A 130,897-nucleotide genomic window follows, 5' to 3' on the forward strand; every position below is an offset into this window, starting at 1 on the left:
AGCTACGCTATGAAGCTTACCTGAAATTATGTAAGCAACCATCCTCCGCTGCATTGGGAGTAGGGCAACAACATCCTCTTGATCCCAGTCTAATTGCTCAGTATTTGGAAGTGTGGCCGACATGGATGGAACCATTAGGGACACAATTTCATTGTGCAAGGAAAGACTGACAGGAATTCATTTATTCATGTTTTTGAATGTTCATGACTGTAACAGATGTGTCAAGGTTGTGCCACACCTCTCACCCAATGAGCAGCCCACACGACCCTTCATGGGTGACGGGGTAAAAACAATGGATGGATGAATACAAACAAAGAAGAGATCATGCTGAACTCATCTATGACATAGTGTTTATGTAGGACAGTAAACACTTTGCTTTTACAAATTACTGCGGTTTCTGGTAAACTGATGTGTAATGGATATTTTGAACTTAACTGACAGAAAACTAAATGGTTTTCTAACAAAATGTGGTTTGAGTTTGATGTCTTAACCGTTGGTTGTTTTTTTTCTTTATACATTCTTTGTGTCGGGGGTGTAACTGACCTTGTGTGCTTTTATCATTGAAAGTCTTCAGAATTATACAGCGAGAAGCTGTTTCTCAGCCTGTTGGTCTTGCTCTTCATGCTCATCAGCCTCCTGCCTGATAGATCAGGGGTGGGCAACTCCAGGCCTTGAAGGCCGGTCTCCTGCAACTTTTAGATGCGTCTCTACTTCAACATACCCGAGTCAAATAATGAGGTCATTAGCAGGACTCTGGAGAACTTGACTGCACTTAGGAGGCGATTCAGCTGTTGGATTCAAGTGTGTTGGACCAGGGAGACATCCAAGAGTTGCAGGACACCGGCCCTCGAGGACCAGGATTGCCCACCAGTGGGATAGATCAATCTATGTCCAATATGTGTAGACGTGTAAACTTACAAACCTGATTATGTTGCAGAAACATAATGACAGAATATTAAATTTGAGTTTCAAAAATGCATTTTGGGGTTTAAGTCATGACTTAAAGTATTTTCTATAAAGTCATTTAATATGTATTCATAGTTTAACACTTCCTACTTTGACATAATTGGATTCCTGCATGAAACTACGGGAGCATCTAAACGCTCATGTTGTGTTTAAAGGCGGCTCGGAAAAACACATTATGACATGCTAACAATGGATTAAACAGTTGTAATGACTGAAAAGAAGTGGGGTGTACATGAGGCACAGATACGGGAAGCGCGGGAAAAAGAAGAAGAAGAAAAAAAAGAGCTTTCAGTACAGATGTGGCCATGACTCTGTGGGTGCACAATTTCTCCCAATGCCCGCCCTTGCCGACAGGCCTGGTTTGGTGTATGGGCCTTTATGTGGCAAGCAGCCAATCAGAAATCACAGTGACATAAGCACTTAAGGGAATCCCAAACAAAGAACAGCTGACAGCAACTGAGTCCAGTGGACATCGGAGAGGGAGAGCTGCAGTTGATATGTGGAAACAACGTGAATAAATGACAATAAAAGAATGTTTAAAAATATATACATTTGCCGTCAATTTCAAACATTCCCTTGATTTATATGTTCTAAAAATATTTAGAGATATTTTCATGAGAAATTAATACTTTCTCCTTGTGAAATTACAATATCAAACACAACTGGGAATATAATCTGGCTACTGACTAAGTGTTTTATACCTTGTTTGGCTGGCTGTGAAGACTCTCGTGAGCAATGTATGTATAAATACATTCCATCCAAATCGTCGAAGTGAGAAATACGTTTTTTCAAAATTCTTTGCTAGCTTAATTTCTATGCCCATATGTTTCGAGTTAAAGACTTGATAGCAGATATGTCAGTATTTTTCTATTTGTTGATCCGGGAACTGCCCACCTGGGACCCCGCGTTGGGCGCCTCTAACTGTGGAAAACGGCTGGGCAGTTTAGCAGGCCAGCCTGTCGAGCTCCATCAGTCAGCCGTTAGTTCTAACGGCCCCCGTTAGAACTAAGCGTTAGTTCTAACGGCGTTAGTTCTGCTTATTCTTACTGCTAGTAAGCAGTTGAACAGCTGCTTACTAGCTGTTCAACAGCAGGTAAACAGCAGGTTAGGATTATGGTTCAACAGGTAAACTGTTTACCAGCTGTAAACTGTTGAACAGCTCTTTGCCTGTTCAGTTGAACAGCTGTTTTTACCTGCTGTTTATCGGCTGGTAAACAGCTTCTCCGCCTAACGGAGAGGTCACCGTTAGGCTCCGGAGTTAAAGCAGCGGCTCTGGAGATGAATCTGGTGGAGCCTCTTTTAGAAACTTGCAAAATTTACTATAGTGAAATCATAATAAAGTCAGCTGACTTTGTGGCCGGGCAATACCCGTCAATGCCTGCCTATGCAGTCAGGCCTGGTGATAACTGCTGAGTTATTATACAGCTAATATAATTAATAGGCTCCCTATTAAAGTGTGGGACTCAGGAGGGGGCACTGTTGATGGTGTTGTAATTGACATTTTGTTTCTCTCCTTTTCTTCCCCATAGGATGGTTTTAACTAAAATAACAGGCTTAAGACCAGAAACACCGTTTTACAGACCACCCCCATAAACATCAAGATTTTAATAACATAAAGATTTAAAAAATTAAAGAATAAGAAAAAGCAATAAGCCGGGGATTGAGCGATGGAAGAGCAAAGCCTCTTCAAACAAACAAACAAAAAAAAAAAAACCCAGAAAGTTATTACAGATGGAACATGTGTTGCCAAATTAACAATATTTGAAAAGTATTTAAAAAACATCTCAGAGGGCCAGTCATATATAATGAGGGGTTATGCCCTCAGGGGGACAGAGCCCCCTTACATGCTGAATGTAATTCCGAGCACGCAGTTTTATAAAGGGCCTAAGGTGACCATTAACAACGAGCTGCTGGACAAAGCAGAGGCTTTGTTACATCCTCCAGCGCCCCTTACCCCTTTGGAGCTGACGGCAGTGGGGAAACGGCTGATCAGTGTCCAAGGAGAAACTGTTGAGGTATGAATTTCTTATTATTTTCCCATATGATAGGACTTAATTTGCTAACTGTAGATCTAAACTAACTACAGGATAACATGAAAGGCCCCATTATGTGAACTCTAAAAGTACATTTCTTTGTACTTTTCAGCTTGCTGCAGTTAGGATGGTCAGGTCTGGAAGAGTAGATGTACCCATCCACAACCTGCGGCTCAAACAGGTATGATAACTTGTTTTAAGATTTGGTCAAAGCTGCAGTCGTCAACTTTTATAAAACCAGATGAACACATATCTGCGTTGATATGATAGTACGGATATAGAAACAGTTTAAACAAAAATGTAAAAAGCATACTGTCACAGAAATGATCTACTGCAACTTTTAACTTATCTGAAAAATTTCAAGTTGATGACACGTTACTAGCTTGTATGTTGTTGTGCAGCCTGTGATCAGAAAAGGTAGAGTGGAGGGTTTTGTCTAATTATTGACTTTGAGAGCTCCTTGATAAATCTCTAATTTGGTAATAATTCCTGTAATTACAGGGCAGCTGCACAATGTCCCCGTCTCTGTGGAGGGAGCCAGCCCTCTACGAACTCTACGTTGGGCACCATGTAACTGTTTCCCATGTAAGATGCCAAGAACATGGATATGGCACTCAGCTGCAAAGCACATCATTTATAAAAATAGAGGTATGTTGTGAATAACTGAAGAAGTGAATTTAATTTTAAGTTGTTTTAGAAATTTTAACTGAAATGTGAATATCTTTTAAAATTGAAACCTAATTTAAATTATTTTCAAAACTTTTGAGATGTACACAAAGTTTGAAGTGCTATTGCTCAGAGCTAAACTTACATTTTTTGTCAACTTTAAAATCAGTGAATGGCTTATCGCCACTAGATATTAACATCCTGTTAACCATTCAATATTTTCTGGCTCAAACCTATTATGCATCGCCAAAAAAAAAAGACTTAAAAAAAGGAGAAACAACAATTAACATAAATGCACCACAGATCTGGAACCAATGTCCACAAAATTAATGATGGCAAGTGACAAAATGTCATGGTTATTGTTGTTTGATTTACAGTTTGTGACTATATGATATTTTAGTATATAAAGCACTTTGAACTTCCTGATTGCTGAAATGCACAAAACAAATTAACTTGAACTTAAAAAATGTAAACCAGAAGTAAATAGTACATAATATAAAAGCTAAAGTAAGTTACTACCTTTATTTTATATTTAGTCTTTATGTTTTTCTTTTTTGTTCTCGTTTTTAGATGACATGAAAACTCACAAACCTGATTATATTTATAATATGTTTGTACTGTATTAACAGGCTAAAAAGGAGGAGAAAATTGCAGTTATCATCGGCGTCATGGACACAGATGATTCAGACGTCAAAGAAGTCCTACTGGAGAATGAGCAGACATAGGATTTGTGCAGCTCTGTGGCAGCCATTTGATGCTGAGCTGGAACAAGGAAGCACTGTGGCTAAAATTGAAGTCAACGTAAAAGAAATCATGAAAATAAAACAATTTCAGTTAAAACCAAAAAAAGTTGTATGTTAATGTTGCTGTTTTGTATTTGTTTTGTGAAATAAATCAATGACATAAGATTACATTTGTGTTTAAAAAAAATACATTTTGGGGTTTAAGTCATGACTTCATCTGTTTTGCATACAGTTATTTCATAGGTGTTAATAGTTTAATACTTTTCACTTTTGAAAGAGTTATATTTTTTCGCAATACATTCGAATTGCTTCTAGCGTTAAGTGCACCATTTGGAAATGAGCAACATATATTTGTTATCAAATGCAATTTAACTGCTCATATTTTAACTTCCCTACTAAGTAGGCCGTGTGCTTGACTAAAAATTACCCTTGTGTAAATTGAAATAGCATAATTGTCATGTACTTATTTATATTTATATTCCCATATTTATGTCAGATCATAAAACAATGAAAAATAATAAGAGTTCACACTCTTACATGTCTTACGGAAATGTGTATTGCTTTTATATACAAGGAAAAGTAAAGTTCCATTTTTGATCTTTTAGAGGTTATTGTGGTAAAATATGTGTCCTATTATAAGTGTACATGCCCAAAAATGGCTAGAGAATAAAAGTAATTGGTATTGAATGGAAACACTGTACTAACAGTTAATAAAAAAAAATAAAAATCCAGATTTCCTGAGAATTTTTTTTATACATTTTATATTATGCTATTTGTAGTTATCTACTGCATTTAAGACCATATAAAGCACTACATTTCTGTGCTCACCTTGTCCATTCACGCTGTAGGTGGCTCATTGCATTGTGGGATATCTTGCTGGTAGAAGGACGCATCCTCGACAAAAAGGGCGGAGCAAGAACACATTCTTGTAGTATGAGCGTTGTTGCCTTGATGTGTACTTAGAATTGTAACACTACTTGGGCCACTGTCAATAACATTTTACAAGTACTCGAGAACACGAGTACAGACAAGAACGCATAATGAGAAACGGTGTTCTATCAGATAGCCATACGATGTCAGGATAGCATACATGCAGTTAGTACGCATGCCCGCGCATGCGCATTAAGAAGCCCGATCGTCAGTGGAGTTGTCAGTTCAGTATACGCAACAAGTTATGACGAAAATAAGTCATGAAATTGTTTATAATATCATATAATATTTTAACTAGATAAATATACATGCGTTACCGTGGTTTCAAAGTATTTAAAGCAGGTCTGACTGCAGCTGCAGTCAACTACAACACACGCCCGTGTAAAACTCATTAACCTACTTAACCGCTAAGTCACGATGCCATACAGCTGTTAATAACAAAGTGTATGATGTTCTACGTCATGATTCTATGTTGCTTATTAAATAAAATAATATGGTAATGACTGAGCTAAGCGTATGACTATCTGACAACGTATGCTGATCTGACAGAACAACGGTCACGGCCTTATGGACATGCGCAGTTGAGTGGATGTAAGTGGCGTTCTATGAGCGTCACTTGCACTTGCTGAGCGGAGCAAGCTCCTGCCGTCTCTCCCACAGTAAGTTAAAATTATATTTTCTATTTAATATTTTGTTCATGACAATTAGAACCAGTGTTATTTAACAACAATTAATGCTAATATATTTTGAACTTTGAACAAAAGCCACAATAAGGCATGACTAACGACGGGAATTAAGAATGAGTCAATATGATTTTGAATGTTAGAATTAATTCTAAGCCGATAAAAAAAGAAATGCATTTTAAAATAGTATGTTTCAAAACATAAATTGCACACGAGACTTAAAACTAGTGTAAAATCTTTCTTGTATTGATTTAACAAGCATGTAAAATCCACAATCTTAATCGAAGTGGAAATATCCGAGTGCTCCTGAATGTCTCTGACGTTTGCTTTGCGTTGTCTACAGTTAGTTCTTCCTTCGTTTGTGCCTCACAGGTAAACGGTGTTTTAACTGGGTCTGCCATATATAATCATAAAAGTATAAACAATGAAAGACGGTTTCGTAATCAAAGACGTACATAATTGCTTCTTAACTGTGGCCGTAACTTAATAAAGCTGAAAACAGCTAGACATCGTTTTTCTGATAGCAAACGATCGTTAGCATACGCTAACATTGACGGCTGCTACATAACTTATCTGAAAACATTTCTATTCAGAATGAAGAGGGTATTTCCAATTAATCTAATCCATAACTATGCATGCTAGTATTTGTCTTCTTCGGTCACCTTCTATTCAGCGAACTATGTAAAAAAAAACAAAAAAAAAAACAAACATAATACTCGGAGTGAATTGTTGGCCACTGCGGTCCATCTAGGAGGAAGGGTCCAGGGCTATGGGAGGCTTTCGATCAAGAGATCCCGCAACCGGGGACGTTGAATCAGGCCGGAGTCAGGTCGGTGAATGTTCTCCCCTCAGGGACCCGGGGGCGACCCACGGGATATAATCTTCCCGATCCCCGTTAAGAAAACTCCCACAGGTCGTCCGCCCCCAGATGTGGAGGAGAAACAGACTGAGGGCTGCTGACGCCTTTACCTTGGTTTGAATGGCTGCACTGGCGAGATTCTTCTGTGAGGAATGGAGTTTTAGGTGTCACAGACGAACCAAAGCGTACCGGCATGGCATTGTTCTTTTATTCTTCATTTTTAAATCAACAGGGAGCAGGTCCAAACAAGCACAGACAAGAATCCCGCAACCCACAAAGACGCCACTCAGACTTAAATCCCCTGGAGAACAGGTGAGAGAAATAACTAATTAGCTGACTCCAGTCAGTGACACACAAGGACTAAATTAACTGGGAACACTGGAAACTGCATTGTACAAAATAAACCCTGACATCAGACAGAAACACACACCTAAATAACAGAACCCCCCCCTACCCCCCCACAAAACAACTGACATTATGACAGCACTGTCAAAACTGTCATATATATTTTTTAAAATAAAAGTTACATACTGCATTCAGCATGGCATGTTGTCATAGCAGTGTATCTCTTAACCCTTGTGGGTATCACTTGTATCATTTGCCTCAGTCCTCACACACACAAGTGTTAAGTGACAAGTCCTCTCCTAAACTTTATCAAAGATGGAGATACACTCAAAGAAATAGCCCAAATATCTCCCAGAGCTGATAAACCCACCAAATACAGTCATCATCACTTCATGACCGGACGTGCATTTCAAAGTATGACACACACCAGTGTTACTCAGAGCGATAAAAATAATGACTAGAGAAAATGATTTAAGCTGCAGCTTTTGCTGTTTAAAGGAAAATGAAGCATAGAGTCTTGTGTCACAGTTAAAACAATACGATCCACGCTAGCTGTAGTTAGCAGGCACGGCTCGACTGAGCTGATGGGAAAGAGTTATAAATGTCACATCTGAATGTAATCTTAAAAAAAAAAAAAAAAAAAAAGCTAGTTTCTTTCTCTGGGAAAGTTTGTTTGTCTTCAGCAGATTAGACAACACTCTATGAATTAAGAGATGATGTACTGTGGTGGTAGCTTCAACAAAACAGCCACGACAGATGAGCCAAATTAGTTTCTGTTGTGCTGTTTACATCCTGCTCATCAGTCGGCGGTTACCTTAACAAAGGGCCGAGCATTCACCAGTGAATTTAATTCATTTGAGAGAATGTGGTTCTCGTTGTGGCCATGTTTGGTGGTTTCAAACATGAGACCACCCAATCTTTATTTCTTTCATGTAGGCTTCAGATTAGTTTTAAGTGTTTTTCCTGTGTATTTGTTTAATTTTAAATCTGGACGCCAACATTGCTTTTCTTTTTTTTTTTTATTTAGATATTACTTTATGGAATGTGAGGTTTTGAAGTTGATGTCTTTAGTATGTGAAACTGACAGATTTCTGTCAAAACATGTTCGCAGGCATTCATTATCACATTTGCACATAAAAATTTACAACGTGATGAAATATGCATATATATTTTTTTTTTAATCTTGACAGCACGACCTCTGATTTAGCTCTTTTTATGCGAAGAATAAATTTTTTCCTGGTGTTCCCTTAAGACAGAACACAGAACTCCCGCAGAATCTTCATTTCATACACACTTCTATTATTGGTAACAGATCCACCTTCAGGATAAACCTCAGAAACTTTCCTGCTAAAAGCGAAGGAGTGATTCAGCAGTAAGACGCTGATGGCCCATTGCACTTCTTCGGGCCAACATTTGAAAGACAACACTGGTGAGAAAACAGTCCTGGCTCAGATGGTGTATCTGCTGCACAGACCACCCACCCCAACAGGGTTTTTTTCTTCTTCTTTTTTAGAAAAGGAAGTAAAAAAAAAAAAGACAGGTAGATCTAGATTAGATTTAACGGATTGCCTGATGTTATTCTTAGAGCTGATAAAGTTGCAGTGTGTGGCTGCTATTTACTGCTGTTTTCAGCTCAACCCTTGTATGTCGAAATGGGGTCCAGCTGACCCCACATTTCCATAGACCTCTACGTTTGCCTCAGTCTTTGCATGCACATTAAATGACCCAACACATAAAATCTATGTAGTTACAAGCTGATACTGATGAAGCTAATCTATTGCTGGGTTGCAGATAACGTAGCACTGACGTCACCAAATTCACATGGAGAGGGCCAGAAGTAAATTCAGCCCATTTATTTCTGTTGGTCCAGCATTAAAATGTCTAAAGTCTGACTTTACGGTAGCTTCAACCATTCAAATAGAGAGAAAGATAAACATTATGTTTGTGTTCTGAAGGTAGTTGGTCACAAGGGAGTTAATTTTATAAACCTTACTGAAAAAAAAGAGGCGAAAAGTGGATCAATAATTTCCTCTAAAGCAGGAGGTGCGGAAACTAACAGTGCCAGTTTGCAGCGCCACTTTCGAACAGGAAACAATCGCATCGTTTAAATTGCATTTTCAGATATTTTATTGGGCAGTTACTTAGAAAGACAAGCATTCATATGTAAGGTAAGATATATTATTTTTATGCCCTAGCATGGTTGTCCTCAGAGCCTGATATATAACAGACAAAAAAGAATAATACTAGTTACACTGGCAGATTATTTTCCACTTATAACAATATATTTTTCCTGTTTGAAGTGAAAAAATCTTATCTGTAATCAAGAATTATTGACTTAAAACAAACATGTTTATCTTGCTGAAACGTTACTTTTAAGCTGGTTTTATTTTATTTCAAGTGTACTGAGATATTATAACCAGAAACTAGACAAGAATGCTTGGTAAGACTTTGTGTTATTGCAGTCAACTTCCAAGTGTTGTCCTCTCTCCAGATTTTTTACTTATATAGACATTAAGTGGGAGAAGCAACGAGGTACTCAGTGTACCACCTCAGAGACCAAAACTCATTTTGTTTCTAATCTCTCAATGTTCTCTTCCAACAATAACAAGACTCAATCCTTCCTGCCTGTTCTCTTCACCTCTATGTTACAGGACTTTCCTCCTTCGCTCTGAATACTTTCTGTTACTTCTGGATGTTCACCATACCAAAAACAACTCTTTTTACTGCATGCACACAACTGTATTGCTTAGAAATCTGTCATACCACTATAGTATTATGACAGATTTATAAGCAATACCAAGACATTAAATTGCATCTTTTGCTGAGATTTTTTCTATATTTCTATTTTAAATTACCCGTTTTTAAAGTTATGAAGTGGTTAAGTACTTTAGGGATTTCTTCTCCTTTTGCCTTGTTGGTCACAAAAAGAGTTTTAGATCAAAAATGTTGAATATTAAACTAAAGCAACCAAACAGATATATTTTATAAGGTTGATTTCTTTTTTTTTTTTGGTTTTTTTTTTTTTTTTTGAGGCTATGAAAACCAACCTAGTCCTTTGTGATATGTTAATTGCCGCCATGCTAATTGGCTGTGTCAACTTTGGTGACAACTGCCATTAAAAGTGTTTTTTGGAAGATTCGAAGCTTAACGTTTTTCCTCCCAAGCTGTTAAGCTGTTTTACAAAAATGAACATTTTTGTGAGCGCAAACAATGAAAGACATGAAACTGAAGCAAAATATAGTTGCACGTTTTCATTTAGGATCCATATTCATGTCACACCTTTAAATTTATGTGTAAAAAAAAATTCCGTTCTTAACATGATGAGTGTTTAAAAATCAGCATTTGGCGCTTGGATGTGTCTATTAGTGCCATTACTGAAGCTGTGACGACATTTCTCAGCTATAAGGACTCACCTCTTTTTGGGTAGAGAAGCGATCCGTCACATGAATAATTTGAAAGTTAAGGTTGGGGTCAGGCGAGCAGCTGCTATTGGAGACAAATATTAGTGACACTGGTCCTTCCTCCTCCTCCATCCTCTTGGCTCTGTCCCAGAGAGATCGTGGGAATAAACGCCCCCTCCAGCTCCCTGCCTGGAAGCAAAAGTAAATAGATAAATAAAATAGGATAAAGTAAATAACCAAAAAAAAACACCACATCTAGAGAAATTCATCCAGTCAGCATAGAGTCTATCCTTAGACCCAGATAAAATGTTTGGCAACTGTGTGTACTGTTATGGCTTACTGTATTTATTTATTTTTTTTTTTTTTTCAGTTTCACCAAACGTTTGAGGCCAGAAAATCTGTTCTGCTGTTAAGACCCATCTACTTCTTACTCCACTTGTGAATTGAGATTTTCCCAAAGTACTTAGCATGTGGTTTTATGGTTTTGGCTATTTTTATTCCATTCTCACACTGACTACATGACTCTTAAGATAAACTATCTCCATATTGTTTGCCCCTTTAGTATTCCATTGAGGCTTCACTGTCCTACCAAATCTGCAAAGTCATCATTTATGTAACAATTATTCAACAAACAGTTCAGGAATTGGTTATGATCTGGGGAAGGGGCTGCATTTTTTTTTTCGCATCTCATCAAAACAAGGTGAGATTTGAATAGTTTTGATAGGATCACTGATCAATACTGAATAACGTAACGTAATATTTCCAGTTTAAACAAGCAAACAAGTATTGTTGCTCATTTTGCAGATTACGGTCCATAATTATATCATCTTAAAAAATTAAATACAACTTTGGTTATGGCCAACTTAATACTTTACAGTATATAGTCTTATTCAATAACTTTTTCAAATGAGGCCAGGTTGTCAAATCATAAGCATCTTTTGAAAGATACCTGTTAAAGCTTAGTACCTGACTAAACTTTTCATTAATCGCACATTTTGGATTAAATATATATTTTTTAACATTCTGATATAATATTCTATATTTTAAATTACATGTTTTCATTACCTGCAAATGGAAAATCAATAATATTAACAGAAATGAAGGCTTACAAACATCCATCTGCATGTAACTAATCTATATAACGTCACTTTGTCAAAACTCCTGAAATAAATGGACTTTTCAGTAATATTCAAATTTATTCAATAGGTCTGTAGTGGTTTGGCAAAGTTAAAATAAAGTAACAGCTAATGTTAAGTTGTTGTTTTGTCATTATTGTGTATGACTTTGTGAGAGTTGCAAAGCTATGTATGTATATGTCGGTTTGTTGCTTTTTAAATGGAAAGTTGTCCTATAGGAGCCAGAACGTCCCATTACCACCCACACCGGTTGACTGACAAGTAGTTAACTAATTAGAGGTGCAGGATGAATACAAAAAGAAGAAAGAAAGAAAAAAAAAAGATGGAATAATAAAAAAAATAAGTCAACCTCGGGCGGCCAGTTAAAAAAAATAAAAATAAATAAGGTACTTGGTGTGCAAAAGGAAAGCCTAATTTATTTTCCTTTTCCACCGTTCATTCACTGCTTTGAATCACACACATAGGTGTCTGAGAAGACCTGCTAACAAAACACTAATTGGAGACAAATGGTGCCTGTTGTGTGTATGTGCAGAAAGAGAGAGAGAGAGAGAGAGAGAGAGAGAGAGAGAGCGTGTTTGGGGAGTTTTCTGTGTGAACCAGCAGTGGGGAAAGTGTGGGCGTCGTAGCTGGAGGGGAGCAGGGCAACTTTCCAGGACTTTGGAGGGAAAGCAGAAAAGGAGGGCGAAAGTGAAGGAGAAGAGGAAGCAGAAGCAAGGGGGAGGGTGAATGAGGGATGAGAAATTAAGGATGTAGGAGGTAAAAAAAAATGGAAAAAGTGAAAAATGACTCTGTAGATCTAAGTATAAATATTGAGGCAGCGTATGAACGTACGCGGGGGCCACTGGGGTTAAAACAGGATTACCATCATGGTGGAGGAAATAAAAGCAAGCAGCTTTTTATCATGCAACGGTCATGTCCTCGTTTTCCCTTTGTCCACTGTCCTCTCGCAGATGGAGGCATTAAAACACAACGCCGGTACGAAGTTGCTGTGTTCCCTTCCACTCAACAGACGCATCCTATGCCACACGCCTCCTCTCTCACACTGCGGCCACATGGGCTGGAAGAATCCCGATCTGGAGTCGTCCACCTAGACAGACACAAATACAACAAACACTTATATCGCACAGCCAGAGTCGAACACAAATACCTCAACCATTAAAGAGAGCACCTAAATACACACTGCGGCAGCCAAGCTCAACAAGCGCCACCAGCCTCACACACAAACCGAACATTCGTGTTTATTTGAGGCCCCGGACTGTGGATGAGGGGATTTCCAGCCTGATGCTGCACAGCTGCAAGACGACACCCAGCGCACCGCCAACCTGACGCAGAGTGATGAGCTCATCAGATCGGGAGCGACCGAGAAAACACGTGGAAAAGCAGCTTCAGTGTTGATTTCAACAAATACCACAGGATGTTGTGTGAAAAGGCGTGGGGCATTTCTGAGTTTATTTTCAAAATCTGGGCTGACTAAGAGATTTGAGCGCCGCGGTTTGAATGAGGTTGAGTACAGATGAATCAACTTTTTGAATTTTTGTTTTGTAAAAGGATAACCTGCTCAGTATTTGTAGGTTGAGATGTTTAAGTGGCATTTAAAATGTTGCCCATCAACCCCAGAGAAAAAGACGCTCTGGAGATGCTAAATGGAGTGACTGTAAAGAAATGAGTCCTGCCTGCATACTAAGGTACAACAACCTTAGTATGCAGAATTTAAATATTTAACAACATCGACCATTATATATGAAAAAGAATTGTGCGGAAAGAACATCTGGAAAATATCAAGTCGTCAGGAAGAAAGTAAAAGTGTTAAGAAGAACATGAGTTGTTCTTATTGTTACTTTATTGCCTTGTGCTTTACTCAGACATGCTGGTTAAACTGCAAACAAAGTACACAACTAAATTGAAATGCTTCGTTTTGATAGTATTCAAACAGACTTAAAACACAGATTTAAACCTTTACGGTAAACCATATGAGCATTTCATCAGCTACGCTTGATTTAACCAACAAATTATAAAACACAGTGGTGCTCTTACTAGCTGTCCAGTTACCATGGTGATCTAGCATTGTGCTAAATAGCTGCTAAAAGACAAAATAAAATAAAAAAACAGCTGAATCACCTCCTAAGTGCAGTCAGGTTCTCCAGAGTCCTGCTAACAACTTCATTTTGACTCAGGTGTGTTGAAGTTGAGACGCATCTAAAAGTTGCAGGAGACCGGCCCTCGAGGCCTGGAGTTGCCCACCCCTGGCTTAGGCTCTGCTGCTGTTTGAGTGTCACAAGATGCGATACATTACATCTCACGTGCTGAAGGAAGTTATTACTTAAAAAACTTTAAAAAAAACAACATTATTTTGTTGTAACATCTGTCTCATATACATGAACTGGAAAAGTAAAGTACTTGTTAAACAAGTAAAGGATAACATTTCTCGTGGTGGTTTTGAATCTTTCCTTACCCACTTTGCAGATCCTCCCAGGTGGATAATCACAATCTACTTGGATGCTAAATTAAAGGGAGAGTGAGAATAACAAGTTTTCTCCCGTTTGCCTCCACTACTGGGCTACTGAGTTTTTTTTCTTGAAGGACTTGCAAAATGTTCTCACCAGTTTTGCCAGCTTAGCGGCCCTATAAATTGCTGGCTGCGCCACATGTGTGTTGAACTTCCTCCACCTGCAGCCGTTGATTTGGAATTGATGAAAATTGGATTACATGGATTTAAAGGTTTAATGCTTTAGTTGGATTTCCATTGAGGACGCATTGATGGGTGAATGGAGTTGAAGGAGAAGGTGAAGCTACTCCGAGCATGTACGTCTTTGGGAGAACAGGAAAAGAGAAAAGCTTTGTCCCTTTGATATGCAGATAAAGAAGATAAATCTCAAAGCACCAGTAAATTCCAGTGTAATTAAAAATAAAGCCCTTGGTCTGCGTTTTGTCCAGCCAGTCCCCTTTTCTTCACTTTTCATCTTGCACAATCCAGTATTTTTTGCACTTACTTACTCAGCATGTTTTTATGAAGTCTTTCATCCGCTGCTGGTGTTTTGTTTTCAGAAACTGCACTCCAGAGCTGCCAGAAAACACTTAAGTGCTCACATATGCCTAGCATTGGATCAACATGTCCGCTGCTTGCTGTGAGTTGCCTAACCGTTTCAGACTGTGTGCAATTCCAATCTGATTTTCATTTGTTAGAGCTCATTTTACTGGCAGAATCCAACAAACACAAGCCCCCTGATTAATGCTTTTCAGGTTACATGTAGGTCACAGCAAAGAAAGCAATCTAGAAGGTTAAAAAAAACTGCTCTTAAGTAGAACTTACCTGTCTGTGGATTTTTTTGTCAGACTCCAAAAAGAAGAGACATGGAAAAGGCTGTGGGAAGCCATAAAGCAGTATGTAATCGAGCTGTGATTGCAGAACTTCAGGATGTCAGAACAAACGTTTATCTGCCTGTGCAACAAACTACAGCCAGCTCTGGAGCAACAGCAAATGACTTTCCGCCAATTTGTGCCTTTATAGAAGAAAGCGGCCTCTGCACTGTGGAAGCTAGCTACTGACTCAGAGTACAGGAGAGTTGGACAGCTTTTTGGAGTCAGTATCATGATGATGTGTATTTGTGAGCAGGAGTTTTGTGCTGCAGAGACATTGTTGGTGCCAGAACAAGTCAGTTTGCCTGATGAAGAGAGGTTTAAAGAAATGGACAGGTACATTGAGAACATGTCAGGCCCCCTCTGTGTGGATGCTATCATAGCCACATACCAATCAAAGCTCTCAAAAAGGTTGATGTTGCTTTTGTAGATCAATCAATCAAGTTGATTTCCGTAGCACATTTCAGCAACGAAGCAGTTCAAAGTGCTTTACATCATAAAAACACAAAAATACAAAATCATAGAAGACACCACACAGTCAACAATTGTGAAAACCAGTAAATGTTTTATATTTTGCCAAGTGTCATCATTACACATCAAAGTGTTATGGTTTAAAAGAAACTAAACTGGTGGGTTGTTAGTCTAGATTTAAAGGAGCTCAGGGTTTCAGCTGTTTTGTAGTTTTCTGAAAATTGGTTCCAGATTTTTGGTGCATAGAAGCTAAATGCTGTTTGGTTCTAGTTCTGGAGACGCAGGGAAGATCAGAACCAGAAGATCTGAGTGTTTAGGGAGGCTGACATGTGAGGATACTGTTGCAGTAATCAGTGCTACTGAAGGTAAACACGTGGGTGAGTTTCTCTATAGAGCTTACTGGGACATTGGTAAGGGGTTGTGTTGTAATGTGTTAGCTGGATTGGGGATCTGGCACACTGCCTAGGTTCTCAGACTGTCCAGGCTGTAGAAGCTTAACCAGGCAAACTTATACCCAGTTCCTATCAGGAACACTGGCACAGGGACTCCCAGCTATTACTGGATGACTCAGTCTTTCCATCACTAGACTGACTCTTAAAACCATTTCCTGACTGGAAGACTGACAGCAGAACAACAGATGTGCAATCAAAACTTTTGCAGCACAAGGGTCGTTGTTGAAAATGCTTTTGGTAGGCTGAAGGGAGGATGGACTCTGATGTCCAACTAGTCAAGACTATGGCGATAACCTTCCTGCCCCAGGAAAACCAGCAAAAAGTCACCAGACCAGAAACTGGCGACTAGGTGATAAAGACTCATAAGACAGAAGCTCACAGGCTTACAGGAAAAATGGAACAAAAGCTGAAAACTTCTAAAATATATATATTTCTAACTAGGTAAGTCAGACAATAGCTCACTTTTGTCTGCACACCTTCTCAGTAATACCTCTTGACAGTCAACACTGGGGGTTATTGCAAAGTAATGTAAATTAATATGTTTGGGGACAGTTTTTCTGTTTTGTCCCTAATCTTGCTTCAACAGTGGCAACATTCAAATGGCCATATCTTCATTTACTTTTGATTTCTATGTGTTTGACATTATTAGAAAGCTTACAATCCACACATTCAGAATCTGCAAATAACTCAAAACGCTCCCAGAAAGACTTGTTCCTGGTTTTGTTGTGGCCACTCACATTCAATAAAGACCCACCTGCTGCCTAAAACTCTCCGCACTTCAAATCGCATTACGATAGGTTTATGTCTGGACTTTGACTGGACCACTCTAATACGTCAAAATGATTTTATTTGATCCATTGTCCTAGCTGTATGCCCTCCAGGTAGAAGTTGACCCTCCACTCCAATACAAAGTGTTTTGTAACCTCTAACAGGTTTTTCTAACCCTCCCGTAGCTTTCAGAAATGGTGTCATTTGGACCCCACAAGCGTTTTACCCTGTGCACGGTCCAGCGGGGTCACACTGACCCTTTGTGTGCTTTTACAATTGTTTTTGTTTTGTGTGGTTTGTGTGGACTGACGATCTGACCCTTTTCATGGTCAAGCTTTGACTGTGACATCTGCTGTGCTCATCCTGAGCATCGCACAAAAACCAGGAGGGGGTTAAATAACAGGTTCTTATGGGATGAACACGCATGCACACCACTTTCCAGATTTGTATAAAAACTATGGAAAACTATAAATAATTGTCCTTCCATTTATTTGCTCTACCTAGCGTTAATTTATTACCTAAAATCCCAACAAAAACACCTTAGAGTTTGTGGTTATAATGTAACAAACTATGAAAAAGTTTAAGTGGTTTTTATTCTTTCGGAAGACGTGGAACCTTGCATGTGTACGCTGTTTTGTTTCTGTCCAGTTTTCATAGGTTTTGTAACGGTAACAAAGTTCCTCTTAATGGCAACAATTTGTGTTGTTCATATGTGCAGTAAAAAATGTAGCTCTTGTTTCCATCTGAGAGCAGGATCATTTCTTTTAAGTGCTGGATCATTTCTTTAAGCACTTCTTCTGTAAAATGGAGAAAATGTCCCTCTTCAAGTGGAAGTTGGGTACACAAGAAAGGTTGATTGTGCAAACTGTGACAAAGTGGCTGTTAGAATGAATGATGCATTATGCTTCAAGAGTCTCCAGCGATGGAACATCCCTGTTAGCCTCCAGCTTCTCCAAAAAAATGAGGAATTCGGTGGCCAAGACTGCGGTTGCTCTGGGGAGCTTCCAGAATGTCAGTTCATTTATGTGCATGCAGCAGGACTCAAAAACACACAGAAAAAATAAACCTATAAAACAGAGCCTCTGAACCACTAATGCTTCGGAATTGGATCAAACTCTTGCCACAAGTTTTCCACACCGCATGATTACCAGCCATTAAGACTTGCCAATGTAATGATGAATGTGATTATTTGGGAAAGTCATGGAGCCCGTTGGTGTCTCTGGCTTGCACTTTTACAGCAGAGAGGGAAGAATAAAACTGGAGAAGTCATCACCAGTGAGCCTCAACAACCTTAGCAGTAACTGAGCAAGGAAGGCTTAGCTTCACAGAGAACCGTCGAGTTTACGAGTCCAAATTTGTTCCTTTTTTTTCTTCTTCTTCTTTTTTTGAAAAACGGCATGGTGGGGAAAGCAAAAAATGCACAACAGTGGAAATGCTCAGTTTCCTGTAGTTTGAATTCAATTGAGTCTTGTTTATATTCCCTTCAGTCATCTTCTAACAGATGTGGGTTGGGTAGACGGCAGAAGTGAGGTGAAAATTAAACGTTTAGAAAAAGTGCAATAGTTGCAAATGATGGATGTGGCGCGTCAACACATTCTCCCCATCTGCAGATTGTCGAAATACAAGAGCGTCTCAATAAATTGGATAATTGAAAAGCAGCTTTGTTGGTAGCGATTCACTGCAAAAGGCACATTCATTGCGCACAGAGTGGCATATTTCAAGCATTTTTTTTAGTTAATGAAAACGCCTGTTTTACAGAACATTTTAACATTACATAAGACCAACATTTGACTTTTAGAGAAAAAGATACATTCTTTTAAAAAGGTTACACCTTTACCTCTTTGAAGTTTCCTTTGAAATTTCATCCAAGTAGTTACATTTCATGCTTTGGTTATTTACTTTTTAATCATTAAGAAATATTAATGCTATTCTGAATTGGTTAATTGTCTATTCTGTAAGTTACTAAATGTATTATAAACACTTTTTAATCATTTGACCAGTCTGACAGGTTCTGTTAATACTTAATGACACTCTAATCTTTTAATCTCAATTCCCCTGAAAAAAAGAGCAAGAGTTTCTTAAAGAGACACAGACCCAATTTCAAGGCGTTAAACTACAAAGTCATGTTTGAAATATGCAGCATTTTTATATCAACTGTAGAATAACTTGATTGTGCAATAAAATGTTTTTATATGGCTGTAAAAACCAGAATACTGCCCCTTTAATGATCCATTCATCTGATTATGTTGTTCACAAAAAATGCATGATGTTCTATTCGAACACACACCTGGGACATTTTACAAAGAAAACATCTTTTCAGTTTCAACGCGCGGCCTTTTACACACATGGAGCATTGTTAATCTAAACTCAACAGTGAGAAGAACAAAAAAAAAAAAAAACCCAAACACATCAGAAGATGTTCCCGTAGTCACTAATTTCATTCTCCTTCACAGGAAATACAAACACAGACATCATGGCTAATACAAGAAAAGCTTTTGTCACGATGAATGAAATCTTAGTCAAACAACACCGGTGGTCTTTTCATTTTATTCTGCGTGCGGGGAATACATGTTTCAACCCAGTGCCGAGATAAAAGAAACCTAACCTGTGGCGGTGCCCCCAAGGCTGCATTTTATGTACACATCTTCATGAAAAAGGAAAACAGACTCCGTGCGAGATGACAGATAACATTCATCTCCTGTCAGAAACTCAAGCACTTTTCATTTCCACCGCGTTACCGAGTGTTGTTCTTTTACACGCACCCAAATCTCAAATCCACTGCATGAAATGTCAACATGTGGCATTTAGAGCACTTGGGAGGCTATCCTCTGAGCAGTTTTGAACTTTAGTTTCTATTTCCACTTTTTCAGCAACCATTTCCACTAAACCTTTCACTCTGACACAGTTGCCCTTCCATGTTATGTCTGCTTTCTTTGTGCCACAAGTAAAAAAAATGGACTTCCCGTGACATTTGGTGAAGATTACATGTTAGGCTTCTCAGCCTGATAATCGTCTTAAAACAGACGCCACTACAGCTAAAGCCAGTTAAGAGAACCAATTTGACCCTTTTTTACATTCAACTTCATTATTTCTGGCATTTATTTTGTATGATTTCTTTTGTCTGAGCCATAACAACAAGACATGTTGAACGTTGCTTGTATCCTCCAGCACTTATTCGAATTCTCTCTATTTGTACAACACCAAAAACTGTCCATCCATCTTCCGTAGCTGCTTAATCCGTACAGGGGCACAGTTACGTAAACATCCAGCAAAATTAATACTAAGAACTGCAGACCAGGGATAACAGGCTAAATCTGTTGCTCAGTGCTGCTGCCTGTCTCCAGCAGTCAGTGGGTGACAGGCAGGATACGCCTGCCAGGGGAGAACACCAGCCATGTGGAGTCAGGGGAAGCAGGTGAGGCAGTCAAAGCTGAAATATAAGCTTCTGTTTTGGATTTTATACACCTGTACAGTAATGTAAACCCCATGCAAAAAAATGGCCTAAAGCCAAGATTCAAACCGAAGGCCTTCTTGCTTTAATCTTAATTTTAAATCAATTTTTATTCCTGTTGGAAGAGTGACAATGTCACCAGGATTAGTCTTTCTCCAGATGTTAGCTCTGTTGACGTTTTGTATGTGTGGGTCGTCTTACGTTTTAACAGAAACACAGAATCCCACAGCACATCTACATGTTAAGGTTGTCAAAGTCATGCTAGCATAACTGAGCTACGTCCCTCACTATTTTTTTAATCAAACATTTTAACTGACGTATGAAATGCGATACCCTCGGATCTTGTTATGCAGTTGTTCTAGTGTTGACAATAAGTAGCAAAGCAATGCTGACATTTTTCTTTACGTGTATATATAAGAGGTTTAGCATATCATGTTGACAACCTGAGAGCTAAAACCAATGGTAGTCACGGTCAGCAAGCAATTATTTTTGGCCTTCTGATTAATCGATTGTTTGTGTTGTTAATCCCGTGTCAATCGGTCATGTCGGTAATTTGTAAAGTAAAATATTAACTAGCAAATTACCCACTATATTTTTCCTGAACTCTGAGGTTCTGTGATAATACTGATCCAATGCGGATGGGCATCTCTGTGATTTGGGCAGAATCAGGTGGGATCCGAAACGTAATAAGGTTTTGGGTTGGTTTTTTTTTCCTGGATACATTTTATGTGTTTTTTTGTTGTTTTTGGTTTTGTTTGTTTTCTTGCTAAGAAAGGAGGCTGAAAACCTTTTGGGTCCTGGGGAAGCAAAACCCTGCTGACCCGTAAAGTACAGCATCAAAAAGAGTAGGCTGAAGAGAACGAGCAAAATAAGATGAAAATGGCTGCTCACAACACCCAACTCTCCAGCAGCTTTAATGACCTTTGTAATTTAAAAGTAATATTTTTGTGCAAAGTTAATAAGAGCCAAAGTGGAGGGTCTACAGAGTCACATGTAGTAATTTTAGCTGCAGGTTTCAGACTCCGGTTTAAGCTCATACACAGCATATCACGCTGCACTTCAGTTCTCAAAATGACAGAAACAAGTCTTTGCTTCTCTCTGTCTCTTCCGTTCGATTCACTTGATCCTCCCCAAGTTCAAGCAGTTTGTTATGAAGCCACCACTAACATAAATTACGCTAAGTGGTTTTGCAAGGTTTTAAATTTGTTTCGACCAAGAATGAGAAAATTACCATTTACAGATATGTTATTTTTTTTCTCAACATAATGTTCAGTTTGGTGCCTGTGTGGCTGAGTGTCCTCGTTTCCACCATAACACACAGCTTCGTGAAAACAGAGAGCTGTTTCTTTAACAGTCATCATAGATGCTTAATCATCTCAGAGTGCTTTCTGTGGAACGCAGGAATCTAGAAAGAGCATTTACCCCGAAAGTCTAGGTTATAGTTTAAGATTTAAGCACTCTAACATGTCTAATGTCACCAGAGATATTTGCCTGTTATTCCTGGTCTGCAGTTCCTAGTATTAATTTTGTTTGCTGAAAATGGAAAGCCAGATGAGAAAGAAAAGGATAAGGAGACAGCATCAAGATTGAAGTCTGGCGACAGTTTATTAGCTTCTACTGAACACGTGGACGCGCAAGAATTTCCTCTCCTCTGATTCTCTTCCAGTTGGTTCGCACAAAGAGAAAAATTCGCCCCGTAGCAAATGTCATGCCAAACTTTCGAGGAGGTCACAAATTCTTTACATATCGGTGGCAGCGGGGTGGGGCTGAATACTTGGTGCAATCATGCAAATATCCTAATGAAAAAAATCACAGTAGTGAGTCACTGAGACTCCTGCTATGAAACTCAACACAAATGTTCTTCCTAGAACATTCTCAGCATTTAATGAGACTGCGGTTTAAGCTGTTCTCTGGCACAGCGTCCCACTGAAGTATTTGAGGCTAAGGTTTAAGGTCAATATTAATGTGTTCACAAATGCCTGTTAGCTTAGAGGAGCTAACTTAATTAGCTTCTCCAAGGTAACATAGCTACAACACAAACCATGCACTGCTTATATCTCCTGCTGCCAGAACTGAAAAGCTAATTCATTTCAATAATTCGATCCAAAAGGGAAAATCGTATGTCATATAAATTGTATGACACACGTAGTGGCTAATTAAGGTCCAATGTTAATATTAATGTGTTAAGAAGTCCCAAATAGTTTAGAGACAAGCTAACTTGGCTAGCTTAGTGATGCCTGGAGATTCAATCCCAGTTCCTGTTATCCGGTTAGTAAATGAATTTAGTACAGATTAATTTAAGACAATTTGGAATAAGACTGTAACATATCAAAATGTGGAAAAAGTGAAGCGCTCTGAATACACGACATATAGATTTATATATATTTATTTGCTCTGCAAGAGCCTGTTTGTTTACATAGTGAGACGTTGCTAACAGAGTTCACCCGATGCATCATGGGATTGAGGAATTAGGTGGATAGTGATACTAATAATTTTCATAATAAACAAAAAATAACGCACGTCTTTACTAATCATCTCATTAGTCTTAAAGAAGATATCTGATGCTGAAGTTTGAACGGTGCGTGTAGTTTACCTTCCAGAGGAAGTTTGAGTGATGAAACCGATGGTTGTGCGTGCTGAGGAGAGAGAGAGCGACCTGTGACCTTTGGTGTGTGGGAAGGGGAGCGCGTTACAGTCTCACCACAGTGAAATAACATTCAGATGCAGATGAAGCGTGACGGGACTGACAGTGGTGGGATTGGTCGTTATTAGCGACAGCTAATAAAACCGTAGCTTTTATTTCTTTCCTCCCTCGTGCAGAATTCATATTTACAAACCCATGACAAACGAGTCCATAAGGATTTGAGAAAAACTACAGAGAATGCGTGTATAGGTGGAGGGACAGGACGGATTTTATGCAACTGTGGATTTGGAGCTTAATAGACAGGATGGTGATGTGAAATATGGGTTTAACTCTCTAAATAGCCGGTGTCTCTGGCTGGACGTCCTGGTAGAAGAAGGATGGAGTTAGAGTTGAGTGTTGGCCCTTTTCTCACACTGGCTGCCTGATTAAAGCTGTCAGGGTTGTGTGAAAGCTTAAGCCAGCAGTTTGCTTTGATAGGGTTTACTATTGTTGGACCTTGTCTCGGAAAATGAAAGTGACCACCCAGTTCTCTGCTCGCAACAGACGCAGTGAAACCATGAAGAGGTTTTTGCACATTTGCATTTTGTTCTGCGTTCCTCCCAAAATTAGTCCTATTCAAAGCAAGTAACTTTTATAACCAGTATGTTTTTCGTATATTTGTTCAAACTGTCACTGTGTTGTGACATAATAATATGAGACAGAAAATCCGGAAGAAATGGAGCTCCTCCACCTTTTTTATTGTGATGTAAAAGAAAGAAAAAAGTAAAAAGCATTCAAATTACGTGAACAGACGCAGAAAGAAAATGAAAAATGTGAGGAAAAAAAACACAGTCCAGTCCTTTAGGTATTCATAGCATAAAGTACTGACAGAAAAATAAAAAGGAAACAACCAATCAGAGCCAGGAGGAGGGTCTTAGCACTGTCAATCATCCTTGTGCACACGCTGCTCCTTCTTGCTCTCTGCTAAGCTGCAGCTCCTTCCCCACACCTGAGCCTGCCACGAATGCACAGGCTAGTTAGCATAGCCACCAATGACGGCAAATCAACTGTTTTTCCTGGAACAAGAGGTTCTTTCTTCCCCGTTTCGACATTGAGCAGTGCGTACACAAGCATGACTGACAGCACTAAGACCCTCCTCCTGGCTCTGGTTGGTTGTTTCTGATTGAGCGGTGTTTTTCTGCACATGGCAGTAGGACCACGGGAAGGAGGCAGAGATCAATTACATTTTTTTCACAGACACTTCAAAACATACAAGTTTTAACAAATATGTGAAAATCATGTTGTTTATACTGCTGACTTCAGCGTTTCAGTGAGGGCCAATCCAGATCGGTTCCCCTTAACCATTCTTTGGAAATCTGCTTGCATCCTGTCACATTTACAACAACACACTCCTTCACATGTAGCCACTTAGAACTAGATTTTTCTTTCACTCTCTCTTCCAAAGCCTGGGGAAAAAAATACAAAGATTTAATTATCACCCTTGCTGTAACCTAACCTGTCAAATGTAATGTACCATTTGACCTTGTTACCTAACTGCCCTAGAGTTGACAATTAGTATCATAGCACTGTATTCCTTTTTTTAATATATATATATATATATATATATATATATATATATATATATATATATATATATATATATATATATATATCATGCATACATTTAAGATTTAGTGCCTTATGTTGACAACTTGACTGCTAAAAACAGTCATTATTATCGGCGAGAAGCTTTTTGCCCTCCGGCCCTCTGGGGATCATGAGCACGTGACGAAACGTTGAAACAAACCTATAAAGTTTTGCATGGAACTGTAAAAATAACCAAACAGACACAGATAATTTTTTGGCAACAATACGAATATAGCAATGCTGTTCTTTGGCAACATTAAAAAAAAGAAGCTTAACCAGCTTTCAAAATACCCATCAAGAACACACCTTCACTACATCTTACTTCGATTCCAAGTTCCTGTATTTAGTCTGGCAGCATCTCCTTCGTTCTCCCATGAAATCCCCAGAAAGCATTTATTAAGACCTGCAACAGAACGGCTGATGCTGCAGAGGAGGAAAGCTGGACAGGTTTACAGATCGGAGAGAGAGAGAGAGAGAGGAAGGGAAGGAAGGATGGGAGACTTGAAATGTAATTTTCAAAAAGGGAGTTTGATTTCATCTCGCAAGTATTTGGAAAGAAGAGAGAGTCGGGCTCCAGGGATAAAGGCTTTCCTTTGTGTAAACTTTCCGCTGTTTGAAAAAAAAAAAAAGAAAAAAAGAAGGCACTGCTTTAATTCCTCTTCGAGCATGTACGGGAGGAGCCGCGGTGGAAAAGTCTGGGGCAAAAGACTTAACCGGATTTAACCGGAAAAGTCCGGTTAAATCAAAACCGGCATGGTTTTGATTTAAAGAAAGAAAAAAGAAAAAAGTTATGAGGTACTTGCAGGAAAAAGTTGCCAGAGTTTTTGTGCATTCATAATTCCAGCCGTCAGTCAGCGCTCTGCCTGCCTGCACCTCTGAGGAGGGAATGGGAGGGTCACCAACACGCCAGATGAGAAAAGCAGATCTGAGATTAGGTGCAGAAACACGACGCAAGACATTTGATTAATCTCACTGGTGGATTTAGGAGCAGAAGTTTAGGTTGGACTGAGAAATGTGTATCAGTTTCTTGGTCTTGGGTTTGGAGGGAAGAGGGTGGATGTCTTCAAAAACTAAAAGGGGAAGGGAGTTCGGCTGTCTTCTTTTGAGGGGTTAGGGTGACCTGGAGGGCCGGGCCTGTGCTAGCATACAAGACAGGCAGGCTGGTGGTGTCAGCGAATTCAGACAGAAACCCAGCGGCACAAAAAGAGCGAGAGCTGGTTCTGTTTCTGAGCTGAGCTGTGAGACCGACCTGAAGAGAGGACGGCAACCTATAGGACACGATGATGGCTGCAGCAGTCCGACGTTAACACATGCAATTAATCTGAAAATTTTGACGAGTGACTGTCGCCTCATCGCACAAGGTCCATATGAAATGAACGGACGGAGAAGGACATTTCTAAATGAATGTTTAAAAATAAAATGACTTCCTTTAAGTCTTCCTGAATGAAAACAACCTGGCAACCCGAGGCTCTTCAGACAAGTTTGGTTTGAAATAATAAAACATTTTTATGTACCAAATGTTTCAAAACATTGGTACATCCAAATGAAATAAAATCTCAAACGGTGGCACTTGCCCAGGGCAGCATCAGAAAGGGGTGGACCACCCAAGAGCTAGAAAATAAAACATACCTTTTCCATTAGTTGTCCCCTGAACAAGGTTGCTTCTATCAGGAGCAACTCGTTGCACCCGTTGGGGTTTGATAAGTTGTTGCCAGCTGATACATGATCACCGGTTCAGTCATTATCCAATCGGAGGCTGGTACCTATTTGCTTAGTTAAATCCAGGTGGTGGCCAGGCCGTGTATTTTATGGTGTTTTCAAGTGATAAACCAAGAAAATCGGGCATGTAATTGTAAGAAGGAACATGATTCACAGTTTTCACATTTTCCCAATAAAAATCGGACCAGCGTGCTGTGGCTTTGTAATCCGTCTCCCTTACTTTAAAGATCAATTAATAAAACCTAATGGGGCCGTCTGCCCTCAGGAGTCACTTCCTAAATAAACAGTCCGCTTCGATCCACTTGATCTCACTATAAATGCAGCGGTTTATTAGAGAGCTTTGGAGAACAAACAGCATCATGAAGGTGGGAGACTCGGTCAACAGGGCAACTACTGGTTGACATTCGTTGAGAAGTGCTACAAGAAAAATAAGAAATGTTTTTAGTAGTTTCCCGAAAGTCACGCAGGATAAACAGCAAATATGTGGATGAAGGTGATTTAATTCAACGAAACTCAAACTAACCGTGTTGAACCTACATGTAAAATGTTATATGAGGTGGAAAACTCAGTGCAGATCAAGCTCAACACAGTGAGACACGGTGGTGGCAGCATCTTGCTGTGGGAATCGTTTCCTTCAGCTGAAGCAGAGATTCAAAGACGGAACAATCCTGGAGGAAACCAAACAAGACGAGAGTTTCGTCTTCAAACAGAAAAATAGTGGAAGTGTTTAGATCGAAGCCTATCAATGTGCTAATGGGCCTAGTCAAAGTCCAGACCTAAATCCAATAAGGACTTTGAGATTCAGAATATGTTTTTTTTTCTCCTTCCAGTCTGAGGTTGAGCTGCATGCCAGATGTACTGAAAACGTTTTTAGGTAGATTTAAAAGTTCAACTTTGAATGTAGTAAATGGGGGGAAAAAACACATTTCTAACCACAAAATATTTAACTTTGTTTTTGCTTTTGTCTCTGAAATAAATCCACAACTTAGCTGTTAAAAGCAGCCTGGTCTCACAGCAGGATATCTGTGGAGGTTTCTCATCTAATTTGCCACCCACCTTTGTGACTGGTGTTATCTCTGAGTCCTTATTAAGATATTTTATGTCAGTAATTAACATGCGTCTGAGCGTAAATACATGAAACGTTTGCTGTAAGCAGAGCGTTACAGCCGCATTAAGCTCCAGTTGGTCTGCCTCAGATCGAGATCAAATCTCTAACTCTGTTTAATTTCCCCAAAGTTTCAAGCAATTTACTTCAATTTACTTCATGAGTGCGTTAAATGTGCCAGCACGGAAAGTGAAGGGAGTTCGTTTATTGAAAGATTTCAGATATTCTCATCAAATCCATCATTTCAGTTTTCGAATACAGGAAATTATAACTTATAACGGGGGGAAAAAATAGCTGTTTTAAGTTGTTTCAAGAATCATCTACTTAAAACAAGTTTTCTCATCTCGCTCGTGAGTTGCTTTTCGGTTGATTTTTCCTTATTTCAGATGTACTAAGATGTTTGCACCAGAAACCAGACAAACATGCCTGGCAAGATTTTGTGTTTCTTCAGTTGTTTCAAACTAGAAACATTATTTTTGCAGTGTAATTTATTTTTCCCCCCTTTTGTCACAGTTCAAGATACTTTAATAAGATTCTAGCCAAAATACAACCTTTTACATCAGTGTTGTCAAATCGACACACGCCTTTAAAATCACTGACATACGATCCATCTGTTATTTTTAAGGGGTTCTGTGGGTTTGTTGTTAGCAGTCAGTGTCTTACATGAGCATTAGAGAGAAATCAGAAGGATTTGATGAAACAAAAAGAAATTCAACCTGGATAATGGAAGTAGAGGCCCAGACTGTTTCGGATCAGATTAAAACAAGTCCAACTAAAAAAATATAACTCACAGCGGTTCATGCAGAAGCCACTTTACAAAACCTGCATCACACGACTAATGCCAAAGTAAAACAAACGTCCACAAAAACGTATAAGAAAAACTTTGTGATTTTTTTTTTTTTTTAAAAACGTCAACAGAGTCTAAACTGGAAGATCAGCGACGCCCTGCTGCCTCCTCAAGCAGATTCACCTCGTTGCCGTGAGTTCGGTGGTGGCAGCGGAAACATCTCTGGCTGGTTCCTATCGAGACAACTAATAACGGATGTTGCTATTTTCTCAGCAGGAAACTCTTTCATATCTCCTCTCAGCAGGTCCCACATGACCTGAGCTGAGCTCCAATATTTGGTCTCTAACCTGCAAGCTCACATTTTCCCACGGAGCTCAGCACCGTGTGTGTGGCGTTTGCTGAAATGTGACTAACATTTAGTAAATAAAAACCATTAAATGGATAAAAGAAATCATTGGGAAGCACACGTGTTAGTCAGCTTTCCTGGATTGGTTTTTAATTACTTTGGTGGCTTGTAGGACTTGATTCTTTAAAAGCCTATAAACTTCTGTGGAAGGTCATGAAAGGTCAATATTTGACTTTGAGGACATTAGCATGGATTGTCGAGGAACTCGCATGTAACGATGGAAAAACAAAAAAGAACAAGATCAAGAAGGAGGAAAATGTAAATCAGTGTGAGGTTGAAGGGAAAAAATGTTTTGCTAACAAAAATGTGAAAATTGTAGCTTGCGTGATTATTCAGTCCTTCAGGTAGATAGATTTTACAGCCACCTGTTGTTCATTCTTCTGTGCAAAAATAAATAAATAAATAAATAAATAAATAAATAAAGCTCAAGCTCGGTAAGGAACAGAGAGAAACCATCTGTGAACATCAAGTTTTCCAGTCTTGACACAAATTCCCGGCTGGGTTGGGGTCTGGACATGTTCATGTGTTGACTGTGACACCTGAACATGCTGCTGTCTAATCCAGATCTGGGCTTCTTACATAAACCTTTGACCAGGTTTATGTGAGTTTGTAGTAAGTGTAAATCCCATGACTTCCTTAAGCGCACAGCCACAAAGCTTTGTGGAGAACCCCTGGGTGTGTTTAAACGGAGCGTATTAAAGTATTATCTAGGCTCTTGATTTAAGCCACAGTCAAGTAACCACGTTGCTTCCAGTTATGAAAATGTGGTACATATCAAAAACAACTTCAAAGATATTTACCTTAGCAAATTAGCCGTATTTAATTGGGCCTCTCTCTCTTTAAGAACCTCCTCCCCTTTCTGACACTCCCCCCTTCAGAGCATCATCCCAGCAGTGCGTCTCCTCTCCGTCCATTCATGTCGTTCACAGCCGTTCTTGTGGTCAGCTGAGCTCAGCAGACGCGCAGTTCCACCAGGTGTTTGCTAATCGCTGCTGCCGCTAGTCTCGTGGAGCTGAAGATGGGGGGGCGGTGCTTGACTATCTTTATCATAACATCATATTTTATGATGTTATGATATTTAACATCATAAAATATGTTATTTTATGATGTTATTTGATCATAAAATAACATGATAATTATCTTGGAAGGTGAGCCTCTTTTTCAGATCTTCCAGGATTTCTCTCTGTTTGCCTCCATCCATCTTTCCATCAGCTCTCTCAGTTTCTCTGTACATCTTACCAGAGTTTCTCCTTCCGCTTATATACGCGGCGTCTCCGACATGGTTTGTGGTGAGCTGATATGGAACTTCCAGTTTTTATTTTTAACGTTCTTAAATGAAGGCCCTGTGTGTAGACTTTAACTGATGGTTATCCTGTCAACAGATTGTTGCAGCTGAGCCGCGGATCACTGAACCTCCACTAATGCTGCCAGGCATGACTCCACGCTCTCGGAGGTCTTCAGGTTTTACTTGACTGGTTGTTTCCACCGTGGTCAGTTGGTCTTAGTGTTGGTCGTTGTTTGGATCAACACTGAATTTGATCCAAACTGAGCATATAGAAGAATATGGAGCTGAATTGTTGGTTCTGGTGGATCTTCAGCTTTACTTTGAGACCACAGGAGAAAACGGCGCACAAATTTGTAAATATATTTTTCCCACTGATATCGGTTTGGTGTGTTGACATCCTTTTTGTTCAATTTCAAATCTTCATTATTTATAATGTTAAAACTTTTTTCAGTTTAAAACTTTTTTCTTTAATTTTCAATATATTTCTTTTTTCAGTTTTTAGCTTTTTTTCAATTTCAAACATTTTTCTTTCAACTATGTTGATGGTTTCAAAATAATTTTTCAACTTCAAATCTTTATTTTTAGTTTCAATACTTTTTTCAGGCTCAAACGTTTTCTCACTTCCAAAATAATTTTTCAGCTTCAAACTTATTTTCTCAGTTCCAAGCATTTTTTCTGTTTCAAACTTTTTTTCAGTTTCAAATCTTTTTTTTTTTCTTCAGTTTCATTTTTTTATTATTTTATTATTTTATGGCCCCAATTTAGCTCCATAGAAAAACACTAATTTCCTAAAACATTTTTTAAAATGTATTTCTGTGTCATTTAATGAACCTCCAGCGCACAGTGAGCGACGGAGCGGATGAAGAACCAGTTCAACAAGAGTCAGTCTTCATTCAGCGCTGGAGAGTCTGCGTGTTTCTCTCACATAGCTGACCTTGTGTGTTTGGTCTCCGAGGTAAACTCATTATGCCCTCGGCGGACTGCACCTGCTAGCTGAGTCTCTTCTGCACAGAGTCTAACAAGATTAAACATTTCATCACAATCGTTCCCAGGCAGACAGATACAAAGTCTTTGTGTCTCTTTGTGGAAGGAAGAAAAAAAAAAAAGTCTCATATTTGCGAGGGGCGGCTCCGTCGTCGTTTCGGGGGACTTTGCAGATCGTTTCATGTTAAGAGGAAACAAACTTGTATCCGTCAGTCGACAGGCTTTAAGTAGTCGAGCAGAACTGAAGTGCAGATGTTAAAAAACAAAAAAAAGGGTGAAGCTGAAGAAAATCACATCCTAATAAAATAAAGGCCACTGTATTAGTGTAATAAAATATCGCACGAGACACGAGACGGACTCCACCCTGTATGAAAAATCATATATTTTTCTTTTGGTAACTGCTAAAAGTGGACTTCAAAACAGTCTGCATACAGTCTGAGCTGTGATTCATGGTGAGCTTTTATTCCCCTGAACTTTGCCCAAAATGTCACTCAGCGAGTTTCCCTTCCCCACCCACTTCCACTGACCATCAGCAGGGAAGGAGAAGCCCCAAACCATGCTGGGTAGGAAAAGATGGATGGGTTCTGCAAAGACAAGCGGCCAAACCACGGTGAAAACGCAAAAAAAATCCTCCCCGAGTTCAAAACAAATATGGATTAGGGTGAATGCCCAGTGAAAAAAAGAAAAGACACATCAGGAAAGTCCAGAGTACTTAAAGCAGCCTGACTGTCTCCTGTTTAAACAAGCTAATCATAATGTACCACATATGCAGTCAATGGGAATACGTTGTTAAAAGGTAGATTTGACCTTGAGTTTTTAACCTGTTTCAAATTTAAGCTTTAAACAAAACGTGCTCCAGTAGAATCACATCAAATACTCTAAATCAAAGCAGGAACCCTAAAACTCTTAGGATACCTAAACAAAAAAACACTCATACAGCATTTCCAATGTTTTTTTAAGCTAGTTGAGTAACTCTAGAAGGTAAAATACCCAAAAAAGAATAAAGAAAACAGAGAAGGATTTCCATTTGGAATAGCAATATTAATTAGTGCAGACAGAAAACTGGTTGGGTGTGTTTGCACTTTTGATTCTTTCCTTGATTGTTTTCTGCTCAGCTTATTCAGCTTCTTAGTTTATTCTTGCTTTTCCTTCAGTCTTCGTTTTCGCTGTGGTTATTTTTTATTTCCTCCTCAGTTACTGTCATGTTCAGTTCAGATGTATTTCATCAAGGACGGCACATCGAGCAATGCTACAAGTTGAAAACGTGACGTGAATCATGAGGCCATTATCGACACAGCCCTGGATAACGATGTCAAAACAGCAATAATTACTGACACTATCCATCATGGCAGGATTAATCGCAATTAAGACTTTGGACAGGAAATCCTTTTTCTTTTGTTGTTTTTTGTTTTACTAGTACAAAAAGTACTAGTAAAAAAATAACCCCAAAAGCTATTCTTCCAAATAATAACCCCAAAAATGCTATTGTTATATTATGTTTCCATCATGCAAAGTTACCAACAATTACTAAGGCTTAACACAAACAAACACCTCGTCATAAAAAGAACAAACAGGTCCAGATTTCTCCTCATACATTTTTCATCTCCTCCGGTTTTTCCCCTCTTTCTTGTTTTCCGTCTCCCTGGTCTTTGTTGAAACCTGCTTCACACATGCCCTGAAAACAAAACAAGAAAAACACACAACAACAACAACAACAATAAAACAGGGCTCTTTGTTATGGAAAGCAATTCAACAACTCCACTGGCATCAGTTTGACGATGGGAAAGTGGAAAAAGCCCGTCGGGGACGCTTAAAAGATGTTTGTTCGCTCGGTGGAACAACGACAGAGGTGGAGCGCGGAAAGATAACATCTATAAATAATTCTGGATAAAATCGTGCCAGAAATTCCCTTGGACGCAGCCTCCGGGGCTGCAGTCTGGCCTAAGAGACAAAAGGATAAGACTGATTTAGAGAAAGTCTCGTAAAATGAAATTGAAACATGCTGACTGGAGCGAGGAGCAAATTAAAACCAGCGAAGGCAGAGACGTCTTCAGGGGGAAAGAGAGGAGCCACGTAACGAAAGCCGACAACGACGTGGAGCCCGAAATAGAGCGGCGCTCCAAACAGAGCCCGGCTTGTGTGAGTGGGCACGAAGAGTCCGGTCACGGCCTGTTCCTGCGGGGGTCAAAGGTCATGTGTCAAAGAGGCGAAAGGTCAGGGTGAGAAAAACGGGCCTGCAGCAGTCAAGTGTTCGAAGACATAGCATTAAGAGTAGAGGCGGTGCAAAACACCTTTATACTGAAAAGTAAAAAATGTGGAAATAAGCTACATGTGTTTGTCAAAAAGAAATATTAAAGAATTACAGGATGTTTTTATGGAGGAATGAGGTGATTTATTTATTTATTTATTTTTTACATATTCTGATTGGTTTGATTTCATCTTTTTACATTTAACAGCCAATTTTTTTTCTTAATTACATAATATCTATTTCAAAAAATGAGTACAGTACCAGTCATGGTTTTACTGCTTATTACAAGACACTGATTTATTATTATTATTATTATTTTTATTGTATACAACCTAAACTCCATTCCCATTCTAACTCGGAGATATTCTGTCAGCACAGAGTTATCTCTGTTAGACGTGTTTCTTTGTACTGTCAATGTAAAACCTTCTAATTAATAATTTGTGTCTTTCTTTTTATAAATATGTCATCAGGCAGAGTCCCATTCCTCGTCGCCACTCTTCTGAACGGGAGAGAAAAATGCAAGATTTTTATTCAAGTGAAGCACAAGTGTGTTTATCCACATTTGTCTACTGATAGATGCACAAAAAGAGCTAAACTTAAAACTTGTCTTCAGCTACACTTATAATTAAGGTGATATTCTAAAAGAACAGGACAAATTCAAATACAAACATCTTTTTAAAAGATGTCCGTCGTTTTGACTGCACTGGTCTGAAATCAGATTTTTATCCTCCCCCAAATCTTTTTGTTGATGATTCAGGCATTTACGTCGTTTACATCCAAATAATTCCCTCCTGTATGATTTGGCTGTTTTTACACTGGAGGACTGAAAATGCTGGCTGACGTAAAATAATCCCCGCTCTGTGCAGTCATCTCCTATCACAACATGACCTCGCCCGACCCCGAGGCTCTGCTGCTGAGCCGCAAAGACAACAGAGCCAATAAACTGCTGCTGCTCCAAAAAACCCCAAACATTTCGCTGCTCCTCCGCTCACCTTCTCGTTCCATCTTTTCTTTTTAGGCTTTTACAAGTTTTTGTATTCATAAACTAAAATTCAAAGGAGTGAAAAATGATACATGATATTTATTGTAAAGCTGCAATATGCAACTTTTACTTTTAAATTTTTTTTTTTTTTTTTTACATATTTGTTGTTTTTACATTGATGTTTGGAGATGAACAGTTTACTCTGCTATTAGAACGTTTAGCAGCGAGTACGTGAGATTGATTAGCAGAATTAAGACCCCCCTCCTGGCTCTGATTGGTTGTTTCTGACCAGCAGATGTCAACTGTAGCTCAAGGAGGAGGTGGAGGAAATTAATCTTTTCACAGATTAAAAAAAAAACATTTTTGTGAAAAAAATTAAAAAGCAGCTTTAAGCCTATTGAAATTAATGACAAAATTGTCAAATTTGCTTTTTTTTTTTAACTATTCCCTTTTACGCTTTAAGTGCCATTCAAATTTAATCTTCACTGCTATTTGCAATAGAAATTAAACAATTTCTGGTTAGCATACCTAAAAAATAGCAGTCATTATCTGGGAGATAGAAAAAAAAAGAGAGTGAAATCTTGGGTGGGCTTGCTCTAACTTCTGCCTCACAGAGGATGGAAATCATTAAGGTCTCTGGGTAAGACGACTCCACAGGGCTGCACGAAGAGATGAACAGCAATTACAGATCATTTAATTAATGTGCATTTTGGAACAACCATTTCCAAATTAGATTTTTTCTCTTCCTCATGAAAGTGAGAAATAAGAGCTGCTAAACGAGACAGCGTGGGAAAACGTTTTGCACAGACCTACAAAGTTAACATCAATTGCGTTCTTTTAGGTCTTTCATTTGGCATAAAAGCAAAACAAGTCAGTAAGACAAGAAGGACAATTCTGTTTCATTTCTTTCTTTTTTGTGTGCTAGTCTTTTATGTGTTTTAGCGTAATCTGAGATTACAACGTAAAGTTCAGAGGGTAAGCTGTTCAAAGAAAATGAAGAGTGAAGGAACTCTGTGAAGAGGCAGTGAAAATATCGGAGTTTTTTTTTTTTTTTTTTTTAATGGGGCATCATTTAACCCTTTCATGCATAGCGGTCACTACAATGGACAATTTTTTAAAAGCCATTTTCTTGTGCTTCTTGTGGATTTTTATGTTATAAATGCACACAGACCATTGAAGTGGACACTAATGTGCCATAAAATACACTATCAACTACTGACCATCAGCTGCAAATGAAATAAATTATTTTTGTTAAATTCAATATGGCCTACAGACAGAAAAGCATGCCGACTGACCCGGTCCCTCCTTCTACTGTAGACGACTCTTGCAGGTAAAAAAATATTATGACCCCTAAAGAACAATACTACTGAATTTTACAATAACAACTTTGTATTTGGAGAAAATTACAATTGATCATCTAAAAAAAGAAGAAAAAAAATCTCTTTACAAAATTTTTTTCGTAACTTCTTTTTTTAATGCCTTAAGAAAATAAAAGAAATTTTGGGGAAAAAAATCCTGACACTAAGGATCATAATTCATGCCTAAAAGGGTTAACATTTAAATATTTGTCAAAAACTTGACAGAGGATAGCTGACATTTGTGACTATTACAGTGTTCATTAGCATCCAGATGAATTATCATGAATTTTACTGTAAATATTTAATGATGATCCCGTTCAGATTCCCCGTTTAACAACCAAGAAGACGAGACAAAAAAATGTGTCCATTTCACTCTTAGTCCCAAACATCAGTACGGGTCCCAGGGTCAGAGGAGCTGATGACATTTAACATTTAACAAACCTTCTCTTGGTTTCTTTGAATGGCCGGAAAGCAGAAAATATCCAACGATTGGAGGAATTGCTTAGTGACATCTGAGGAGAAAGGAAAGACTGGTTTGAGAGGACCAAGAAACATAAACACTCTGGAACCAAAACATGAAGAATACCAACTCTGAAAAAAAAGCACAACGTACACAGATCTACAGACCTCAAGCCCTCTGCTTCTTGATTTCAGGTGAATGTGTGGATGAGCCATAACTTTCTTCAGCTGAACAGAAACAAAACTGAACTTTTTATCTTCGGACCCAAAGAGGAACGATCGGGAGTCAGTGCACAGCTTCAGTTATTACAGATAGAAACCAGCAATCAGACCCAAAATGGCCGATGATTGACTCTGACCTGAACCTTCAGAGTCACTTAAAGACAGTTACAAAGTTGGCCTTCCGTCACCTGAAGAACATTTCCAGACTTAAAGAACTAATGTACCAGCCAGATCTAGAGAAGCTCATCCAGAGGTTTATCATTAGTTGCAGTGATTACTGCAAGTGTCCTCATAGCTCTGCTTCATAATGTATAACTGTATTATATGAAGCACTGATGTATTATGAAGATATCTGATGTAAAGCACTTCGACCTGCCTTATTGCTGAAATGTGCTGTACAAATTAACTTGACGTAACATGTCGAACCTTGAAGCAGACCCGCTAAATTAGACCAAATAAAAAGAAGAAAACCAGCTAGATTTTCCAAAATGTTACTTGAAGGAGCAACTTTCCTGCGCCGTCCGCTCTTAATGGAATCCAGTCTCACCGATCCCAGTGGCGAGGATCGTAGGTTTCAGCTGCTGGAGGATGTACCAATCACATTATTGCATGATTGAATCACTTCAAAATATTGCTGCAATTAATTTCATTCCCTCTCAATTTTTTTTCCCCTCTTTCGACAGAGGCCCGATTTTGGTTAGTTTTTTTTTTTTCTTTTTACAAGCTATTAAGCACAAAATAAACTTAATTTGGACATTTCTCTCCTCTAAGCAAAACCTCAAGCCCTCTGCTTCTTTATTTTATCTTTCTGAACTTCATTGCACTTGTAGGTCGCACAGGCCTGGGGACACATGCGACAAAACAAGCTGGTTTCACAGTGTTTTTAACATTTTGTTGTTAGAAGCTCAAAGCGTGTAGTTGCAAGTCCATTAAAGCAACATCACATCAGCAACCTGTCAAATGTTTCTTTGGGGGGAAGAAAACTGTGAATGTATCAAAATAAGTTCTATATTTCACAATTTTCCAATGTCACTGTGTAGATTCTCTTCAGTTTTGTGCAGCACTCGCTTCTTGCTGAATAAAAATGTTTTATTCGTACTTTTTAAAGAGGTTTTGAGCTTCAAGGATTGATAGTCATTTTTAATGTGCTTGAAAAACATCCATGCTTGTCATGTTTAGTATTAAAATACGCAGGTAGGCCAACGATGACATATTCCGAGACAAATGCTTCACACATGGAGTTTATAGATGTATGTTACGTGCTACATACACACGCTAACTCTGAACCTGGGGGGGTTTTAGTGGCTTGCAGGGTCCAGTTAAGCCGCCGTCAAGTCCAAGAATCTGTCTGACGTTGGATTTCAACCCATTCATTTATTCATCTGCGTTCCTCTTTCCAATAATCCATCCATCCACCCATGGCAAGTTTTGACTGCTTCCATTGCAACCAGATTGTTCAAATAAATCAAGCCTCGCTCTCTTCACGTTTTTTTTTCCCACTTCTTTCTCTTTTCTCTCGGCAGCCGGCAGCCGTCCAGGTGGAACAACGTCTCCAAATAAAAAGCACATTGAGAGGCTGATGAGGATGACAGACTGTAAAGTGGGAATTTGTTCTCCTTTTGAGCCAGTGGCCTTAGCAAATAAGTTTCACCTTTTGTACAAAAGCATCCATTGGGGTTGGGTTGGTAGAATTAGAAATCCTTTTTTTTGTTGTTTGTTTTTTTGATAACATGTAAATATTCTTGTAATTCAAATTACAAGAAGCACCAATTTGACTGCTTTGTATCACAAATAGTGAATTAGTTCATCACTTTTCAATGCACATAACAGGTCAGATCGTTAAGCTGCAGTATGTTAGTTTTATAAAAAGTTCTTTTTTTTACTTATTTGTTGAAACTGTCACCATGTCGTGACAGTTTGGTGAGACAGATGAACTGTGAAAAAACTCCCCTGCCTAAAATTATAGTTTACAATGAAAAGGTACTAATATTTGATGTGTATGTTAGATTTGTGCTCCAACGACAAACCAAACAACAATCTCATGTAAACTCTTAAATCCACTACTAGGTCATTAAACACGTGAGTAAAAGTGCATCAATAACCAAACAACACAGATGATAACAATAATAAGTAATTTTAATACTGTTCTGTTCTCAGCATTGGTAAAATATATACAGAAATGCTACATGCGAAACTAACAAACAAACAAAGGAGACAACGATAAGAAAAGACAAGTTTCCCTAAACAAACTGGGAAGGTAGTGTTAAAAAGCATGTGTAAAAAAAATATTACAAACATAACCTGCTATTTTCACTGGCCAAAGAAATATGGAGAATCTTCCAGTTACACATTTTGTAAAACTGTTAAAAAGAAAACAGGAAGACGAAGCTGGTGATGGATGGTCTTGACTTATATATAAAGAAAAGATACAGACAAATGAACAAATAGGCAAAATTTTTAAAAAAGTAACAAGGGTTTTTGACAAATTTAACTCCAATGGAGTTGATGTTTCTTGACATACAGTTTATACAGTGTGGTGTGGGATGAAATAAAAAACCTTTTAGATGTATACAAAATCGCAACGCGACTCTTGAACGTTTTCACAATGACATCGCTTTAAAAACACATAATTGCTGTCATTCATTTCGTTTTCCACCATGAAAATTAAATTAATAAGAATGACAGAAACACCCAACGTTTGTCACAGTCTCGCTGCACGTCACAGTAGCTGCTCTTGCTGTGTCGGGGTGTTTGGGGCTACAGAGAACAAATACATTATACATCTTCAATAGAAAAATATTAATAGTATTAATTACAATTCTCTTTCTGCATTAAATTTGGATGTTCATGTGCATTTTTAAGTTTGTGTTTTATTGCTACCGGTGTGCTTTGATAAGGTCTTGTGAGAATTAGACCTGTATTTATCTTTACCCAAAATGTAACTTAGGAAACTTTTAAGTGATGTAAGCAAAAATGACAAGCAGTAAAAATAACCATGATGATACATCTTTTTTTAAAGAGCAAATGTCAGATTTCTGAGCAAAAAAACAAAAAACAAAACAAAACTGTACGATAATTGAAATTATGAACACAATGGTGATGAAGGTTTTCCACTTGTGATGGTTTTGCTTTAACAGCCCATTTTTTTAGGACCTACTTTACTGGGGTTTGCTGAAAACGCAACGTCAGGGGGAATAGGGAGTCAGTAGAGTAACTCCCCTACAATAATTTGACCCACCATTTATAAAAACTCACATTGACTCTATGTGAAGTTTTAAAGTTACCATATTTCTCCTGATTTCTTCCCCTTCACTGGATAAATCACCTTATAAATCTTTTTGATAAACTTTAATTTGAGCCGAGCATCGCTTATGTCCTGGATGTACATTGCATTATGCACTGAAGTCCAAGTTTTCTGTTTCAAACTTAACATGATCATATTTCTGTTCTTTGTTTTTCAAGAACCGATTTTCTCGATTCTCTACATAGAATTTAGTGAAGCTATCTTGAGCTGAACAAAGATAAAGAGGAAAAGTTGACATGATGGGACTTGATGACATTATGCCCTTTGAGCAGAAACAACCATTGCTTCATCTCTCAACAATACTAATACTAAATGACTATTTACAAAAGAGGCAGTAAAAATTCACAAAAAATGCAGAAAGCCAACTGGTAAAACAGCCTCTCTGTAACGGCACAGAATAATACAAATAAAGTCCATTTTATTTAATCTTTCACAGTAAATTTAAGTCCAGAGAAGCTGAAGGCTCTGCCATGTAGGGAACTGTGGTGTTTCTGGAGAAACTGCAGAATCCCAAATCTGTGTTTGCGAGATTTGTTTTGTCCTCACATTAGATGATGTCAACACTTGAATCCAGACTTTGAACAGCGGTTATAGTCTGTAACGATTTGCAAAGTTTCCGAACATAACTTTGTTGTTGCTTCTCCAAATCTTCGCTTTGTAGCAGTCATCACAAAAGAAACAAGTGTAGTTTTCAGTGCAACTTTTTTTTCAATCCCTTGCAGGTACTTGAAAGTCCATTAACATTAAAATTTATGATTCAAAAATCTTCATGTCTTTAAACCTCTGGCACTTCTCCAGTTCAAGGCACTTTTTTCAGTTTCAGTATTCCCATATCCAGCAACAAGATTAAAGTGTTTCTCTTTCTTATAAGCAAAGAAAAAAAGTACAGAGTTATAGTAGGTCACTGCTAGCAGGCATTGTCCACTACGAAGACCCTTCTAATTGATTGCACTTGATTTATTGATTGGATTAGATGTTCCACTGCCACCCTCTGTTCACTGAATTTCAATCACGTCTTCTTCATTGTCCCATAGTGGTTAAGCACATTTTGAATATGCTGTGATCTGAAATCCCATTGTTTTGAGTCTCTTAAATATATATAATCTGGTATGTTATTTCATCATGTGCATAACAGAGGACAATAAGTGCCCTATCTCCAATAGTGGACATCTGAGACTAAGGGAGACGTAGCAGGTTCAGAACGTCCCAACGGAAACTCTGCTCAGCGTTAGAAATAAGACGGCTTCAGTGTTGCTTGATTGTTATTTGATGGACAGTGTCCTTGCATCAAGGGTGCTTCATAGTCCATACTGCCATTTTGTTGCAGTAATGGGGGCAGTTGTGGGGTCTGGCAACGATCTGCCTCGGGCTGTTTGAGGGGTAGTGTACCATTGACTCCGTTCTCTAGATGAACCTTTTTACCCTCCAGGTCTATTGCCTCAGGATCCGTTGAGCCCAGCTCCAGCTCCATTTCTGAATTCGCCTGCCTCTTCTTCTGTACACAGATGATTGTACCAGCCACCAAAACCAACACCAGGACTAATGCTAGGACTGCCAGCGCTGCAATGAGATTCTTTGTCATAGGGGTGTCTGGATCTACCAAATGTTCTACAAAGATAGTAGGACTAGTGCGAGCCTCTGTACAGGGACCCAGTTCTACAGAGCTGTTACCTTTATAAATGATCTTTTCTCCAAGGGGACTGACACAGACCAAGTAGGTACAGTTTGGGTTCAAACCACGCAAAGTGTATACAGGGTAGTATGTTGGCAAACTCAGCATGTGAGGGCGACGGTCGGGGCCTGAGAGGTTACGATAGGTCAGCCTGATGCCACGAATGTTAGGCCGTGTCTCGATGAAGCGGTGCAGGTCAAGGAGTATTGATGTGGACGTCACCTCCCGTGAGCTGATCGCATCTAGTTTATCCGGCATTGCTGAAGTCACCACAGAGACCTCTGTTTCAGATTTATGCGGGACCTCGGGAATTTCACAGTAGTCTCCAGATGATCCCGAAGAACACAAACAGTTGAGTAGGCCATTTGGGTCAAAATAGCAAGTCCCTCCATTCAAGCAGATGTTTTGTGGGCAGAAATGTAACTCGTTTTCCACAACAGTAGAGCTAGGAGACACTGGAGGATCTGATCCAAAGGATGGGTTGTCTGTTATGGAGGGAACAGTTTCATCACTAGGTGGCAGAGGGGGAGGGATAGCGTTAGTATGGGCGGTTTCTGGAGAGGTGGTAGGGATTTGGGGAACAGGGGTGTTTTCTACAGGGGAGCCAACAGATTCTGTTGTGGTTAGTGGACATCCAAAGTCGTTGTGCTCTAATGCCGAAAGTGTCTTCCCAGCATTAACGAGAGGGAAATGGCATCTGGTTTCCTCTGGCCGCTTCAAATTGACTTCCTTCTCTTTTAGCCAGACAGGGAACCAGGCCAGTGGACAGAGACAGTTGAAGGGGTTCTCGGCTACGGTCAGTTGTGTCAACTTTGAGAAGCTTTCAAAGAAACCTTCAGGAAATCCCTGGAGATTAACTCCGCTTAGATCCAGTTCTTGAAGTGCAACCAGTTGCTGAAAGTCACTCACCCTCAGCTCAAAAAGTGGGTTAGCAGCCAGGCTTAGTTTCGTAAGCCCCTTGAGAGATTCCTGCTTCAGGGCTTGAGGGACTTCCTTTAACTGATTCATTGACAAGTCAAGTTCATGAAGGTTTCTCAGGGAGGCTACAAGATTTTCATCCAATGACGGTAGCCCTAATGAGGACAATTTCAGTGCTTCTAGATGGGGAGTATGAAGATGTGAATGTTCCAGGGGTGGGAGTTTATTGTGACTGAGGTCCAAAAGAAGTAGCCTGGGGAAATTGAGAAAAGGCAGGGAGGTGAGCTTGTTTCCTTGCAGCTTCAACTCCAACAGCATCTCTAAACCTTCAAAAGCTTCCCAATGAATGCTCTGAATGAGGTTTCCATGGAGATACAGCCTCTCTAGCTGGACCAACCCTGAGAAGCTGTCTTTGGAAATGTGAGTTATGTGGTTAGCAGAAAGGTCCAAGTTTTTCAATTTCGACAGCGACTTAAAAGCCATCTCTGGAATTTCCGCTAACTTATTCTGGCTCAGGTCCAGTGACACCAGCTCGACAATGTCTTTGAAGTCATCTTGGGTCAAGGTTTCAATATCGTTCTGAAAGATGTATAGATGCTGGGTGGAGACAGGGACATGGGGTATAGTGCTGGACTGCCTGTGAATGCAAAACACTGAGTTTAGGGAGTTGCAGGAACAGGATTCTGGGCAGTCGGTGGAGAACACCACTGCAGAGGCCAGTAGGAAGCAAACGATGTAGAGCAACATGATGACGACAGCCCAGCGCTCTGAAAAACAGAAAACAGAAAGAAAAAGGTTATTTTTGATTTGCTAGTTGAGCTGGTCATATTTAAGACATTTTGAAATGATGTGTGAATGGTTTCCTGTCCACATTATTAACTTTAGGTACAGCCGTAGACCCAACAAGGTAAAATGCAGACTTCTGCTCATTGTTGGAGACTCACTAAGCTAATTGTTGGATAAATTTTATAAAAATTTGTTTGCAGGAAATATTCTGCAAACAAATGTACAATAATTTTCTGGTGAAGCTGTCTGACTTAAGAAATTGCAAGTGTGTGAGACAGCTTATATGGTCTTGTAAAAGTTATTATATTTAGGAGATTTTTGTACTTTTTGTTTGTCCAGAAGCCAAAATCCAAGTCAGCTCCATCAAGGACTATGCCCTCTGTCTAAATTAAACTGATTCCACCAATTATGTCACACAGCTATTGTCTGCATATTGATTTTAAATTATTTATTTTCTTGCACTTATTTTCCTACTTCTGTAAACGTTGAACATACCAGAGCCTAAGCCTTTAGTAATTCAGTGTCTCCTCACGATCATTAATGCAATTATCTCCTGGGAACTTCAAACCATTGCATGTCAACTCATATTTTTCCCCTTTTCTGTTTTGATCCTATTTTTAATCCATTCTTGGTTTTTTGCCAATTGTTTTACTTCGCCTTCTGTGTTTATCCTGGTGTTTTTTCCTCACAATTTCTGAATAAAGCTTAATAAATAAGAACTGATCAATTGATTGCTTGGTAATTACGTCTAAAATGCCAGAATTTAGACATAAAACCAGAAAACCAAAGCATTGGTACTTTCTTGACCACCACATCATGCTGTTACTTTCACTTCCTGAATCAAACTAGCAGCTCTTTGGTTTCAGATGAGAGCTCTAAGCTGGGGTGAAAATAAATCCAGATTACTAGACTTTCACTATGTGCGGTCACTTACTGTTTATGGAACATTAGAGCTGCTTGCCAGTCATTTCAGGATCCCAGAGTCCTACTGGCACACAGTGAGTAATTTGATGACAGGAAAGGAGAGGAAATATAATTGTGTGTTTAGTATCAAAACAGGAAGAGCTAGAGGAGAAACTGGGACAGCACGTTACCATATGAGACTTAGAGGAATATTTTAAAAAAATGTATTTTTATTTGTTCCTTTACTTATGACCCTATTTTAAGTCAACCATAGTAATTAGATATGCACATTTTCATCTACAAACAAAGTAAATTTCACTTGAGGACGCAATAAGAAGCTTTTTGTTTGTTTTAAATAAAAACTACACAACCACTATTCTTTGAACACGACGCTAGTTGCCAGTTTCAGGACTCAAACGAACGGAGTGCCGCGGTTTTGAATGTGTCCACGAGACGTCAAGATGGCAACACAAACTTTGGTCGACCTCCTCTGAGTGACTTAGTTATTTCAACTTTGCACTTGATGTTGACCTTCACATGGACAAGTGTGAACCAAAACTCAGCTACACGCCAAAAAGTGTAAATGTAGAGAAATGTATAAAATTAGTGTCATGGAAAATGATATGACATTAATAACATGATTTTAGGTCCATTTTAGCAATGACAGCCAGAGCATTTTGTTTCCGGGACTTGAGTAGAATAACTACAAACTCTGAGTTTTTTTTGTTTGACAGCATTAGAGAGGGATTAACAAGAGTTTTGACAGACCAATTATTTCAAGGCGTTTACACTGTGTAAGTCAGTGAAAATCTGTGATAGCAGATGCTTAAATGGAAAATATCATGTATTTTCTAGGAACACCAAGTCATTTTATAACCCAAATATAACTTAAAAAAATTTGACTTTGCAATAAAATGCCTTGAAATTTGGCCTCTGCCTCTTTAAGAAGCTCCGGCTCTTGCCGACACGTCGCGACACGTCGACAAGCCACCAACGGCCACCAGTGATTGAAGGACTTCTCAAATATGCATGAAAGAATCAACACAACAACCTGAGTATGTTCTTGACAGTGGAACAGTCATCCATGTTGCTTTTTCTACCACGCAAACAGAATTACAGAAATAAGTTAATATTGATATTTGTCTAAATTATTGACACGTAAACTTGCAAATCAAATCTTATTTTTATTTTTCAAAGATCCCAAATTAATTGTGACAAATTTCAAATACACAAAGAGATCACAGCAGTGTAAATAATACACTTTTCATTTGCAACATAAATGAATCATTATGTTCTCAACAACAATAAGGAGACCAATGAACTTCTAGAGCCTGCAAACCAACAAAAAGATGCACAAAACCACACAGTATAAACATACATGTCAAGGTGCTGTTTGGACACGTCCCCTGCTTCAGCAGCAGGGGATTTGGGGTCTTTCAACCCATACCCCTCACACACATATTACTGCAAATGTTTCCACGAGCACATGAATAAACTCAGTCCATTACACAGCTGGATTCTGTTAGCCACAGTTCACTGCAGCAATCGGTCACTGTGAGACAGAAGAGAGACCCACATAAACCTTCATCCTCCCCTTGTGATAAGACAGAGACAGTGGGAGAACAAAGAATGAAGTCTCCATCTGTGTTTCTCCACTATCTTTCTGTAACAGAGCAGCATTATGTGTTTTCTGGGCACATAGTGCCTTTAAATAGCACAATCAACTAACTATTTTAACTTCAGTTGTTCTAAAAATGCTGTGCATGTCAAATAGGGCTTAAATGAAATTTGACTTTGTAATTTAAAGCCTAATAAATGGACTTCTGTCTCTTTAAGAGAATGTTGCTCTTTCTGAAACTCCGCCTTCAGGAAGTCATCAAAACATGGCTCCTCCATTAACCCTTTAACAACATTTTCACCAGCGTTAGACTAAGAAGTAGCTTGTACAATGAGCTCGGCAGATGCACCAGCTGCTTGCTAATTGCTGCTGGCTAGTCTGAAGGAGCTGACAAGGGAAGGTTGCTCTGTGACGCTTGGTAGATTGGAAACTGCAACTCTGGGGAGGAGCTTTGCCTTGAAGGCGGAGCTAGGTCAACCAGGCGTTTTGCACAGCTGAATGGTTGCCATGGGAGATCAAAGGATTTCTCAATCATGCATGAAAGAATCAAATTAATACTTCATGTATGTTTTTGATTAGGGAACAAAATTATAACATGATGTAAAGCTCAAAAAAAGAAAGTTTATTTTACATAATACTGCCTCTTTAATGAAGACTCCCACTGTGTGTGATGTGCTACAGGATACTCGTACAATAAAGGCTTCACCAGTAAAGGAAGGCAAAAGGTGAATAACTGAGAGCCGGAGACAAAGAAGCAAAGCTGGGATCATAAATTGTGTTAAGAGAGTTTACTGGGAGGTTACTTCATTTTCTTTCAGAATGAAACGGGGACTTGAGTTATTGGTACCAAATTTCCAAAGTGAAATATCCTGTTACCTCATGCCTAAAAAGCTTACCAGTCAAATCTGTTTCACAACTTCAATCTTCCTAAAACTCTTAGTGTGTAAGGAATCAAAGTGCGAGCAGGAAACGTGTGCTGTTGCACAGGAATGTTTGAACCCAGAGGTATGTGTGCGCCAAGCACACTGAACTCACAGTTGACTTACAATTCTCATATTGTAGTCATATAGCTAAAACAGAGCCAATTTATCATTTAAATGTTGGAACGTTATGAAGTATGGAGTAATCCTGTGCTTCCCCTCCCCCTCCTGTTGCTGCGCACTGGCTGAAAGAAAAAGAAAATCAAATTTCACCATGAGGCTTGACAGTTGGCAGGGATTAGTTCGTACATGATACAAGCTAATCTGTGGATTATGTGCTAACCGTCTGACCAGCATTTCCATTGGAATAGATGAGTAGACAGAGCCATTTAGGTAATACCTGTCTTGTGGTTGATGACTTGTTAAAACACCGGGTCTTTGAAGTGCTTGTTTACAAGTGGAATGCTGTAATGCAGCTCAGACATTTAGAGGCGTTGTTGATGTATTCTTTTACAGAGACTGGTGTCTAGCAAAGAGCGGCCGTTGGTCTCTCGTCTGTCAGAGTTTACTTTTGGATGGTGTTACTAAAGTTGTATGTGTTTACACTTGGATACGGTAAAAATGCAGGAGGAACACTAAGGTGTTGCCCCTCCCCCCACCTGTTTCTGTAAACTGCTGGTCCCTAGCTGGTTCCAGTCTGTAAGTTGCTCAGGAGTATAAAACGCATTTATTTACAAATTTGGCCATGTTGGTGTCATGTTGTGTTCAGTTAGCTGCTTTTTAGCAAACTCTCGAAAACTATCAGCTTCATCTTGAAAATCTGCTGGAAGTATTAATATATGTAAATCAGGGTGGTCCAGAACGGCTCCACTCCGTCGGTGTTCTAATACTCTCATTACATCTCATCAGAATGTTCTACGGTACCTGGTGAAGTGTGCAGCAGAGCAGAGACGCCTGCAGTACATTCAGGGATCAAGCAAAAAAAAAACATGCTGTCAAGCTGCACTGCAATTCACAGGACGAGTCAAACTGTGAATAAAACGGTGACTCCTAGTCTGGTATGCAAGTTGGAAAGTTACAAGAAAATAGCAGCAGCATAAGTTTGCTCATATCTACAGACAAAAAACTCTTTCATAATCAATTATCATTCATTATGTCAAATCAATCACAAATAACACTAATCAAAATGGGAAAGGTAAGCAAGAAAAGACAGCATGTGAAAAAACAACGTGTTGTTGTCCATATATCAGGAAATGACTACTGCTTTGTATCGATACACACAGACTATGACCTGTCCCTTGTGGCTCTAATTAATGACATGTTGTGTGAGACTCTTTTATCTCCTATTCTTTGACAGTAATCCTCAGCATAGTTGTTCCTTCACCTGATTAATCCTGATCTAATCTGAGTTTGTTTGTCCTTCCTCCAGGCTTTTTACTGTGGGCCTCAGTCACTCTAACGCCCACGCACTTCTACGCTACAACAGGCGCGTTGGGAAAAACAAAGACAGAGAAACCAAATTCTTGTTAAACAGGCGGAAATGTAAGAGACGGCACCGATTCTAGACAATGACTCACAGGTACAGTTCTGTTGAAGCCAGAGGTTTGATGCCAACCACCATCAAACTGGATTGGTGACTAATCTGTCATCATTTAACCGTGGCTCCAGCCACTGACTTTAGTTTCCTTTTATCTGACTGTGGTTTGCTTCTGCTATTGCTATGATGAAAATGCATTCAGATGCACTGCTGCTCTGTGTCACACTGCAGTATGCACCTATTGGTGTTTGCGCCCAAACCTTTGTACTGCCCTGCTAATAAAGTGAATGTGGTGACAAATCCAGACTGTTAGGAGGAATGCTTGTGTTGCTGTTGCTTTATTTGTGAGGACTTGTTCGTTTTCTCACCTTACATGCGAAGAGGTAAAAGCCCCTCGGGCAAATTTAAGGTCTGCCTTCTATTGCCAGTTTGACGCTGTCTTAGATTTCACCTTGAGAATCACAGATCCTTCGTGCGGCAACGATTTTGGGACAAATCTGATCGACACCAGCTGCATGTTGGTGTTTCTGTCCTGAAAATGAGCTTTCTATGACGGCTGCAGGTGTGCGTGTGTGAGTTTTCTCATTTCATCAGTCTGTCAGCAGCTGGATATAAGCATGTCACCTGCAGTTGGCTGCACACACAGGTGTGCTGGCAGAAGGTAAAACCCTGTCAAGCATGTCCAGCTGTCTCTTGGCCTGTTCTTGCAGCCTGTGTTAAATCTGTCTGTGTCTTAACGGGGAACAGAATTTTTTTGGTTGAGCTTTACATCATGTTATAATGTTATGCGTTTGTCAAGAACAAACCTGGAGTGTTGCCTTGATTCTTTCATGCAAGTTTGATAAATTTCTTAATCTCCCATGGCAACCATTCAGCTCTTCAAAACGCCTAGGTGGACCCAGCATCGCCTTCATGGCAAAGGTGTTTCCAAGCTTCTGCCTCCACCTCAACTCCCCCATTCAGCTCCTTCAGACTAGCCAGCAGCAATTAGCAAAGACCTGGTGGAACATCTGCTGAGCTCATTATAGGAGCTACTTCTCAGTGAAACCATGGTAGAAACATTGCTACAGAGTTAATAGAGTTGTGAAGACTTCCTGAAGGTGGAGTTACAGAAAGAGAAGGAGTTTCTTAAAGACGTGGGTCCAATTTCAAGGCTCTAAATCAGGAAGTAAAATTTCTTTTAAGTCATATTTGATATATATAGCATTTTTATCATAACTGAAGTTAACATGGTTTACTTGATTGTGTTATAAAGTTGAACTATGTGACTGGAAAACACATAATACTGCCCATTTGATCATTCTTTTGAGAGATTAGTAGTCCCAACGAGTAGGTTTGATTCCAGTTTCCTCCTGTCATGTGTTGATGTGCCCCCTGGGTAAGACACGTCCCCTGAGGATGCCTCCTGATCTGTGTATCGATGCTGTATAAATTCAGTCCATTTAACATTTCACACATGGATCTGCATGTTTTACATTAGTATATACTTCCCACATATGAACCTTGTGTTAACATGTTACAATATAATTTTCCCGTGAAAAATATGTCAACGTAGTATTAAGGAATATTTTTTTAAAATGTTGAACTTGTAGGAAGATTTTCCCATGTTTCCTACTTTGCTGTAAGATATCATTTTTACCTGTGAGAAACATATGGGAAAATATTTTTTCCCCATAACTGTTTTTTATTGATCCTCTGGGATCAGTGGTGTAAGTTTTGAATTTTGAACTGAATTTGAATTTCTCATGCAGGCAAGTATCCCCACGTTTTCAAAGATACTAGAAGAAATAATTGTCATGAGTTGTACTTATCTCATGTTTAAGGTCAACACTTGGTGGTTGATTAAGTTCATGTTATCTCTTTTTTTTCTCCATAAGTACCTCGAAACATATTTCCTCATCACTGTATTTGTTTTCGCTCTCTCTTTAATAAAAACTCTAAAAACTGTAACATGGAGACGTTGCTCCCTGAAGCCCAGCGGTTTGCTGTTGACCCATGTGGCCTCTTTAGGCCCGTCAGTTCCTGACCTGTCATCACTTCTCCTTATAAACTATTCCCATCTGGGAAAGGCATCTCATCTGAAGACCGCTCTACGTAGCAAACCCGCTTGCTTTCATTTCTGTCCTGCTGCACATTACAGTTTTCTTCACATTCAATATATTCAGTTGTCACCACTGTGGATTCACCCGTTATGCCTCTCCAACTGTCTGTCGGTTCCGTCAGCGAGGACTGATCACTGTCTGACGATCACCTGCGGGACGCTTAGCCAACAGGGGCCCCTCCATGCTTGTTTGGACTGAGTCTCAGTTTCCAAATTCAGCCCTCTGGCAAGACGGTGAATGGATTGGATTGATGGGGGATGAACAGGGGGCATACGAAACATCCCCTCTGGAATTGCACAAGTCTAGGCAGGCATGTAATGCTTAACACTTGGACAATAACTATGCATTCAAACAACTCGGCTTATTTCAATTAAGACGTAAGCCTCAACATTTAACTTTACTATACAAGATGCTGATGACTGTAGATAGACGGACAGACGAATACATAAAAAGTTGATAGAGAAAGAAATTGTGTTTTTTGACATTAGTAGAATATGGACAAAGACTTGAGCAGATTTGTATTGGAAGTGCAAACTTCATCTAACAGGCTGAGTATCTTATCGGCATGCAAAGTGTTACAGCACTTGGATTATACTGTCACCATTACACTTTGTGTGCAGATAAGGTTTTGGGAGTTGGGAAACTTTACCAAGGTGTATTGTCTTTCTGTGTCTTTCCGATGACAGAAGTCTGTGGCGTTTACTCAGAACTTAACCGACGGCTCAGCCAAAAGAGGCGGGGCTTGCCACAATCACGGATCCGGCCGCTGAAATCTGCAGAGTAATTTGCACTGGAAATTTACACGCATGGCAGACCTGCACCAGAAAATCAGGAACAGTCAGAGCTGTTATTCAAAATCACACGTCTCCAGATTCAATTTGTCCGGCTCAAACGAGACTTTACACCATTATGAATGCTGCGCCCGCTGCACTCTCCTAATCTCCAACGCGCACACGCACACACACACACACACACACACGCACACACACACACACACACACATGCAAACAGTGTGTGCGTGTGTGTGTGTGTGCGTGTGTGTGTGTGTGTGTGTGTGTGTGTGTGTATAGAGATCTTTACCAACCGTCCCCTGCAGCTGGAACACCTCATTAACCCTGTATGTGGATGGATTTACCACTGAGAAACCTCGCAGGAACAGACACAAGGTCCACACACACGCACACACACACACACACACGCACACACACACACACAAATATGCACATAATCACAATTGGATTACAACTGAAAAAGGAGTTTACTTTCTAAAAATACAAGTGAGAATAGCTCAGAGTAGAGCCTTACTCCTGCAGAGGGATGTTTTGTCGTGTGTGTGTGTGTGTGTGCATGCGTGGGTGCGTGTGCGTGCGTGTGTGGGTGTGTGTGTGTGTGTGTGTGTGTTTGTGTGTGTGGGGGTGTGTGTGCGTGTGTGTGTGTGTGTGTGTGTGTGTGTGGGTGCGTGTGTGACGGCTGTTTACTTTGTCACTTATCTATTTGCTCTGACTCCTGACAGATCCCTTAAAGTAAACACACACACTCACACACATGCTCATTCTTGTCTCCGCTGGAAGGCGAATCAATTAGCGCAAACTGAACTGCGTTGTGTTTGTTTGGTTCTGTTAAAGCCAGTGACCTTGACTGGTTCATGACCCAGAAACAAAGGCTGCATTATTCACAGCAACAGCAGGAAAAAAAAAAAAAAAGAATCAGATTTTGAACTGTTTACGCGGCCGCTCGCTGCACCGCGGCCGCTCGCTGCACCGCGGCCGCTCGCTGCTTTGTTGCGTTTACAAGACGGGGCCTGTTCCCTGCCGTTGTGATTCACGGCTCTGAAAAGCGACTGCAGACGCGGGAAATGTGTGTTTTGGAGGGCGACTCTGCTGGGGAGCCTTTGTGTTTCTCCCAGAGAGGGAAAATATGCAGCCTATTGAAGGCTGAAGAGAGTTTATCATCTGATGAGAGACGGGTGACAGGAGAAAAAGAAAAAATCCCTTGCACAATCACAGATGCATTTAGGCATACGCGTCTTAAATTTAGATCGATGATGACGTCACAGCTTAAGAAAACACACACACACACACACACCCGTCAGAAGGCTTATCCCTGCTACATACCATTAATCATGACAGAAGCCAGGCGCTCCCTGTTTGGCACTTAGTTTTTTATCTGCTGATAAACTTATAATGTCTCTTCTTATGTAAAAAAAAAAAAAGAAAAAAAAAGTAGCTTCTTATATTTCTGAAGTAATGTTACAGTGACCTTAATATATTTACAGTATCTTTCACAAACCTCGCTCCCCACTCACAAGTACAAAAGCTGCCCTGTGACTGATTTAGATGCTTCAGGTTAAAGGTCAAGTTAACATTGTCTTGCTCACTTTTTTTCTTGTCTTGGGAACGTGACGTTCAGCTGAAACTTATGCAAACAGTAGAGTCACACACACACACACACACACGCACGCACACACGCACGCACAGATCTAGGCTCATCTAGGCTCAGATATTCCAGTCGTCTCCAGGTGTAAGAACGCAGCACCAAGGCATGCAGAGCACTTTTACAAACATTAGTGAAAGAGTGGGTCACTCTCTGGGACTCGGAGAATTCAAAACGTGGGACCATTAAGGGAAGCAAACCAGTGCAATAAGTCTCTACTGGACTTACGGTGGGTAGAGACGAGTTCTCTGCCTTTCTGTCTGCTAATCTGGTAGCAGGACAGTCTAGATTAAGTGTGCATTTTGTTGCAGAGTTGATTATGGTGCTGAGATGTTTGTCGGCAGTCGGTCTCGGCCCCTCAGTTTTTAATGAATGGAACTCTTTATGATGCGGCATACCGAGACGTTTCAGGAAATGTTATGTTTCCAGTTTTATGTGAAGAGTTCAGGAACTGTCCCATCATGTCCCAACATGAGCAGACAGACTGGCATGAAGGAGGACGATCTGAGCTGAAGAAGCTGACTGGGCTGAACAGAGTTGATACACGTCACTGGATTGGACGTCACTGCATGTGTGGCGCATTGGGATGCGCCACACATGCAGCATTGGGATGCATCAAGAGAGGAATGTCGGTGGTCGAGGAAAATGACGCAAAGACTCTAAAAAAGGGACGCAGTGAATTGTCAGCATTACAACAACTAGATAACAAGGTTCAAGCGGATCACATTTCACAGGTCAGGAAAAGGTTTTAATTTTAAAAAGTCCAGAAGGTGGGAAGTAGCTCAGTTACGCTAGCTTGACTTCGACAACCTTAGCATGTACATGTGCTGTGCAGTTCGGTTCAGTAAACACTAAGCTAAGGTGACCCACATACACACTCTGTGATAGATCATCACTACAGCAGGTGTTTATATCAGCTAATCAAGTTTTCAGACGATCACTTCCTACTGATCGCCAAATAAACATCAAGCCTGAAAACATAAAACTCCAATGGGCTGAACGTTCAGCTCTGTGGTTTTTACGTCCCCTTTTTGTGAGTGAGAAATGTTTTTGTGCTTTTCAGTGTTGATTTCTGATGCACTCGAAGATCATCTCTGCGCCTGCAGGTGAGCGTCACCGGCGTAGCTAATTGCCGATGTCCAACCCAGTAATATGTATCAAAGGTCCTGACCTCGACTACAGGAGAGAATCGCTTATCCAACATCAGTGTTTGTCCTCATATTTCTCTTTTCATTCTCGCCATGACAGAGAGAGAGAGTTAATCTGTCGGCAGATAACAGGAAGGCTCAACGTGTAAAGTTGTTGTTTTATCCTTTTGGAAATAAAAAGTAAGGCTCTGTATTCTTTACTTAATACAGAGACTGCTGTTTTAACAGTCATGCTAACCATGCTAATTGCTCATATAAAATGCTATATTCCGCTTAAGTGGGAAACTCTGTAGTTATTTTGTTTTCTGTTTTGAAAAAATGATAAAATCCTGTTTTCTGACACATAGTGCAACAAAGCCTACCTGGCAGGGCACCTGTAAAAACATATATAGAAAACTGTATTCATATTGTGCTATATAATTACTGCTACAGAGGAATTTGAGTAACCAATAGCCTGCACTAACAGATCAAAGCTCAGAAATTTGCCACAACATTCAGATCCATGCAATTCGAGTTATTAAGGAGATACTTTTTTCTGTTTCTTTTTTTTTTTTTTCGGTTCAGAGACGCTTCAGCTGTGGGACTCGCTAAATCTGCCAGCGCTGAATTTCCAGAAGATCAGCAAAACAAAGTTCTTACAATTTAAAACCATTAGTCTGAGCTTGAAATAAGCAAACGGCAGCCAGTCGCCACATGACCCCGCAGAGAACAGATCAGGCAACAGACTGACTAATGCGCAATACTGAACTTTTATCACTTCTTTTTTTTTTTTTAATTGCCTGAGACAAAGCTTCAAAAAAACGCTGACTTTGATGCCAAACATATCGTTCCATATGCTAGTGGTTAAACGCCGGGCCCCGCTGCGCTCCGTGGGGTGAAACTGGACTCCGAGGTAGAGACACGTGAAGGAATGGCGACGACACGCTCGACTGCAGACCAGGCGCTGACACACGACTACGGAAAAAAAAAAAAAAATCTCGGAGGGTTGGAGTGGGGGGGCTTCAGAGTGATTTTCCTGGAGTAAGAACGGGGAGAAAACGGTGTTGTGTTTATGTAGATAAGGAGGGCTGCATTCACAAACGGATGAAAAAGAAAAAAAGACACAAACGCAAAAACATGAACGCAACAAGTTCATCTAGCAAGAGAAACCCCACATGAACTCCACAAACTAAACAGAAAAACAAGACTTTATCAGATGGGTGACGCTTTTTTTTTTCTTTTTTCAAGCAAACCCTGGAGCAAAACAAGTCTTTGATTAACAATGTGTAAGAGTCTCTGTTTACCTGCGGTTCAGCCAGATTTCATTCACACCAGCTTATCTGTGACTCAGCCGGCAGGTACGACTGGAGAGCCGCAAACACAACGTGAGGCATTTACACAAACATGTCCAACCGGGCAGTCGCACTGCTTGCTCTAACCAATCTTTTCTCTCTCTCTCTCTCTCTCTCTTTTTTTTTTTTTTGCCTTTCAGTCTTGGATCTAAATTTTGCTCCTAACCTTAACTGGCTGCTTTTGGCAAAGTGCGAGTCCACATTGTTCCTTCCAACCAGGATGACATCTGCTACGGATTTGGATTGGAAACTGCAAACAGTCACCATGCGTGAACACGGCTGGAACATCTTTGATGACTTGGCAGCTCTTCAAACTGCGAACATCAAGTTGTTGTTGGTTTTTCTTTTATTGAGTAAAAGGAATATTATTATCAAATTACGTCAACGTTTTGGTTCTGCATGCACTCACTTTGTGCCCACTTGTGAGCCCAAGTGAAGAAGTTTGGGGGTTAATTACCATCAATGCAGATGTTGAAATTTTCTTTTAAATCTTTTTGATGCTTCAATTAGCTCTCTAATTTTTTTTTTATTATTATTGTTTGGAAAGGTATTTAAAAAGACATTAACCATGTTAAACAATTTTTTTTCTTTTTTATCATTTACAGACATATTTATTTCCAAAGATGGTCAAATCTCAATTTGAATATCTTTAATTGATTTTATATCACCCACTTTTTTTCCCTATTGATTGTGTTCCTAGTCCTCAGTTGGACTCTTGACCAATGCTTACATAAAAAAATTTGAACATCTATTAGAGTCACACAAATAATGTTTTCTTACAGAGTTCTACGTACAGGTTGGGGAAGGCTAGTTTAATCTTCAAAGCTGGTATAAAGGGCGCTCAAAACTAGATTTATGAATGATGGGGACAAAATACGTCATGGCTGTCAGTAAAAGAAAAACAACCAAAACTGCAAAACCACAATGGCGTGACGACAAAATGACCAAAACCTGAAATGTAACCTGTTGAATAGAAACATCAATATTATTATGTCATTTAGTGTCTGTTTGGTATTTCAATGAGTTCAATCATCATTATTATTATTATTTTTAAATTATGCTTCACCTTGTGTCTTGCCAGGTTATAGTGACTCATTTTTTAAAAAAAACATTTCTGCTGTTGTTGCTCATCTGTTTTTGTTCACTGATCAACTGTATTGTGAATAGTTTGTCTTTTTCAGTGTTTGATAAAAATGCTCACTTTGTTCACTTTTAGAAAAGTGATCTGACTCGATTCTACATGACATCATTATTATTAGTAGTACTATTATTGTTGCATGATTATCAATCTTGTTTATCTGTTGTTTTTAACACTTTAAGAATGTTTTTGTGTGAATTTTGCTGCTGTTACACCTGAATTTCCCATTTGTGGACCAATGAAGTCGGTTTCTGTTCTATTAACCCATCTTTGATCCGACTAAAGATCCACGTATTTTTCCAGGCAGATCTGAACTCCAAAAGAAGTCAAACTACGATCAGGAATCTCCCTCCAGTCACTTTGAAAAATGGCAGCAGTTACGTTTTAACGAGCAGGAAGTTCTGAACCGGCGATCAACCCGGTCAAGACCCAATGCAGATCCTCTGAGTTTATTTTCCACAGTTGATTGGGGCTGGAAAATTGCTCCGTTAGTCTGCTCTGCATCAATTTGTCCAATGCGTCTCATCTGTCATTCTGGGAGCAGCCTGGTGTGTTTTGGCCCCATAAGAGCCACGGAGTAATGTTTCTGCAGCTGACCGACCCGCTGACTGCTTGGTTTGGACTTGCGCTGGTCTGTCTGTGCTGATGGAGAGTCTCGCATTAGCCAAGAGCAGTTACAGAGCAGCACACATGACAGGCAGAAACCAACCAATCAAGCTCCTCTCATTGGGAAACAGGAATTGGCAGGTATATGAATCATAAAAAAAAAAAAAAAAAAAACATTGGCTTCGATAAGACAGCTTCAGTTTTGCCTGTGGCAATGTTCAAAACTTGATTCAGATTTCAAGTGAGATCAATGGAAATAACCTTTGGCATGAAAAAAAGTGAGTGGGATGAAGTTATTGGTGTGGGAAGAACAGGTTTACAAGACCAAAGAGATACAATCGCTTAGAGTTCGCTTAGAGTGGCGATGAGGTGAAAATTTCTACTTTTGAAGTCATCTAGGCAGATAAAACCTGGTGCTTACATGCTAAACCAAACATTGAACGTGGAGCTGTGCGCTCGTCTCCTTCTGTTTCAAAGATGTCCAATCAAGTCAACAGGAATTGCATTGATTTTCTATCAAGAAGCAGAAACGGATGACTGGTCTCGAGCCGTTATTTGTGTTATTTTGCAATGCAGATATAATTTATACCAAGCCAGAGTCCCAAACAAACAGGTCAAATCAGCATGCATGTGCAAGACTTGTACAGTGAGTTGTAATTATTCTGAAATATTAATTAGAATTTCATGTGGCATAATGTGGAGCAGATGTCTTACTTGTGTATTTTTAAATGTTGTTTTAAAGTGGCAGTATTATGTAATATAACATTACTCCTTCATCAAAGCATACTTGCAGTCTTGATTCCTTCATGCATGTTTGAGAAATCATTTAATCTCCCATGGCAACCATCCAGCTGCCATGCAAAACGCCTGGGTGGACCTAGCCCCGGCTTCAAGGACGAAGCTCCTCCTCAGAGCTGCAGTTTCCAAAACGTCGCTCCTTTCACCTCGCAAAGCGGCTCCTCTTCTCTTTAACTTCCCCACTCTAACTCCTTCAAACTAACCAACAGCAATTAGCAAGCACCTGCTGAGCTCATTATAGGAGCTACTTCTCAGTGGTAATGTAAAGGTAAAGATGTTGTTAAAGGGTTAACAGAGGAGCCATGTTGTGATGACTTCATAAAAGTGGAGTATCAGGAAGAGAAGGAGCTTTTCAAGAGACAGAGAAGTGAAATTTCATTTAAGTCATATTTTATTAAAGCGACTTTAAGCCGTATGAATGGTATGACAGAAATGAGAGGTAACAGGTCATATCTAAACTTGACATTGCATTTACTGCATTCCTTTCATGAAAACTTCTAGATAGCTCAATTTCAGTTTCGCAAATACATCTAGGACATTTGTAACGTTCTGCAGTCACACTCCATCCTGAAGACGTTTGACTTGCAAGTTCATGTTTTCCACTGTCAACACTTGAACTGTTTCATCCTGTTCTGAACTCTATTGTCCCTTAAAGCTGCTGTTGTCCAGCTTTTGATCCACGTGACGGCCCTCTGAAGTGGGATTTGGTTCTCATCTGTGAACACGACGTTCAAATTAAAAGTGCCACAGACATGCCCGCCACCGCAGCTCTCCGCGCTGGTCTCAAACAGAACAATGGTTTCTCAAGCCCGGTCAGATTGAAGCGATGCGTTTGACACCACACATGTAGAGAGAGCAGTAATTAAAAGTTGTGTACCATTTTTTTTTTTTTTTTTTGCCTTTTCTTCATTTATTACACGCAACTGCTTGAAAGCACGGACTTCAAATGTTTTCTTCTTTCTCAGAGTTTGCTGAAGAAAGATTTTCGGTCTGCAAATGCTGCATTCGGTAGGAATGATGAGGAAATAATCACAGTTTTGTTGGCACGAAAGCGGAGTGTTTGCATTCAGAAAGTGTCATGCAAAAGTACTCTGGCCTTAAAATGTTTCTTTTTTTATGGTTCTTACCGCAAGCTTCAAAGTATCGTGTCGCGATTTAATTTGATTGACCACTGCAAAGTACAGTTCTGATGTAGATGGAGAATGTTATTTGTTTGTTTTATTTCCTGAAGTGAAAATTAAATGTGCAAATGGCAGAGAACCAACTTACAGCTCCAGGAAAACTATTTGTGTACCCTCATCGGTGGCTATGCTAATAAGCCTTAGCGTTCATGACACTCTGTGCTAGAAGCTGTAACGTAGCTGAGTGCGAAGGAGAGGGTGTGAGTGGCGCGTACACAAGAATGACTGACAGCGCTCGGACCCTCCTCCTGGCTCTGATTGGCTCTTTCTGACTAAGCGGTATATTTCTGCAGTTAGCACTTGAAGAAGCCAGAAGAGCTGAATTTGTTTTTGTCAGATTGTCTCATATCATGCTGCTGACATAATGTTAGTTTTAACTGATATGTAAAAAACACTTTTTTTTTATAATAAAAGTTACATGACGTAGCTTTAAATTCTATACTGGTTTCAGATTTTAACATTTTTAACTTTACAGTTGTAGCTGCTTTCACCATGTCTTGGCTGTTTCTTGCTCCGTGACCTGCAGGTTTTTGCTTTGATCTGTTTATCTTCCTGCCATCACCACATGTTGGGCTTCCAGCCAAATCTAAACACGGCAAATCCCTTAAAAACGCAAAGTTTCTGCTACGCAGGCAGACGGGACGCGTATTTGTTTTCGTCATTCAATGGTAAGTTTGACTGATTGTAAACTTTTTCGGTATCTGCGTTTCTTCGGCTTCACCGGCATCTCTGCGGGTCGACTCGTTCGCCCTTCGACCTCCGACCTTTTAATCCACAGCCAGCTGCAGCGAGGCCTCAGAGGAGGACTAAGTGATTCTGCTTGTGAGTGTTTGAATGTGGCAATGGAATGAGAAAACATGAGCGCATTCTTCTCTTCGTGAAAAATCAAATGGTTTAGTTAAATAATGAACTGCACAGCGTTTCAACACAACAGGACTGAGTATAATCATTAATATCTCTTAAACTTAGATTAAAAAAAATATACCTGAAATGACTGGAATTAGTTCAGCACAATTCTGTCACACTGTGATGCAGATGATACTACAGCTGAGTTAATATTCTTGTTGTAACAGGTCTTGCCAGTCTCACTAAGTAAAATTAGTCTCATTTCACTCGCAAAATTACCCTTACTCCTTAAACTTCACTTTTTAAGGTACAGCCATTGATTTTAATGTTTTCATTTGGATAAATTAACTCGAAGGAAAAAGTTTTTTTTAATTTTATTTGCAAATTTAAATCTTAAAATGTTTGCTCATACATTCAGAAATCAACCTTGTAGTAAACACAACTTATCTGTGTTTTATTCCAGTTCTACCACGGTTGATAGAGAACGTTGGTAAAATAACAGCATCCTGAGGAACAGAGCAGTCAGATCAGGGATGTTGAGGAAAAATTGAAAGATATAAGGAAATATCCGAAGAAGAAGGTGCACCGATTGCAGTTTTCTTGTCTTAAGAAGCCTGACTCCGATTTCAGCCAATACTGAAAACAGCTGATACTGTTTATCCGACGTGAGGAATGATGTACATTTGCACGATTCTTCACTCAATAACTAAAAACTCTGTTAAATTGCTTCTGAAGTTGGTTTGGTCAGAAAACCCTAACCCTAAGGCAACCAGAGTTTAAACGGTATAGGTTAGAGCAAGGCGTTAGAATTAGCGTAGCCAAAGTCCAGGTCTAAATCCAATTGAGAATTTGTAGCAAGTCTTGAAAACTCATGTTCACAGACACTCTGGATCCAATCCGACAGTGCTTGGGTGAAGTTCTAAAGAAGAATGAGCAAAAACGTCAATGCCTAGGTGTAAATCACTGCTAGAGACACACCTCAAAAGACCTGGAATGCCACTAGAGCAACAGGTGGCCTGAATATTTGAAACCATATCTCCTGTTGTTCCCAGGCTGTGATTATGTGAATAGTTTTGCAGTGCACTGTATTCTGCCATATAACAGGGTCCTTGTAAAATCGGTTTCATACCTGAGGCCTCTGTGTCTCATTAACATATCACACTTCCTGACAGCAAGAAAGTCCAAAAGATCCACATCTGTCTCAGTGTGCCTGTCAGACGTTTCCAGCAATGCAGGTTATCTTTTGTCACACTGCATCTCACCTTACCCGTCAGGCCTTTTGGGGTTTGTAAGAATGTCACAGGTTCAGACCTCTGTCTTCCTAAGTGCTTAGGCCCTGCAGCCCCAAGGGAGCTGTCGATTTACAAACTGAATGGGAGTGTGTGTGCGTGTGTGTGTTTATGCACTAAAGGGTGCTTCGAAGAACCCAGCCTATTGAATCAGGATGAAAGGGTGCATCTGCATACCACAAAGCTAACTGCCTCCAGGACAAAAGCATAGTAGGGCTAAGGAGAGGTGGGGCGGGGGGATTCTTCCTGTAATCTGTCACACCTCCACCGTCCCAAAACCATACGCCCCCAAGAAGTGTTGCTCCTCTTTACAGACTTGAGGGTGTTGTGTTTTCTTTAGCACAAAGAAGGATAAACGTCCAGCTCCGATTAATGTTGAATGAACAACTTCTTCTCCTAACCCTCCCGCGGTCTTGAGAGATGGGGTCATTTAGACCCCACAGGTTTTTTAATCTGTGTGGCGGGGTCTCGCTGACCCTGCGTGCGCTTTTACAAGTATTTCTGTGTGTGTGTGGTTTTGGAAACTGACCTTCTGATGGGGCAACACCCCTGCTTTCCGACCATCACATTTGCCACTCACAATCAACTTATTGTGTTACCTTAAGCTGTTGTAAAAAAGCTGTATAAATCAAATGTAACTTAAAAGAAATTTGACTTTTTCACGCCTTGAAACTGGCCTCTGTCTCTTTAAGAAGCTCCTTCAAGCTCCTCTCAATGCTAAAAGCAACAGTTCTTAGTAGTGCTAGCTCATTGCTGCTGCCACTAGTCTGGAGGAGTTGAGCGGTGAGACGCCATTTACGTACTCTCAAAATGGCTGCCATTGGAGATTGAAGGATTCCTAAGCCATGCATGAATGAATCAACACAACACTCCAGGTATGCTTTGATGAGGGAATAACATTATAACAAGGCTAAATAAAACACCTCCTTAAACTTCACACAAAGTTAAAAAACAATTTATGTTGGATATTTTCATCCCTAAGATTCATTAAAAGACATTGACTAGAAAAGATGCCAAGGTAATCTCACCACAGATTGGAAGCATCTTCCCGCCTGATCCAAATGTTACAAAGTGTTTCTGACTCACGCTTCTGGTCCTCCATGTTTACAGAAGATGCCAGGAGGATAACTTGGAGGAAGGTACTTAAGGACACGCTTCATGGGTTGGTAAAGGACTAACAACCCCCTAAACCAAGTCTGCAGCGGCGAGGAAGCAGGGAGTGTGTTCAGACATGGCAGAGGCTCCAACCCAGTGAGCATGTAAAGCCTCAAAGTTTGAAAGTCTGAAATGCCTTTGGTGTCAGACAAGCTTGCAAAGATGTAATGTGAGACATTTCAGGACTCTGAAAATGGACACAAAACTGGCTTAAATCCTTGATCATTTAAGACACGCTCTACTAGAGAAAACTGATGTTAGAATAGGATTTAGTTGAAACAACAGTCAGCTGAGGACAGTGGACAGCATCAGCACTGCTGCTGTCCACTAAGGCACATGGGTTAAAAAAAAAAAAAAAAAAACCTCAAATGTTCTTTTCAATCCTTGAAAATTATAAATTGTAAAGCTGGAGATAATAACTAGTCAATCTTTAGGTTAACCCGCCCTGCATGAAGGGCAAATTAGAACTAGATCTTGATAAGCTGCAACGACACTGCTAGACATAAAGTAAAAGAGTCACAAGGCTGGGTGCTGTGGTGGACCAGGAGTTAATCACAACCCAGTCCTCGACACGGCCATCGCAGGTTCGATTCCCGGCCTGGCGACCTTCTTCCCCCTCCTCTCATTACCCACCTTCCTGTCAATTCACTATCAAATAAAGGCCACTAGAGCCAACAAAACCAAAAAATCACGAGGCTGAAAATGAACCTGCCAATTCATATTAAAATATTTTTTTATTTTCAGTATCAAACTAATGTATCTCCCCTAAACCACATTACCAATAAAGTGAGCCTCTGATTTCCCAATTGAAAACAGCACAGCACAGAAACATTCAGCACAAGAAATCGTCATGGTTACCAGAGAAAGTTGACTAAAAACAACTTCTGCTCTGTTGGGAAATATATGAATCTGCAATCGTCTTATTTCTAAAGATGGAGAAAAAAAACGTGAAAGTGATTTACAAAATGATATTGCAACTTCAGAGCATGCTCAGAAGGAAAATCCTCTTTTTTTTTCTCCACTGTGGACGAAATCTGGTGAATCAGAGGCAGAGGGTTACATAATCGCTGCAGGTCCGCTCATTCTGGCTGATCAAGGTGGGGCGGATTACTCCAGGAACTGGGACAAAACACAAAATGTGTAACACATTTCATTGTAACCAGATCTTTGATTCATCCTGCTCCACTTAAAGGGACAGAATTGTGCATTTTCCAGGCATATAGTGCCAATTTATAGCACAATCAAGTTACTGTGTTCCTTCAGTTGTTATAAAAATGATGTATAATATTAAACACAACTGAAAAGAAATTTGAAACTTGTAATTTAATGCCTTGAAATTATCCCTCTGTTTCTTTAAGAAACGCCTGCACTTTCTGAAACTCCACCTTCAGGAACAAGATGGCTCCCCTATTAACCTTTTAATATTGTTCTTAGCAGAGTTGAACTGAGAAGCAGCTCCTATAATGACCCCAGCTGATGTTCAGTTCCACCAGGTATTTGCTAATTGCTGCTGGCTAGTCTGAAGGAGTTGAGTGGATGAGTTTAGGGAAGAGCTGCTCTGTGAGGCTGAAGCTCAGAAGCTTGTAAACTGCAGCTCAAAAAAGTTGATTTTGTATAATGCTGCCCTTTTAAAGAATAAATATAGGTGAAAGAAACTTAACCAGGACATGAGAGCGATGACTTGAATTACATTTTCCTAATCAAAGTTTAGGGAAAACTTTAATAAAACCTGAAAGCCAAGAAAAACTTTGCACCAAAGATGTAATGGAAACATAAATTACAACATGTAAACGGAGGCCAAATTTGAGTTACAGGCATCAGAAAAAGAACATCACCCACATTAGTCACTGATGTTATTTCCTATTGAGAAAACAATGGTACAGTGACCGAAACCTGACCTGAGCCGAGGAGCTTGTGTGTATCAGTGTGTGTTGAGCACCACAGGGCACACTTAAGCTTACAAAGAGAAGGGATTTTTCTTTGTTAATGTGACTGATAGCAAATAAAACCTTACACACACACACGCACGCACACACACACGCACACACACACACACACACACACACACACACGATTCAGCGCAGAGCCCCATCTTCTTCACCTTGTACCTCTTTAACTTCCCTTGTGGGGTTATTAACTCCCTGATTGGCGAGCTTCCCTTTCGGTTCCGTCCTGTTTAGTCGTCATGGCAGCATGACCAGAACACTTATTAGCTGACCCCGTGGGATTAGTCCAACTTTGAAAACCTGGAGGTTGAGGGCTGGGAGGGTGGGTTAAGCCTTCACCTCGAGCTGCTCGCCGCCGCATCTCACAAAAAACTTAATTAAATTGCTGAGACACCGAGGCAGGAATGTTTGCTCTGCTCTCCGCCTCTACCTTTGCTGTCCCTCTGCCTCCACCTTTCTTTGCTTTTCCCATACTTGTGCTCCACTTTAGGCCTTCTTTCAGGGCCTCGGACTCCTCACACGTCAGAGAATGAGGGCGACAAGTGGTGATTTAACGCAAAAGCTGCAGCCTGAGATGAAAATAAGGTTGTTGAGTCTGATTAAACGCACAATTCAATCATAATACCAATACATCATAATGAAGTGTAGATCTACAAGCCTATAGACAAAGGTAAAAAATGTATTTTACTATATAAACTATGAAAAATGACACATGATTAGCTTATTATGAAGTGATAACATATTACCGAAAAAGGGGGAAAAAAAAGTAAGTATGTGTCATAATTTATGATTATTTCAATGCTGATTTTGCCTGGTTGTTGTAGAAAGAACGTAAACTGTAAATTATATCATACAGCAAAATCGATGTGTTTAAACTTCTTCCTTTACATGATGAGTTGCTTAAATCAGAGCTGCACAATATCTGAAATTACAGCCATCAACACTCATTTTATTGTGTGTTCAATAATTTAATTGCAAATGACTGCATAAATGTAATATTTTAATCATGATTAATTGCAATTAATCACGATTAATCAGATTAATCGTGATTAATCAGATTAATGTCGGTTGATTGGATTAATCCCATCAAGCGTGAAAAGAAAAATCTGCAGAATGTGCCAATTTTAAAATCTGATTAATCGATTAATCGTCAGAATAATCAATAGAATAATCAGTTTCTGAAATAATCGTTAGTTGCAGCGCTACATCAAAGATGTTGATGATGACCATAGAGTCCATCTAAGTAGCCAAATGCGGGTAATATGGTGACCAAGAACTACATAACACTGAAGATAACGCATCCTACCAACTATTGCTTGCAAGTAGTCTCATCACAACAGCGATAAAAAAAATATATATGTTGAAACTTTTGCGACACTAAGATGTAATTGAGACACTGACAAAAAAAAACAAACAACAAAAAACAAACAAACAAAAAAAAACTTTTCGGAAGATGATGACACCTGTTGCTTGCAAACCTTTTTCCTTCCGTAAAACTTTCCATTATGGATGTTTTCCATCAGCTGTGAAATCTATATATGTTTTACTTTTAAAACCGAATAAGTGAAATAAATTAGCTCTTTGAAAATATTCTAAATTCATTAGGATTCACTTTAATTTTTAATTGAAGCCTTGAGATACCAATATTCAGAGAAAACCATAGATAGCTCTAGATGAAACCAACAACTTTTTTTTCTATTTCATTTTTTTATGCATCAAATGTACGACCAAACATTAATCGGCGCCTGCTATAAACAACACATTTCCACACAAGACATGCCAGAAAGATCAGACCCAGCGCGAGCGTCTGACCTGGCTGACAGGCTGCCTCTGCTGCCTCGCGGGCATCACGAATAAAAGTTTCCCGCACGAGGTGATAAGAGAGCCAGAGGTCAGGCAGGAGCCGCGGAGAAGGGGGCAGATAACAGCCTCTAATCCGAAAAATTCAACACCGCCACGGTCTGAAGAAGCGGTAGAGATAAGAACTAATCGTGTTTCCACATTTCTCCGCGGGGAGTCCTCCTCCTCTCTCCCGGACTCCGTCCTCCTCCCACCAAGAACGCCCGCTTGACCCGACATACAGACCCGTGCACCGGGTGCGGAGGAATGCGAGGCGCCGCTGCTGAAGCCCCCCAGCCTGGAAGTCGGTTTTTGACATGTGAGCCGAACAGAGCTCCGTTTTCACACTCTCTTGGTGTTAAAGTTCACCCAGTTGTTGATTAACTCTAAAGTATAATCGATATCACAACATCATTGTTCGTTTGATGTATTTATTATTCGGCGTTAAGCGTTATTAAAAGTGCAATATTTTTACCAAGAAATAGGTCGTTATTAGACTCAGTGTGCGCTCACAGTTTTCCAATCAAGCGGAGGTTTAGAAGAAGCTTACCTTGGGAAAGTATAATCCAGAGCCCCGCTGGAATGCAGCTTCACTTCCAATTCCTTATCCACAGTAAGAGGGGGGGGGGGGGTTATCAGTAAGAAAAAACAAACAAAAAAACAAAAACTGAAGGGAAAACCTTTTTCTTTTTCACGCAGCACAGCGCAGTTAGCTCCAACACATCGCTTAAAGTGAGCCGAGAATCACTGCAGCGCTCTGAAGACTCGCATCAGCTCCGCCGGACTTCAACAAAAGCGCTCAGTGGAGTGAAGGAGGCGAGAAGTTAAACAAGCTGCGGGGAAGTGGGAGGTACGGCGGGCAGGGCGCGCGCGTCCGTGCGCGTCCCCGTTTCACGCTGCACCTGCACGAGGCTTTTCCTCCATATTTTATCTTCTCATTCATTACTTACGGAAGTAATCATTAAAACACGTAGAACATCAGTTTACAACTCATGTCATTTTTTTTAAAATATAGTTTTATTATTTACATGTGATGATGGGTATCTGTGTGGGGTTTTTAATATATATATTCTGCAGAACAGCATTTTGCTGTAAATCAGCAATTATTCTGAGCCAGGCCGGAATCTTTTAATCTTTTCCTGTTTAAAAAACGACCTAAATAAATACATTTACGCATTAATTACTATATATTTTACTATGTTTGATATAAAGTAGCTTTGAACTAATCGGTAGCTCATATCTAGCTCATACATATCGGTCATCTGGCTTCAGAATTGTTTTGGCATATTATTTTCTTCCATATGGTGCTTTAAAAGAGCATCACAAAAATTAATACATGTTTAAAAAACATTTCATTTGCCTGGTATCTTATGGCATTTTATTGTATTAAAAACACAAATTTCAACAGACTTTATTATGAGTTTATGTGAGTGGAAATGTGTGAAGGAATTTTAATAAAAGAAATTCATTAAAGCTGCAGTATGATTTTTATAAACAACATGCATTTACATATTTGTTAAAACTGTCACCACGTTGTGACAATATGAGACAAATAATCTGTGAAAAGTTCGAGCTCCTCTTCTTTCTACACAGTTGGTGAGAAACAATCAGTCAGAGGCAGGAGGAGGGTCTTAGCGCTGTCTATTAGGTTGTGTATGTGCGCTCACACCTTCACCTTTCTCTCTGTTACAGCTAGTTCCCCACAACGAAGCCTGCCATGAATGCTAAGGCTAGTTAGCATAGCCACAGATGACAACCCATAGCTACTTCCTGTAACGGTAAGTTGTTTCTCTGCCATTAGCACGTTGGGCAGGGTGTACACGAGCATGATTGAGTCCAAAATAAAATTTAAGATAAGAGTTTAAAATTGACGTTTACAAACGTTCTTCGTTAAATCTGACCGAGCTCAAACTGAAAATTTATTCCAAAATGTCCAAACTTTGAGATACTTGGCTGTCATCAGCATAATAATAATTTGCTAAGCCGCTGTTGGCATCACTCAGATCCCCTCTGTGTTCATATGAATGAAAAAGTATTATTTAGTGATAAAACCCACTTGTCTCTCACCTGTTTTCCTCTTTCAAACATCTCGTGTCGACTGTTCCTCCCTCTCTCTGCTCACCGGTCACATTTCACTTTATTTCCAGTACAGTCTGTGCAAGTTTGCTTTTCCATTTTAAGCAGGTTTATTTATACACAGTCTTGGGAAAGTTGCTGCAGGTGTGCTGCTAACCAAACATTTCCTTCTATCAACTAAGGTTGACACGTGCTGAAAAGCGAGACACTGAATGCGTGTCCATGTGTGATGTGTGTGTGCGTGTGTGTGTGTGTAGCAGCGACACACTGAAATCTGAGACTGCCATCGTTTTCCCCAGCACTCAGCCTGGCGAAAGGGTTTCATCACCATCACTGACAGCCAGATATGTCCGGGAGAATACCATGCATGTACACACACATGATCACCAGAACACATGGTGTGTATATATGATTGGATCTGTTGGTGCACAACTGCTGACGCACACGAGAACCAACTAAAAGACACAAATTATACAAGAAGGCCGTAGTGTGAGTGTTTAGCATCAAGTTTCAGTCGTGTATGACTTAACGGGACGGCATTGTGTATTTTCCAGGTACATATTGACATTTTATAGGACAATCAAGTAACTATGTTACCTTCAGTTGTTATAAAACGTTACATATATTAAAAAGGAAATTTGTCCTAATATTTTAACTGCTTCAAATTGGGCCTGCGTTGCTTTAAGAAGCTCCTGCTGTATCTGAAGCTCCGCCTTCAGGAAGTGGCTCCTCTATTAACCCTTTGAGAACATTTTCACCAGCCTTGTACTTAGAAGTATAATGGGCTCAGTTAGTTCTGCAGTTCCACCAGGTGGTTGCTAATTGCTTCTGGCTAGTCTGAAGGAGCTGAGGGGGCGGAGCGCTGCTCTGTGAGCTTTGAAACTGCAGCTCCAAGGAGGAGTTTCGTCCTTGAAGCCGGAGCTCATCGGTTAGCCATCTTTAAATTGGAAACCATAACACAGCAGGCAAGACAAGTAAGTATTCATGAGAATGTAGAGCATGCAACCTTCAAAGTGCGACATTCCAGAGTTTTTAATTTCCCTTCAGGTCATGAACATAATGTCATCTTTGTTATGCTAGTTTGAGGCTGAATGACTCTTATCTCCAGACAAAGAGATTCTAAGGCCTTGGGTTGTTCCAAGACAAGGTCCAGTCTAGTGTTTCTCTCTGCCAAGCACACACACTTTAGCTCTTTTCTAACTGAGACATCTGCATACTGAGTGATTTTATGGTTGTAGCTTTACACTGCAAAAACACAAAATCTTACAAAGTCATTAATTTCTGGTACAAGTATCTTAATGAAACAAAACTTACTTACAAGTACCTTTTCAGCAAGACACAAAAGCTTGTTTCAGGTCAATATTTCCTTAACGTTCATGAAAAACTACAAGTCCCACTAGCAGATTATTTCACTTATAACAAGGCATGTCTGAGATCTAGAACTTTTTAACCAGGATTAAGAGATTATTTACTTAAAACAAGCTCCTGTTTCTTACAGAAAAGTTACTTATAAATTAGTTTTGTCTATTTCAAGTGCACTTAGATATTTGCGCTAGAAACTAGATCAAAATCACTATCTTGTGTTTTTGCTGCGTAAATATTCATATTGATGGTGTCGGACCTTTAAATGAGTGAACTGTCTCATTCCTTTAACAAAGATTCAGTTCTTCTAGTTACAATTAAAAATCTTTAACACGCTGAGATGTTTTGTCAAGATTTCATTTGTTTTATTTATCTTTTTTTTTTTTTTACTTATTCACTCCTCTGTAAGATATGGACAATTTTAGTTTAGCTTCTCTAAAATATATTCAAGCTTTTGAAGACCAAAACACATCTTTCTTGCTTCCTTGAATTAACAATTAAGAATTGAATTTTGATCTTTTCGTTGAACAAGTTGAGATTGGTCCAATCTCCAAACTGAATCAGTCGACCCGCTGCAGAACTCAGCAGCCTTTGGGTTTTGTCTTGCATGTCCGGCTGGCCGGTGGGATCAGAGCAGCCTGGCTGCTGTAAGGGGGATGCGTCAGTATGAGAAAGAGGAACAGATTCTGATGGGACTGCGAGAAAGCAAACAGAGCTATCCACATCGCTCCCAGGTATGTTTGGCCTGCTGTTTGCAATGAAACTCTAAAGTAGGATTTTCTCATGGGAAGAAATCGACACGAAACGACGACGCCTGGAATCAAATTGATTTTTAGATTAAAGGAATCAATAAAAAGACAAAACAAAACAAACAAAAAAAAAGACACCCCACATTTTTTCTGGAATATCAAATTAACAAAAACATACAAGCCTTTTTAAAGAACCCGAAACACACACATATGTGATTTAACTGTGAGAAAAAAACAAACAACCCAGTGAGATGAACAGAGTTGTGTGTGATGGTCAGTGGAGGAGGGCTGCTCTGGGTGTTTATGTGATTCACACAGTCAGAGTTGTGGAAGACTTGACCCTTCGCAGGCTTCCCCAACACAACGGAAATGACTTCTTCTACATCTCGAACCATCTCTTCTTTCCTTCAAGAAAAAAAATGAAGCTCAGCATTTAGTTGTGCATTTTCACGGTGCTTTTCACACATTCGTGAAACCTGCTCAGCATGTTTTTATATATAAGGCCTGCAGATGCCTGGACATGGATTTTGATGACATTTTTGACATTGGAGGAGTTCCTCTAATGAAAGCTGGTACACAGAAGGGAGCAAAAAAATGTTGCACCAGAAAGTAAACATGAAATAACGCAAAGGAATTCGGGCCTGGAGTTACTCTCCCCGAGGGAGGCGGTCAAATTTAGTGTTTGGGCCTGAGCCAGGAGAAATAAAGGGAGGCGAAAACAGCATGCAGAGTTTTTTCCTTTTTCCTTAAATCCTGTTTCCTAGTCTCTGATTTTATTAGACTTTGTGGAAGTTTTGTAAAATCAGTTGTATAAACCTCTTGTTATATCGTACATGTGACAGTGTAGTAACCTGTCCTTGGACAAAAATAATGAATTTCTGGCCCTGTAAATCTTCACAAATATGTTTATGTTGCTGCTTAGAGCAAGAGACGTTTTGAACTTTGCTAATTTTATCAAAGTGCTCATTGTTTTAGAGTTCTGTTCTTTTGAAGCTTGATTTCTGTCTGTATTAAAGGTTTATGAATACTTCTCTGTTACGTGATTTCACACTTCAAGTGGTAAGCTTTAAGAACATAAATGGAATCCTGGATGTCATTTAGTACAATAAAATTACATATTTTCTGGGCAGAAGTATGATAAGCAAGGGTCAGGCTAAAGATATTTCACATACTTATTTAAAAAATAAATAAGTATGTGAACTAAAAACTATTTGTTTTTTTAAAAACAAATAGTTTTTGAAAAACTATTTGTTTTTTCATTTCTAACAAACCGCAGAGGGGTTCACAAAAAACACCCATGTTAATACTAGAGATGTGCAATAATTAATATTTTGGTATTGATCCAATAATGCAGAAAGAGTATCACAAATACCGATACTGATACCGATACCAATATTTTCTTTTTGAGTTTGATATGTCAATTTTTTTTTTTTTCTTTGAATTATTTTGTCCGAACCGGGGACAGAAATTGCCCAAAGTTTGGAAACTATAACTATAAAAAATATTTTAACCAGTTAACAGGATAAGCAGCAGCAACAACAACAAAACAACAAACTGCCAAGTACAAATAGTTATCTTTTGAGAGGAAATCAAAACAAAACTAAATCTTTTTGAAGTGCAGTTGAAAAACTGCGATAAATAAGTAAAACAAGAGGGAATCTGAATTATCTGAAGTATGGATCTTACCATGATAGCCAGCACCGATCGGATACTGACACCAACCTGTTATTAATATTATTTTAATAATTCTGTAAAGGGGGTTCAGTATTTTTAGAATCACTCTTTACTGGAAGAAAGAAAGCACAAAAAGAAGTACAACTTTTTTCTTTTTGCCCCTCTACCTTCTTACCTAGATGGATTTTAATTTCCAGTCTCAGAAACTTTTACCAAAAAAAAAAAAATTCTGAAACAATCTGCCCTCTTTGAGAACGCTTTTCATTTTTTCTGCTTACTATAGCACCGGCTGAATGTCAGATGAAGAATAACAATATAAAGACACTAGAACAGACGACAACAAATGTGTTTATGACCTTATCAAGACATGGAGGCACAGAGCAGGGGAAAAATACCAGACGAGGGCGACAGGTGAGATTTAATTAATGGACTGTGAGTGAGAATCTGAGGGGAAAACAACAGGGAAGCAGAAGGCCGACACTGGAGGGAGGGGACTGAAACAGCCATGGGAAATCGTGTTTGGTTCCTGCAACAGACTCTAAAGTTCCTCTGTGTTGCGTTCACATAGCCTTTCACCTCCCTGTGTGGACCACAAGCAGATGTCAGGGACGCTCCTCTCCGCCATTTTTACTCAGAGCTGAATGACGGCAAAGCGGGAAAACAAAACTCTACAGAGAAAACACACAGAGAACGAATAAAAAAAAGTGTGTAAAACCTAAAACTTAAAATGACAAAGTGCAACACATGTCGCTAAATACAACGCCTGAAACAACAGCTGACAGTCGGTGTGAAAACAGGTGGGAGTAAATTCCTGTCGTGATTACAGGGAGGTGGAAAAGAGCGAAGGATTTGGCTGAAGTGACGGGTTATTAAAAGGAGCAAAGCTAACTTTAGAGCCCTGATTTACTTAATGAGTCGTTCCTGTTTAGTTTCAGGTGCCTTTGTTTTCCACTCAGAAAAGATTGTAACCCAAACCATTTTAAAAACATCGTCCAATCCAGGCGGATAGCCGGACTGGTTTGCTAGCTCACGTTAGCTCGTTATGCTAAGGTCTGAATTTCTAAGGTTTCAGAATCTCAATAAAGACAATGAATATTTACTACGGCTGTAATCAGTGCCGTCACTCCACCCACGATGCGTACACTGTGAAAAACAATGTGTATTTTTAACAGTAATAAGCAGTAAAATTGTGACAGGAAAAATTCATAGACCATAAAGAAAAATTTGCACTGTTGAATTGATGGAAAGTTACCGTAAATAAATTAATTAATGAAAACAGTAATTTGTACATTCATTTTATAGATTGTTTTCATGTTCATTTTAGTTTAAAGTTTAAAAAATGTTTTACCTGTAATTTGTTTTACCTGCAGCCACAGCTGCTGCTGTTTTACCATAGAGTTTATGGGATATTTTTTTGTTTGTTTGTTTTGCTTTGTTTTTACAGTGTAGGGCACCAAGTGCCAAGTGGGGCATACAAAAAAAAACAAGACTTGTGAAAAATCATTATAATTAATCATAATAAAATAAGATATTATTTTATTATGATTATTCGTCCTTTGAGGACGAATAACAGGAGGTACATCGCAATAAAGGATTGTGCTTTTAAATTTGTGCAGCTAAAATTAAAAGAGACAGTTATTATTATTTTCCCAAAGTAATAATGAAGCCAGAATCTTTTACTGCCCAAAGCGTAATGCTGACTATTTCTCCGATGTTTACTGTGAGTTTGAATATCGGGAGTTTGGATGAGTCCCTTTAAACGCTCACTCAAGAGTCTCCAACAACCCGCGGTGGTCTGCATCCGTCTCTGCTTACGTTTAAGCACCTAAACACCTGCCAGGAAGAAAAAATGTGTTTTTAAATGAGAAAAAAAATCTCTTCATATTTCACCTGGAATTTGTTTTTCTAATGTTTGAATTGTAAAATAGTTGAATCGGTTTTGACACGTTTTTGTGTTGACAGCACAGATTAGGATGTGTCTTCAGAGCATCTGGACTTTCAGACTTAAACTAAAGAAGACGGATGGTGCTACACATCATTTAGCTCAGAAATGTTAAAGAGAGAAGACAACTCCCCCACCCCCCATGACAGACCTAATTATTTGGCTGCTGCACAATTTCCAAAATGATTCATTTTCTCATTCTGTGTTTGTTAAAACACCACAGTAAAGGAGAGACGAGACAAACGTTTGCACTGTCAAAACACAAAGATCTATAACTCAGCTAGAGGACCACCATTCACTTAAACACCAGCTCCATAAATCCCCCCTTTTTCTGCCCCAGCATGAATCCTCCTACTCCTACCGTGACCAAGACTGAACTCCCTAATGATGCTGGATGTAATGTTTCCGTAGAAACAACACTACTTCTACCACACTCTTAGTACTACGTAGTATTGACTTTTTTGAGCTCTAAATCATGTTATACTGCTATTCCCTCATCAAAAACATACCTGGGGTGTTCTTTATCTGGAGTAAAAAAAAGTTTGAGAAATCTGTTCATCTCCATGGCAACCATCCAGGTGTGCAAAACGCCTGGGTGGACTGCCTCTGAGGACGAAGCTCCTCCTAAGAGCTGCAGTTTTGAAGTTTCTGAGCCTCCACCTCACAGAGAAATTGCTCCCCAGCAGCACCCCACTCAGCTCCTTCAGACTAGCTAGCAACAATTAGCAACCACCTGGTGAAACTGCACATCTGGTGAAGTCATTATAGGAGCAGCTGCTCAGTGAAACACCGGTAAAAATGTTAGAGGAGCCATGTTGTGATGACTTCCTGAAGACAGAGTCTGAGTAAGAGCAAGAGTTCCTTAAAGAGACAGAGGCCCAATTTCAAGGCGTTAGGTCAGATTTCTTTTAAGTCATGCAATACAGCGTTATTACATCAACTGAAGGTAGCATAGCCACTTGATTGTGCTATAAAATGTGGCTGGAAAACACATAAAACTGCCCATTAACTCTTCAAACAGCTGCTAACCACCCACATTAACTTTAACCACCTCAAGTCCCATAATTACACCAACAATTGAAAACACATCAAACGTAACCAAAATGATTAGCAATTAGACTCATCATCTCCAAACAATGCCAGCATTTTTTAGAGGGGCAGTATGTGTTTTCCCACCACATAGTGGCATTTTATAGAGCAGTCAAGTCACTATGCTACCTTCAGTTGTTATAAAAATACCTTATGTATTGAATTCGCAATTCAACGCCTTGACATTGGGCCTCTGTCTCTTTAAGAAACTCCTGCTTTTTCTGACTCTCTGCCGTCATCACATCAACATTCCTCTATTATGGTCAACAAACTTTAGTCCAGAGCGCTGGACTGATCAGTAGTTCATATAATGAGCTCAGCAGATGCAGCTCCAGCAGGTGCTTGCTAGTAGCAGAGAGGAGGTTCTCTGCAGACTGTTTGTGAAGTGTTTCTAGCTCTTCTGCTAGTCCCAGCTGCAGAAACCTTTCAGAAACTAACAGAAGTCACTCATCTGTGGTGACTGATTGAAACAGAAGTTCTGGGTACAGTTTCTTGTTTCAAGGCCAGTCCTGCCAGCATGCCTAGGTGGACCCCATATAGGGGAAAAGAAGGGTTTGTCCGCGGGCTCCACGGTGGCCCCACATGGGTTTGCCCATGTAGGGCCACAGCCTACGTGGGCCCTACATGAGCCCTAAATGGGCAAACCCATGTGGGCCCACCACCATGTAGGGCACTCCGGTTTCCTCCCACAGTCCAAAAACATGACTGTCAGGTTAATTGGCCTCTCCAAATTGACCCTAGGTGTGAGTGTGTGTGTGCATGGTTGTTTGTCCTGTGTGTCTCTGTGTTGCCTTGCGACAGACTGGCGACCTGTCCAGGGTGACCCCGCCTCTCGCCCGGAACGCTAGCTGGAGAGGCACCCGCACCTCCTGACCCCACTAAGGGACAAGGGTGTAAAGAAAATGGATGGATGGATGAATCAGGCGGGGTCCTCGAGAAATTTAAAATATATCAATTTGACATAATACTGCCATTTCAGCATCTGTATGAGAGCCTGAACATCGGGATGCTCTAAATCTGAATTCTTGCTCGTGATGTGATGCGTGTACGGGCCTGTGAGGTGTCGCTGCGTGTTTTTGTTTATGTCTGGCTGAGCACCACGGGGAGCGGGCGGCCCGCAGCGCGGGGCGGGCCTCGGCCGGGCCGTTGCGGGTTCTCACAGCCTCTTTTTGACATGGATTGTGAGAATCTGATTGGCAGGGGTCCGCGTGGCGAAGAGGAATCTGACAAACCCGCTTTCATCGATGTCGGAAGGTCAACGTAATTGGAGAAGCAGCATGTGCGGAAGCTGCTCACGCAAACACGAACGTGTCTTTTTTGACCCGTTTCTTCACACGTGAAGGATCTGAATTTTTTCTTACCCTAGAGACAGAGAGGAAGATGAGGGAGGTAAAATACAACTCATGCACTTACTATAGCAACAATTTGTTTGAAGTCTTTTTAACACGTTCCTACAAAAGGCGTCATAGTTGTGGAAGATGCTGAATAGATAAACCATATAATTTGAAGTGATAGATCAGGGGTCTGGACTTTTCCAAACCAGTCAGGCGGGGGTTTTTTTGTTTTGTTTTTGGCCATGAAAAACAAAACATGTTTTGTTTTTAGACTCATGCTAAAAACATTAGCAGGACTCATGTTTTTAGCATGAGTCCTGCTAAAAAAAAAGAAGAAAAAAAATATAGCCGCAAATGTTACACATTTTGTGAAAAAAGTAGCTTTAAAATTGACAAATATAGAAGTGATTTTTAAAGAACCACCATTTTATTCCTGTTTATATGGAAAAACATAAAACACTTAAAAGAGGACTGATACATTTTCTTCTATGTGGGACGATGTTACTGAAACCTCCCTGGGTCATTATGTCACGGAAATTCAACGCAGGATTTATTTCATGCAAAAAAATAAATAACTGCTAAAATCTGCATCCTGTGATTTTAAAAATGTGTTGGTTCTGCACTGTTTTAGCCAAACATTCAGTTCTAAACATGTACCATGTTAATGTATTCAAGGTCCAGTCAAAGCTCAAAGCTAAATCCTGACGAGAATCTGATGCAAGATTTGAAAACCATGTTTATAAATTTTTACATCCACTCAGTCTGAGCTTTGGTTGTTTTTGAAAGACGAACGAGTGAGTCTGAGAGCTGCTTCTTCTGCCTCTGATCCAGGAAGTTCTCCCATCTACCATCTTTCTTTTCTCTCCTTTTTCTTTCTGATCGTCATTAGACATTTCATTCTTGCAGCTAAACCCAGATTCTTCATAATTAATTTCATTATTTGTAATTGCAAAAGGGAATGAGGTTCCCTACAAACTTTATTTAAACCTCCTACAGTCTTAGCGCGACACTCAGAAGGGGCACAGAAAATGTTACAAGGAAACAGGTGGGTTGTCCCGTCAGACCGTCAATTCCCGAAATCACAGAGATGCAAAACTCAAAAAAGCACACATGGGTCAGTGCGAATCCGCCGCATGGCGTACAGAGTAAAATCTCATCTCTTAAGGCGGCAAGAAAGTTAAAATACTTCATTGAAAACAGTATCTTGTGTTTGTTTGACCACCAGGTGGCACTGTTAGCATAATTTAAAATTGAGACAGCACATGGTTATCAAATTACTGCAGGTTTTGTCACTGGATTATTGCTCTTTGGTTTAAATAATGCCAGTTAACAGCACACATAAAACTTAACATTTTTTAGAATTATAAATATTAATCGATGACCGATACTCCCATTTTATTTTAAAAGTTTCAGTACCAGCTTTCTAAAAGTGTCAGCCTGCCCGATTCTAAGTGCAACAAAGTTATTTCATTTAAATTTGGAGCCTGTGAAATTAGCTTTTTAAGTGTATATTTATATGTAAAAAAAAAAAAAAAAAAAACCGATGGAGTGAGATGTGTGAGAGATTGTGTCTGTAGCCCACAGTTTACGACCCCATGGTGCAGTCTGTTTTCAGACGGTGATGGAGAGGGCAGCCAGTCTGCCAGCCGGAGAAGAAAGAGAAAGAGGTTGGGGTGGGGGGAGGACATTACCGAAACACCTGGTCTGAGCAAAACGGAGCCTTTTCTGTGCACAAATGGCTTTTTAAATGCTCTGATGTGACTGCAACCATTAGTACTTTCATGATTAGGAAACTCAAAGGACTGAACTAAGAGTGGGCTGAACGACTGTGTGTAAAAACACGTGTAAAAGTGGAGCGGCATTAATACGACACTGAATTATGTAGAAAATCCAACCTTTAGGGAACAAAAAGAAATACTTTAATAAATTCACCAGTGTTACTGTTATTACCTCCCCTGCTGTTACGGTACACAATCCACTTTTGCCAAAAGGACTTTCTAATACAGTCATCAAAGAAAAACACTTTGCATGACTTTCAGTACTTTATCAAAGAAATATACACACAGAAAGATAATATACACAGTAGCACCCTGTAGCAACGTCAACGGGAGAGATGATGAACAATTTCCTCGGTCGTGTGCACAACTGGAAAAGTCTGCATAGTCTTCTCTCTGTGTGTTTATGTCTAAAACTACCTAAAATAGTGAGACAACAAATAAACCTGGGTGAAAACTCAGCAGACGCACATCCAAACAAAACAGTCTAAACAGAAACAGGATGTGGGAGGAAGACGTAGCCTTTTATAACAATTAAACAATCAATTTGATGACTGAGCCATATAATATTTATTTTAAAAAATTTCAGATAGTACACCCAAAATCCAAGGGATGACAGCAAATCTGTTGTCCAGTCATTAACAGAATGTACAGAAGCTATAAATCAATCATTTGTCATTGTGTTATTGGGAATTTTTTCTTAAAGTATAGCATAGTCAATTTCATCAACCACCAATTATTATTGCAAGTCATAAATGAGGTCATAAAAAGTCCAATATGAACTACGATTTTAGAGGCTTGGATTTAGTTTCACCTCTTGACCACATCACAGTATTATTAGTATTATTATTACTACCATTTCTAAGAGATTTTAAGAAAAAACAAACATGATCATGTCAGTCAAGGCCTGTCCCTCTTTCTGTATTGCTTACTGAATATCACTGAAGCATGGTTAGCTGGTTTCATCGTGGAGAGTCAGCCATGACAGTAACAGAAAAAGTTTGACGTTTCCTCAGCTGAGGCTGTAGCAACCACTCGTGTGTCGATGTGATTATTCTTCCAAGACAAGTGACTGAAAGGTGTTAAAAGATGTAAAAGCTGTTTGTGAAGCAGTCCTGAGAGTTTAAGTCAGAGGAGGTCGGGGTTACAGCTTTTATGCAGTGCTAGCCTGCCCCCTTCTGGTTTGGTGACAAACTACTGCTGTAAAAATGACATTCTTAATTTATCCTGTAAACCTTTTTTTTATTTTGGAAAAATGTTTACAGGAAAAGATAACAGAGACATTTGTTCATTTTAAAATAAACTAAATATTTTTACTCTAACCTTCCAACATGCGTCTTCTCTACCTTGAAGTTTTTTTCCCTTCAATTCTATCCTTAATCACTACTTTGTGTAATGTGCTTCATAGCTGCCAACATTTCCCTTAAAGATTATCAGAGCAACCTCAGAGTAGGTGCAATTTAATAATGTCCTAGAAAGTTATCTTCAAGGACTCTCCAGAGAGACTCACAGTTAGCTGATTAGCTGAATTAATAGATGGCTGTAAAAGCAGCTGCAAATAGTCTCTTGTGAATGTACAGACATCTAATACCAGCTAATATTGTGTTGTGTATTGTGGATCTGAGTTGTTTTAAGCTGCTAAAGTTAGCTAAAACGATCAGAGTGACTACCTGTTAGCTAGCTACCTTAGCTAACTCACTGCAAAACAGCAACAACTGGTAGGGAAACTTTTTACCATCTTTCAACCCAATACACAGACCCTATACAAAATGGGAGTGCGTCTAATACAACAGGCAAACCAAATTTGATGTTCATCCTAAATGTGCTTCATTTCTTAAAATTTGGGCCTGCATAATCTGTTACTGCAGCTTAATGTGAATGGTTTTTAGTAACAATGAAAAACATATATGTATACAAGGGTAAGAAAGTTAAAAACTCTACAGATAGCAGCCAAATACAAACTGAATGTAAAAATATTTGTGTGCACAGAAGAATGACTGCTCTCTATGCATAAGTAAAAAAAACTTCAAAACCTACTAAAATAATTTAAAACAACATTAAGTCCTGTTCACATGGGATTAGTTTTACCTGTGGACCAAATGCTATTTGTAAGAATTATATGGATTGTCTGCATTGATAATCCAGGGCGAATTGACCATGTCAGTAATTTGTAAAGTACAAGTTCTCCAGCAAATTATCTACTGAACTCCGAGGTCCTGTGATAATAACTGATCCAATACAAATCGGTATCTCTGTGATTTGGACAGAAATGGTCGGGATCCAAAATGTTATTATACGTTTTTGTTTTCCTGGCCACATTTTTATTTGCTTTTGGCTAAGAATGGAGGCTGTGTTGGCTGGAACTGAAAACCAAGCCAGCAAATCCCTGTCGACCTGAAACATACAGCATCAAAAAGAAAAGGCGTAAAATTATTGCACTAGGTGGTAAGAATACTTTTCTTCTGTTTGTAAACTTCCACACAATGCTTATCCCATGTGAATCGGGCTTTACCTTCCTGCCGTGAACGAAACTTTGCCAAACCATCCAAAAATAATCAATATTCAAATCAGGCTCAGCAGTGAACTCCCTGCGCGATCCTCTGCCAGTAGATGTGCATTTGTGACATGCTCGTCGTAGTCATGGCGATCACTTTGGAGAGATCGCAGCTGCTCAGAGGATGCCGGGGGATGACCTGAAACATCCTCTGGTCGGGAGGGTCGGTAGGAGACACACCCAGACGTTTCAGGCACATGCCCAGGTATGCGTCTTCAATGTAGATGGGCTTGATTTGAGGCGAGACGCTCAGGATCTTCTTGGGTAGATCCAGAGACATGACGTAAGCCATGCCCAGAGGGTAGGGGGGGTACTCCGGCTCTGTGATCACTTGAGTTGGCATGTAGAACTTGTTGAAAGGGTTTCTTAAAACTGGGCTGTGCCACCATACCAAACCCGTCATGTAGTTTTCCTTAGGCGTCTTGGGGTCCAGTAACAATGCAACCAAATTGTCAACATGCAGTAACATATCCGAGTCGATTTTTATCACAAAGCTGGCGTTGGCACAGTGCTGAGCCAGCCACTCCAGCATGACCATGGTCTTGATGGTCAAGTTGCGGTAGCTGTCCTGGAAATTACTCTGAATGAGATCACGATACTGCTCGCTCTCCTGTTTCACTCTCGCCTGCTCCTGGTTGGCGTCGACCCCTCCAGGTAGCCCCACTATGAAGACGGTCTCAACCAGCTGACCGAGGACCATTTTCTTACCCCCCCACGTTCTTCGGATGGCGTCCCGACCTTCCAAATTGGAGGGAGCAACGGGAACCATCAAGATCAGGAACGGAGTGGTGGTTTTGCACGTTGGAGAGTTATCCATGACAAATCTGTAGTTCCGTGGGTAGGCCACATGGTACGGTCCTGGGTCCTCCCACTTTGGCTCAGGCGGCGAAGAGACCTTGACGTTGGACTTTTTATATGCTGGTCCATACAGGTGATCAGGCTCGTTGTCATAGACAAGGTAAATGATGACCAACGTCACTCCTACCAAAACGCAGATGAAGATGTCCTTCAGTCGTCTCCTATTGTCCATTAGAACTGTATGTATATATATATATAAAAAAAAGTAATGTTATTGCAAAACTTTCAGAGCAAAGCATGCGTTAAATGACTAAGTTCTGAGTAAAGAATTTGATACTAACATTTCAGTCTTTGAAAATACTGTGAATGTACAAAACAAGTTTCCAAGAACTGTCATTATTTTAGCATTTTTAAATGAAAATACTTTTTAATTGTGTAGCCAATGAGCAATACCTTTAAATTCAGGCTGGTCAAAGTGAAAAAAAACAAAACAAAAAAGAACTAATCGGATGTTAAGTTGATGCTGACTGTGAAGCATTTCCAGTTGGAACTGGTTTCTGTTGCCTGGCAACCAAAACTCTAAGCTAGCATAATGTGATGGTGGGCACATCCACAGCAGACAAGTCCATCAGTGGAAAGATTAAAATTTACCCTGAAACTGAATTAACTTAGGATTAGAGGAGCAACATATGCCAAACAAGAGAAAATAAATTTTATTGATGTCCATTAGTTTTAACTTGTGAAGCTTTTCCTGAGTAAATAATCAAAAGCATATTTCTACAAACTCATTCGTGAACACGGAAGTATATTAGTTAACATGTGAAGATGTGATTTATTAATAATTTTATGTCTGATGGTGTTTAATGTAAACCTGAAACAAAAATTTTTCTTCATAAATGCAAAAGTTTAACAAAATACCCTCACGGCCACTTTATTAGGTACACTTGTTTAATTGGACCACATAGAGTTTCAACCTTCAACATTTGTGGGCTTAAATATTATTTTAGTCAGTCAAATCAAATCTGTTTTATTGACAAGTGTCAAATTACAACAGGAAAGATGTTAAATATTTAATTTTATTCATTGAATGCAGAGAGAGCTGTAACACTTTTAACAGCTTAGCGGCTCTTTGAGGATATTTGTCGTATCATGGATGTGCAGCAGACAAACCCAGAGCAGCTGAGTGAATATTCATGGACTCGCAGTACTGGCAAGCTTTAATATATGGATCTTTAAGCACTTAAATGATGAGCATAGATAACGTCAAAATGTTTCTATATTGGGCAAATAAGTTGCACAAACCTGTTAATGCAGCTCTCAGCCAATGTCCACGAACCAAACCATGTGAAAAATGTCCCAGATCTGCTGAAAATAAAGACAAGAATGTCAAATAAAATAACTAAGCTTAGGGCTAAAAAAAGGGACTAAATACAAAGAATAAATTTAGGCATTAATCATATATTTTGACCATATTTATACATTTATAGTTTGAAAACTGGCAGTAAGCAGTCCTGACAGCCATCAATATGTCAACTTCCTGTTACTTAGAGTTTGATGGTTCACCTTTAAGGAGACAAAGTTGCAACACAAAAAACAACAAGTAACTCAGGAACAAGAAGAAAAAAACTGGGTTTGCTGATGCGGACATAATTTATCACTTTCTTAATCTTATCTTTAATCCTTTTCCACTGTACACACCCAGTTAGGACACACACAGTGTTTTCTCACACAGTGAAATATTTGTATTTTCTGTCTGTGTGGCGTAAGTAGAAATAAAAACCACTGGGGCCACAACAGCGGAAGAAACAAAAAGAAACACCATCAGAATTTTTTCTGTACTCATTTCACTAAACTTCAGTAAAATACGTTTCCAATACCTTCGAAGCATGCTACAACCGATGTGTAAAAATGTTTTCGATTTGAGGAAGCAACACAAGGTTGTGAAAAAATTAAAAATTAAAACAACAGTACTGGCGGTTCAGGGTGGGATGCCAACCAACCGTTGAAATGTTCAACGAAAACATTGGTTTTCCTGCTTGGCACTGAACTCAAGATCTGTTCAAGAGCCAGTGATCCAAATCAGACAAGTTTTCCTGGTTGGCAGGGGATTCCCATTCATTAAAGGTGCAGTATGCAACTTTTATAAAAAAGTATGTTTTTTTAATATATTTGTTGAAACTGTCACCATTTCTTGACAGTATAATATGACACAATCTGTGAAAAGATCGACCTGCTCCACCTTGTCCCTGAGCTACAATTGCCGTCTGGAGAAACACCAAAACAACCAATCAGAGCCAGGAGGAGGGCCTTACTGCTGTTAATCAAGATTATGTATGAGCAGCTAAATGTGCTAATGGTGAAGAAACAATTCACCATTACAGGAAAACCGTTTATCCGCTGTCATTGGTGGACATGCTAACTAGCTTTAGCATTCACATCAGGCTCTGCCAACAGCGGGGGTGAGTGGCGTGTAAATGGGTGTAATTGACAGCACTAAGACCCGCCTCTTGGCTGTGATTGGTTGTTTCTAGCTAGCACTGGGAGAAGGCAGAGGATGTTGATATCTTTCACAGATCGTCTGTCTCATACCGTACTGTCACAGTTTAAACAAATGTGTAAAACAATATTTTTTATAAAAGTTACATACTGCAGTCTGGAGGAAGACTGTTGCAAAGCATATCTAGAAAATAATGCTTCTCTGTGAATTTCCCCTTCCCACTTTTGGCATGATTAAAAAACTTTCTTCAGATATGTTACGTATGAGGAACTAAGACCATTAATGGCTTGAAAAGTTATTAAAGTTATAAAATGTTAATGTAGCCACTTCAGAGACATCTGGAGTTATATGTGCTCTGTTTCTGATCTATATCAACATTATCGCAGATTAAATTTCTATTATTATTGTGTTCTTTTTATAAAAACCAAAAGACAGACCCATTACACTAAGCTATCCTGCAACTCCTAGTGTCTACAAAAAGTATTCACTCCTTCGACAGTATACACCAAACTATAGTGTAGACTGTTTGCTTCTGCAAAGAAAAAGTAGTATGGATGGTTTACATACTTGGGTTAATACAACATAATTTGAAAAAAAAAATGCCATTACATTTTTTTCAAAGTCATTATTATTTTTAAAATTTAAAAACTTAAATTTTAAACATGACTAAATTAGTTTACACTTGCAAGGCAAGTTTGGTGAAGAGGAAAGTAGTTATTTCGGAAAAGTGAGAGAATCCTGTTTATGCAAGTCCACAAGTTGAACAGGTTCCTCAAATCAATGCCTTCAGCAGGCGGAAACAAAGACAGGAGGACAATTAGGTGGGATTTAAGGTTCTGGATCCAAAACCTGAATGGCTTGTTTAGGTTTTTACTTTTCACACATGACTGAAGGAAATAAAAGAAACAAACCATGAAGCTCACTAACTGAACACAACAATACTCTGTAAATTTAGGAATATGGATCTCTGAAGGGAACCTAATCTTCAGGATACATTCACTTCAAAAACATGTTCAAATTATACATTTTTTTAAGTGTATATCTTTATAAGAACAATACTGTTAATCCATAAAAGTTTTATCTTCATTGTTTTCATGAGTGAAGTTCACAAAAAAAGTTAAATGATCTGCATTCAGTAATATATATATATATATATATATATATATATATATATATATATATATATATATATATAATTTACATTTTAGTGCCATTTGTAATATAGAAACAAAAAAGAAGAAAATGTAACAGAGGAAAAAAGTGGACTTGAGTTGATTTGGCAGAAACAAAATTCCTCTCCTGCACCTTTAACTATAACAATTAAGGCAACACAATAACTATGAACCAAGGATTAATAAGTCCTCGAATCCTGTCATTCATGGTAAAGAGCCGTTCAAAAGAATCGGATCGTTCGTGATTCACTAGTGAGAAACGTGCCGAATAAACCAATTTTGACAAACTTCACATCTATAATATAGTTAAAATAAAACAGCTATTACATATGTATGGATTTTTTTGTGATTACATTTAGACCGCAGAGCTTTGCAAGTACTGTTCACTGTATCTGCTGTTCAGGGCAGCAACATGTAGGAAAACTTTACTTAGAAAATAAGGAAGTAGGTGATGTATGCTGCACCAGATGATTTTCTCTAAGAATACGACTCCAAACATGTGTAAAACTGAACACGGTTCCGGTGTTTTATCCCGTAGTCCGATAATCGTTAGCTAACCGAGTTATATCGTCAAACAACCCGTCGATAACTTTGTATTTCCCCTCCCGTAGCCTACCTTTGTGTTCCTCGCTTTGTTTTTCAAACACTCTTCCTCTCTTCGACGTCTTCTCTGAGGTAAAGAAACGCTCCCAACAGACCGGAAGTCATGTTAAGGTAGATGTAAAATGACACGGTGGAAGAATAAAACAACTGCGCGCGACCATTGAAAGGTGTAGCTACCTGAGGGAACAGATCCTTGTCAGCGGACTGGACATGCCCCGCTTCCTTGTCGGCCCTGGCCAAACAACAGAGCAGACACAATCAGCTTTCACAGCAAACACGATTCACTGTTCGAAAAGTTTAAGCTTCGACGTAAAACTATGGAGGCCTCTTTCCGCCACTTTGACGAAAAAACAAAACAAAACCTTGTGTCGTCTTCCTCTAATATCTAGATTGACTTTATGCTCTGAAACACTTGAGAGTGACGAACACGTAAAAGAAATAGGAACTCGGCAGGGAGATAAACACTTTTTCACACCGTTCTAGACTATACAACTGCTCTAACATATTAGTTGTATATATTTCGATTTCAAATCCCACTCGTGCAATAACCTTTTTATGCCACTAGGTGTCAGGCTAACCTTGCTGTTTTTTTACATCTTTGTTTCGATTTGACTTTTTGTCATTTATCCAATGTAATACATTTTAAAATAAAAACAAATGAGCACAATTTCTTTATATTGTATTCAAGTTCAAGTTGAAAACAGGCATGTTTAGTAGTCATGTAAGGTTTAATAGTCTGCATTTTGTTTTGGCAAAGTGGTACGCTCTGTACTAGGAACATTAATCAGTTTAAATGCAGACTTACTGATATTTTGTAATGGATCATAGAGAATCATCAGTCATCTCTTGAATAAATTCAGTGGGTGGTTCTTGTAGTTATTACAGGACCATGAACTAAATACTTTTTTTTTTTTTAAATGCTTAGTCAGAATTGCTCCCTTCCTGAGGAAGTTTTTGCCTCCAGTCAGCCTTCCTGCTCAGTTCTCTCTGGGAAATCTGCTCCCACATTCCACTTCTGGTCAAAACCTAAAAAAAAAAAAGTCCTGCAGGAGCTGATAAATATCTGAACAAAAACAATGACTTGTTGATCAATTTCCAGTTCTGCCAACCATCAAATGTTTTCTCTCAATACACTTATATGTAAGTCAGGTTTTATACTCCTGATGGTTAAAGTGCATTGCACAACACTACAACCCTCTTGGCAGATTGTGACTTCGGTAGATGTAAACAGAATTTTCTTACCGCGGAAGTAATTTCTTCTCGGTAAAGACTTCAAGAGAAAGCTGCTAATTACGATTCCAAACTTCATGTGCCGTTTGCTGCCTTTGAAGCCGACAGAAAACACGAGAGTCCCATTTAAATAAATCAAACGGTGTCTTTTCTTTATGATTTTTGGTGAAGTGCCTAATTTCATTTGACTTTGTTCATTAAAAACATTTATTTGATGACATTTTTTTTTATAAACAGCCAAATTCTAAAAGAAAGAGCAGATATAATAAAATAAATATTTTATCAAGATTCTACATGCAATAGACGCAAACGTTTTTGATAAATATAAATCTGTTAGACGGATGAAGTGGGGGAAAAAAAGACACCCAAAAAAGACAAATTATCTTTAGAGTGTATTAAATTGAACTTCAATGCTGCTCAGTGTTTCATCAATGAGTTTTAAATAAAACATGTCAAAATAATAATAATAAATTCCCTGTTTTACAATAAAGTGCGGATTGAAAGTTTCTGAAACAAAAGATTTCAGTGTAAGAACATTTTTCAAAAAAAAAAAAAAAATCCTAATTAAAAAATTATAAAAAGTAAATCCCATATCACTATTAAAGTTTGTCCGAACAGTGAGGTCCAGGCTTCTTATAGTCTGTCCAATAATCGATCAGTTGTTCTGAAGAATCAAGAATGTACGTAATGATCTTAGAGAATTCACAGCGATCATATCTTGTGTTATAGTCCCTAAACTGAGAGTAATCCGGAGGAGATGTAACTGAAAGTCCGAGATTCTTTATGCACATCCCAATATAAGCATCTTCTATGTTAAAAGGCTTGATAGATTTTGAGACCTCCACAAATTTGGCGGGAAGGTCGTTGGAAAAGACGTACCCCATGCCCTGGGCGTATATGGGATACTGGGGGTCAGGGTACAGCTCCTCAGGAACGTACCACTTGGAGTCCTTGGACCGGATAACGGGCACATTGCCCTTAAGCAATCCTGTCAGATAGTTCTTTTGGGGGATCCCTGGTTTCTTCAACATGATCACCAGGTTATCGACGTTCAGGAACACGTCAGAGTCCACCTTCATGGCGTAGGCCGCTGCAGGGCAGCGCGTGGCCAGCCAGTCCATGATCACCATGGTTTTAATGGTCAGGTTGAGATACGTGTCCAGGAAGTTACTCTGGATCAGATCGTTGTGCTGCTGGTTCTCCTGTTGGAGCTTCTCAACGTCGTGTCTTTTATCGAGACCCAACACGAACAGAGTGAGTACCGTCTCACCCTGAACCACTCGGTCTTTGCCCCACGTTGCCCGGATCGCGTCCCGAGCCGCAACGTTGCTTGGCGCCACCGTCACCATCAGGACCAGGAAAGGCGAGTTGACTTTGCAAACCTCGGGGTTGTCCATGACAAACCTGTAGTTGTGCGGATACGCTTCATGGTACTGAAGGCGCTGCTGCTGCGCAGGATGTGGCTCTGTTTTTTCATGTATATCATTTAGCATAAGTCTGTGTTTCAGGTGGACTCTATAAGGCGGTGCATTACCCTGAGGAGTTTGGACAAAAAGCCAGCTCAAGGTCTTTTGGAGAGAAAACCCTTCACGTAGTGACTGTGTGTTGTTGCACATGGTGTAGAAGAGATAGAGGATCAGCAGGCAAAAAAGAACCAGGAAATGAAACCAAAAGCGAAATGACGACTTCTTCTCCTGACATAAAGGTTTTCTGTAGAGAAAAAAATTAAAACTGGTTAGCATATTTGGTGATGAGTTGGAATCCCTCCTTGCCATAATCTATGTCTTGCCACAGATTCTGCTCTATTCTGTCTTATTTTATTGTTTATTGCATGTCCATTTTTGTAAATTGTCAAGGGACTGCAGATGCAAATTAGCTTTTGCTATCATCTACAGCACATCACACTGTGACATCTGTTTGAGTTGTACATTGTCCGGTTTTCAATACAGTTCATCATCATAAGTCTAAACTCCTGGGCTCCTTCAAGGCCTTATTATAACCCCAAATGTTATATTTAAATATTTAAATATATTTAAATGTTAATGCCGGGAACATGATCATTGTACCTAGTGTTGAACCTGTACCCATCCTTCCTTGTGAATCAATCACCTGTTTACCCTGTTCTCCAGAGGAATGTTACAAGCAAGTGTTTTTTTAAGCATCCTTTAACTTTCACAGTCTTTTCTTGCCCCATCCCAACCTGTCCCAGCAAAATTTGAAATATTTATCAAACAGAATTGTCTTCCATAAACTAAAGCAACCAATACATAAGTATTTCTGATCATACTCATACATATAAACAAGCAAAGAAAACAAAAATCAAACATTTTTGAGGGTAAAAAGTGCTTAACTGAGATCTATTTCTGAACTTGTCTAATTTCTAAAAGTTTGTTTGCTGATGACACTTTTCTTAGGGCAACAAGAAACCCCACCCTGACTAATTTGGTTTTATTTGGCAAATTATTTTCTCTGAAAAAGTAAGGCTCCTCTGTTAGCTGCCACAACAAAACAGCACATCTGCTATGCTTCCTGTTAATTGTTCTAGAGCAGCGAACAAAATGACGGCGCTGCTTTATCTAAAACCAACGTTTGTCTTTTGTACATTTAAAACCCTTTTTTTTCAGCATATCCAACTTTATCTACGAAGCATTATTATTTTTCTCATAACCTCCCACGCCTCCACTCATAAAAAATAAAAATAAAAAAATAATAGGCCCTCAATAGTTTACAGTGTCACGAACCACCTGCTACAGAATGTAAACTCAGAAAGAAATGTACTAATTTAAGCATTAGCTTACTTATGTAAAGGATGGGGCTCCCGCTCATCACCGCAGAACATTTCCAGACGTCGCCTTGATCCATTTAGAGCAGAAAACATGAACAAAATGACACCGACTTCGGCGGAGAGCACACCGGAGGCCGGGGACCGACCGAACCCCGAAGGTCCTCACCGGTGGAGCCGCAGGCAGCAGGAGTCCGCCCGTCCGCCGGGGTGACAGGCTCGCTGCGGGATTCTTGACTTCAGAGAAAAGCCTGATAAGGCTGCACCGCTGTTATCGACACGGAGAGGCTGTCACGGCTGTCCACCCGCTCTGAAAACACCCTGAAGTCACTCAACTATGAGAGGAAGCTATGCAAAAGAAAAGCGCTGGCGTGGCCTACTGGAACACCACTAGGGTCAAACTTACAGAAATTTAGCTTTTTAGAGAACGAGTCAAAGAATACCGTCACTACACTCCTAAGTCAATAATAATAATAATAATAATAATAATAATAATAATAATAATAATACTTTATGTTCTACGGTTGAACAAAAAAACAGTCAACATATTACAGGATTAGTTTGGGTATAAATCATTTCAATAACTATGTGACAGCTGATCCTACTGTCACACAGACCTGAATGGTAATCATTTTGTTTATCCTTTACATTAATTTAGATATTAATTAGTGAATAGTTTAGATTTTTATTAAAAATTATTTTCATTAGTCTGACCTTTTAGTTAACTATTTGCAGTGCACACATTTAGTTAACTTTATTTGTCAGTTCTTTATATTTTTGTTAAAAGCAACAAATTAATGTATTTGTTTTAAGTTACCAGTTTCCTTTGGAGCTGCTGCTGGAGGGTCACAGAAGAGCTCCAGCTAATTGACATCCATATATGGCTTGCAAAACCTCCTCAGCGGCCGTTCCATTTGTTTGCCAGGGGATGGGGAAATTTGGGTTTCTTTAATATAATTTGATCATTTCTTTAATGTTTCTTCTATTTGGTAGTTTCAGTCTAATGTTTGTTTAATTTAAAGATTTGGTATTGTATTTAAGTTTTTGTATGTTTAAATTACCCCTTGTCAGCAGTGGTCTGATCAGCCACTATTTAAGTTCCCCTCATGTCTTGTTAGGTCAGTTTTGTGCTTGAGTTCTTTGTGTTAACACCTGAGTTGTAGTTTGTTATGTTGACCTCAGTTTTGGGCCCAATTCTTCATTGTTTGATTATTTTTGGACTTTTTTGTAATAAATTAAGATTATTTTTTGAATTCCATCCAGCGTCTCTCTGGCTGGTTACTGTGAGAACCCTCACAAACTATAAAAATATAATACAGTTAAACAGGATTCATGCCTAGGTGGGCCCCATGTGGGGAAAAGGAGGGCAGACTATATGGGTCCCATATGGGTTTGTCCGCGGGTTCCACGATGGCCCCACATGGGTTTGCCCATGTAGGGCCAGAGCCTACATGGGCCCTGCATGGGCCCTATATGGTGGTGGCCCACATGGGTTTGCCCATGTAGGGCCAGAGCCCACATGGGCCCTGCATGGGCCCTATATGGTGATGGCCCACATGGGTTTGTCCATTTAGGGCCCATGTAGTGCCCATGTGGGCTGTGGCCCTACATGGGCAAAGCAATGTGGGGCCATCATGGAACCCGCAGACAAACCCATATGGGACCCATATATCAGCCCTCCTTTCCCCCACATGGGTCCCACCTAGGAATGCTGGCTGGGAAATGTCACCAAGCATGGGTTTGACAAAAATTTTGAGACAATATTGCATACGCTATTTTTTTATTTATTTATTTATTTTTAGTATGATGACTGAGGCTGTCACCATTTCACCAGCAGATGTCACCATTAAGTAATGAATGAAGCATGATTTAATGAACCTTTGGGCAAAGCAAAGGCTGGAAAGCTTCGTTATTTCACGAAGCATCATTTGGCTGGCGCATGCACCTTGAGCTTATTAACAAATTCGGCACTGTTGGTACGGTTGCCAGGTCTGTCAGCTTCCTGTGTCCATTTATTAAAACTCTTTACAGAAATTCTGGGTCTTTCTTTTGATAACATAAGTTTATCTATAAATTGCTTATTAAAATAATGTACAGTAAAGTTTTGTCAAATTTGTTTTTGATAAATTTTTGCACAGATAAATCAACAGATATCAATTAAATGTTCAGTTTAGATTTAATCTCAATGCAAATCATGAACTTTCTGTTGTTCTAGTGTTTCTGCTGCAGAAAGCTGGACCAGAACTTTATTTCCTCCTTAGGGTCCTGAGTTCTGCAGATCATCACCAACTTCAGCTGTTGTATGTCTGATGGATCTGAATCCAGGTTGATCCACAGCAGATAAACAGCAGTTTACAGACCTTCAGAACCAGACTGCACCCCAAACAGCATTAGCTTCTAACTACTCCCATATGAAACCTGTAGAGGACGCTACAAAATATTTAAGGTTTTTTCATATAGGCAGCATCAGAGGGGACTCTCTTAGACGCTAAAGGTTAGCCGCTGCTCTGTCTCTCAGAGGCCCGTTGGATACCTGAGGAAAACGCCTTCACTTGTTAGTGGTGAACACGTTTCCGTCAGCCAGAGCATTTTGAAGCTTCAGAAAACCCGACTGCTGTTGACGGATCAGAACCAGGAATCTGACTCTTGTGGGACCAACAAGCAGAAGGATGTGAAATCATCTCTGTCATCAGGCAGAAACTGAGCACAAACAATCCGTTTCCACTGTTGGGTGGGGTTCTGCTTGTTGGTGTGACCCAGCTGACCCAGGGAGGATGATCTGACCTCATGAGAGGTTACAAATAAAAGCTACTTTGCACTTTGAGTTCCATCAAACTATTGTTTTTTATTTTCAAAGAAGCTGAGGGATTGGTCGGTTAAAAGAAAATCTTAAGATTTAGACTCTGTATGTCTTAAATACCAATAAAAAAAGGGTAACGCATAACGGCGACCGGTGAGCTCATTCTCTTTGTCTTCATTTTGCAGCTAAAATCCAAACCATCTGTGGCCAAATTTAATTTCTCCTTTTGAGAGAACAAACTTATCGCTGCTTTCCTCTGTGTCTCTCTGTATTGGCTCCTGAGAGAAGCGGACAAACTCTCCCGACGTTTTCAGAAGACAAAATGCACTCCTGAAAGTTTTACGCTGCGTTCCAGTTAACTCAGAAATGGGAACCCGGAGCTGGACTTGATGTCAAGATAACAGCGTTCTAGTAAGGAAGTCAGAATTTCAACATGGTGAAGCAATAACTTACAAACATTTTAATCTTTACTTTCCATAAGCAAGCACCACCCACTTTTAATTTAAGTTTAGAGTTGTAGGTGCTACAGGCAACACTTATTTTTTTCTTAATAGTACGTGTTGAAAGCTAAACTTCCTTCTAACAGTTTTAGACTTCCCCACACAGGTGCTTAAAAATAAAACAAACTACAGTGTTTAAAGAAAACTGTAGATGGAACGGGAAACGCCACATCACCAGTTCGGCAGTATTTAAAACAAAAACCAATAAAAAAGTCCTGTATCTACAATTATCAACATCAGTCAACATCCTTAATGGTGGATATGAAACCCTCATATCGTGATGAGTTTTAGTATGTACTAAGTCAAAATCCAGAACAATTAAAAACAAATCTAAAGAACATGTGGAAAATTGTGGCTGAAAAGAAAAACAAATCAAATACAAAACTCACAAAACGTAACATTTTATTCCAAAATCCCAGGTACATCGTTTAAAATCAATTAACAGGAACACAGTTGATTTATGTTTTTAATTTACTGGACATAGCCAACATAATGCAACCTTTTCTCTGATAGTCGTAGTTGCATGTACTAATTTATGTTGTGCTAACTTCAAGTAAAAGTTCTTGCCCTTTTTTCATGTTGACATGTTAGTTTTGGTGATGACATCCATTACTCAGTAAAGTGCAGGCCAGCTTCTCTGTTTGAATAACAGTGCAATTTCCTTTTTAAAATATAACAAAACACACAGAAAAAACATATCAAACCATTTTTAAAAGAATTGCACATCAATTCCAGTAGTGTTTCACATCCTGCCAGATTAACTGTATAACATGTATAACAGCTTTGCTTCACGAAATTTGAAGCAAAAAACTCTTTTCTTTTTAAACGTTGATTGCCATTCGCAATTTTTCAACCTGCAGAATATCTAGAAATAAGTTACATCATCACATTGAATCCGTAGTGTGAACGGCTTTAGCAGTGAGGTCCAGGCTTCTTGTAGTCTGCCCAATAGTTTTTCAATTGTTCCGAAGAGCCAAGAATGTACGTAATGATCTTAGAGAATTCACAGCGATCGTACTTAGAATTATACGCCTTAAACTGTGAAGGGTCTGGCGGAGACGTCGGCGAAAGTCCCAGCTTTTTAATGCACATCCCAATATAAGCGTCCTCTATGTTAAAAGGCTTGATAGATTTTGAGACCTCCACAAATTTGGCGGGAAGGTCGTTGGAAAAGACATACCCCATGCCCAGAGTGTATGTGGGATACTGAGGGTCGGGATACATCTCTTCGGGAACATACCACTTGGAGTTCTTGGACCGGATAACGGGTCTGTTCCACATGAGCATTCCTGTCAGATAGTTCTTTTGGGGGATCCCTGGTTTCTTCAACATGATCACCAGGTTATCGACGTTCAGGAACATGTCAGAGTCCACCTTCATGGCGTAGGCCGCTGCAGGGCAGCGCGTGGCCAGCCAGTCCATGATCACCATGGTTTTAATGGTCAGGTTGAGATACGTGTCCAGGAAGTTACTCTGGATCAGATCGTTGTGCTGCTGGTTCTCCTGTTGGAGCTTCTCAACGTCGTGTCTTTTATCGAGACCCAACACGAACAGAGTGAGTACCGTCTCACCCTGAACCACTCGGTCTTTGCCCCACGTTGCCCGGATCGCGTCCCGAGCCGCAACGTTGCTTGGTGCCACCGGCACCATCAGGACCAGGAAAGGCGAGTTGACTTTGCAAACCTCGGGGTTGTCCATGACAAACCTGTAGTTGTGCGGATATGCTTCATGGTACTGAAGGCCTTCAGGGGTCGGTGTCGTCTTTTCCTTCATTGTATTTACAAAAGCTCTGTGTTTTGGGTGAATCAGATAAGCAGGTGCGCGCACTTGCCAGCTCTGGTTGAAAAAACGCTGGTACTGTCTCTGAAGAGAGAACGTTTCGGACCACGACAGGGTGCTGTCCGAAAAGGCCAAGAACACGACGAACACCAGCAGACACAGCATGAGCAGTCCTTGAAACCAGGAGTGGAACGCAGGAAGCTTTTGATGAAGCAGGTGTTTGGGAAACTGTCTGGAAAGGAAAAAAAATCTAATTAAAACTCATTAACGTTTCATTCCTAAATCAATATGATACGAAATAAATACATCAGCAGCTTAATAGCTGTGATGTTATTTTGCCCCATTTCATAATAAGAATTTTATCCACTCAAAAAAAATTATCTAACACAAACCCAACCCATCATGCTTAAGTTACTTTTCATTAGGATTTCATGCAATCTACCAACACTAAGTAGGGCATCATGGCAAAGTACAAGAAAAACACACATTTCTCTTTTTTTATTCAGCTGAAACTTGTCCACTAACCGCGTTCAGCCCCATTTCCTCCTTTAACCTGCTTAACGACACTTTAACTTCAGGGTCACATGTCCTGGATACAGTTCTCTGACAGACTTTGTTCATTAACACAAATAAATAATCTTCCTCATGCACTTTGTGGAGTGCCACACGATTCAGTGCAAAAAACAGGATGAATTAATTTTCTGCCTTTAAGTTAGGACGTGACAGAGGCTCTAAAAGAACAACTGCTTCGCTAGTCACTTACTCTAGTTGGCATTAAATTGTCCTCTGGTAATGATGTAAAGAACTTTGGCATTATTTTCGAGCGGCACATGTTGGCTAAGGTCAAAGGTCAGATAAATGTATGTAGCACATTTACAACAACTCAAGATGCACAACAAAAAACAACCAAAAAAAATTAAAATGCATAACACTGAAGCAATTAAGATTAAAAAAAAAAAAAAAACGTAGACAGAAAAAACGTCTTAACGGGCTCTTCAACTAACAAAGACAAAGGTAAAAAGTATGAATTGATCATCTTAATCTCTCAGATTTTAACGTGTTAAAATTTTAAACGCAGTTCTTTTTTTTCTTTTCTTTTTTTCTCTTCTCCTGTGAATCTGACGCACAACCTACATGCGCAAACCACAGCGATGGTGAAGATGGTCGAGGTCCGTGATACGTCAGAACTATTTCCTAATAGAACCCTGTGGTCTCAGACTGCTTAGACTTAAGAGTTAAGCTGAGCTATTTGTGCTGTTAAAGGCTTCTGGAGGACAAACCAACCACTTATCCTACTTCTCTGGAGTGAAAGAAAAAAAACAGTCACCAGTCAGATTGAGTAGTTTTACAAACAGAGTTATCTCACTTAGCTGCACACATGCTAGCATGCTATAATAAGAAGGGTACAGGACAGGCGGCAGATAAAAGCAACACAAACGATGCTTATAAGATGTTAGGTTCTGAAAAACCAGAAATATCACATCTTCATATGAGTCAGACTTTGACTTCTATAAATGTCAACCAGTACCAGTGTACTGCAGATTAACTGGAAGGCCTCACTGAATACATTTTAAAGATTACATCTTTTCACCAACATAGAAACATCAGTTCATCTGTTTCTTCTTGTGACTGTGAGATAGAATTAGACTGAACAGATCTGCCCTTATGGACCGGAAACATTGTCACGATACCTGATCTAGAATGTCTTTTAATATCGGGACCGATACAGATGTTAGAATCAGATCGGTGCATCTCTAGTAACGTTCCAAAAAGTTTTGTTTGTTGCTAAATAATGTTGACAAAAGTGCATGACCTTTCCATCTTTCTACATTGAACGAATGAAAGTGAAATCCTGTAAAAGCTTTTAAGTTTAGACAGTAAGCTTAAACTTGAGTGACAAAAAGTGTTTCCTTTCCTTTTAGTTCATGGGAGCTGGACAATTAGCCCGATTATGTCGTCACTTCTTTTGCTTTTATCACTTATTTTATTCTGGGTCATTGTGCTTTAAATTTTTTTTTAATGTAACTATTTTGCCTATTTTACATGTGAAGCACATTAATAGTGCTATACAAACAAAGAGTGATTGTACATCGCTAGTCGTTCACATTGTTCAATGCTAGCTTACATGGGGGAAAAAAGCTCTAGAGAAGTGATAAAACATTACACATCACCCGGGGAACTGTCTGCTCACCACAGGAATAGGATGTTGGCTCACACACCCAGACACAGGCTGATATGACAGATAACAGTTTTAACCAGTAGTGAAATGGTTATGCTGGCAGTGTTCCAACACCATGATAAAAGTGCTTGCTGCTAGTGCTTTCATTTCCTATCTTTCTTTTTTTTTTTTAAAGCGCAAGCAATCTCACCGCCGATCAGCGCGTGCAGTTTCACAGCATCAGAAAGTTTAGCGTGTCGTTAACACTTTGTAGCAGGTTTTATGTGTTTAATCAAAAACAGTTGCATGATAGAAACATTTTTTTTATGTCATGAGTGTTAGCTAGGCTAAATAGTTTTTCTTTCAGTGGTCATCGCATTCACCGTCTCCTTTTGTCACGTCTGCACTCTTCTTTCTGGAGTACGTCAGGACAAATCCTACGTCACTAAAAATATTAAAATCATAACATTTTAATATTAAAATCATCACACACACACAATAGTAGCTAAGAATAAGGAAGTTAATGTACATTATAAAGCACTTTCAGCATTTTGGAAATGTATGCAGCTTAGGGGCTATGATGGATTGTGAAACGCCAAGTTTTGCAGCGTGGCAGTTGCAGCTGTCACACTGCAACCGCATGCAAGCTTGACATAAAAGAAAATGACAATTTTTCCTCTAGACATAATAATAATCATTTTTAAAAAGGCGTCTCTCCCAGGACTAACAACACCATCAACCCAGGAAATACAGACTTGTCAATCAGTGTTGTTTTCTTTTCATATATTTTTATATAATTTGCATCCAAAGCAACGGGAAATTTTTCTGTAACGTGATGTGGAAATCGGTTTTCACCCAATTCTTGGCTCCATCACCAAACGATGCAGCGATTATCTCAAAGCTATATACTACTATAACCAAACCAAAGCGCAGAAACGCTACTCAACAGGAAGCGTGTGAAATACGAACAACTTCGGAGTGGAAATGGATCGGAAACGTCACGTGCCTTTCATGATCACCTCCTGCTCTAAAATGATGACCAAGTTTAATTCAAACCATGTAATAAAGACTTTTCTCCTTGAGTCAATACAGTTTATTATCTCGAAAAATTACTGTTAGTGAAAAAAATATCTTTACTTAATTTTGTTTCAAGCTGAAACGAGACATTTGATAGCTGGGCTTCCTGGAAAGAAAAGTGAAAATACATCTACCTGCACATTTGACTGTCGGTAGATTAAGTAGATTCAGGATTAGGATTACATTTCGATCACAGTCAGATCAGCTATATCTATGGTACCAAACTGACTTGTTCTTAGACAGCAATAGAGAAAATTCAGCACCAGAGTTTAAATGCTTGCACTCAGTTATGGATTTTTCTTTTTTAATAAACACTGTCCAAACCACTCTGGCCTTTTGTGAAAAAGTAATTACCCATTTATTTATTTATTTATTTTGTAATTTTTTATGTGGAACATTTATTTATTTATTTATTTTTAGGCTATGGCTGTAGAATCAAGACGTCTCTTCTTTCATAGAACCTGTCTGACAACATGAAGTAGGCACAAAGATCTCAAAAGGCAACAAACTACAGAAATACGAAAATGTTTGATCAGCAAAGTGATTGAGATCCCTTCACCCATGAAGATCAGAAACATTTTAAAGCCATTATGGACAACACAGTGGTGAACCTAACGAAGCTAAGAAAACAGAAAGAAGCACTCACGGAGCACCCCAAGGCTCAATCCTGGAGACATGGAAAATTAATAAATGCTTAAAATTAAAATGCCGCTTGTATTATAACGGAGCTGGCATGGCCTAAATATATATATATATTTAAAAATCGCTTCAAAAATATTAAAGTCGGGCAGAGAGGATTTGACCAAGTTAAGATTTACCTCTGATATAAAAAGTAACAGCGTGTTCTCTGTGGAAGAGAACACGCTGCAGCATGTTGAACTACAATTCCTTCTCCAGGTTTGTTGACTGAAGTTTCAGTGAGTTCAATAATTCAGAGCCCTTACTTTCTCAGGCCAAGTTCTCCATCCGAACCAGCGTCTTGGTCCCCCATGGCTGCTGCTGCTGCGAACCGAGCCGACCCGCTCCGAGCCTCCGGGTTCAATGGTTGCCCCCCAGTACTGTAGCCTCTCACCCGCGGGACTCCAAACTAACGACGGCTTATAAGGGACGAGTCATTTCTATGGACAGGTGTACAACTAGCTGCAGTCACCGGGGGGAGTGAACTCTTTAACTTCTGCTAACACGGAAAACGAAAAGAAAAATGTGAGGGGCGTGGTACTGAAGAAAAGAACACACCTACAATTGTAATAATGAAAAGAAAAACGTTTCTAAACTTTCAATTAAATTAGGCTCCCAAACCGTCCCATTCATGCAGGCTGCGCTTTATAAGGTAAGTTTTATGTAATTTGTTAGGGCTGAGTGAATTTTATTATTATTATTATTATTATTATTATTATTATTATTATTATTATTATTATTATTATTATTATTATTATTATTACTATTATTGTAGCCTAAGACTGTTTTTATGCAAATATTGGTATGAGGTTTGTAAAGTTACACAGTAAACACTTAACGTTTGGTTTGTTTGGGTGTTCATTTTTCAAAGTTATATTTTACTCCTACAGTTATAAATGTCAGCTGCAAACTTAATATTTAATTAAGTTAAATATTTAGCTTACAAACTAACGATTTGACTTTCAAATTAAATATTTCTGCAATATGCCAGTCTTACTTTAACAGTGTTCACACTACCTGGTGTTAAATCAGCATTTGTGAAAGAGTTACAAAGTTTGCACCCATTTTTTTTTTTTTTTTGATAAATTAACACCACACATTGTTTTACATTCAACAACACCAGCTGTCACATGAACGTCACAATTTTTACGCTTCAGTTACCATTTTTATTTATTTCTATTTCAGCTAATGAAAATCTCAATATCAGTTTTAGTTATTTTGTTAGTTTTAACATTATTTTTTTTCTCTTCATTAATTTGTCTTTTGCTTTTGGAGTGACACCATCTACTTGGCTGAATGACCTTTCACCCCACAACCAGGTCATGGTTTGCTTACATGCATAAACTGCTTCTGTTATGCTTTGTGTCTAATTTGCACAAATTTCACCAATATATTGTGAGTACATGGGCGTCATCTTTTTTTTTTTTTACATGTGAAGCAATAAAGTGGCTTAATCATTACAAAAGCTTCCGTCTTCTGGCTCTGAGCTCTCAGGCCTCCTGACGGCTCAGTGACAAATAACCAAGGTTCAGCTCTCTGGCCTTTGTCCCTTTGCTGCGGTTGGGCTGATCCGCGTTACAGCTACCGGTGACGGTCGTTAAAGCTTGAACAGCATTGTGTTGCAGCCTTCACAAATGCCAGATGGCTTTTTTCCTTGAATAATAGAGAAACGGATGTTAGAAAGCAGAAGGAAGATTCTGAGAAAGAGGAAATTTTGAAAAATAATGGTCACTCATTTATTGTCCAATAAAGGTAACAGGAGTGAGAAGTTAATACTAAAACCGTAACAGAGGAAGCTGGAAAGCTACACTCCAGGAACTGTCAAAGTCTTTTTTTAAACCTCTTTTAATTGGACAGCACTTTACCAAATAAAGTACTTGATCGTTTCTATAGTCTGGCCCCATAGATTAGAGCTAATTTACTTTCATTTGAATATTAACTAAAATTGTATATCTACATCTACAATTACCTGCAAGCTTAAAGGTCACACACCATTTGTACTTCGTTGAACAGGTTAGGTTAGGTCGATGCGTTATACAAAACATGATCGTTACATTTTTATGCACAAAATAATTCTTAGTTAAGATTTTAGTCTGCTCACTTGAGCTCCTTTCAGAACAAGATGTTTTAAGGTGTCTTGTCACTTTAAGTCCAATAAGTCATTCCTGGCCACGACCCCCAAACGCTAATTCAAAGCTTACACTCGGATGTGAAAATGGCTGCAAACGGATGCAGAGTTATGCAACCATACATCTTTGAAAAGCAGAAGTGGATCCTCCTGCACAACCATCAAAATTGCAAGCAACTCGTTTCTGGATGTGTCCAAATCTTCTAATTTATTGTTTTCATGCTTAATTTCAGTTATTGATGGTAATTTAAAAAGAAAAACTGAAAGTATGGTTGGAAATGTTAATTTTACAATTTTTTCCTTCTACCGTTTCATAATAGCATGAATAAATATAAGGCGAATCAAAAATATGATTAAATGTAGTTACAGTGTGAAGCTCAGTAACTATAGATCACACTTCTATTGACTTTGTCCTCTACAGATCTGAACCATGGAAAATTCCTCTAAAAGAGAAGTCAGAGGACGTAGAGGAAAACATCCAGAATTCGACATTGCAAAATGTCTCAATTGTAAATACCACTGTGACTTGTGGATGTCCAATTTCTGTGTTAGCTGTTCGAATGAGGCAAGCTTATTGTCTATATAAAGATCATATAAAGAAGTTTGGAAAATATGCTGTTTATGCTTTCCTGCAGGATCAAGTTTCCACACTGAACAGGATTACATTACCCTAATACATCCACCAGAACCAGCTCATCATGTTCTCTGCTTCTACGAAACAGAGTAATCTGAAAGGCTTGGCAAACAAGGCCTGTTTTACCTGGCACTGCACCTTCTCAGATTTCATATGTTCTTCCTCAGGCAGGGAAAAAAGATCCTTCACAACTACAACGCATAAATCATAAAGTCATTAAAATAACATAATATTTCTCTCCTCTGTGATTCTGATCTGTGTGCATCGGGACTTTCCTGAGCTATCAAAGAGACAGGAAAACGTCAGGTATTGGGTCTGACTGACCGTTAACGCATTCAAATTTTACACCCTCTGATCAGTGAAATAATTAATATTTACTCTAGCTGGGTGGAAAGGCGTCAGTAACATTATCCCATGTAAACGCAGCAGCGTTTGCTTTGTCATTTAACCTTTACAAAGTTAAAAGCTCCAAGTCTAGTGAGAACTATATATTCTTCTTAATAAATGTCACATTAGTGCTGTTAATGACAGAGGGAGGAAGGCTTGGATGAGAGAAAATAAGAAATGAAAAGAAATAACTGAATCAAATATCCAAAACAACACGTCATGATCTCTTTATTTTAAATAAAAAACAAACTCAGCACAGCTGAGTGTTCAACAAATACTCACAGCTCGATTTTGATTAACATTTCTACAAATTTTGTGGCTAGCACAGCGTAATGGGCCTATAATTACCCTTAGATATGAGGAAAACGGCCATGGTGGTTTGATGTGTGATGGATTGATGAGTTCTTCTTAATTAATTAGCCTGGTTCTGTGTGGTTTAATGTTTTGTGCATATATCACATAGCCTAAAAATGTGATGTTTTTTCTCTTTTAAAGTTGGCATTAAGTACATTTATTTTTGTAATTTCAATTGGCGCAGACTTATTGTCAATGGAAACGCAGTCAGCGACAGAAAAGAATGGGCTTTTCACATCGCTGTTTCACGGAAACAGTTTTTGTTTTTTTTAAAAAGCATTTCCTTGAACCTTGTGCCAGAGCTCTGCGGTAACATGAATCTTCTGGTTTTCTAGACGTGAAAAGCTCGTATTGCTGGTCAGACAGCCGTGCGGCTTGTCGTTGGTGTGAGCGCAACTGTCAACTAGCATGAAGTTAACCATAAAATTCAGTTTATTCTAACAGAAAATGGCGTGTGCATCGTGATGCAGCCTGGTAATGCTCTTAAATAAAAGACAAAGAAGATCAAAAGGGTGGGAAGTTATTGGGCCACACCTGATCTGAAGAGCTTCACTTTCTTTGCTTTTCATTGTGTGTTTTGTACAAAGCTTCTGGCGTTGAAGCATCTCTCGTTCCATCGAAAAACATTTGACACCTGAGAGGAGAGACGCCGAGAGAACACAAGTCAGTAAATGAAGCGACATAATTCGATTTGGAACAGTAAATGATGGAGCCTCTAAAGAGCCTCTGTAAAAGTACGACCTACGAGTTTATTCTTAACTCTTTGGTGGATAAAACTGATTGAAAATCGATTTATTTACTGCATGTTTATGTCTGTCAGGTTGAGGTGGACCTCATGGAAACATCCCTTTATCCGTCCTTCTCCGTGCTTGGATCCTCTTCTTACAACAGTGATAGTTACACTCCTAATTAATGTAGACGGATGGAGTCATTAAAAGCAAGATTTTAAGAATCATTATATCACGTGTGATACGTGTCTTAAAATCCAAAACAAAGTTCCCAAAGAAAGTGGGAACATTTCAGGTTTTTCTCATTAGCAATTGATGTAGTAAGTATGCCGGGCCAATGGGTGGCGCTGTAACACTTCCAAAAAAAGGACAGAAAGAACAGAATGCTTGATTTTTGTGACGTTTTGAAATGAATCAACTCTGGAAGCGGGTTTCTGAAACGATCGTTTCTGCTCTCCAAAGACGGCGAATGCTTGTAGACACACAGGCTGAACGACAAAACGCTTGAAGGCGACACCTAAAATCGTCTCCGAAATTTCACGAGGAACTCAAACGATACCAAAGCAACAAAAAACAAGTTTTACAAAAATTAAATAAATAAATAAAGTGGGAGGCAGGCCATTTTGATTTTCTTTCTATGTTTTTATTGACAGATCATAAAAACATTTGATGTCGATGAAAAGTGTTGCAAAGGGCCCTGATGTCTTGATAACATCTGCTGTCAGATTTTTTTTTCTTTTTAAAAAAGAAGACACTTCAACACTTGTACATGTGAGTAAATAATTCTCCGTTTATATAATTCAGATGAAACACAAGGCACTTGGAAAACGTTTGATATACCGATTACCGTAAAGTCATGTGCAAACAGGATAAATGAGGGCAGGTACTGGCCGCCTGTGGCCATTGTCGAACTCTTCTAGTTTTTTTTTTTTTTTTTTTTTTTAAGGAAAGGAAATGTTTCTTTCATCCTTTTAGCGTCTTTGGCGTTGCTTAAATTGTAACTGGTGCTTCAAATTATTCCCTATATTTGAACAACAACAAAAAAGAGAAAATAATAAAATGTACCCATTTTACACAGCAACAGACAAGTAAATAATTGCGATAATATTAGCAGTACAACTTTGGGCACACTGGCAGTGTGTGCTGGTTTAAGTAAAACATCAAAATTCCTAACATGCAAACTACATGCAGACGGGTTTTAATGTGGATGTTGTTGTTTTTTCTTTTACACTCTGAGGATACCAAGATATCATTCAGTTTCTTAGAATCTGCTTTTCTTCATATTAACAGTCACTTGAAGCAGATGTGCATTTACACACACACACCTTTGTCTTTCTTGATGACCAATCCGTCGTTGAAAAGATGCCAGGCTGATCCTGCCTAGATCGTTGTCTTTGAATGCAGCGACAAATAAGCTATCGTTAAAAAAAGTTATCCCTAAATACAGGAGTTAACCATAACCCTACATTCAGTTGCGTCAAATTATTTTATTTTCCTATTGTGATCTGAAAAAGAAAGAAAAAAAAAACATCACAATGTCTGTAAAATGATGCACTTTCTGTCTCGCCATCATGCACTGTAGTCATGAAAAGGTGCCAATTCGATTCAGAGGAGCTATAAGAGAAACTAAGCAACGATGCAGCTGAGATCCACAGTAGCAGTACTGATAGGTCGGTCAAGCATCTAGTGGAGTAAATCATAAATTATATATTTAATTAGACCTTTCGGGACTCTCCAGAGGGCTAATTAGTTTCCTTCCTGTGGGCCCGCGGGAGCGCTAAGGTGAGCTTTTCACACACAGCCGCTTTTGTTACGACACAAAAACCAAAGACACCCTGTTATCATGGCACAGGTGTTCTGTAGCACATGGAAAATTTAGATTGATAAAAGTTGTAAAGCTTTAACCGTACTGATCTCCCAATTAATCTCCAACCTATGTCGTATCACATTTTCGCGGTTTAAAAGTACCGTAATTTCCAGACTATAGGAGCTACTTTTTTCACACGCTTTGAACACTGCGATGCAGCTGGTATTTAGCCAAAGGGTTTCGAAAGGCTGGAGTGATGAAGAGGATGGCATAAGACGAAATTGACGTTGAGAGCGACAACAAACTTCTTCAGACTTTTTCTTTTGTTTTTTAAAGTTAGTGGGCGTGTCTTTCATTCGGATGCTCTCAGCAGTCTGGATGTTACGGTAATTCAAATCTGCTCCATTAAATAATCAATTAACTTAAGTAACTGATTCTAAAAAAAAGTACATTTTCATCATGTGGTGCGTTTTTGTTTTTCTTTTTACTGCCAGATAAATTCCACACAGTAACTATATTAAGTGTTGTGCCACTGTTTCGTAAGTGCAAAGACGCAGCCGATTTGTCAGGCAAAAGTCTGTGATAAATGTACCTGGAAATCATAAGAAAATCCAGTAAAGAGAAGGGATATATGGTACCGTGCAAATATTATAGACAGGTTCAGGAAAATATAAAATTAGAATGTTTTCAATATATACACACAATTGTTTTTTATAAGCAGAAGCCCAATTTCAAGGTGAGAAATTACAAAGTCAAATTTCTTTCAAGTCATAATATATCTTTTTTGTAACAACTGAAGTTAACACAGTTACTTGATTGTGTTATAAAATGGCATTATTTGCATGAAAAACATAATACTGCCCCTTTTAGAACCATGTGCAAGGGTACTTCTAGGAATTGATATTGTTTTGAAGGGAAACTCAAAGAGAACTCCCTCTTGTGTTTTTAAAAACATTCTTGTCCAGGCATGTCTGCAATGTTTGCACTGTACCATAACCGAGTAAGTTCATCCAAAACTCACAGATTTCCTAATTGTGCAATCAAGCCATGCTAAGATGTCATTTGGTTCCATTAAAATCTGATCCTCCTCCAAAGCTGCGATATTCACAGTGGTTCTCACAGCTTAACTAACAGCTGTTGGCTTTAGGAAAAATGTGTTTGAGGGAACAATGACCCAAGACAAAGAATCCCCTGGTCTGGGTCCCTCTCCGACAGACAGATTGAGAGCCTCGCCCTCTTTTTTCCCCTCGTTTTCATTGTCTCCCTCTGGCTCCTTTCCTGTCACCTGACCCAGACCTCCCAGAGCTCCCAGCCCCAGCATAGACGCGGCAGAGAGCCTGAGGTGCAACAGCGCAGAATCGGAAAGGCCGAGCGGACTGATCCCACAGCGGCCGCCTCCACTCATGGAGAAGATGGGCGCTCCGTGGTGATCCAAGGCCCTGGAGTGGCAGAGAGCGGAGAGGGGCAAGGACGTTCCAAGGCTGCCGAGAAGAGCTGCCGCTGTCCCTGGAAGGATGACGTGCCCCCCGCCTACGGAGGGCAGCTCGGCGGGGTTTTGGTGCCCAGAGAACCCCAGCCCCATTCCAGTCCGCAGCCTGGGAGAAGGACCCGACTCCTGGGCGACAAAGTGGCCGTGGGCCTTGATGTGTTTCCGCAGTGAGCTGGGATCCGTGTAGCGTTTCAAACAGCCCGCCATCTTGCAGCAGTAAGGCTTGTCCACATAATGGGTGCGCGTGTGCTTGAAGCGGTCGCTGGAGTTGGAGTAGCGTTTGTTGCAGCCTTCATAAGGACAAATGTAGGGCTTCTCGCCTGGAAGTAAGAAGAGAAATAGATGTGAGAAGGTTGCCTGAAGGTTGCAAAACTTTGTAAGTAAAGCCTGGTGACCCGCCAGGCTTACAATACACTGGGGAGAAATCTTGGATTTGTTCAAGAACATTAATAAACGAACAGCATGATAAACAGCAATAAATTAACCAGACAGTTGTGGAGAAGCTTAAAATAGGGTTAGCTTCTATAACAACATGCAACACTTTGAATATTTTACAAAGTTAACAGACTGAATAATGAGGAACATTAATAAGAGAAGCAGATCTATGTTAACTCTAGAGGAGCTGCAAAGATTCACAGCTCAGGTAAGTCTACACATTAACAGTATAACCTATAGCACTCTACAAGTCTGATCATAAATTCCCCTGACGCCACAGTGAAGGGCACACATCAGAAGTGAAGAAAATTATGATTTTAGTCATAAATTTTGTTTGCTTGTGTGTCTGGGTCCAAGTGACCTGCAAAAAAACAGACCACTCCATACTGAAGATCTTTGGTTCTTCCCTCCCACTTCTTTGCTCTTGGTTGTCTCCCTGGAGCGAGATTGAAGACTGTTAGGGGGAATCTTACTGGCTAAGCTCCAAGTACAGCAAAAGTTGTTCAACAAAGGGTCCACTCAGGGTGGCTAAAAGGAAATTTGTTACACATGCATCTGTTTCTCAAACAGAAAGAAAATGTCGTTGTCTCTGATGCTTCTAAAGTCGCATAAGGTAAGTAGGCAGCCATTTCCATTTAGACAAGCAAATATACCCATCAGAGAGAAATAATGAATGAAAATGTTACATCAATTGAGAAAATTTTAGCAACTGGTCATTGCTATGTTTCAATTCAACAAAAGAAGTTTATGTAGGAGGATGAAGATAAATATTCTGCAGCTGTCCAGATCGAGATTACAGAGTCACCATTATAAAACCTCAGCAGCTGGAGCAGGGGACCCCGGGCCCAGGAGAGAGGAAGAGTTTCCATTCGTTTTAATGTCTGATTACAGACTGGAGAAAGTGGGCTCCCTCCTGTTGAGTAAGGTGCATGTAGAATAATAAAGAGGTGGTCCCCCTGTAAATTATATAGTAGGCTTGCCCAGTCATTGTTTCACTCATAGTTTTGCCGATATATTCTCCAACTGTTTTCTGGGTAAAACACACTAACCGATACGCTCCTTCTCTCCGTCCGTCCGTGCGTCCGTCTCCCCCCAAACTCCCTGCGGAAGATACGTGAAAGAGCACACCTGCTGTACACACACAGGGGCCAGGTAATTATCCCCCCACCCCCAACCCAACTTCTTCCGCCACTGAGCTGGAGGACTGGCCAACAAGACCTAATTTGCTTAATATATTTACCTAAACAAACTCCTGAAATTCCCTGCTTCTAAGGAATTAAAACGGATGACAGGTTCCAAGAAACTGTACCACGGTTAACATTGTTAATAAAGAACATTAGAAAGAAAGAAGAATACAGTGTATTGCAATGACAATTTGATGGAATGACAAACATTACAGTCAGTGTATATCTTTACAGCAAGTCAATACTTTTGCAGTACTCTATAATGTTAATTTGAATAGTCTTTCGCATTTCGTATTCAGTTTGTTTAGATTTTCGGGTGGATGGGTGGCTCACCTGTGTGGGAGCGGGTATGAATCTTCAGGTTCTCCAGACGTGAAAAGCTCTTGTTGCAGGTGGGACAGTGGTGCGGCTTCTCGTTGGTGTGGGTGCGGATGTGAATCAGCATTTTGTACCTGCAGCGCAAACAACATAAAGTTACAACCGTCATACATGTGCTTTGCTGATGCTGTAGGTGTGTGCATCACCCAAAAAGATTTGGCTTAAAGAATTGCTCCTAACCGGGACATGAACTTTGGTGGGACACCATAGGTTTGTTTATTCGAATACTCTCAAACGTTCTTTCTGGACAACTTCTCTTTAAAAGGTCATTAACGTGGAAGATTAGTCCACACCCAATATATCCTTTTTCCAACAGGACATCCGGTGTGAATAGCTCAACCCTTTGTCCCTTGTGTGTGCGCCGTACCTGGCGTTGAAGCCTCTCCCGTTGCGGGCGCAGCCCTCCCACTGGCAGCAGTACCCAGAGTCTTTCTCGGGCTTGACGTGGAAGTCGTTAATGTGATCTACCAACTCCTGGAGTGAGTCGAAAAGCAGGTGACACTGGAGAGGACAGAAATCAGTGAGGATGTTGTACAAGACATTATGTGACAATAACTTATTGGTTAAATCAAGTCTGCCATATTTGCACAGGACAATTTGGCAGCAAGGGAGTTCAAAGTGCTTTACATCACAGGAACATAAAATGTAGTTACTAATTATTAAACAAGCAATAAACTGCCATCATAAAAATCACAAAGCAATCACAAAGCAAACATTGACCAAGTATGTTGGTCAATGTTCCACTTACTGCTAATCAAAGGCAACTATCTAATCTAAAATCTAAACTAGTGACACTGATTTCAAGAAAGTCAGTGTTCCAGCATGTTTGCAGTTTCCTCAAAGTTTTTTCCTGTTTTGGGTTTGTTTCTTCTGTATTCATTACAGAATACAGAAGAAATCAGGTTCTTTTGATTAGATCAGCCTTGTTTCTGTTTTACTTTATTCAGTCCTTAGCTAGTGATTCTAGTTTGTTTATTTCTTGTGTCTAGTTATTATTTTATATTAGATTTAATTTCCTAGTCCCCAGTGTACCAATACATGGTACACCATGATTAGGAGACTATAAAACACTGAGTGATGTTTCTCCATTCTTAGTTCTGGTTCTGGTTCACCTCTTGTCACGTTTTCTCAACCAACGATTGTTTTTCATTAAAACTTTATCTTACCCAGGATCCCCCGGAGATCAGCTCTCTTCTTCCAAGAGATATGAAAGCACCAGAAATGGTTTTAAATATATTTATACTCTATCCACTGCCTTTTATCTCAATGTGTAATCTCAATAATTCACATTTTAAATCAAAACACTAACCTTTATATATTATTATCCATGCGTAATAATTTCTAGGACTTTCTATTTACATTGACTCCTAATTTTACATTCACATTTTTTGATATTCAGTATTTTATTGTCAGGAATGGTATATAATATAGTTTAACTTTCTAACTCTTGGGAATCTTAGTCGTGTGGTTCACATGGTTGAATGAACATATGACGGGTTCATTCACCCTGTGTCAATCATTAGACATTGTTATAAAACTCAAACACTCTTCTAATTAAATTTCAGTGGGAGGTGTTGGAAACATCTCCTGGCTATTTCTTGTAGACGCTATTTCAAAGCGAGTAAAAGTACACAATGCTTCACACTTGGCAGATATATATAACTGATTTTACAAATAAAAAACTTTGCTCAAAGTTCTCCAACATGTTATGCATAAGTTGCAGTTCAGTATTGGTTTCTGTTAAGTGTAATATTTAGTGCTTACTACTCTGTCTTTTCTTTTTCTATTTATTTGACTATTTGATATTAATGTTATTATTTGCTTATACCACCACCTAGTGGCCAGAGTTACAGTTGCAGTTTTTTCCCCACACTTGAACATCAGACGTATCAGAAACGACTATTTCTTTAAATATTGAAAGATAATTTTAATCAGACCTTGCACAAACTGAGCAGGAATTTTACCTTCTTCCACCGACAGGCCAGCTGACCTTCCTGCGAGGGTTCTGGGGAAACGGCTTTCTCTCTGTGCTGGCCGATAAACACAGAGGAGGAAAAGCTGTAGCCCCTCTGCAGGCTCCTCATGGGGAAGTAGAATGGAAATCCGGGCTGAGAGGCTCCACCGTCAACGCTGTGATGCCAAGACGCTTCCTACCAGAGGAGCCGATCACACGGAGAGAGGTTTGAGAGTTCACACAAACTGCCTTCACATTACACTAAAAATGAGTACTTCTATGAACGGAGGAAAAGTTCTTAACTTTAACCTGTTCTTTTGCACTTTTAAGATGCTTTAAAAAATCTCTTAATACTTCCAGGCACTGGATCGATTGAATTCAATAGTAATCTTTTTCTTCTTCTATTTTTTAAAATCCCAAATGTTACAGCTGAACAACAAAAACATAAGGAAAAATTAGGAAAAAAATCCATTGCTGTCCTTTTTGCTAATGTGGAACACATTTCTTTTTATAATCAAAAGACAGTTTCTTTCTGTTGCATCTACTGCCCCCTACTGTTAGACCTGTTGTCTGACAGCGTCAAGAACTGTTTTGATGCTGTTGAAAATAGGAACATCGTTTAATAACTTAAAAAGAAAAGGAAACAGCAAAAATAATTATTCCTTTTGAAAAATGGCAGATTGATCAAATTTATTTAAAAACAGAAACTGGGGATTGGCTTTTGGAGTGACTGAGACCAGTCAGTAAAGGGAATTAGAGAAGAAAAAGAAATCTTTGGAAAAACCTCTTAAAGTTGTCAGCTTAAAGTTTAATGGCTCAAAAAATGTTCTTGTGAGAGATTTAAGATTTAGTCTTCAATAAAAAAAAAACATGCTTTATTATTCATAGTTGAAGCACGTCTACAATTTGATTTATCTCGAAGAAGAAGTCAGGGGTCGGTGTGACGCACGTCAAGTGGATTTTTGCTCAAGTTTACTGGATGAATCAAATGAGGACACAGATCTGAAGATTGTCATGTTTTGTGAAATTTTGCAAAGAGCATTTTTCATTTCTGTTTGTGAAACAAATTTAAAGGCAAAATTCATTTTGAAGTTTAAAGATATGTCTCAGACTGCTGTGCAAAAGTAATAATTCAAAACAAAGTCAATCATAATCTACGATTGTATCATTTAATGTTTATAAATTAATAAAATAAGACTTTGCATGCTTTACTTGGACTAAGACAAGTCATGATGAAGTATCTTTATAGCTGTGGTTGCTGTGTTGTCTGGGATTTGCACTTGTAACTAGGCAACAAGTTTCCTCTTTTGGTGTACACGGCTCGCAAAACTGGGTTTTAAACCACACGTAATATTCTTTTATCTAAAAACTCTGGATTTTATTGCATAATAAGTGTGTTTTACCTGACTTGACCTTCTTTGTTTTTGTGCAGCTGTGCAGAAAGCTACGGAAGCGCATTGCTATCACGCAGGAAAAAAAAAATTTCGAGCGCTATCACGTTATAACGTGATACCTATCTCGTTAAAACGTGATAGTATCTCGTTAAAACGTGATACGTATCTCGTTAAAACGTGATACGTATGTCGTTAAAACGTGATAGTTATCTCGTTAAAACGTGATACGTATCTCGTTAAAACGTGATAGTTATCTCGTTAAAACGTGATAGTATCTCGTTAAAACGTGATACGTATCTCGTTAAAACGTGATACGTATGTCGTTAAAACGTGATAGTTATCTCGTTAAAACGTGATACGTATCTCGTTAAAACGTGATAGTTATCTCGTTAAAACGTGATATTTATCTTGTTAAAACATGATAATTTTAGGTCCAGGAAGTGGCGGTATTATGCTAGGCTAGTACAGTGGCTAACATGAATTGGTCAGGTTTCCTTTCATGTTTGGTCTACAACATGTAGAGATACGGATGCTGCTTTGCACTGTGGTTAAAACCATTAATAGCATGCGTACTCTGAGCAGGATCCTAAACAGAACGGGACTGCACCGAAGGAAACGTCAGTCCGGTCCTCTAGCTGTAGCGGCGTTCCTGACTGTCTGGATCGAAGCTCAAGTTGGCTTCCGATTGTAGCTTCTGATTTGGGAAATGGCTAAAGGGAGATTATAACGGAGGCTCAGACGTATTTGCTGAACAGTTTCTGTTCAGATTTGTTTTAACAGTACACTTGCTGAACTACGGCTGTTCGTAACCAAGCAACCGAAATCAACAGAAGGCTCGATAGTGGCAAAAGACAAAACTAGATCATGTTAAGCATTCTTCAAAATAAAAGACTTCCTCTCTCCAAAATAAATCATAAATCAGCAAAAGCTGAATGGCCTCCTTTAAGCGTCCTGAGAAACAATCACCTAATGATCGTGATTCATAAATCTCTACTCGGCTTGGCTCCAGCATCCTTAAACTTTCTTTTACATAGGTCTGTTAATTCCCATTCTTTACGTTTTAACAATATTTTTCTTTTGCATGTTCCACTTTTCTGAACTGAAAAAGGGAAGCAAGCTTTTAGTGTGATGGCTCCTACAGCCTGGAAACAGCTCCAGTCTGAAATAAAGATGTCAAAGCTGGTTTCACTGGACTTATTTCGAGCGATTCTTAAAAACAGACGAGATTCTATTAAACAGTGTCACTGTTTTTAAATTCTTTTCTACTGTTTTACACTTCTGCATATGCATTAATTAATTTTATTTTGTAACCAGGTTGCTGTGTGTTGCAGACTTCTACCCAGGTCCCTCTTGAAAATAAGATAAGATGTGTATCTCAACGGGGTTTACCTGATAAAATAAAATAAATAAAATAAAAAAATAAAATAATAATATTTGTCAAATATTGGTCAACAATTTTTAATATTTGTCGACAAACAAGGAGCAAAGAAGAGACACCTCTCCTTTACCATATAGGTGACTTAAAATAATGTTTTCTAATGGAGACAAAGAGGGTAGATAAAGATTATTGTGTTGCTTTGATGTTGAGGATTTGACCTCTGTTGCTGGATTTTCTTAACTGATCACGATAGGGCTTCGGTCAGAAAGCAGGCTGGTCATCAGGGTGTTTAAATGGTTTACTGAAGAATTACTGACAGGACGGTGCAAATAAATTGAAGCATTTCTGAAAATACAATAATAATACAGATTCAAATTACCATTTAAAAATTAACATCAGTGAGCAAACAAACTTTAAATATCAGCATTAATTCCTTTCTAAAGCACTGTTTAAATTTGAATGATGCAGAACAACACCTGGAATCAGTCTATTTCCAACTGCCCAAATCTCAAGACCAACAGCCAAATACAAAGATAGTTTCAACACTAAATTCCAACCATTAAGAGCAAAACAAACATTCATAAACTATAGAACACACTTGTAACTAAATAAGTGCTGTCAGAAGTGACAACCAACATCCACCTATTCATGACACATGACTAACACCACAACTTACATCGTCAATGACTGCGGCACCAGTCTCAACAGTAAACAACAAACAGATCAACTGAACGTCAAGAAGAAGAAATAAACGGAACAAACCTCCTTCCAATAAAGGGAACCACTTCAAAATAAAAGCATAGACATGAGTCATTGAAGTACTTGAAGAATTAATAACACTTTGATAAAATAAAACTCTGAACTTGAAGATAGTTATAGAAATATTTTGTAGGAATATCATGTTTGTTTTTAATTTCTTCAAGTTACATAAATACCTTCCCTGAAAAAAGATCAGACACTTTAGTTATATTCTTAGCAGTTTAAATCCTGCTCTACATGGATGAACATTACATCGGATAGTTGTTGCATTTCTCCCAAATAATCAAGTGTTTTTTGCCAGATCATCATTGTATTTTTCAGAAATTGGTATTTTGTTTGCTTAATTGACCTTTTCCTGCCTGATGAGTACATGTACAAGTCTATAGCAATAGAGATCCAGTGGGACACAATAGTAACCCATGCTGGGGGCTGTCTGGCAGTAAAGTAAAACATTGCTGCCCTGATCTGGGTTGAAATAACATAATAGGTTTGATAATTGTTAACACCCTCTGTCATATGGCTGATATAAGACAGACAGTTTCATTCTCGGGCGTTTACCATTTAAGTGAAGTTGGAAAAAGTTATATTTAGCTCCTTAAAGAAGAAGGGGAGTGAGGAAATTGAAACTGATTGGAAAACATATAAGAATTTTGGCAATATTGTAATTTTTATAATATTGATGTGACCAATTAAGGAGATGAGTAGCATCTTTAACTATTAAACTTTTAAAGCTAACATACTTAGACACTTCTGATCTGGAATAGATTATTCATCTCTGATGCTACGTTGCATCACTATAAATCGGAATCTGAAAAGTTGTTGGCATTATTATCCCAGCTGATGGATCCTTGTAAGCCACACAAAAAGGCAGGTGCTCTAGGACAAAAAAGTGAAAGAAAACAGAAGGTTAAAATAATAACAAATATTGTAAATGTGATAGGAGTTTATTTCTAATGCATTCCAGATGCGAACATATTTTTAAATCTCTCATTGCTGAGGTTTCAATTCAGATAAAGATTTCACAAATCACAAACTAGGTTTGAAATATTCTGCCATTAGCGTAGATTAGAATAATCTACTCCAGATTTGAAGTGTCGATGTATGTTCGTTTTTAAAGCAGAACAAATGATTTCTTAACATTTATATGTTAAATATAATTTCCATGATTAGTTACTTATTTACAGTCATATGTCAAGTCATATGTTAAGTATAATTTACATGATTATTATTATTCACCGAATTTAACTTGATTGTACACAATTCCAAAAGGTGACGTGAAAAATAATTAAATTCAAAGCTTTATGTATGATTTATTTTGGAGAGAGGAAGTCTTTTATTTTGAAGAATGCTTAACAGGATCTAGTTTTGTCTTTTGCCACTATCGAGGCTTCTGTTGATTTCGGTTGCTTGGTTACGAACAGCCGTAGTTCAGCAAGTGTACTGTTAAAACAAATCTGAACAGAAACTGTTCAGCAAATACGTCTGAGCCTCCGTTATAATCTCCCTTTAGCCATTTCCCAAATCAGAAGCTACAATCGGAAGCCAACTTGAGCTTCGATCCAGACAGTCAGGAACGCCGCTACAGCTAGAGGACCGGTGTCCTGTCAGATCAGCATACGTTGTCAGATAGTCATACGCTTAGCTCAGACATGTATACGCTGTCATTACCATATGATTTTATTTAATCAGCAACATAGGATCATGACGTAGATCATCATACACTTTGTTATTAACAGCTGTATGGCATCCTGATTTAGCGGTTAAGTAGGTTAATGAGTTTTACACGGGCGTGTGTTGTAGTTGACTGCAGCTGCAGTCAGACCTGCTTTAAATACACTTTGAAACCATGACAACACATGTATATTTATCTAGTTATCATATTATATCATATTATAAACAATTTAATGACTTATTTTCGTCATAACTTATTGCGTATGCTGAACTGACAACTCCACTGACGGTCGGACTTCTTAATGCGCATGCGCGGGCATGCTATTCACTGCATGTATGCTATCCTGACAGCGTATGGCTATCTGATAGAACACCGGACTGACGTTTCCTTCGGTGCAGTCCCGTTCTGTTTAGGATCCTGCTCAGAGTACGCATGCTATTAATGGTTTTAACCACAGTGCAAAGCAGCATCCGTATCTCTACATGTTGTAGACCAAACATGAAAGGAAACCTGACCAATTCATGTTAGCCACTGTACTAGCCTAGCATAATACCGCCACTTCCTGGACCTAAAATTATCATGTTTTAACAAGATAAATATCACGTTTTAACGAGATAACTATCACGTTTTAACGAGATACGTATCACGTTTTAACGAGATAACTATCACGTTTTAACGAGATACGTATCACGTTTTAACGAGATAACTATCACGTTTTAACGAGATACGTATCACGTTTTAACGAGATAACTATCACGTTTTAACGAGATACGTATCACGTTTTAACGAGATAACTATCACGTTTTAACGACATACGTATCACGTTTTAACGAGATAACTATCACGTTTTAACGACATACGTATCACGTTTTAACGAGATACTATCACGTTTTAACGAGATACTATCACGTTTTAACGAGATACGTATCACGTTTTAACGAGATACTATCACGTTTTAACGACATACATATCACGTTTTAACGAGATAACTATCACGTTTTAACGACATACGTATCACGTTTTAACGAGATACTATCACGTTTTAACGAGATACTATCACGTTTTAACGACATACGTATCACGTTCTCGTTTTAACGACATACGTATCACGTTTTAACGAGATACTATCACGTTTTAACGAGATACGTATCACGTTATAACGTGATAGCGCTCGAAATTTTTTTTTTCCTGCGTGATAGCAATGCGCTTCCGTAGAAAGCAGATAAAGCACCGGACGTCAAATTTTCCTGACTCTCAAATCCAAGAGATTAGTTTTTGAAATAAGAGATTAGCTTTTTCTTTAATTTTTGTCCATTGGAGCCACATTAATATTAGTTTTTAAATCTACCTACAAGTGTAAAAAAACAAAAACAAAAAAAAACAGTAAGATGCAGAATCTACCATTTCATAATTTATCAAACGAAAGACGTATTCACTATGGAAACGTGAATTTTAATTAAGTGTATATTTCTTTTAAGATGACGGTAAAGAAAGAAGAAAACAATCGGTGGTCCTGCTACCTAGCCTAGCATTCACAATATACTCCGCCAGCTAGTAGAGAGCAAGAGGGGAGCTGGGATGGGAGTGAGCAACGCCACACCAGATTGTGATTGACAGCAATGAGACCCGCCTCCTGGCTCTGATTGATTGTTTCTAGTTAGCACTGAGAGAAGTCAGAGGAGCTCAGTTTTTTTTTCACAGATTACCTGTCTCCTGCCAAACTGTCACAACATATAGTGACAGTTTCAACACACATGTAAAAATATAAATATGTTTTTTTTTTTTTTTAAGTTACATACTGCAGCTTTAAAGTCAACAGTCAAAATAGTTTCAAGCTAAATACACACTCAGTGCTGCCGTGGCCGTCTGATGTGACTGTGTGCATGTCGCTGTGTGTCACTGTGCAACCTGCGGCTCTTACCCGAGAGAAGAGGTGAGGCTGCGGGCTGCTGCTGCTGCTGCTGCTGCTGTGAGGGGACTCCAGAGGCGATGGAGGGCAGGGGGACGAGGGGGAGGACGGAGACGGAGACAGGGAGAGGGCCCGCTGAGAAGACGGGGACATGCTGAGGTCCATGGCTGGAGGGGTGAAGCAGCAGCCGGGTCGCTCCTGAGAAGACTGGGAATCTGGATCGGAAAGTTAGAGGTTAAACTTTAGTCTGTTTTATGTCAGACTATCGAGCGGTTTGCATGGGCCTGTATAATCACATTTACACTAAGTGGTTCCTGCGGGTGCTTTAGTTGACCTTTAACTTTTAAGTGTTTAAGCTTTAAATTCTGTTTTTGTTTTTTTGTAATTTTTCTTTCTCACCTCAGCTGACTTTGACCAGTCAGACTATTTAGGTCAAATTTCTTTAAGCTTTTCAGATTTTTTTTTTCCCAACCTGTAACTGTGTTAGCAGATTTATTCATGCAGCAGCACTTTAGTTTGACTTTAAATGTATCAATAATTCCGGACAATTAATATCCCATCGAGCCAACGAAGAATATGACGAAGAATATTTTTAAACAATTTTATACACCAAAAATAAATGCATTATCTTTGTAATCTTTATGTTTTATTTAGTATTTAGTATTCAGTATTATAAGTCTTAAAAGTCTTTAACTATTTACTGTTCAATTCCAGTTACATAAAAACAATATGTGTTTTGTTTGCTGATCTAATACTAAATTAAGTGGAGGTTGTTCATTTGAATGTAGCAGTTGGTTCCAGTGAATAAATAGAAAAATGAGGAAAATCCTCTGATATTCTGGTGAACAACAAAATGCACAAAATATGGAACACTATGCATATTCAACACTTGGGGGCGCCATATCTCCATAGATTCCACATACATAAAAGTAATAGAAGATTTCTTCATGATTAAACTGACAGATCATTTCTATAATTTTATCTGGAGTTTGTGTAACCCCCATTTCTGATGCTGCCCTGAGCAACTTCCCACCTGCCTAACACAGTCATTCTGTAAATTAAAAATATGCGTTAAATGAGGCTCATTTAAACAAACTGGAAGCACCTTTTGAAAATAATCTTCAAGCAGGTATTAAACACACTTTTCTTTAAGCCCACATTTCTATGTTAAATTGATTGTATTTTTTTTTTATTGGTTTGATGTAAAATTCTTATATAAAGTGACGTTTTTATTAGCTGTAGCCAGAAAATCCTTATAATTAACAGAAATAAAAGCTTGAAGACATCAGTTTGTGCATAATCTAGAAGATGTGTTTCACTTAGTGAATTTAGTTACTGAAATAAATGAACTTTTCAATAACGTTAATGGGTCGCTATTTCACAAACCACCACTATTTACTATTTACTATTTATCATGACTTGTTTTCATTTGCTAAACAAGTCATGATTTAGCATAACTTCAATCACCAGATATCAGGAAAATGTTTTTAGTACAATCCTTGGTTTGTGTAGAATATGCATCAACAGGCTTTAGCTGGTGTTAATATCCAAAGAGATTTAGAGCTTATCAGTAGGGTTAATACTTAAATGTTAACAAGTCAGACCTTGGTCTCTGAAGTTGCTTTGAGTCACTTAGATTCTCATAAGCTCAGAGTTTTGATCCATCTTCAGATAGTAGACATGTTGGAATGACATGTACTTTAAAATCACATTCCTATATATTTTTTTTTCCTTTTGTATTGTTGCGATAACGCCCCCTATGGGAAATAATTACTTTCATAACAGTTCCTTAATTCATGATTGACCACATATTTCTTTTGATGATCAGAAGGAGTTTCTTTTTCCTGAACTATAGAACTGATTGTGTGGGCCTTCTTCTTTTTTTTAAAACTATTTATGGTTCCATCTGTTTTTGACCGGAGCACAAACAGCTTGTATGCACATGTGGGGACTTACTTAAGCAAACAAGAAGCACCTGACCGCAACGTGGAGCTGCATAGACCTGCGGCATTTTTTGTTCACAAAAGTAAACAAATTAATCGTTCAATTATAGCATAATTTAAAGAAAGAAAATGAAAAAGCAAAGTATCTTTTGCTAAATGTATTTGATAGAATAGTGAAAGACTCAAGTTATCTGCCATACTTGAATATCAGTTATTTAAGTTATTTTATAGTCCTATTGGTAACAAATAACCTAAATTTTATATAAATAGATATATATTAGCTATATGTTAGCCCCAGTAATAATATTAACATTAACCCAAAATATAACCCTACATCCTTATTTAACAAGGATTAATTCCACATAAAATACTTATAGAAATATCTACACAAATCACTTTTTTAGCCTTACACTGTGTTCATGTGTCACAGCTGCAATTTGACAAAGTTTTTCCACTTCTTCCTAATTAGCTTGAAAACTACATTTCTTTCCGACTTAATAAACACCATTCTCTGATTCGGTTTCCCTCTCTGCCCCGGGTGTGGTCTGGACGTGCCTCGGTGCTTAGTGGGAAGTCTGGTTTGGAGACAAACGTATGATTCTGTCTGCATCAGCTGCAGTTTTCTTTGGGTCACTTCATGTCGGTGTCACGCTCAGCTCATTAGAGCCGACGCTTCCAAATCTGGTGACAATCCACCTCTATGTGAGGAGCAAACTTCTATTGGATTTACAATATTAGATTACCGGAGAAGTGAGAACAGGGAATCGGTTTTGTTAAAGACTCATTGTGACACCAGGCATCATCAATGCCACGTGGACGCCTGACTTGACCCAATCTTTCTATTAACTGAGCTGGTAGAGCTTCAGTCATCCGGGTTGGTTACCTGGTGAGGAGGGCGGCGATGGGAAGGTGGTGTACTGCAGGCGTGGCCTTGAGGTGTGGAGAGGAGCACAGATCGATGAGGGACAGGACCTCTTTCCAAACTTCACAGGACCGCCCGTTCGTCCAGAGGGAAGCTTCAGGTCCAGCGGCTCGTCCAGAGAAAGCATGGCTGCTGAAGACTGGTGCCTTGAGACGGGAAAAACAGGCATTAAACACAAAACAAAGGCAATTAAATCCTCAGCGAGAAATACTTTGAAATTCTTTCAGCTGAGGCATAAACAACATGGCGGTGTTTGAATCTTGTTTTGATATTTTAATGGTTCAGAGCTTGTTTTTCTCCACATCTGTGTCACATGTGTGTCAACTGGTTCGTCCTCCACGTGAAGAACATTTTTAAACAACTTTTCTGTCTGCAACAGTGGATTTCAAATCTCATAATGTGCAGCAGCAGCTGCGTTTCCATTGACCATGTAATTGTCCAATTTGACATTTCGAAAATAAATTTGACTAATGGAAAAACGGCAATTTTGAAAAACTTTTGACACCAAGAAGTATCAAAATTGGTTTATTTTGCAGAACTGCACTGGAAACACTTTTTTTCTTTCTTGCATCAGACGAGTTACGTGATCAACAACTGGATGTTGAAGACGATAAGAAGTGGTTGGAGAATGATGGTAGGAACCCGGTTGTATCCGGGATCTTGTTCTTTTAGTCACAAACCATATCTCATGAACATAGACTAGGGACAAAAAATAAGTAGAAAGGAGGAAACCCTCAATCCATCTGTCCATCGTCAAAGGAGGGAACCCTTTGGCAGGGAGCCGACACCATCCTACACCCCTTGAACAAGACACTACAGTACATGGCCTACTAACTGAGGTTGAGACTAACTTCCCAGCAGAAAGGAGCAGTCACCCCTTTTTCCAGTTGACCACAACGACCTTATCCCTCCTCACATTCTGCTGCAAACCACCTCAGGGCACCCTGAAGGTCATGACTTAAAGATCCCAACAGAACTACATCATCTGCAAATGGCTCATTTTAAACCTTGATGTTACCAGATACTCTCCTCTCCACAGCAAGTGTTGAGATCCTGTCCATAAACACCACAAGTAGGATTTGGGCATAAGCTCAAGTTTATGTCACAAATGCAGCCACAGAATTTGCCTTGCTTACACAAGGACCTGATAGTCCTTAAAGGCATCCCCCTTATGCGCCGTACTACCACAGCCTCCCCACAAAGCACCTCAGGGGGGACAGGGTCGAAGGCCCTCTCCAGAACCACAAAGTACCGGAGAGCCGAGTTCCTGTGACGCTGTCGGCAGCTTTGCAAGAGATAATTATCTTGTCCACTGTTCCGAGGCAGGGATGAGAATCGCTCTCTGTCTCTTGAATTCAAGGTTCAGCAGTTGGTCAGAGCCTCGTCTCTAAAGAGAGTCCTGGTGGGACGGGGTACCACAACCTTTAGACACATTCCTGGCCCAACTCACCTCAATCAAACCTAATTATTTATTGTCACAGCCTCATTCCCGAGGGAGCCTTACAAGTGGGACCCGCTTGTTACTGGAACACAATCTCCTATCCCCTTTCCTACAGACTGGTACCACAGGAATTGTCTGCATCCTCTACATGACATTTAAGAGGTGTCTCAGCAAAAACTAAGGTCCTGACATCAGGGAGTTTATTTAGTCTCTCAGCATTCCTCTATGGTGGCCATATTTGGGAGATCTTCAAAGCACTCCTTCAACCAATCAGCAGTGTCCTGCATGTCTCCAGCCTGGCATTGTCCCAGGTTTCCCTTTCTAAGCTGTCAAACGGTCTTCCAAAACTTTCTTGAGCCAAATTGAGTGTCCTTCTCCACATCCTACATACGTTCCTCCGATGACAGAGATTTTGCTTCTGACATTCTGGCCACACAACACCGAGTCCGTCAGATTCAACCAGATGCTAAAGCTTCCTCCCTCAGCCCGACAGCGAAACCCTAAAACACAGGCAGATCAACTTACACAGTCCCCAAAAACATTTTACTTTCCAAGTAAAGGGAGTTTAATTGTGTAAATGTAGACACCCCATAGATTTTCTCTTTCCCCTTCCAGATCTGAAGGTTTAAGTGTGAGTGTTAACTTTTATCCGAGGTCAGTCTCTCATTTAACAGGATGAGGAAAATCTGATTCATAGGTCAAGCCACATGTCTGGTGAGCAGCTATCAAAACAACTTCATTCTCACACTCGGAGATGTTGGCCAATCACAGGGTTAGTTGTGTCAGATTTGTGCTAAAAGGGACAGTCACTCCAAACAAGGATGTTTAGAGAACAAATTATTTATTTAGCATAGTGTTTAAAGTGAATATACTTTCTTGATATACAACAAAGTATTTCATTTATTTACTGTGAAGAATGTACAGCTCTGATATGGGCAACATGGGCAACCACCCAGGGCAGCATGAGCGCCCCCCGAACCCCTTTGTGCTTCACCAAACTAGGTTAAAAAAAAAGGAAAAAAAAGAAAATAAATAAATTCTTTATAATTACTTGTCAACTCAAAAAGCTGACAAAGACAATTTTGTGTTTATTAGAACCACAAAAGCAAACTGCACAGTTTGCAGCTTCTAAATGTCTTTAACTCTCCTGGAAGAATAATCTGGGAAGTATATGTATGCAAAAAAAAGATAATAAAGCTACAGTGTAAATGACTACAAACGAGGAACAAAATAAGTAACAAATGAAAACCTTTGCTTTTTGTTAATGCCACATAGCTCATTACTCTAACCTAACAATCCACTTCTGAGAAAGGTCTGAGTTCCTCTAGTGATGCATCACAGAAAAACACATCTGTCTCTAAGGTCAGTTGTTGTTCAGTTTCTGAGGGAAAACCTCATGATAGTTATCGTGATATTAAACTGTTCCTCTGCATTTCTGCGGTCGGCTCTTAAGTGGCTCGACAAGATTTTGCAGTAGCGTTTTCATTTGTTAAGGTTGAACCCTGCGACTGAGGCATGAGTCAAAAAGATCTCTCAATCCATGACTCACCACTGCGCTCCTGTTGAACAGTGACTCAAGATTCGGATAGTGGCTTCAAAGTGAAAGAAGCCAAAAACGGGAAGAAGCCGTGGTAAGGTGGAAAAATCTTGCAGGAGAGTAAAAATGGTTAGCAGCTGCTGGAAAAGCTGACAGCACTGATGGGTTTATCTTTGCAATTTTACATCGTGGTGACAGTCGCATGCATGCAGGAGAAGATGCACACTTTACTCCATGTAAGACTGAGCAGCACTTTGTGTGCATTTTACTTTCAAGGGATCAACGAGGGGAAGTTGTTTCCTAAAATGACTTGCTTTTGGTTTTACGAAATTAAAAAAAAATCTAGTTGTACGAGCAGTGTAAAAATTAATCTTCTGTCTGTTTAAAATGGGGAGGCTCCATTTAAAGGGGCAGTATTGTGTATCTGTCATTAGTGGCATTTTATAGCACAATCAAGTAGCTCGGTTCATTTAAAAGAAATTTGACGTTGTAACTTTAACACCTTCAAATTGGGCCTCTGTCTCTTTAAAAACTCCTCCTCTTTCTGAAACTCCACCTTCAGGAGTTTCTGGTTGTTGTAAAGTCATCACTACATCGCTCCTCTATTAACCCTTTAGCAGCGTTTCAATGGAAGCAGCTCGTATAATGAACTCAGCAGATGCTCTGTTCCACCAGGTGGTTGCTATTTACGGCTGGCTAGTCTAAAGGAGCTGAGTGGGCAGAAGCTCAGCTTGGAAACTGGAGCTTCGTTGTCGAAGGCGACTCTCGGTCCAACCAGGCATTTTGCACGGTTGAATGGTTGCTACGGGAGATTAACGGATTTCTCAAACATGCGTGAAAGAGTGCATAACACACTGTCCCGTTAAAACTTTTATGCTTTTAACTCTGTGGTAATTTATCCCTTAAGGCGTCAAGTTGAATTAGTTAAACGGTTTTATTGAACATTTCTGGTTGTCGTAAAGTCATGTTGTGACCATAACAGTTCCGGCAGTGATTGCTTTGGCTGAACAGCATATCGACAATATATTGTTATTGCAGTAGCAGTGTTAAGAACATGGCCAAGGACATTGGCCTGTTTGGGACCTAATATTCACCACCTTTTATATTTAGTGGGTCTTAAATTTGCTTCCGTCCCAAACCCGCAGAGGAACCGCTCTCTGAGCTGCCTCTCGTCATTTATGCAGGGTTCCCACACAGCTTTCATGGAGAAATTCCAGACTTTTCCAGACCCAGTTTTCCTAAGATTATATTGGAGAGAGGGATAAGAGTTTTGCCTTTACGTTCTTTAGTTGTGCAGACTGATTTAAAAAAAATGTATAGAGGATTGAAAACACATGGAACATGGATGTAATCCGCCTCTTGACCAATCGGCACCAGCCAGAAAAAATGGAAAATGGATGGATGTTGTGATAAAACTCAAAGTCACAAAATATCCCGGGAAAGGAGATTTTTACTCATTTTGAGTTTCAGAGATATAGGGTAAGTTCAACCTGCACATTAAAAAAACATAATAATAATGTTAGTAACTTCTTCCAGAATTTGGATTAAATTAAATTTTCCTTCAGGATGAAATCTCAATAAAAACATAATCTGAACCTGCAGATGCAGAACACTGGAATTCATTCACCGTCAGAGTTTCCAGGTAATCTCTCCCATGCCACAAAGGTGAGTTGAATGCAGGATTTATGAATCCTTGAAATTAAAAAAACAATTTCATTAGGGTTAGAAGTAACCATAGAGAGAGGACACTGCTAGAGGAATCTCTCTCCCGGGTTTTTATCTTATCGAGGGCGGCGTTTTTCCCTCCCTCACACACACTTTGCAACACTCTTGCAAGCGGTAAGACTGAGCACTCAAGCTGGTACAAACACAAGAAACGACCCGCGGGAGATTAAAGATTCTCGGCCGTTACTTTTTATGTGGGGAAATGTTTAAGGTGGCACTCACATTTCGGCATTTTCCTCCTCTGAACTAAACCTATTCCACAGCGGATTACGTTTTCAGGACAAAATGTCACGACGACGGTACCGTTTAAGTAGAAAACCGACTTTGTGATTCTGCAAAAACTGGAAGTTGACCTCCGTTTAAACCCCCCATCAGCTCGCATATTTTCTCTTAGATAAAGAGGAAAATTACAACGAAATGCAGCTCTAAAGAGAGAGAGAGAAAAAAAAACTCATTAGTCCACCATTGCTCACATTGTTGACTAATGCAGCCCAGTCCACCATGCCAACTTTAGATTACACTCAGATGTTTATTCCAAATTCCTTCCTGGAACGTCACAGTAAGACCAAAGAGGCAAAGCAGAGGAGCGACAATCCAGCCTTTCTAAAACGCAAAGAAACAAAGTCAGAATTTGAGCTGTTATTGGTTTGCTTTCTCTTCAAAATTTGCCAGCAAATTTGTCTTGGAAACTTTTTTTTTTTACTTGAAACCCTGCACCCCAAGTGGAAAACTTTCAGCAGGCATCTGTTTTTTCTGGACACAACTTTTTCAGCCTCTTAAATGGCACCAGACACGGGTTTGAACGTAGGTTGTTTTTTTTGTGCTACACAGCTGCTAAACCTCAACTGGGTGTCCCGCTGCACGGCTCGCTAATGACAGCTGGCAGCGACAACGTTTCTTGATTTACATTTTTTTTTTTTTTTTTTACTGGCTGGATTTGAACCAGCAACCTTCCAGCCACATGCGCGCCTCCTCCCTCGGGCTCCCAGAAACTCGCTGTCGCCACAAATTCTTCCGCAATCACTGACACAATCCCCCGGCAGAATATAAGGCAGAGGCTAAACCACAATGAAGTCAGTGTTTAGGGTCCCGGCTGCTCTCTTTGCCAACTTCTTCACCACACTGGTTTCTCGTTCCGCTGCAACCTCACTGACTTTTCTCATGCACACACTCGCATACGGACTGCTGCTTGGGACGCACCGTTGAGGCACGCACATACGCCGTCGGTCCTTCGCCACATGCGTCCAGACACGCACGCCCACCAGAGTCACGCTATGCCGGAAAGACTCTCAGCAATGCCCAAACCTCCAACCTCCAGCAGCTTTCCCCCTCAAAGCCCTGCAACATGTCTCACAACTAGCAGAGCACAGACTGTGACTATAAGAAGACTTGCATTTAAGAATACTGCATTTGGTCCTGCAAATATGCACTCTCAAACTCTAAGGGCTGCAAACGTTTAGGTGCGCAGGTCTCCAGGAACTTGCGCAAGGGTTGGCTTTGAGACGCCGCAAAGCACATGAGCTTTTTTTCTCATGAACTCCTACACAGTTAAAACATCCATGACATGTCACACTTAATGGAGTCCGACTCGAGCTCAGGTACGACGCACACACTCATCAGGCTTTCCACCTCTCACAGGAAACATTTGCTTCTACGGTCGCCCTGGTCTGGCCTCTCCCTCCCTGTAATTTTTTTCTACTCCCTCCTCTCTTGTCTTCCCTCCCTCTAACTCCTTCCTGTGGTTTTCCTCTCCCAATTCACCAGCAGAGCATACCTCTCCTGTTCCCCGCTCCTCCCTCATCTCTCTTCCTCCTCCTGCCCTCCCCTCGCCTCTCTCACATACTTTATTCTCCAGTGCATTTTTAACTCCCTTCTTTCATTCCTTTCCAGTTTCTTGGATCGTGTGTGTGTTTGCAGCTTTTCCTTTTGCTTTATGTACATAGCGCCACATGTAATGTTTTATAAGTGTTATGAAACTTAATATATTCCGTTAGAACTCTATAAAAGTGCGGGACGAAAACAGTCAAGATTGCTTGATCTGCCAAGCACAGAAGGATTGAGGGAGATTGGGATCAACGACAGCTCGTCAAGTCGTAAAAAAAAAAAAAAAAGTTCAATGTTCGAATTTTAGAAGTGATGTTCTTTGATCTTTCCAGTACAAGTCCTTTTAAGGAATTTCAGAATGTCCCTGCAACTGCAAGGATCACGGAGGGAGGCGTGGGGGCTGTGTTTCTGTGATCTGAAGGCATAAAGAGGCAAGAAGAAAGAGGGCATTTATAAAGGTCCGAAGTGTCCGCACGAGACTTTGAAATTGGATACCTGCTTGAAGAGTGCTGGGCAAAGACAAAAAAACCAAATGAGTGGTAATGGGTAGAATCACGATGGAAGTCATGAAGGGGGGGCAGTCTGCTCAAACCACAGAATGAGGAGAAATAGAGTGAAAACATAATTCGAGCAAGGCATGACTTTTGGAAGCGAGCAGACAGACTAGAAAAGTGGTGTGTTATTTCTTGCGTGAGATATTTCAACCCAATTTCTGAATGAGTGACACCAGAGAGTTTTTGTTTTTTTATGGAGCAAGTACCATCATGTCAAGTCCAGGCAGTCCAGTCGTTTTAAAACTGATTGGCTACATGACTTGGATTTTTTCAGTTTGCTGTGTTAAGATTCCATCCATCCATCCATCATCCATCCGCCCATCTGTCCATCCAACCTTTGCCTCCCTATTTGACACTTTCCAATCACTGATGGGAGTGAAACAGCATGAACCCCTGTTCATGCTGTTTCTGAACAGAGAACAAATGTTCCTGTTCAGAAACCTCATATAGTCTCTCGAGAAAGTTCCGGGCCCCAACCATGAGTTGATCTTCTTAGTTGATTTCATATGGAAAACCTCCGGTGGTCGACGTCCAGGACGCATTCCGATCAAATACCCAAACTACCTTAGCTGACTCTCTTTGAAGTCAAGTTTTTCTCTGATCTCATCCCTGGACATCGCACAGAGGAAGCTCAGTTCAGCCGCTTGTATCCAAGATCAATCCGCCATAATCCATATCTCACAACATGGGCTGGTAAAAACTCACCTGTGTCTCTCAGTGCTGCATTTGAAGCCCTGATCCTTCAGTTGTCTTTCTACCAATACTCGGTAACAAGACAATAAGATACCTGAACGTCTCCATTTGACTCAAACATTCAACAGTGACTTGGAGGAGGCAGTCTACCATTGTCTTGTTAAGAACTATTGCCTCTGATCGTCAGTCTTTAATTGGTGGAAGGTTCCAAGTTGAATTATCCACCAAAGCATCGATTGTTTTCCATTTCTCCAAGATTTTTCACAAACCATTTCCAGTCTAGGGAAAGGGTATTCCCCAAGGTATTATAATTGAGGGGCCAGCTTGGAAAACCTCCTTTTGAGAAGCAGGTGTCCGGACCACCTGATTGGTTCCCTTCAATCTAGGGAAGCAGTAGCTCTATTTGAAGCTCCCAGAGAGCTTCTCACCCCTCATCTCTATGACTGAATATGGCCACCATTCAGAGGAAGATCGTTTTAGCTGCTTGTCATTCATTCTTTCAGTTATGATCCATATTTCATATTCATAGGTGAGGGTTGGAACCAAAGCAGATTAGTAAATCAAGAGTTTTGCAACAGATCAGAGCAGTACCTGCATCTTCTGATCCACATTTTAGTCTGAAACCTTAGAAGAAGTGACTCTCATCTCACAATAAAAATTATATTCTACCTATAGCGGAAATTTCCAGAAAGGTTGGTAGAATCTGAAATTCCAGTCTGTGGTTTTATCACCAGCACCATCAACTGAAAATCCAACATGGCTACCTGCCAATGCATATAAAAATTAGCCGTAGATGAAAGAGAAAATACAGATTTGTTTGCACAATGCTAACAGCTTATAAATCAACAAACCCCAACAGGCTTCAAACCTGGAGCTGAAATATTGTTAAGTTGGGCTAGATGTAATTCCCAGATATACATGTTGACAGTTTAAATCTCTCTCCACTGTGTTTCACTCTCAAGGTCTTGATAAGGCAAACAGCAATGTGCAAGAACCACTAACGTTTTGGCTCGTCCAAGTCCCGGTGTTGGCTAGAACTACGGCGTAAACGGACTGTCTTCTATTATGTCAGGTCCGTTTCTCAGCATGATGTCAGTGCCAACGTCCAGGATGCTGACCTTCCCTCGTGATGTAAAACATGGCTGCCACAGGAAAACAAGCGAGAGAGGAGGAGGTGAAAACCTCAAACAGAAAACACAGGACATGGACTCCCACCCTTTCCTCTCCTCACACTTTTCCCATTATTTGTCTCAGTTCTTCCCTCCCGCCCTCTCTCCCTCTGGCTCTCTTGCATCTCGGCAGAGCTAAATGATGCAACTCTGCAGACCGAGTATGCAATAGTCACCAGTAGAGCCTGTAGATTGTCTCGCACTGACACTGGCGTCTTCACCCCTTAGCGAGGGAGTGGCGGAGGTTGTCAGGGCCAGAGGAGTGGGGGAGTAGCCTTACGAGAAGGGGCCTATTTTCCTCTTAAAAACTGTTTTACTGACCTTCTGCACATTTTTAAAGAAGGTACAGCAACTTAAAACATTCAAATCATCCAGCAGAGAAGTTATAAAACACAAACCGAGTCAAATTAAGGGAGAAGAGGTTCTCGAAATTCAAACTAAACTCAAACAACGATCAGCAGGAACTCCAAATCATCATATATTTTGATAATGAAACAAGCTGAACTTGAAAAAAGGTCAAATTTAGCACACCTACACATTACATGTTAATGGAAAACTATTTGTTGCAAAAGACAAGTTAGCACTAAAGAAACATGGACATGTTATCGGGTGTGTTGAAACTAGTCAAATTATTCTTTTTCTAGCACGTCACCCCAGTTAACGTCACACTTTCTAACTACAACCGTCCTGAGAGACATTTAGAAACATTGTTGCAACAGGACTTTGGGTATTTCAGGTTGTCAAGTTATGCCATAAAAACGGCAGCAAAAGCATTGTGTACTGGCATCGTCTGATTGGTTTAAGGACGCAGTTTTACCATTTAGTTTTTACTCAGAAGTTAAAAGCTTCTGAGATTTTCTTTGGACAAATAACAAAAGGACACCCACATCTCTAGATGTTGGTGTTCTGAGTGGGAAAATTGAATTCTTGACGACCAGAACCTTCAAAATGAAATATGGCCGCCTCTATCAAACGAAAAGAGGGACGTGGGCGAAAAACTGTTTCTTTGCACTTCTAAATGTTGTTTCTCACTAAAATATTCCAAACTGCAAAATTCATTTGATCAAACACGTCGCTGTGGCGTTTGAAAGTACACCAAGCTAACTATTAGCTTGTCTTGCTAATGGTGGTTAGCCTGGTCGTTGCTCAGAGCAAATCCCACCGGCTTCTGAACTTAGTACTAATATACAGTTGAGTTTATTGACATTCCCACATTAAAGCTCTGACTTCAGAGGTAAATGGACGACCACACAGGCAGCCAATTTTTGTGCTTACCAAAGGAATAAAACAGTTTATTTTCTACTGCCACAAAAGGTAGTCAACATGCAACCATTGGAATCTCTGACTTCACCTAATGACAACACAGACTGGACCTCTTAGCCACATGAGGACATAAAAATATTTACGCATATTTATTGAAAACTTCCATCGTGAGCATTTCAGTATTTTTAACCTGTTTAGATGCAAAAAGTTCATGAACTGAGCTAAGGAGCTCGGTGTTCCAGCACGTAACTCTTAAATGGCAGGACATCCAACACCACAACACCACAACAAAGAGAGTCGAGAAAACATCAGAACCAGAGTCAACAGCATGACGCTAGCCGCCTGGACCTTGGGGACACGCACATCATGGCCCCGTTCGTTCTGTTTTAGCTCAACTAGGCAGCAGCGCTGCGCACTGAAGTGTACGGTTTTCAGTAACGCTTCAAACTGGGCACAAAAAAAGACCCAAATGAGGAAGTAAAGAGATTTCCCACCAGAATATCAAAGCACAATGACGATAATAATCTTTATTGTCAATTAAGCTATCCAGAAAAAAACAGCACATGTTGACTCATTGCTTTTCATGCATTTCTGTTCCTGTTCTTCTGCTCATTATCTGTTTTTTTTCCCCCGTCTGCTGTGTATTTAACCAAATAAATCCAACACACCTCTATTCATTCTCTTGCCCTATTTAACCCATCATACTCTGTGTAATTCAACAGACCCAAGGTCGGTGTGAGCGCTTTTAAGATGTGCAAGGAAATTAGCAGCATCAGTTTGGTCAACCATCACTCATGTGCTTGAGCTGACATGCGATAGTACAAAAAAAAAAAAAACTAGAACTCCCTTCTAACAGGAAGAAACCTCCAGGAGAACCCGACTCGGGAAGGACCCCGTCTTCATCAACCAGCTGCGGCGGCGAGGACAGGAAAGAGACACAGACGAACACAAAAGCACGGAGCAGACTCAGGAAAGGCGACCATCTGCCTCGACTCACTGGAGGTGAGAGCGCAGGAAAGGGCCACAGAGAGACACACAAGCACCAGGATGT

At 39.5% G+C, this 130,897-nt stretch overlaps 5 protein-coding genes across 7 annotated transcripts in view; all 5 read right to left on the reverse strand.

Moving 5' to 3' along the window:
- Positions 1-38,204: 38,204 nt before the first annotated feature.
- On the reverse strand, positions 38,205-66,459 carry LOC106931219 (vasorin-like). The gene is made up of 2 exons (XM_015009209.2): positions 66,107-66,459; positions 38,205-42,747 (listed from the first exon to the last, which is right to left on the reverse strand). Exon 2 carries the CDS (start codon positions 42,725-42,727, stop codon positions 40,619-40,621), a length of 2,109 nt encoding a protein of 702 aa, XP_014864695.2. The 5' UTR covers positions 42,728-42,747; positions 66,107-66,459; the 3' UTR covers positions 38,205-40,618.
- Positions 66,460-69,806: 3,347 nt separating this feature from the next.
- LOC106931221 (beta-1,3-galactosyltransferase 5-like) lies at positions 69,807-89,581 on the reverse strand. 2 transcript variants are annotated; one of them, XM_088009413.1, is made up of 4 exons: positions 89,210-89,581; positions 85,195-88,121; positions 82,212-82,271; positions 69,807-70,148 (listed from the first exon to the last, which is right to left on the reverse strand). In XM_088009413.1, exons 1-2 carry the CDS (start codon positions 89,287-89,289, stop codon positions 87,011-87,013), a joined length of 1,191 nt encoding a protein of 396 aa, XP_087865539.1. In that variant the 5' UTR covers positions 89,290-89,581; the 3' UTR covers positions 69,807-70,148; positions 82,212-82,271; positions 85,195-87,010. The 2 variants fall into 2 exon arrangements, with proteins under 2 accessions (XP_087865539.1, XP_014864696.2); XM_015009210.2 differs by having other exon boundaries at positions 82,212-82,274.
- LOC106931223 (beta-1,3-galactosyltransferase 2-like) lies at positions 78,104-85,268 on the reverse strand. 2 transcript variants are annotated; one of them, XM_015009215.2, is made up of 3 exons: positions 85,195-85,268; positions 82,212-82,271; positions 78,104-81,146 (listed from the first exon to the last, which is right to left on the reverse strand). In XM_015009215.2, exon 3 carries the CDS (start codon positions 81,139-81,141, stop codon positions 80,131-80,133), a length of 1,011 nt encoding a protein of 336 aa, XP_014864701.1. In that variant the 5' UTR covers positions 81,142-81,146; positions 82,212-82,271; positions 85,195-85,268; the 3' UTR covers positions 78,104-80,130. The 2 variants fall into 2 exon arrangements, with proteins under 2 accessions (XP_014864701.1, XP_014864700.1); XM_015009214.2 differs by having other exon boundaries at positions 82,212-82,274; positions 85,195-85,260.
- A 3,297-nt stretch (positions 89,582-92,878) lies between the features above and the next one.
- LOC106931222 (beta-1,3-galactosyltransferase 1-like) lies at positions 92,879-98,680 on the reverse strand. The gene is made up of 2 exons (XM_015009212.2): positions 98,452-98,680; positions 92,879-94,504 (listed from the first exon to the last, which is right to left on the reverse strand). Exons 1-2 carry the CDS (start codon positions 98,496-98,498, stop codon positions 93,406-93,408), a joined length of 1,146 nt encoding a protein of 381 aa, XP_014864698.2. The 5' UTR covers positions 98,499-98,680; the 3' UTR covers positions 92,879-93,405.
- A 4,357-nt stretch (positions 98,681-103,037) lies between these two features.
- The window catches only part of LOC106931217 (zinc finger protein GLIS2-like), a 37,121-nt gene continuing 9,261 nt past the window's right edge, over positions 103,038-130,897 (reverse strand). The window contains exons 2-7 of the mRNA XM_088009418.1: positions 119,602-119,786; positions 116,788-116,990; positions 109,674-109,859; positions 108,077-108,210; positions 107,665-107,783; positions 103,038-106,032 (exon numbers count right to left, since the gene is read on the reverse strand). Coding sequence (XP_087865544.1) covers positions 105,347-106,032; positions 107,665-107,783; positions 108,077-108,210; positions 109,674-109,859; positions 116,788-116,990; positions 119,602-119,767 — 1,494 coding nt within the window. The 5' untranslated portion in view covers positions 119,768-119,786 and the 3' untranslated portion in view covers positions 103,038-105,346. The remainder of the gene's footprint in view (positions 106,033-107,664; positions 107,784-108,076; positions 108,211-109,673; positions 109,860-116,787; positions 116,991-119,601; positions 119,787-130,897) is intronic.

Source organism: Poecilia mexicana, unplaced genomic scaffold (assembly GCF_051168715.1).
Source record: "Poecilia mexicana isolate PSO_F unplaced genomic scaffold, ASM5116871v1 scaffold_2, whole genome shotgun sequence".
NCBI lineage: Eukaryota > Metazoa > Chordata > Actinopteri > Cyprinodontiformes > Poeciliidae > Poecilia > Poecilia mexicana.

Bases quoted from the DNA above. Each gene is read 5' to 3' on its own strand.
- LOC106931219 (XM_015009209.2), bottom strand. From the start codon at position 42,727: ATGTTGCTCTACATCGTTTGCTTCCTACTGGCCTCTGCAGTGGTGTTC.
- LOC106931221 (XM_088009413.1), bottom strand. From the start codon at position 89,289: ATGTTTTCTGCTCTAAATGGATCAAGGCGACGTCTGGAAATGTTCTGC. The intron at 88,122-89,209 runs GTAAGCTAATGC...TTTTCTCTACAG, and splicing joins GAGCCCCATCCTTTACATAA to AAAACCTTTATGTCAGGAGA.
- LOC106931223 (XM_015009215.2), bottom strand. From the start codon at position 81,141: ATGGACAATAGGAGACGACTGAAGGACATCTTCATCTGCGTTTTGGTA.
- LOC106931222 (XM_015009212.2), bottom strand. From the start codon at position 98,498: ATGGGGGACCAAGACGCTGGTTCGGATGGAGAACTTGGCCTGAGAAA. The intron at 94,505-98,451 runs GTAAGGGCTCTG...TTTCCTTTCCAG, and splicing joins GGAGAACTTGGCCTGAGAAA to ACAGTTTCCCAAACACCTGC.